The 144,179-nt window shown below is 45.3% G+C and overlaps 3 protein-coding genes across 5 annotated transcripts; 2 read left to right on the forward strand and 1 right to left on the reverse strand.

The window, feature by feature from the left end:
- Window positions 1-17,798: 17,798 nt before the first annotated feature.
- Window positions 17,799-36,331, forward strand: FCSK (fucose kinase). 2 transcript variants are annotated; one of them, XM_077453446.1, is made up of 24 exons: window positions 17,799-17,850; window positions 19,031-19,119; window positions 20,572-20,723; window positions 21,251-21,301; window positions 21,376-21,501; window positions 21,972-22,044; window positions 22,466-22,563; window positions 22,634-22,714; window positions 23,264-23,383; window positions 24,259-24,406; window positions 25,832-25,953; window positions 26,420-26,521; window positions 26,634-26,804; window positions 27,229-27,302; window positions 27,389-27,768; window positions 27,847-28,057; window positions 29,488-29,654; window positions 29,782-30,009; window positions 30,085-30,228; window positions 31,377-31,496; window positions 31,594-31,781; window positions 32,101-32,200; window positions 33,074-33,297; window positions 35,845-36,331. In XM_077453446.1, exons 2-24 carry the CDS (start codon window positions 19,044-19,046, stop codon window positions 35,932-35,934), a joined length of 3,246 nt encoding a protein of 1,081 aa, XP_077309572.1. In that variant the 5' UTR covers window positions 17,799-17,850; window positions 19,031-19,043; the 3' UTR covers window positions 35,935-36,331. The 2 variants fall into 2 exon arrangements, with proteins under 2 accessions (XP_077309572.1, XP_077309580.1); XM_077453454.1 differs by lacking the exon at window positions 17,799-17,850 and adding an exon at window positions 17,873-18,916.
- Window positions 36,183-69,872, reverse strand: COG4 (component of oligomeric golgi complex 4). Its single transcript, XM_077453466.1, has 19 exons — window positions 69,650-69,872; window positions 69,288-69,370; window positions 68,735-68,849; window positions 67,046-67,220; window positions 64,032-64,225; window positions 50,917-51,022; window positions 50,652-50,809; window positions 49,694-49,752; window positions 48,138-48,271; window positions 47,834-47,952; window positions 45,490-45,656; window positions 45,060-45,225; window positions 44,913-44,975; window positions 44,179-44,295; window positions 43,999-44,091; window positions 43,838-43,921; window positions 41,012-41,113; window positions 38,623-38,751; window positions 36,183-36,611 (listed from the first exon to the last, which is right to left on the reverse strand). The coding sequence occupies exons 1-19, from the start codon at window positions 69,767-69,769 to the stop codon at window positions 36,477-36,479; spliced, it is 2,319 nt and encodes a 772-aa protein (XP_077309592.1). The 5' UTR covers window positions 69,770-69,872; the 3' UTR covers window positions 36,183-36,476.
- Window positions 69,858-103,145, forward strand: SF3B3 (splicing factor 3b subunit 3). 2 transcript variants are annotated; one of them, XM_077453435.1, is made up of 26 exons: window positions 69,858-69,989; window positions 70,890-71,013; window positions 71,962-72,288; window positions 75,218-75,390; window positions 75,639-75,780; window positions 75,882-75,994; window positions 77,996-78,133; window positions 78,225-78,328; window positions 80,167-80,332; window positions 80,418-80,513; window positions 80,636-80,708; window positions 83,173-83,324; window positions 84,512-84,667; window positions 84,906-85,061; window positions 85,176-85,319; window positions 88,526-88,648; window positions 89,916-90,070; window positions 94,170-94,344; window positions 94,515-94,720; window positions 94,811-94,967; window positions 95,048-95,173; window positions 95,291-95,503; window positions 96,969-97,067; window positions 97,139-97,282; window positions 98,249-98,353; window positions 102,648-103,145. In XM_077453435.1, the coding sequence occupies exons 2-26, from the start codon at window positions 70,944-70,946 to the stop codon at window positions 102,786-102,788; spliced, it is 3,654 nt and encodes a 1,217-aa protein (XP_077309561.1). In that variant the 5' UTR covers window positions 69,858-69,989; window positions 70,890-70,943; the 3' UTR covers window positions 102,789-103,145. The 2 variants fall into 2 exon arrangements, with proteins under 2 accessions (XP_077309561.1, XP_077309553.1); XM_077453427.1 differs by lacking the exon at window positions 69,858-69,989 and adding an exon at window positions 70,062-70,207.
- The last annotated feature ends 41,034 nt before the right edge of the window (window positions 103,146-144,179 follow it).

Consider the following 144,179-nt stretch of genomic DNA (forward strand, 5'->3'; position numbering starts at 1 on the left):
CCCTGATCTGTGCAATTCCTGTCATCCCCATCCCTGATCTGTGCGATTCCTGCCATCCCCATCCCTGATCTGTGCGATTCCTGTCATCCCCATCCCTGATCTGTGCGATTCCTGCCATCCCCATCCCTGATCTGTGCGATTCCTGTCATCTACATCCCTGATCTGTGCAATACCTGTCATCCACATCCCTGATCTGTAAGATCTCTGTCATCTTTTTCCCTAATCTTTGGGATTCCGTTCATCATCTCTAATTGTGGGATCCCGGTCACCTTCATCCCTAATCTGCGAGATCCCGGTCATCCCCATCCCTGATCTGTGGGATCCCTGTCCGCCTCATCCCTGATCTTTGGGATTCCTTTCATTTTAATCCCTGATCTTTGGGATTCCTGTCATCATCGTCATCCCTAATCGTGGGATCCCTGTCATCTTCATCCCTGATCTGTGAGATCCCTGTCATCCTCATCCCTGATTGGTTATCCTGCAGGACCCATTGTTTGGTGCTGGGTGGGGCTGGTCCTGGTGGCCCATTCATTACATGCAGTAGTACATCTTACACCATAAAGGTGTAAAAGGGCCCCTAATCTCCAGGCTGTCAGTTTGCTGAATAAGAATCATGTACTGTATGGGATTGGTTGCTTTTCTGACACCTCCCCCATAGATCAGCAGAGGTTAGCTAGGTTTTAGGATGTAAAGATGTACTGACGGGTTGGATAAAGATGTAGGTCACACGTAGGGCAGCCCATTGATTTCAGTGGGCTGCTCTATGCACTACAAATGCGGAAGAAAGTCCCAAAACCTTTTTCAAAATCACACGGTCCCAAGACACATGTCAGCAGATGCCTGAGGTTGTCATGAACAATTAATGGTGAAATGGATAAGAACTATAAATTAGTTCTTGGTTATCTGCTGCTATTCCTAATTAAAAGTATAAATGTGCATGCACATTAGAAGTAAACACTCTCTGAGATATGTTCAGTTCAGGCTACTTCTAAATACTGATTTATTCATGGGCGGTGTTAATATTTTATACAGAAAGATACGTCATTACTATGTCAGTCTAATTGGTACATCTTATTGGTTACAATACAAGAGAAATGAAGAAACTTGATGCTTGAAGTTTGGTTGAAGCTGGTTCCCTTATCTCGAATGCATTCCTCTAACGCGTGGGATGTGGGGGGTACCCGCCATCTTGGCTCCGAACAGAAAGTCAATCTGTATATTACATAATAAGTAAGGAACATGTATATACATAAGCAAATAGACATTTTCTGATTATCATTATGTACATTGGATTCCTTAACAGTCCCCCCTAAAATGGCTATTTTCTTCTGTCCCTCATCTAAAGGTCCTACTCACCTGGCCCATTCTCCTCAGCAACTCTTTTTAAGCTGTATATAGAGTTGGGCAGCAACTAGTTCACTACCCCCCTCGATACAGCTGGAGAAGGGCAATCAGGTGCTATCTATCCCTATAACCCCTAAAGGATTGTGAGATTATGGACAGGGAGTGACTGTAGAGGAGTGAAGGGTTTGTCACCCTCCATCATAAGAGGGTCCTCTTCTTCTTGGTGGAGAAATGTAAGTGGGCCGTTGTCTACAGCCTTGCTCTTTAACTTCTTTACGAAAGGTAGAATACAGCATACAATCGGGGGTAAAAGAACCAGGATTATTAGTACCGTTACCCCTATCTGGGCGAGCACCTTCTGCCACCCACTCATCCAGCTAAAATATTGATCCCATGTGTCTGTAATACCGGAGTTCTTCTTCAACTCCAATGACAGATCCTCTAATTTCTTTATAGCTAAAGTTACTTTACCATTTGGGCCGGTATTATCAGGAATGTAGGTGCAACAGGTTCCCGTTTTTTCTATTTTTACAGACACTTCCTTTCTCAGCTAACAGCATGTCTAAGGCCATCCGGTTCTGGAATGTCATGTAGGAAGTGGGGGGGTAACTGGTCAGCAATTCCCTGGAGGGCCTCTTTAGTGTAATTCACGTATCTTTGTTGGTTATAGTTTATGTAATTGATCCAATCTACATTCTTATTCACATTTTTTATGGGGATCAAAGACTCAAAACCAACTTTTACCTGATCCCTGGATTTGAATTCATCAGGGACCCCCCTTGGGACCCCTATAGCGTCTACGTACACATGAGGGTCAAAGCTTCCGGAGAGAGAGCTGCTCGCTTCCTCCTCTGACTGTGTGCTGGGTCAGTGTATGTATCAGGGGTATCTTCTGCTAGGATATGGAGGGGCATAATCACCTTTCCAAGGGCACATTCACTGGTCCAGATACCCTCTAATCTGGTCCTATGTTCCAACCCACTGTCCCTCCCAGGAACCACAATTCTGGCCCCAGTAACTGTCTGTAAAACACACATGTATATCCTTACCATCAGGGATGTCGCTGTACCAATGGCATTGCCATGAAAGAGTCAAACAGACAAGGTACTATGTCACAGTAATCAAAGGTAAAGGTGGTCACATGTGTACCTGAAGAGTTGTACCAAAATGTAATTATGTTATCATTTTTTGTGATGACCACCTCCTGGGCCTCCCCTCTAGACCAAACAGAAAAAGGATATGCAGCATGGTCGTCATGAAGTGGGCGGGATCTTGTCCTCGGGGGTGGAGCTTTCTTGCAGTGGGAAGCGTGTATTCAGGTATTCTTCCCGGCCAATTCCACTGAGGTGGCTGTGGTCAGCAAAACTTGGAATGGACCATCATATCTGGGTTCAAGAGAATGTTTTCTCACAAATTTCTTTACCAGCCCCCAATCTCCAGGCAGTAGTTGGTGTGTTCCTGTATCTAATTCAGGATCTGGAATGGAAGAAAACACCTGGACATGCATTTGGGTTAATTCTCGTGATAATGCGGTTACATAATTAGTCAACACATCAGATTGCAACTGTAACAGCCAAGTCTGGGGGCTGAACCAAACAAAATTTTATAAGGGGATAGGGCATATTTCCCCCGGGGTGTGTGTCTGACACTGAACAGGGCAATGAGCAAACTGTCTGGCCGACTCATGTTAGTCTTTTGGGCCATCTTCTAACATCCTGTTTTTCTAGTGTCCCTTTCATCCTTTCTACCTTCCCGCTACTTTGAGGGTGGTAAGGGGTGTGTAGAGCCAACTGAACCCCCAGTGCTGCCCTAATCTTTTGTAAGGGTTGCTGTGAAGGCTGGGCCTGATCGCTCTCTATCACCTCTGGGACCTCAAATCTACATACTATCTCACTCAGTAGTTCCTTAGCTGTGGTCCTGGCAGTCATGTCCACCTCCACTAGGGGGCGTATTCGAATCTGTCACTCCTTTGGCATTTGGGAGTGATCAATTTGTATCCTCTGGAAGGGGTATAGAGCTTTTGCCAGGTGCTTCTTCTGTGCCTTTTCTGTACATTCTGGGTTACATTTGTCGCAGATAGTGCATGATCTGCAGAAGTTGTTGGTCAATGAAGTAACTCATAAGTTCATAAGAGTCTTTGTCAAGTGGACAGTTCCATTTGCCCATTGCACCATGGCTGGGTACATACTCCTGGGTAGACAAGGCTTCTTGTTGCACTCGAATAGTCCATCTCTGAGAGTTGCTCCTCTCCGTTTCCAGCTTTCCTTCTCATCCGGACTTGCTACTTCCTGTAATTATTTCAGATAAACTCTGTCCACTGGGAGAGTCTGTAGGGTAAGCATGGAGTGGTCTTCTTCTACCACCCTGCTGTCCACTTCCCGTGGAACACTGGCTGTCTGTTTGGCAGCTGAATCGGCTAGATTGCCTCGAGCTTCCTTCGAGTTTAGTTTGTCGTGTGCTTTACTTTAGAATAGTCACTTGGGTTGGGAGAAGCAGGGCGTCCATCAAGTCCTTGATGGCTGAGCTATGTTTCACAGGTGTTCCTGCAGCCATCAGGAACCCTCTGTCCTTCCAGATAACACCAAAATCATGGGCAACGCTGAAAGCATATCTTGAGTCCGTATGAATGTTGGCTCTTTTTCCCTCTGCCAATTTACATGCTGTAGTAAGTGCTTGCAGCTCTGCCACCTGTGCAGACATCACCGGCGGTAAGGTTTCAGTTTGGAGAACCGAGTTTTCAGTGGTGACCTGGATCCTGCAGGGGTATTTCACTCACAGTGGGGAGATGCGTGGTTTCCAGCCGCATTCGTTCGATGCAGTTATGGGGTGACAAGTCAAGACTCGACTCCTCCTCCTTACCCCCCTCGAGAAGTGGAAGAAGGGTGGTAGGTTTCGGTGTTTGACAACGTAATAGAGTAATGCTGTCTAGAAGGTAGAAACACAGGAGTCTCAAGTGTCTGGCAATGGACAGATGTTTCGGCTGGATCTTGGTGGAGTATGGGAGCAATGTCATGGGGAGCAAGCAGAACGAGGCAGAGTCCGAGAGCCAAGTCCAAAGTTTTGTCAAACAAGGCTTGTGCAGCAAAGACAGCTCACAGACACGATGGGCCTCCTCTTGCTATCGCATCCAGCCGACAGGAATAATATCCTATAGGGCGTAGGCAGATGCCGTGTGATTGGGCGAGTACACCTGTAGCATGTCCCAGATGTTCGGATACAAAGGGCTTGAACGTTTTGTCGTAGTCTGGGAGCCCTAGCGCCAGAGATGGTGTGCTTGAAGGCCTCAAAGTTGGATATTGCTTCAGGAAACATCTGGAAGGGGTCTGCTTTCAGGGTATCATACAAAGCTTGCATCAGTAGGGAGCCTTCTGGAATCCATGCTCTGCAATACGAAATAAGTCCAAGGAAGGAATGAAGGGGCTTCTGGCCTTGTGGTAGTGGGATGTCAGAGATTGCTTTCACCCTGTCTTCAGTGAGGTGTCTTGTCCCATGGGACAAGACAGTGTCCAAGAACAATTACAGATGTTGAGCACCACTGCAATTTGGGCTTTGAGGCTTCGCAACCCTGTGTGGCAAGATAGCCCAACTGGCTTTCTGAGGTGACTTCAACAGTGGGTAAGTCAGCTGCACAGTGGAGAAGGTCATCAACATATTGGAGGAGAATCACTTCCAGGTGATCCTCTTGTCATGTGTCAAGGATGATAGCCGTAGCATTTGCAAACTAGCTTGGAGAGTTCTGTGCCCCTTCTGGCATAACTGTCTGGGTACGTTGCTGCTTCTTTTCGTGGGAGAAGGCAAAGAGGTACCTGCAGGAAGGATGCAGGGGTACACTGTAGAATGCATTTGCCAGGTCCACCACAGTGAAGTACTCAGCCATTGGAGGTACAGCTGATAATAAGGTATGTGGATTTGGCACAATTGGGGTGTCCAACACTGTGACTTCGTTAATTGCTCGCAGATCCTGCACCATCCTGTATCTGTCAGGTTCTCCCTTAGGTGTTTTCTTCTTGACAGGAAAAAGAGGTGTATTACATGGTGAGGTACAGGGGATCAAGGCCCCATTCTGGACCAAGGCAGCTACATGTTTCGAGATAGCTTCTGATTGCGCCAACTTAAGTGGGTATTGTGGTTTCCGGGCAATGATGCGCCCTCTTTGAGCTTGACTGAAACTGGTGGCACTTTTAAGTGACCAATGTCTTCCGGGCCTGTGGACCATAGACACGCAGGAATTCTGTCAAGTACTTCTTTTGGTATTGAACTTGGAGTTATTGCTTCATGAAGTGTCATCAGGAGAGGCAGAGAATACAAAGCAGATGAGTCTTCCAAGGATAGGGGAGTATGTAACTTCACCCCCCTATAGGTGTGAAAATGATTGACGCCTGTAGTCTGGACAGCACATCAGCTCCTTGTAGATTCAAGGGACATGTAGAGGACACCACAAATCTGGTAAGCAAATCAGGAAATGTCCTCACTTGGAGAGGCTCAGTGAGTGGACTGGAGCGGGGCACCCCATCCACTCCCACACAGGAAACATCAATAGTGGAAAGGAAAGAATTATCAGGCAGGTCCTCAGCCCTCAACACACTCCTGGCTGCACTCATGTCAATGAGACAAGTGGTAGGTTTTCCTTGTATAGGTAACGTGACCTTTTCTAGGGGTCCCCCAGTCTCATTTGAGGACACTGTCATAAGGGGTGACACGGGTTTTCTCATTTCCTAGCATGAGTTGGGGCGTGGTGGTGAAGGTCCATGTCCACGTTGCCCTTCGCGGGGATCCCTGTCATGTCTCAGATGTCTTGGGGCTCTGCATACTCTTCTGATGTGACCCCGCTTCCCACAGTTGTAACAGATGATCTTTTCCCTGGTATTGGGCAGTGGTGGTGGACGAGTGTAGGCAGGATCTTCGTCTTGTGTTACCATGAGGGGCGTTGTTTTTTCCTTTTTGGTTTTCTATCCCTCTGGCCACCAACAGTAAATTGGACATTTTCATTGAGCGATATTCAGGGCGGGCCACCATCAGGCTTTTTCTGAAATCCTCTCTGAGTCCTGAGACAAAAGCAGATGATAACACGTGTGTGTGTGTGTCTTTTCATAGAGGGAAAAGCCCAGATGTTCAAAGGCCTGTATGAGTCTAGCATGATACTTCTCCACAGACTCCCCTTTATCTTGGGCAATATCTTGGATTGTGGTGGTCTGATCTGCCAATTTCTCCTTTGCCCAGTCGCGGAGTTGTGCACAGAACTCCAAGCCTGAGGTATAAGAAGTGGCACTTGCCAGGCAGGCATCATTGAAGGCTGTCTGCATGACTGGCCAAAAGACATGTCCTTTGAGATCCTCCCGGAACTGTGAGTCCGGAGCCGGATTAGGGGTTAAATCAGCAGGTGGCCTTGCTGCCTGTTGTTGGTCTTCCCACTCGGACTCTTCTTCATCATTAACACATCCGGCCTGTGAAGGTAGTGCTTCCATATTAGGGAAGACAGGTGTGTGGTAAGAACCATCCTGGTTTAAATGGGAAGAACTGGTTATATGCCACGGCTGGGCCTATTGGGTGTACCAAGATGGCCGCCGGCAGGAAGTGCACTGGGCTGTGCCTGAAGCGAGGGCTTGGGTGTACCAAGATGGCCGCCTGGGAGTGGTCACAGTGGGTTATGCTAGGGTTGGGGTGGTGAGAAGGGAGTGGGCGTTAGTTGTCCCTCTCCTCCTTCGTTCCAGTTTTTTGTATATGGGGGCGGTACAGCCACATTTAACTCTGTGATTCACATACATAGCACAATTTGCATCTTTCTTGATTTACTCTTCTATCCAACCTTCTTTGTGCAATGACCTTGCCGTCCTGTTCCATGCTTCTGCCACATCCAATAAGCCGTTATCACACAGACTCTACTTTTTCTTCTTATCAGCACATGCCATTCTTCTGCACCTTACAACATCTTCTCTCTTCTTCTAATATCACATTCTAGCATTCCCTTCTCTCTCTCTCTCTCTCTCTTTTTCAGCGGACGGCTTAAGAGGAGAATACAGGCAACAAAGTGGTTAATACTCCTCTGACTGCTGTCTTATCAAAGAATTCCTAGGGTGGGGGCTCGCATCCCTGCGAGAGATCTGTCTCCTAGCACACTCCTGACTGTTCGAGGGTCAAAACTAGCACGTCAGAGGTGGTGTGGAGCAGTGGCTTATGGCCCAACTGATCCTTCAGGTAGCCACTTTCTCTCACTGTCACCCTCTTCGTGTATATCAAACAGTAATGGACAAATACACACACAGTAAAGGACATGACACCTGATACTCTTTGAACTGCAAAGATAGCTCTCGGGAAAAGCTCACCTGAGTCACAAGGCTGCCAAATTCCAGCTAGCCTTCTTTCAAACTGCCCTCATTCACAGTTTGAGCTAAACCCTCAGGAACGCTTTCCCGAGCAGAACATTCATAGACGGTTGCAAGGCTGCCACATCCGCAAGCCTTCTTTCAAACTGCCCTAATTCACAGTTTGAGATTAACCCTCAGAGGTCCTACACAGCCAACCTCGAGTAACCCCGTCTATAAATGCCTGCAGAATTCCACCCCACCACCAGAGACACAATCTAGGGGTGAGGATGGACATACGCCTGCAGCTGCACTTTCAGTCTGCTAAATCTGCAATTCTTCAGAATGACAGACACTGAACAGATAATAGTCAGCAGAAAACCATTAGCAGGTTCGTTAAAACAGCTTCAGGCGAGAAATAAGTTACCTGCCTCTTTGAACAATCGAAAGGAGCCAACAAGACCAAATAAACCAGGCAAACCAGAGAAGTCGTACAATGGTAAGGATAAATATGCTTACCGTACTGTTAGGGCTGCGCGCTTAACCCCCTTCTCTGATCTGGCCAGCCGTTCAGTCCTGGAATGCGGTCTCCCTTCGATTGAAGCCTGAAGCCCCACAGATTAGGGCGCCAGTTGAAATGGATAAGAACTATAAATTAGTTCTTGGTTATCTGCTGCTATTCCTAATTAAAAGTATAAATGTGCATGCACATTAGAAGTAAACACTCTCTGAGATATGTTCAGTTCAGGCTACTTCTAAATACTGATTTATTCATGGGCGGTGTTAATATTTTATACAGAAAGATACGTCATTACTATGTCAGTCTAATTGGTACATCTTATTGGTTACAATACAAGAGAAATGAAGAAACTTGATGCTTGAAGTTTGGTTGAAGCTGGTTCCCTTATCTCGAATGCATTCCTCTAACGCGTGGGATGTGGGGGGTACCCGCCATCTTGGCTCCGAACAGAAAGTCAATCTGTATATTACATAATAAGTAAGGAACATGTATATACATAAGCAAATAGACATTTTCTGATTATCATTATGTACATTGGATTCCTTAACAATGGCACCGCTGTGTATCTGCTATAGGCAGCAAGTTTCTGTGGTGTCAGGAAAGCGATTTTACATGCGTTCCCGACACATGCAAATATAAACACAGGCTAAATGTCTCAGTTACATTGGTGGTCAGTGTAAATCTCATTACATTGGGGCTTGGTGTAGAATCCTAGCATTCACACTAGTGGCCAGTGTGAATGCCCCCTTACATTGGTGGTCAGTGTAAATCCTTCCTTACATTAATGGTTACTGTGAATGTTTCGATTACATTAGTGGTCAGTGAAAACCCCTATTACATTGGTTGTCAGTGTAAATCCCTCCTTACATTAGAGATCAGCGTAACCCCCTATTACATTAGTGGTCAGCGTAAACCCCTATTACATTAGTGGTCAGTGTAAACCCCTATTACATTAGTGGTCAGTGTAAACCCCTATTACATTGGTGGCCAGTGTTGAAACTCCTCTTTATATTGGTAAACCAGCATTGCCATAGATCACACTCTCCCCTCCCCCAGCACTGCCACTGATCCCAGGAGTCCTAGGATTCCTAGACATTTTTAGTCTATTGATGGGTCCCTCACCTCCCCAGTCCATGGTGTGCAAGCAGTAAGGAGATGATCTGCTGTAACTTCTAGCAACCAAGCAGTAATGATGTACAGTAATCTCTAGCAACCAATCAACAAGCAGAAATCATGTGCTGTAACTTCTGGCAACTAATCAGTGAGCTGTAGTGTGCGCTGCAACCTCTAGCAACCAGTCAGTGAGCGGTAATGATACACTTTAACATCTGCCAACCAATCACAATCGCTGCCTGATCTGATTCAGTAAACGGATTTTGAGTCTAGCTGCTATTTATTGTATGTTTTAGAGCAGATGGAGAGCAAAACTGCATGGGAGGGAGGGGGCAAGAATATTTTAGCCACGGGTCTTTTGCTGGCAATTTGAGTTTCTTCAGAGCATTCACCCAATGTATCATAAGTCAGTCTCTTTGGTGGGCGAATGTCTCTCTTTGCTCTTTCCCTTTTTGGTGTATCCACCATTCTTGAACAAGTATCCTCATTCCTCATTTCAGATGCTGGTAATAGGGAGTAGACAGGAGTATTCTGTTCTTCTGTTTGTTGTGTTATTGGCACAAATTCTGGGACCTCTGCCCTAATGCCGTGTACACACGACCAGAGTTATGTCCGACAGACTTTCGAAGGAGTTCTGACAGAGTTCTGACGGACTTTCCGAATGAGCGGACTTGGCCACACACAATCACACCAAACTCCGACGGATTCGAACGTGATGACGTACGACTGGACTCGAATAAGGAAGTTCATAGCCAGTAGCCAATAGCTGCCCTAGCGTCGGTTTTAGTCCGTCGGAATAGCATACACACGAGCAAATTTTTCGGTAGGAACTGGGTCCGGCAGAGTTCTGGCGGAAAAATTTGAAGCATGTTCCATTTCTAAAGTCTGTCAGACTTTTGCGAATCAAAAGTCCGTTGCAGCCCACACACGATCGAATAGTCTGCCGGAATCATTCCATCAGACTTTGGATGTTGAAAAGTCCGCTCGTGTGTACGGGGCTTAAGAGTCCCATTATTATCTTCTCCTGCCTTTGGGGAAACATCAACTTCAGTCTCTGATGTCTCAGGTGGCCACAGCCAACTCATCTCCATTTCCTAATCCTCGTCTCCAGAGGGGGCAGGCTGAGATCTAGTTGCTGGTCTGCGCACAGCAGTGGACGTGGAGGGGAGATCCTCTTTCTGGATTTACCCTAACTGCTTCTGTGAGGGGTAAGAGATGATTTCGATGCCAGGTTTTCACTGGCCCAGTGTTTCCTTCTGGCTTGATTTTGTACACTGGGAGTCCTGGGAGCTTCCTGCACACAATATATGGGTGTGTATCTCCAGCGATCAGCCAACTTATGTTTGCCTGGGATGCCCAGATTCCTTAGTAGGACACGGTCACCTGGTTGGAGATCCTGAATTCTTACTTTTAAATCAAAGTTCCTCTTATTCCTATTTTTTCTGGTGTTTGAGGTAGCTTGAGCCTGCTCATAAGCTATCTTCAGGTTCCTCCGCAGTCTGTCCACATACCCTGGATGAGAGGTCTCTGGTGCGTGGTCCAGAGAGGTCCCAAAAGCTAGATCCACTGGCAGCCTGGCTTCACGCCCGAACTTTAGCCTATAAGGTGAATATCCAGTGGTGTCACTCTTGGTACTGTTGTAGTACTTGGTACTTCACGCCCAAACATTAGCCTATAAGGTGAATATCCAGTGGTGTCACTCTTGGTACTGTTGTAGGCATGAACCAATGCAGTGATGTGCCTACTCCAATGGGGTTTCTGCTCTGCAGTCAAAGTTCCCAACACGTTCAGGAGATTTCTGTTGAACCATTCCGGTTGAGGGTCCCTTTGTGGGTGGTAGGGAGTAGTCCTGGACTTCTGTAAGCCTAGTAGATCCAACAGTCTTTTTTATCAGTGTGCTCTCAAAGTCTCTTCCTTGGTTCGAATGTATCCATCGAGGTAGACCATAATGGACATAGAACTTTTCCACGAGAGTCTTTGCTACTGTGGCTGCTTGCTGGTCTCTAGTAGGGAACGCCTGGGCATAGTGGGTGACGTGATCTGTAACTGCTAAGATGTCCCCTTGCCCACTCAGGTCGGGTTCCAAACATAGAAAGTCTATGCAGACCAGATCCATTGGCCCAGTGCTCTCTTGAGGCAGCCCTCTGGGCCAAGGTCTTCCGTTGTATGCACCTGAGGCAGGAATGACAATAACTCTCCACTTCAGTCCTCATGTGAGGCCAGTAGAATCTGTCCCTTACAAGTTGAAGAGTCCTCTCAGCTCCCAAATGACCATGGTGGTCGTGCAGAGCGATCAGCACCCTCTCTCTGTGTTTTTCCGGCAGGAGCAGTTGTCACTTCTCTTCGGGATCTTCAGAGGGGCCCCTTCGGTAGACCACCCCTTGTTGTAACTGCAACAAATCCCACTCTTTCTGTAGTAGCCGGGCTTATTTCTGGGGGCTCTTCTGCAGCAGATCAGGTTGTATGTGTTCTCCAACGCCTTCAGTACTAGCTCAAAGAGTGAATCTTCCTCCTGGTCTCTCCTGAGATCCTTTTTAGATAGCTTGGGAAGACCCTCTTGCATAATCTGGGAGACGTTACACCTGGGCACCCCCACTGAGGACACTCCCACTTCTTCAGCTCAGGCCCCACCTTTTCCCCACCTTTTCCTTGCTGGCCTGTCCCTTCACAGTAAGCTCTTACTCCTTCAGGGGTAAGGTGAGTCCAATCTTCCAAGGGGTTTTGGGAGTCATGGGGCCTTCTTGACAAAGTGTCCACATCTCGGTTACCAACCCGTGGTCTGTACTTCAGGCTGAAGGTAAACGCAGAGAGAACAGCCAGCCACCTGTGGCCGGTGGCATCCAGCTTCGCGGTGGTGAGCAAGTATGTGAGGGGGTTGTTGTCCATCTTTACGAGGAACGTACTTGTCTACCACTGTCCACTTCAGAGCCAGAAAACGAGCGTTAGACTTACCGGTAACTCTGTTTCTAGGAGTTGTCCAGGACAGCACTAGAGAGATCCACCTCCAGAGGCAGAAAACACAATCCAGATCTTTAAAGGGTGGTCTCCGTCCCTTCCCCTTCAGTCTTGTAACCGAGAACTTCCCGTTTGGCCGGGAGCAAAAATAAAAACCATAGAGGTGATCAAATACCACCAAAAGAAAGCTCTATTTGTGGGAAAAATTGTCAAAAATGTAATTTGGGTACAGTGTAGCATGACCGTGCAATTGTCATTCAAAGTGCGACAGCGCTGAAAGCTTAAAATTGGTCTGGGCAGGAAGGTGTTTAAGTGCCTGGTATTGAGGTGGTTAAGGGGGGAATTCTTCCTGGGGAGTCTCTCCGGCTTGTTCTCCCATTGAGCCACACAACGAGACTGGGGTTGCTGGGCTGTCACTTCCTGTACCAAGTTCAATGCTTTGAGAAAGCAAAAATCATTTAAAGAGGAAGTAAACCCTGATGAGTTTACTTCCTCTTTCATTCCCTGCAAAGGTAAAGCATAATGGACTAATATGCATCGCATAGTAGTCCATTATGTGTCACTTACCTGACACAGGAGCCAGTGAAGTCACCACTGTCCCTTGTTGTCCAGAGCATCCATCTTCTCGGTGGGACTCGCTGCTCCACCGCTGTCATTCGGCGAAGCCGTGATGACGTCACTCCTGAGCATGCGCACGGGAGCTGCCACTCGCGGCATATCGCCGTTGACCGCAGTGCGCTCAGTGTGCCTGTCTTTTGGCAAATATCTCCTAAACCATGTAGGTTTAGGAGATATTTCTTGGACCTACAGGTAAACCTTAATCTAGGCTTACCTGTAGGTCAAAGTGTGTTGTAAGGGTTTACAACCACTTTAAGTCCACTATCGGTGTTTGGCCGCTAGATGGCCCCAAACACTAAAGCCCCGTACACACGAGCGGACTTTTCGACATCCAAACTCCGACGGACTGAGTCCGGCGGACTATCCGCTCGTGTGTGGGCTGCAACGGACTTTAGCGAAGCTAAAGTCTGACGGACTTTAGAAATGAAGCATGCTTTAAATTTTCCCGACGGAACTCCGCCGGACCCGGTCCCCTTCGAAAAATCCGCTCGTGTGTGTGCTACTCCGACGGACTAAAACCGACGCTAGGGCAGCTATTGGCTACTGTCTAGGAACTTCCTACGTCGAATCCAGTCGTACGTCATCACGTTCGACTCCGTCGGAGTTTGGTGTGATGGTGTGTGGTCAAGTCCGTTCGGTCGAAAAGTCCGCCAGAACTCCGTCGGAACTCCGGCGGAACTCCTTTGGAGGTCTGTCAGACTTAATCCCTCTCGTGTGTACGGGGCATAAGCCATAGAAACGTCCGTAGACTTTCATTGTAAATGCTAACATAATTTAGTAGGCAACGATCCAAGCGCTACACATTTATGCAAATTAGCTTTCTGCAACCGTAGCGCTGCACTTATTTATTCTCAATATTTGGTCCTTTTAGCAACTGATGGATTATATATATAGATATATATATATATATATATATATATATATATATACACACACACACTAATTAGATTTGAGCCTGGCTATATCTGATTTCTATTGCATAGCCCAGGTCAGTGACCAGATCTGAACCTGTAGCTTTCCTACAACTTTTGTCTATCTGCACCATACTGGCACTATATCCACTGGAGCATTTGCATTTTGCAGAGTAGAGTAGGGACTGGCCAGAGAGGGGTTACTTTGACGCAGTTGGCCAGCTTAAACATGCATTGCAATGTGTGTGAACGAAAAACCCCTGTTTTTTATGCGGTTTGCGTAGTAGTGTGTACAAAAGGGTTCATTCTGTTCTTTTTATTTAATCCCGGACAGGGTTTCTGACAGGTGGTTCCAAACCTTGTGGAGAACTAAGCACAGAACTGTTGCGAACATTGGCTGCCTCAAATTCTTCTGTCTCTTTATGTCAGCCCAAACAGACTCCATGATGGTGAGAGCAGGGCTCTGTGGGGGCCAAACCATCACTTCCAGGAACCCTTGTTCTTCTTTATACTGAAGATAGTTCTTAATGATATGGGCTGTATGTTTAGGGTCATGAGCAGAAAAAAAATTGGGGCCAATATTTGGCTGTAGCTGGAGACAGTTTGTTGGTGAAAGGTTGGAGAGCAGTACAATAAAAAGTGTCTGCAGACAACTGTGAAGCATGGTGGAGGTTCCTTTCAAGTTTGGGACTACATTTTTGCAAATGGAGTTGGAAATTTGGTCAGGATCAATGGTGTCCTCAATGCTGAGAAATACAAGCAGATACTTATCCATCATGCCACACCATAACAGAGGCGTGTGATTGGCCCCAAACTTATTCTGCAGCAGGACAACCCCCCCCCCCCCCCCAAATACATACATCCAATGTCATTAAGAACTAACTTCAGTGTGAAGAAGAACAAGGAGTCTTGGAAGTGATGGTTTGGCCCCGCAGAGCTCTGATCTCAACATCACAGAGTCTGCCTGGGATGACATGAGAAGACAGAAGGATTTGAGGCGGCCGACATCCACAGAACGTCTGTGCGTACTGTAATGTTTTTTCAATATTTTATTTCTTTTTTTACACATGCAATAACCAGAGCAATACAATGTTACCACAGTAACTGTATTGATGAGTCAATTCCTGGACTCAGTATAACGGGATCTACCCTGCTTTCTAGCAAAGACCTTTCTTCAAAATTCTCCTTCTTGGTCACTATCACTTCGTCCAGGAGGGTTTCTGAGATCGGTTCCTTGGGTCATGAAAAAACATTTCTGACCTTTTTCCCCAGACTGTGTGGTCCTCATCCCTATGCTTGGCTCAAATCCGAAAAGTCTCTTCAGTGTTACATGAGAACCAAGAAATCGTCCTGCCTACATTCAGGTCTCCAGGGTCTACCGAAGTTCATCCTCTAGATATTGCGAAATACTGAAGGAATACATGCAAGCTACTTTCTCCTTTAGACACTCCGAATACCTGTTCATTCTGTACTCTGGCAGTAAGAAGGAAACGAGCTTCAACCAGAACAATTTGCGACCTGGGTCGTCTAGTCCATTCAGGGGGCGTGTACTAAACCCCCTGAGCTATAATTGGCCACAGGCATCCTGCAGTTATGGCTCTCCTCGCTGCCGGCGCTGTGATTGGCCAAGCATGCGGGTTCACAGTGCATGCTTGGCCAATCATGAGCCAGCAATGCACTGTGTTGGCGTAGTGCATTGTGGACCGTTCGTGCCACACGAATTTGGTGCGAACGGTCCACTAAGTTCTGAATTCGCCGAAGAGACGAACGGCCGATGTTCAAGTCGAACATGCGTTAGAGTCGAACACCGAGATCATCCCTACTTCCCTTATATAAGATAACCTGCACGGCCAGCGGATGCCCACAGAAATTTGACCGAATCTGGACGCCATGGCTGGAACTGTTCTGATCGAGCTTACGCATAAGGGACGGGGTCCTGTCTCCCGGTGGTGTAACGTGGTATGGGGTGGCTGGGGCCCCGCCCCCCGGGGGAGTAGCTTGCTTAAACTAGCCATTCTTATACATACCTACCTGTAATGTTAATTGTACTACTGAATGTACTGTATGTCACAGTTTAACGACTTTTCCTGTTCTTTTACACACCGGAATGTATTACCTGACTGTCAATTGTTATGTGATGTCTTCTCAATAAAGACCAACCTTGTTAAAAAAAAATCCTGTCAGTTGATGGGGCAAATTAAATCATTTTGGTTCAGCATACCCACCCCGTGTGGTCTGGCTAGTTATTTCCCACAAGTAGCCTGCCATGGAGCCTGTCGGGAAAATGGAAAGTTTATTATCAAATACTTACCATAATTTTCCTTTCCTGATGGACTGCTGGGCAGACGGAGTTCCCACTCATCAGTCAAAGAATTGTCTAGTTATGGAACGCAGTGCCTAGTGGTGAGTTCAAATTTATGGCTATGGGGTCCTATAGCATTAGAGAGGAAGTGGGGTTAACCCACACGTAGGCTGCCATGGAGTCTATCCGGAAAGGAAAATTACGGTATATGATAATACATTTTACGTTATTTCTGAAAGCATTCTTTATTTACAGCATTTTTCACACCTGCTTGAAACTTTTTCACAAAAGTGTATTTGCATTAAATGACAACTTCACTTTATTTGCATACCTCTCCAATTGTGGTGCACATTCCCTTGGAATGGCAGTCCAGAGGTGCCGAAAAAAAATTCACAGTGGGGAGACTCACTTGTTTTTAGTATAGCCCCTTGGTCACAGCACTCATCGCTAGGGCTGGACTGGGACAAAAATTTGGCCCTGGACTTCATCCAGACCAGCCCACTTTAATTTTGCAAACAAGCACAAAAACAGTATATAAAACTATACGCAATTGTGCAAAAAAAAAAAAACATAAAGTAGCATAACGTAAGGAGTCCTCACTAACCTCTTTTATTATTTCACTTATTCTCCTCTGTATTTTTCTCATCTTTCTCACATCACTGCGTGGAGTTGAGGACGAGCCGCGCAGCCATTACTTTGTCACTGAAACTGGCCCACTGAGCCATCGGCCCACCGGGAAACTCCCTGTAGTCCCAATGGCCAATACATGCCTGCTCATTGCATGCTTTTTATTTTTACACCTTTTTTCCCCTCTTGGGTTGGGTTTTTTGTCTGAGACTGGAGCAATTTTCTATACTGACCATTGTATAGCACCATAGCAGCACTTATCCTTTATCCCCTTCTCTTTTTATTATGTTTATATGTCTTGTACTTTTTGACAAAAACATGTCACTTTGCTCACCCCCCCCCTCCCCCATTTGTAGGGTGTAGATCCTCCAGCATCCCCTAAAAGGGGAGGGCATGTGGCCTTATGGACAGGTTCTCCCCATCCCATGGGGTGCACCCTGTCCTGAAGAATTGGGTCCATCTAGTTTTAACTAGGTACCAGTACCACAGTGCCCGTCAGGAGCCTTATACCCCCATACCCCCAAGGATCAGGACCAGGGTCCTTACTCTTCGGAGGAGGACCATGTGTACAACCTGTGTACTTTTTTTTGTCTACTTTACTTTTGTGTGCTCACTTTTTTTTTTTTTTTTACCTGGTGTTAGTTTAGATTGTACGCAGCACATTACAGAACTTAAAAATAAATTAAAAAGTTAAAAAACTCCTTTATTATAGGTGTAAATTTCACAACTATAATATTGTTATTATTTTTTATTAATGTTATATTGATTATCATTCTTATTATATTTGGTATTATTATTACTATCATAATTATCATTGTTGTATATGTTTTTTATTATATGTATTGTTATTGTTTTTGTTCTATTTATTCTCATGACTATATTTGTTATTATGATTATTCTATGCATTCTTATATTATTGTTATCATTCTCACTATAGTTGTATTTATTCTCATTAGTATACTAAAGATATTTATTCTATTTCTTCTCATTATTGAAGATAATAGTAACAATGTTTCTCCTCCTCTTCTCGGTGTTATGTCGCCCCCCGGTGGAGCTCGCTCACACTGCGCTGGCCGATTACTGCAGACTACAGCTCCCAGAATGCAGTGAGCGGTCATGTGATCTGAGTTCCTGCTCCAGCTCAGCTCTGGGTGGTTGGTGAGTGCTCCTGTAGTATTAATACTTGAGTTCCGGGGGGAGACTGGAGAGGGACCCTGCAAGAAGCACTTACCTATTGGTGTACAGACAGGTGGTACTTACCTCTCTCAGGGTTCCAGGCTGTCCTAGGGGTGATCTGTCACATTACAGATCACTTACAGTATAGTGTCACCTTCCACTGATCAGATAATCCCATACTATCAGTTGTAGGTGGAGTCTGTCTTCTTATATCTTTCAAGCACTCCATTCCCCCCTATAGTTCTAGTTTTATTATAGGTGGAACCTGTGATAGATCTTATGGGTTCCAGCAGTTAGCCCCCCCATAGCCGTGTTCTCTTCCATTTTGGGGTGTTCTGATAACTCCTGATGGGTGGTGGGCAGACCCAGGAACGCCACCATCAGATGACATGAGAGATGGAAGGAATTTGGAGCAGAGCGATAAATATCGGTTCTGGGTGGAATAATTCTGTAAGCTGACCCCATTCAATCTCGGTTCTGTAAAATCCAGCTGACTGTACTGGAGGCAGACACAGGGAGAAGTTGCCACCTCATCCCTTTAAACCTGCACACATTAATTAGATTCTGTGGGTGATTAAGGTGGTAATTAAACTCACTTGGTGCCTTACCTGCATTAAATTAGCCTCAGAACATGTGTAATTTCATATGTGTTTGGGTTTAAAGGGATGAGGTGGTGCACGGCTGTGTAGGACCTGTGTGGTGTTGTGCTGTATTTCTATGAACGTGACATGTCCTACTTAGGTGTGTATGACCTGCAGACAAAGCAAGCCAAACAAAGTCTCTGCTTGCCAAACAATGGGGAGGAGGTCACCTACAGGTCAGGAAAAAGATGTCAACTGCAGGCCAGAAGGAAAATGTCAACTGCAGTTCTGGAGGAGGTCAATAGCAGGTCAGGAGGAAGTCACTGGTAAATATGGAGGAAGATGTCAACTGACGATCAGGAGGAGGTCACTAGCAGGTCAGAAGGAAGATGTCAACTGAAGCTCAGGAGGAAGTCACTGGTAAATATGGAGGAAGATGTCAACTGCAGGTCAGGAGGAAGTCGCTGGTAAATAATGAGAAAAATGCCATCTGCAGGTCCGGAGGAGGAGATTACACGCATCGGTCAGTTAATATGTGTGCAGTGTCTCAGGCTTGTACCTGTTTCTCTCGCTCTCTGCAGATTAGTGGCCAGAATGGCGTCACACACAGACTGGACAGTGCTGGTCCTCACCTGTCAGCATAAGGACAGCGTCCAGGCCTTTCAGAGAGGTGAGAGCAGTATTGACTTCCCTTCCCTCATCACCTCTGGTCCCTTTTCCTTCTCTCCCTTGCCATTCCCGTCCCACCTCCACTTTAATCCCCATGACCTCTTCTTCCTCCTCCTTTTCCCTCCCTTTCATTCTCTCCCCTCTGCACTCTTCCCCCTCCCTTTTTCTCTGTCCCAGACATCCAGTCTTTCCCCTTCTCCTCCCTTCATCCTTTTACCGTCTTCCTTCTCTTGACCCTCCCCTCCTTTTCCCCTCCCCCCTCCTTTTCCCCTTCCCCCTCCTTTTCCCCTTCCCCCTCCTTTTCCCCTTCCCCCTCCTTTTCCCCTTCCCCTCCTTTTCCCCTTCCCCCTCCTTTTCCCCTTCCCTTCTTTCCTCCTCCCCTTCCCTTATTTCCTCTTTCCCCCTCCCCTCCCCTTCCCTTCCCTTCTTTCCTCCTCCCCTCCCCTTCTTTCCTCCTCCCCTCCCCTTCTTTCCTCCTCCCCTCCCCTTCTTTCCTCCTCCCCTCCCCTCCCCTTCCCTTCTTTCCTCCTCCCCTCCCTTCTATCCTCCTCCCCTCCCCTCGCTTCTATCCTCCTCTCCCTTCTATCCTCCTCTCCTCTTCTCCCTTGTTTCCTCCTCTCCTCTTCTCCCTTGTTTCCTCCTCTCCTCTTCTCCCTTGTTTCCTCCTCTTCTCCCCTCCCTTCTTTCCCCCCTCTCCTCCCCTTCCTTCTTTCCCTCCTCTCCTCCCCTTCCCTTCTTTCCCCCCTCTCCTCCCCTTCCCTTCTTTCCCCCCTCTCCTCCCTTCCCTTCTTTCCCCCCTCTCCTCCCTTCCCTTCTTTCCCCCCTCTCCTCTCCTCTCCTCCCTTCCCTTCTTTCCCCCCTCTCCTCTCCTCCCTTCCCTTCTTTCCCCCCTCTCCTCTCCTCCCCTCCCTTCTTTCCCCCCTCTCCTCTCCTCCCCTCCCTTCTTTCCCCCCTCTCCTCTCCTCCCCTCCCTTCTTTCCCCCCTCTCCTCTCCTCCCCTCCCTTCTTTCCCCCCTCTCCTCTCCTCCCCTCCCTTCTTTCCCCCCTCTCCTCTCCTCCCCTCCCTTCTTTCCCCCCTCTCCTCTCCTCCCCTCCCTTCTTTCCCCCCTCTCCTCTCCTCCCCTCCCTTCTTTCCCCCCTCTCCTCCCCTTTCCCCTTCCCCTTCCATTCTCTCCCCCTCTGCCATACTTCTCCCCTCTATTCGTGGAGTACAATGCACCACATTACAATGGGGAGGGCTGTCTGTGTTTTCCCTTCAAATCTCTCTGACACCTGTCACCTAGACAGGAAATGAGAAGAAATATCTCAACTAAAGACTCAAAGTAAAAACGGAGTTGGGCTTTAGGGCCACTTTGTTCCGTTTGCACAGTCACTGTGTTTTCTGGATAGAATTCACAGTTTCAGGTGAAATGTTGCTTAGAAATGGTCTTTAATGAATGTCTTCTCCACCCAGAACTAGAGATCAGACAGCGGCGTGGCATCCTGCCCCCAGATACACTGCTGCTGACAGTGGAAGACCCCCAGGCTCATGTGGGCAGTGGAGGAGCCACTCTGAATGCTCTGCTGGTGGCTGCAGAACACCTGAGTGCTCGTGCCGGGTACACGGTAAGTGGTATGATTGTGCACTGCTTGTTGTCCCCTGGGTGTCATATCTGGGCCCCAAAATGCAGGATGGTTTTTCTTCCTGTTATCACCTTGATGTCATTTTCCAACCACGTAGTGTAGCATAGCTCCTTTTTCTGTTGTCTCCTGAGTGTCACATTCGAACCCCATAATGCAGGGTGGTTTCTTTTCCTGTTTTGCCCTGGGTGTCATGTTCAAACCTCATAGTGCAGAGTGATCCTTTTTCCGGTTGTCCCCTGGGTGTCATGTCTGGACCCTGTAGTGCAGGGTTTGCTTCCTCTTCGTTTTGTCCCCTGGGTGTCACATTCTGGGCCCGTAGTGCAGGGTAGCTCCTCTTTCTATTGTCCCGTGGGTGTCATATCTAACCTCTGTAGTGCAGGGTGGCTTCTCCTCCTGTTATTTCCTGGGCATCACATCCAGGCCTCATTGTACAGTGAATTCTAAATCCGTGCTTGCGTATTCATTCCAAAAATGAAGATGTCCTGTCACAGTCTCCCTTATGTCTTCAGGTTGTGTCCTCAGACGTCCTGCAGGGGGCACGACTTCTCATCCTGCACACGGTGAGTGATTGCACAGCAGTGATGATGAGCCAAGTAAAAATAATCACTAACCTTCCCATGTCTGGCTCTGAAAGGGGCGGGACTTCCTGTTTGATGACTGTGGCCGTGGGTTTACCGTTTTGCCCCTGGAGGATCCACAAGCACCAGTAGAATCTGTCACCTGCAACTTGGACAGTCTATTGAATGTACTGAGATATCAGGTATGTAGAATGGGTCTGTATGCACAAAGTGGGCCGGGAGAGGGGGATAGCTGAGATACCAGGTGGGCGGAATGTCTCTGTGTGCGCACATTAGGCAGAAGGGGGGGGGGCATAGTTGAGATACCAGGTGAGAAGGGGGGGGGGGCATAGTTGAGATACCAGGTCTGTGTATGCCAATGTATCTGAGCTATCACCTCCATACCCCAGGTGGGCAGATTGGGTTTGTGTGTGCAAACTGAGCCTGGGGGGTAGGAGATAGCCGAGATACCAGGTGGACAGAAAGGCTCTGTGTGCACAAATGGGGCCTTAAGAGAAGGGCATAGTTGAGATATCGGGTGGAAAGATCTGTATGTGCATTTGTTCTTGTGATATTTATTGTAGATCGTCAGCTCTGGTGGTGAGTTACATTATCATGCACGCATGATTTATGGTAACCTGGTGTGTAATCTGATCTCTCTGATTCCTTCCAGCTGTGTCCTGGATCTCCCCCTGGTGTCTGGATCTGCAGCACGGATATGACGCTGACTCTGCGCTCTGTCCCAAGTGAGTCCCGAGGGTAACCCTCATTGTGGCCTTATCCCGTCATCCTTTGCCAATCAGACAGTTCCTGCCGTAGCTGCAGGTCTGATGTATCAATGTGTCTGAATTAAGAACTTCAAGTCGTGCCATTCTCCCCTCTGTTCTCCTGTCCTCTCCATCCTCTATGTGCTTCCGTCATCTCCACCCCTGCCGTGCTCCTATCGTTGCTGTGCTACCATAATCAAAATCCATGCTGCGCTCCTCCTGTCCTCTCCATCCTCTCTCTACTTCCATCCTCTTAATCTTCTTTAGGCTCCTGTCCTCTCCATCCTCTCTGTTCTCCTGTCCTTTTTTTTTTCCCTGTTGTGCTCATGTTATCTCTGTCCTTGCCGCATTTCATCTGTTCTCTCTGTACTCTTGTCATCTCCATTCTTGTTATGTTCAGGAATAGAGTGGAACCAGTTTTGGGGTGCACGGGTCATTGCTCTCCCAGGATCTCCAGAATACGCTCGGAATCATGGGGTCTATTTGACAGACGGAAAGGTAGGTTGGTGGGGGGAGGAGGGAGTGCAGACAATGAGCTGTAGGTGAGAATTCCTCTTCTGTGTTCCAGGGGACAGTGAGAGACATCATATACCGAGGGTGTGAGGAGAGGATTCGCGCCTGTCTGCTGGAGGATCAACATGTCCCCCTGGTAATACTCCTGTCCCTGGAGATGAGACCCCCTCCTGTCTCCTATATCTATAGATGACAGAGGATGGAGATAACCATCACCCCATCCAGCATATTAGCCAGGACTACACTGTGATATAGTGTCGTGTGACCCCAGAGCTTCGGGGGGTGGTCGGATGGTGAAGGTGTGATCAGCACCCATTGAGGTCTCTAGTGTCACACCAGTAACATTGAATTGGATTTGAATCATCAGGTTGTCTGTTTTTGGGTGTCTTTGCTCCCCTGGATGTCAGTCTATTGGTGTCTCTGGTCCCCGGGCTGTCAGTCTGACGGTGTCTCTGGTCCCCGGAATATCTGCCTGTGGGTGTGTCCAGTCCCCGGGATGTGTGTCTGTGGTCCCCGGGATGTCAGTCTGTGAGTGTCTCTGGTCCCTGAGAGCTATAGCAGGAAGATCTGTTAGCTTGATTGAGATACAGGGGTGACTTTGCTCACCACACTCCCATCTTATCTGAAATGTCACTGACCCTTTGACTGATCTCACGGTAATAATGCGGCTGTATTTCTCCATCAGGTGTCTGGAATCGTCTTCCTCTCTTCTGAGACAGCGGAACGTTTCCTTGGCACTCTGGCCTCCTCTCCTCTGGACGGATGTACCTACCAGGGACTGGACTCTGGAGCAGAACCCTTGGAGGTGTGTGAGCGGTTCTGTCCCTCTGCTTGTGTATTGTAGAGACAGCTCCATGGTCAGGAACGGGTGGCTCTGTCCCCCCTGCCCTTCTACTGATATCTCCATTGTCAGGAATGCGATTTGTTGTAGACATGTGCGCTGACCAAAAATGTGTTCATTTTTGTTTCATTTGTTTTTTTGCTTATTTCGTAAATTCAAAATCCGAAAATTTGAATTTCCGAATCTTCAAATTCAGAATTTCCGAAAATTTGCAAATTCGAAAATCTGAAAAAAAAAAAAAACAGTAAAATTTGAAATAATAAATAACTAACAAATTATAGGTATTGGAATTTCCTTTCAAATTTGGCTGTTAGTTAACGTAACAAATACAAATTTATCTGAAGTCACAAATTATCCGAAATAACAAATGCTGCATCTAAACAAAGGGAATGGAACACATTAATAATAAATAATAATAATAAAAAGGTCTTATTATTATTGTTATTTATTATTATTATTAGATCGTTATGTTCCATTCGTTTAGATACAGCATTCCTTATTTCAGATAATTCGTTCAAATACGTTCACTAACAGCCAAATTTGAAAGAAAATTCCAATACCTATAATTTAATATTTATTATTAGTTAGTTATTTCAGATTTTCGGGTTTTCGAATTTTCAGATTTTCATTCTTTTGAATGTTCAGATTTTCATTCTTATTTTTAGATCTTCAAATGTTTGAATTTCCTAATTTAGAAATTTTGTAAATTCAATATTTTTTCATCCATTTGGATATTCAAAACTTCAGAAATTTGTAAATTACCAAATTTGTCAAAATTCGTTAAAAAAGGAATTCGGAACTAAACGAATTACACATGTCTAATTTGTTGTGTCTCGCAGATTTCCCTGTTCCTGGATGTTTTAATGAGTATGTGTGAGGATGTCACCGAGGAGAGGTTTCTGGGCGAAGCATCGGGGCTTAGTGATCGCTCTAAAAGTGCCCGGATGGTGCTATGGAAGGAGCTGCATGAGCTTCCCCTGAACATGGGTGAGTGGCCTCTCTGCCTTGTCTGAAGAGCTGACGCTCTAATTATCTGTTCTTTTGTTATTATAAGAAATGGTAGGAAATTATTGCCCCCCATGTTAAAATATCCTGAGGATCCTCCATACTGTACAGTGTGTCCAGTCTGAGAGTGGAGACGCAGTGCAGGATGGAGCTTCGTCATTAATGACCGACAATCTAATAATTATATATAATATAATATATTCTCACCAGCCACCTCTTCAATTGCTTGGTAACACAATCCGCCAATCACATGGCAGCAACTCACTGCATTTAGGCATCTAGATATGGTGAAGACGACTTGCTAAAGTTCAAACCGAGCATCATTTGAACGTGGCATGGTTATTGGTGCCAAAAGGACTGGTCTTTGTATGTCAAAAACTGCTGATCTACTGGGATTTTCAGGCACAACCATCTCTGGGGTTTACAGAGAATGGTCTGAAAAAGAGAAAATATCTAGTGAGCGGCAGTTGTGTGGAGGAAAATGCCTTGTTGAAGTCAGAGGAGAATGGGCAGACTAGTTGGAGATGATAGAAGGGCAACAGTAACTCAAAAAACACTTGTTACACCCAAGGTATGCAGAATATCATCTCTGAATGCACAACATATTGAACCTTGAACCAGATGGGCTACAGCAGCAGAAGACCACACCAGGTGCAACTCCTGTCAGACAAGACCAGGAAACTGAGGCTGCAATTCCCACAGGATCACCAAAATTGGACAATAGAAGATTGGACAAAACATTGGCTGGTCTGAGTCTCAATTTCAGCTGTGTCATTCAGATGGTCGGGTCAGAATTTGGTGTAAACAACATGGAAGCATGGATCCATCCTGACGGTTCAGTCTGGTGGTGTAATGGTGTGGGGGATATTTTTTTGGCACACTTTGGGCCCCTTAGTAGCAATTGAGCATCATTTAAACACCACGACCTACCTGAGTATTGTTGCTCACCATGTCAATCCCTTTATGACTACAGTGTCCCATCTTCTGAAGGCTCCTTCCAGTAGGATAATGCCCCATATAACAAAGCTCAAATCATCTCACCACTGGTTTCTTGAACATGACAATGAGGTCACTGTACTCCAATGGCCTCCACAGTTACCAGATCTCATCCAATAGAGCACCTTTGGGATGTGGTGGAAAGGGAGATGCGCATTATGGATGTGCAGCCGACAAATCTGCAGCAACTGTGTGATGCCATTATGTCACTATAACCAAAATCTCTGAAGAATGTTTCCAACACATTGTTGAATCTATGCCACAAAGAATTAAGGCAGTTCGGAAGGCAAAAGGGGGTCCAACTCGGTACTAGCAAGGTGTACCTAATAAAGTGGGCGGTGTGTGTGTGTATATTATAATATTGTGTATGTGTAATGATGTTTGTTGTGTTAATTGTGTATTCGTGTGCAGTATACATCCCGGATGGCAGCTATGAGTACCTGTCCCTCTGCGCTCACCATCATATCACCAGTCTGATAAAAGCCGCTTCACAAGGATCCCGAGGGAGGAAGATGGCACAGTCATTTGTCACAGTATGTAAAGGATGGAAAACATGGGTATGGGGGACCAAGGGATGGGGTCAGTGGATCCAAACTTATGGGTGGGAATAGTGAACCCAGGAATTGGGGATGGGGAGAGGGAACCCAAGGATAGGGGTAATCTGGGAATTTGGGTAGGAAACCCAAGGCAGGGTATCCAGAGAATGGGGTATGTGGTGAAGGAGGGCTTAAGCATAAGGTATCCAGGGATGTGGATTGTGGTCCAAGTGGTGGGCTACATGGGGCTGGGGGACCCAAGGATAGAGTTGGGATACCCAGGGATGGGGGTTAGGTACCTGTGGATGTAAGCTAGGGAGCTGAGGGACCCATTGATTGGGTGAGGTGCCTGTGGATGTGAGATCAGGAGCTGAGGGACCCAGGGATGGAGTTGGGTGGGTTACCCATGGATGGGGACATTGGCTTAGATGTGTGGTCAGTGTATTGGTCTCTCTTCATTTAGAATCCAGATCTGATAGAAGACGGGAGCTGTGTGGTGAACAGTCTGCTGAATGGAGAGGTGACTCTGTGTAGGGGTAGTGCAGTACAGAACTGCCATCTGCAGGTAAGTTGTATTAGTCCCTTCCTATGACCATCTATGACTACTTTACTAATAATGATGAGCCATGTTAGAGCCATACCGTGCTTTCCTACTGTACACTGAACTCTTTTCATAGGGTCCTCTTCATGTGGGCAGCGGGTGTCTTCTGTCTGGTATTGCTCCCGAGGGAGGAGCAAGGCTATGTGGGTACCATCTAAATGATGTCATCCTCCAGGCACATCCTATCCATATCCAGAACCTTTCCCTCACCGTGTACAGCCTTCTGGGGACCAATGACCAACTGCAGGTATCCTTCATTACTCCCTAAATGGCCCTTGCTCATCTTCAATGACCTCTTGATGACCCTCGCTGATCTTCATTCATCCTCACTGACCTCTTAAGGATTCTCACTCATCTTCAGTGACCCTCACTCATTCTCAGTAGCCCTCCCTCGTTCTTAGTGACCCTCACTCGTTTTTCGTTAACCTCATTCATTCTCACTAACCTTCATTCCTCCTTGTTATCACTTACCCTCATACATCGTCACTCTTGCTCAGTGACTCTCAGTCTTCATCAGGTGAACCTCACTCTTCCTCGTGGTCTTCACTCTTCCTCGGTGGCCTTCACTCTTCCCCTGTGACCCTCATGCTTCCTCACTGACTCTCCCTCTTCCTCAGTGGTCCTGAATGTATCTTTATTAGAGTAATCTCATAACACTGCTGTCCTCCCAGTGTCCTGCAGAAGGTGGATCACCCACTTACCTCAACCTCCCTTGGGATGAATTTTTCCTCAGGACGGGAATCAGGTGAGTGGAATAGACAGACGACATTCACTCCCTGGTGTACAGCTTTCAGATATCCTTACCCCCCCCCCCCTTCTTATGTCTTGCAGTGAGAGGGACCTTTGGGGTTCAGAACATTGCAGTAGCGAGTGCAGCATATTGACCGCCCCCCTCTTTCCCGTCCTTCACCCCAGCGAGTCTCTGGGTATTGAGGATGTCCTCTGGTTCCTACGTTCAGGGACTGGTGGCACAGATTGTGAAAGCTGGAGGCAGCGTTGGCGCAGTTCTTGGCGTATGTCATGGCAACAAATTTGGCAACATCGGGACCAAGAGAGGTCACTGCAGGCCCGCAGGGAAGTGTTTTTCAGCCAGGCCCTGGAAAAAGTAAACAGAATTCTACTGGCCAGGGAAGAGAGAAGTCTGATGCCCATTATACGGGCAGCTGTGCAGGAGGGCGCCCACCAGAGGCTGCTGGACACACTGGACAATGGTGAGGCCTGATATACATTGACCTCACACTGCATGTGGTCTGAATTTGAGAGGTAGTGACCAGTTTCCCTTGTCATAGTGGCCTCGAAAACTGAAGATGCCGGAGTCGCTGCACGAGCCCTGGCCTGTGTTGCTGACCTCCTGGGCTGCATGGCCGATGGAGAGGGGGGCCTGAGGAGTGGGCCGGCAGCTAACAAAGCTTGGGCTCCTGGATATCTATTGCTGGAGAAGGGAGATATCGCACAGGGCGTTAGACTGATGGCTGTGGAACGACAGAAATGGCTTAGCAGGTAGGTGGAATTGCAAGCAGAAATAATGTGCAGGAGGAGCGATATCTGCAGGTACTGAACACACAGGCTTTAAAGAAAAACTCTGGGCACAAAACCTTTTATTTACATATACTCCTCAATAGCCACAAAGATCTACACCTATCAGCCAGAAATGTATCCCCACTGACAGGTAAAGTGAAGAACACTGATTATCTTGGTACAATGGCATCTGAAAGTGGGTGGGATATATTAGGCAGCAAGGGAACATGTTGTCCCTGAAGTTGATGTGTTGAAAGCAGAAAAGATGGGCAAGATGCAAGGGCAAGATTTGAGGATTTAAGCGACTTTGAAAAGGGCAAAGTTGTAATGACTAGATGACTGGGTCAGAGCAACTCCAAAACTGTAGCTCTTGTGGGATGTTTCCAGTCTGCAGTGGTCAGGACTGACCAAAGTGTAATGCTGGTTTCGATAGAAAGGTGTCGGAACACACAGTGCAATGCAGTTTGTTGTGTATGGGGCTGTGTAGCCGCAGACCAGTCGGGGGGCCCACGCTGACTCGTGTCCCCTGCCAAAAGTGCCTACAATGGACACATGAGCATCACAACTGGACCACAGAGCAGTGGAAGAAGGTGGCCTGATCTGATGAATGGTTTGAAGAACACAATAATGAGCGTGAGGTGTTGATTTGGACTGAATCTGAAATTTTCCAGATCTCAGTCTAATTGAGCATCTGTGAGATGTGCTGGAAAAACAAGACCAGTCTATGTAGGCCCATACTTCGCAACTTACGATTTGCTACTGATGGCTTGGTGCCAGATACCACCACTAGACCTCTAAAAGGTATGCCTTACCGGGGTATGGTGGGTGGTCATAATGGTATAGTCGATCTGTGTATATTGACTTTGTGTGCACTAAATGCTGAAAACCGAGATATTACATTGGAAAAGTAGTAGTGACTGTGCTGTACATAACCTGTGCTGGAAGAAGAGCTTTGGGGGTGCCCAGCAGGCCCCATCCATCACAGGTTGCCTGTAGAAAACTACAGGAGGGGACAGAGACAATTCCAGTCACCCTGCAAAAGGAGAGAGACATGCAGTGACTGGTATGGAAAACTGGAAATGGGGATGGTGCAGGGCCCTAGTTGAGCACATTCCAGAAGAACCTCCAATGGCCTCATAGTGCCAAAGCTTTGCCGACTCCTTCCTGTTTCCTGCACATTCTTTTCTTCCAGTGAGGCTACTCATCATCATAATAATGGGCCAATAGGAATGTCTCGGGGTGGGACTTCGCAGCAAGCAGCATCACTACCCAAAAGTATCTGGACTTTTCCTACTAGAGTGGTTCATGTGCGCAAATTCTGCTCCAGTTCTTTGGCTTTATGACACTGCCCAGTCCAGCATAGTGGCCATTGAAAGATGTACCTCGCCTAAATAATCGCCTTCCTTTCACAGACCTGCTCTTCTTCTGCGCGCAGCTCGTCACTATGAAGGGGCGGAGCAAATCTTAATCCGCCGAGCGGTGATGTCATCCTTCCAATTTGTGTCTATCGGTGAGAAGAAGCCCCCGCCCCAAGGACAGTGGGTGAAGGCAGAGTGTCCGGCGCGCATTGACATGTCTGGTAAGTGAGCTGACCAAATTTGGGCAGAGTACTGCCACTCCATATGGTGACTGGCCTGCAGTGGTACAAAGTTTCTGATGTTGGTTCATAGTTCCACCTGTTCATTATTTTCTTCTTACGTTGTTAGGGGGATGGAGTGACACCCCTCCCATCACATATGAACATGGAGGGGCTGTGGTAAATGTTGCTGTTCTGGTCGATGGTCAGCGGCCTATAGGCGCTCGGGCGAGGAGGATTCCAGAGCCACATCTGCGTCTCTGCAGTACCAGTGGTCCCCGTGGACTGGCTCTTCAGACACAGTTGACCTGTCACAGTCTCTCGGATATGCAGGATTACTGCCAGCCGCAGGCTCCAGGTGATTGTCACGAGGCTGCTCAGGGGATGGTGTTATGTGTGTGTGGCTGACCTCATATTGTCTCCACCTCCTCAGGGGCATTGCTTAAAGCAGCCTTCATCTGTTCGGGGACTGTGGAGCTGACATCAGAGAAAGCCTTGTCCGAGCAGCTCTCTGGGAAGTATGATGGAGGTATCGAGCTGCAGACGTGGTCCTATCTGCCGCATGGGTCTGGTTTGGGTGAGTGACAAATTGGGTTGCTGCCGCAGCAGAGAGAGAGAGGCACTGCTTTCGTGCACAACGCTGGACCAGGATCCAGTTCAGGTTAGCCTAAGGTGGGAGCTGTAGGGGGGGGAGGATCCTGTCAGTAACAGCACTTCCTGTTGCAGGCTGACAGGATTTGGAGCAGGATAGCTGCCAGTCAGGAGGAGTTCAAATGCAGTTTAGAAAGGGGTCAAATGCCAGACAGAAAGAGGTCAGCTGCAGGTTTGAATGGGGTCATTTGCAGGCCATGTGCATCTGTCAATGAATTCTGAATGATCTCATGAGTGTTGGAAACTGATGTGGTTGACAGAAGACCAATGTCCATCCACACAGGTCCTAATGAACGCTCCTTCACTTGGTAAATGGGCTGCCTGTCAAGTCTGTGGGGGGAATGTGCAGTTATAATAGTAGAAGAAAACCTGTCCATCATCTGCAGGATAGTACAGGATTAACTCTGTGTGTGGACAATACTGATCCACTCGCACAAAAGACCAGCCACTTTCTGATGACATCAGCATAGACCAGTGATGGCGTACCTTGGCACCCCAGATGTTTTAGAACTACATTTCCCATGAGGCTCATGCACTCTGGAGTGTAGTTGAGCACCATGGGAAATGTAGTTCCAAAACATCTGGGGTACTAAAGTTCCCATCACTGGCATAGACAATGTTTTAGATCTCATTTACACGACCGCTGAGGTCTATACACCATGAATGAATAATTTGTTATGTGCCTGGAGCAGCCGGGTGCTGTAAGTCTATGAGGCATGTACAGGCACAGCCACTTGTCCTAAATTTGACAGGTTTTGGGTAGGCGCCTCCAAATGTACACTGTCTATATTCAGAGCCATTTACCTACACCCCGCTGGTATTTTTTTGGGGAGGTTTACAGGGCCCTGCCAGAGGGTCTAGGGGCCCTGTGGCTTCTGATGGTGGCCCTAAAGGTTAGTACAAAGTTTCACTCCACTTCTTCCACGATATCCTAAGAAAATGAGTGGTGAAGTAGGGTCCTCAGCCAGTTCTTCAAGCACTTCCAATCAGAATTCAGTTCAACTGGCATCCTCTGTGCTAGAGACTGCAGACTTCCTTCCCTGGTACATCAATCATATGAACCTTTTCCTGAAGGTACCAGCAGTATCCTGGCCGGAGCGGTGATGGCGGTTCTTTACGAGGTGTCAGGACGCTCATCAGATGCCGAATCTCTAATTCACGCAGTGCTGCATCTGGAACAAGTCCTTACTACAGGTGAGGAATAGTGGGATGTCTCGCTACTTAGTGGAAGAAGCCAACGTTACTTTGCAGAAGAAGTGCTCTCTATATAGTGATCGCTGTCTCCTCTCAGGTGGAGGCTGGCAGGACCAAGTCGGGGGGCTTATTCCAGGGGTGAAGATTGGACGTTCTGCTCCTGCACTGCCCCTTCAGGTGACTGTGGAACGGGTGGAACTGCCAGAGGGGTTTATGGAAATGATAAACAAACACCTGCTGCTGGTTTATACTGGGAAGACAAGACTGGCCCGCAATCTTCTGCAGGTACGTGCTCCTCATCACACACTCACCACAGTGATTAAAAAAAAAAAAAAAACTCTGTGTATTTCTAAAATATCTACACATATGAATCAACGAGTAGACATTATTATATTCATTAATACAATAAGCTGATCAACTTCTTATCATCATTTAGTCTCTTGGGTCTAAACTTCCTAGTTAGCAGTCCCTTGTTGTATCACTGTGAGGCACTATAGAATCCGTTTCCATGTGCCATGGCAGCATAACTGCTTTGTTTCACTTGGTGAACCCCCCCCCCCCCCCCCAATCTGTCTCCAGGACAACCTCTGTTTTTTCCATTCAGGATGTTTTGCGAAATTGGTATGCTCGGCTTCCAGATATCATGCTGAACGTGGATGCACTAGTGAGCAATGCTGAGCTGTGTGCCAGAGCCTTCCGTACTGGTGAGTTGTATTTGGTTCATACAAATGATCAATTTCCAGTTCAACCATTTTAGAAATGCTCTTGTTGTTTATAATTAGTTCACCTGGACAGGATATTCACGTTTTGTATGCAGGTAGGTTAGAGCAGGGGTGGTCAACTTTCTTCAAGTATGGCCCCTGACCTCACTAAAGGGCTGCACATAATATTCAGGGAATGTAATGCTGCAGACAGCAGGCAGAGACTTCAGATATACCCTAGGAACCATTCAGAGACTGCAGACCATTTACAGGCGACGATCAGAGACTGCGGACATTCTACAGGCGACGGTCAGAGACTGCAGGCATTCTACAGGCGACGGTCAGAGACTGCAGGCATTCTACAGGCGACGGTCAGAGACTGCAGGCATTCTACAGGCGACGGTCAGAGACTGCAGGCATTCTACAGGCGACGGTCAGAGACTGCAGGCATTCTACAGGCGACGGTCAGAGACTGCAGGCATTCTACAGGCGACGGTCAGAGACTGCAGGCATTCTACAGGCGACGGTCAGAGACTGCAGGCATTCTACAGGCGACGGTCAGAGACTGCAGGCATTCTACAGGCGACGGTCAGAGACTGCAGGCATTCTACAGGCGACGGTCAGAGACTGCAGGCATTCTACAGGCGACGGTCAGAGACTGCAGGCATTCTACAGGCGACGGTCAGAGACTGCAGGCATTCTACAGGCGACGGTCAGAGACTGCAGGCATTCTACAGGCGACGGTCAGAGACTGCAGGCATTCTACAGGCGACGGTCAGAGACTGCAGACATTCTACAAGAGATGATCAGACACCAGAGGGCCATGGGGGTTTAGAAAATATGCTCACCGATCCGATGTGTCATATTCTCCCACAGGGGCCATGGACAAGCTGGGTCACTGTCTGTCCACGTACTGGCAGCAGAAGAAGTGCATGGCACCGGGCTGTGAGCCGCAGGCTGTACGCAGGATAATGGACATGTTAGAGCCACACGTGTATGGGCAGAGCCTGGCCGGGGCTGGAGGGGGCGGCTTCCTCTATGTACTAACAAAGGAGCCAGAGCAGAAAAACACCATACAGAGACTACTGGAGAACACACAGGTAAGGAGGGTCCAGGATACAGTTATTGGGAAAGAAATAAAAAAAACCATCAAATCGGACCATATTCTTTTCCCTGAAGACTTACAAATCTATGTGAGGTGGAGTTCATTTGTCACACCACACATAGGACATGTATGTAACAGATAGACATACAGTGGGGAAAATAATTCAATCCCCTGCAGACAAGTTTGCCCACTTACAAAGAAATGAATGGTCTATAATTGTTATCATAGGTGTATGTTAAATGACAGAATATCAACCAAAAATTCAGAAATAACACATGATACAAATGTTGTAAATTGAGTTGCAGTTCAGTGAGTAAAATAAGTATTTAATCCCCAAGCAAAATATAACTCAGAGGTAAGACGTTGGTTACCAGGTTTGAACACCTCTCAGGAGGGATTTTGGTCCACTTACTTACAGATTTCTAAATCCTTAAGGTTTCTTGGCTGTCGCTTGGCAACTCTTGATGTTTCAGCTCCCGCTATACATTTTCCAGTGGGTACCTGGTTTTAACAGGTCCTTCCTGTCCCACTTCCTTCGTCTCGCTGCCTAGGTGGCTCCTCCCTCTCTGCAATCTTCTGGGACACATCACAGGTCACAGAAGATTGCCTAACCACTAGAACAGGTGAGTGTCTGTTTATTAAAATTTAACAGCTGCACTTTTTGTAGCTGCTGACTTAATAAACTAAAACATTTGTGGAAGTCCGCTTTAATGCAGAGAACGCATTAAGATTAAAAAAAAAAACCTTCACCTTTTAGAACCAATTCAATTTATTTTTTTTTTTTTAAAGAAACCCTGTCATTAAAAGAGAATCTTCCCCTCAAATAACATACCCACCCAGGGAATCTAATGATCCTTCACTCCACTACTGCATGATAGGTCTGGTACTGCTATCTTCTTCCCTTATGTCATTGGGAGCCAGCCGTCGTTTTTGGAGCCAGCCTCTACCAATGTGTAGCTGGGTCTGCCTTCCTTCAGTGAATGTCTGTAAGTGGATGCCTCCTGGGATATCTGACATGGATATGCCAGGAGCCTGTTGGAAAAGAGTAAATGTCAGTCTCTTCCCCTTTTTAGGTGGAGCTCTGCTTTAACACCAGCCATACACATATGTGATAGCATGGAAGTTCAACAGACATCTCTCTGATGTGCTGAAAGAGTGCGCAGTTGACACCTCCCAACACTTTCATAGCTCCCAGTCACCCATAGAGGGATTTACTAAAACTGGAGCACAAAGAATCTGGTACAGCTCTGCATAGTGACCAATCAGCTTCTAGGTTTTATTCTCAAAGCTTAATTGAACAACCAAAGTTTGGAAGCTGATTGTGCAGCTGCACCAGAGTGTGTGCTCCAGTTTTAGTAAATCCTCCCTCTAGTGTTGCTTGAGAGCTGTTAGGATGAACTCTGGATCACGTAATCAGGAAGCCCATGTATGATCTGTTAACCTTCCTGGCGGTTTTTCCGAGTGTGGCTCGGGGTTAAATTTCAGCACTATTAGCAGTAACCCCGAGCCACACTCAGGATTGCACTGTGGGATCCTGGTGCTGTATATTTACCTTGTCCCCAGGATCCTGCGATGTCCCCCTGCTGTTTCCGCGGGCTCTGTCCTCTGCCAGATGCCTCTCTGTGACAGGCTCCGCTCCATGCAAGCGTCGCATGGGGGCAGATTAAAAAAAGTGAAAATTCATAATACATACAGTACACTGTAATTTTACAGATTACATTACTGTATGAAATTATTTCACATCCCTTTTGTCCCCCGTGCCCTGCATGCAGCTTTTTATATATACTCTTCTTTCTGCCAGGAAACTGGAGATTGCCCATCGCAACCAAAAAGTGTCCCTTTACGTCAAAAGTGATTTTAGAGCAGCTAGAAAAGAGCGATAGTAAATTAGAACACTTGCAGCATTGAGCGATAGTGAATCGTGGGGGAAATTAATTTTATTTTATTATATTATAATTTATGATTTTGTTTCAAACTTCATCATACCCAGGATATCTACTAGATTCTTGTTTGGACAGATTTAAGTGTGTTATTTCTAAGAATTACAGGCCCACAATATAAAACGCCAAATCTCTATGCAAAATAATTTTACCGCTTCGAGACACAAAAATTTGACATAATCATACCGCCAGGGAGGCTACAGGACCAGCTCCTGCCAGCAGGAAGGAGTTCAATTCCAGCCTTGTGATGTCCCATACCTCCCTTATTTGCTGGTTTTATTGGCAAGGCCAAGATGTCACTCCCTTGCCTGCACGAGAGTTTATTCATCTCAACAGATGGCGAAAGTGTACACTAAGCTGCTTGTGCGTAGCTCAGTGTACTGTGTGAATAGGCAGGTAAAAAGCTTTAATGCAGAAGAGACGTAGCATCTTTTCTGCTTTAAAAACCTGCCTGTTCACAATCACAAGTCCTCTTCTTTTTTTCTTTTTTTTTTTTTTTTTTATTAAAAGCATAAGGTTGTCTAAATCCAGAACCACTTTAAATATCTGCACTGTACTACAGAAATTGTTTTCATCCTGATCACCAGTCCAATTTGTTTTAGGGCCTGGAACGCTGCAGTGTGCACTCTGTACAGCTGGATACCAAGATGTTCTCTGTACAGTGGGAGACGGGGATCCCCGATGATCGGTGACAAATGGCAGAAGACAAGGAGCTGATTACATACTTTTTACAGCTGGTGCTTGGAATCTATGATGATCAGGGACATACTCTGTACTAGTGGAGGGGTTGTGTGTGAACATGAATGTCATCTATGGGAATTAATAATGGAAACCGCTAATCCTTTTTGCCACCATACACCAAGGAGCTGTCAATAAAAAATATCTTTTAAGATAGGGATGGCTCCTCGCTATGTTCCAGGTGAATAGTAGGGTTCTGTGATTTTGGTTTTATAATCTTTTTATTAAAAAACTGTTACTTTATTATACGGTATATAATACATGCTCAGGGCAGTAATCATTTTGTAAGTAAAAGTGCCTTAATCAAGGAGTGACCCCGAAATGATGAGAATAAAGATTGCTCACTGGTTACATTGTGTCCCCATTGAAGTCTCTGAGTCCTGTGTCTGTAAAGAGCCGGCTGTTGGCTACGTTTTTTATCCTCTCTTGGTTGGGGCCGGGGCCAGAGCCGTCTCCATCCTATGATTGTTTGTCTGTTCAATAAGGTTGTAACCATTTACAGCCGCAAACGTTTGATGTCTTCACTGCGAAAGTCTATACGTAGAGCCAGAACTTGTCGTACCTCTGCAGGGGTGAGTCTCCAGGTCAGAGGCCCGGAATTGGGTCCCCAGTAATCCAGGATTTCAGTCACCTGGAGAGAAAATGGCATCAGCAACTAGCAAATATAGAACGTGAAAAGGATATATAGCAAGGATATGGAATTAACGGACCTCCAGCTATTGCAAAATTAAAAGTCCCATCATGCTCATGGCTGTCAGAGTCTTGCTATGCCTCATGGGACTTGTAATTCTGCAACAGCTGGAGGTCTGCTAATTGCATATCCCCGATATAAAGAACAGGAAATCCCCAGCTGAAATAAAAATCATAAAGATAACTCACTAGAATGGGCCGAGTCAACTAGTGGCAGGTCTCTTCAGCCATTGTAGGTTTATCACCTTTACAAAGCCTCCGGCCATACTGGTGATTAAAGGAGACGTCCACCCTGAGCTTTTTAGGCTGGGCTTCTTCTAATGCTGCGTACACATGACTGGACATTCCGATCATATGTGGGCTAATCCGATAGTTTTTCCATTTAAAAAAAAAAAATCTACCGGACCTAGAAATAGAAAATGTTTCAAATATGTCCCACGGACTCAGCTCCTATCGGAAAAACCGTTTGTCTGTATGCTGGTCCAACGGACCAAATACAACGCAAGGGAAGCTACTGGCTATTGAACTTTTTTTAGTTCCGTCTTACATCATTACATTCAAAACTAATGGACTTAGTCCGTTCATGTGTGGGCAAGTCCATTCGTTTGGAAGTCCATTGGAACTCCGCCAAAAGTCCATCGGACCTAATCTGCCGGAAAGTCCGGTCGTGTGTACGCGGCATAAGGGTCACAGGAGTGCAATTCATTTTGAACTCCTGTGACCCATTTTCAGAGGAGAGTGGTCGGAAGTCCACGTTCCGCTGACATCACTGCTATCAGTCAAGACAACCAGTCATCCCAACTTCCAAAAGTCTGGATCCGCCAGCTACCTTAACTGATGGCAGTCTAGGGAGCCAATCCCCGCCCCTCCACAGCTCATTGCTCCAATGAGCATGGAGGATCAGAGCAGGAGAGACGCTGACTGACAGGCAGCATCTCTCCGCTTGGGGAGGAGTAAGAATCGAGCCATCGGCGATGTTCGGTGACTTGGTTCTCAATGCAGACACGCCGGGGACAGCTGCAGCATTGGTCTGATGCTGCATACATCTAGGCAAGTGTAATTAGCAAAAAACAAACAAACATACTTCTCTTAAATCTCTCTGCTACTGGGAGATGATTATCTCTTTATCATCACAAATATTTCCCTGAACTGCTCAATCTCACTGTCCATGTAGCCCTATGGCCTTACTCTGAAATCATAAGACCCGGGGTGGATAAAATTTACAATATTTTTTTTTTTTTTATAAAAAAATTATTATATTTTTATCAAATTTATTTTAATAAAATGATTTAGAGTAGAAATCCATCTAAAGATAATTTTCTGTTTAAGATACATTAATAATTTAGTTTATTCAGCATGAAATGGAGCTTAGTTATGTAGCATGAGGCTGTATATTCTCCAAGCTAAGAAAACATGCACCGGCAATGTTATTGTTTTAATTAAATAAAAAAATGTGAGTAGTTCTCCAACTATGTGTGATTAACCTATAATAGTTTCTGATATCGCTGTTTTACTAACCTGGCAGCTTATTATTCTAAATAGGAAACCGTCATTTTGTTTGCAAATATTAAATATTCTAACTACCAGCAATAAGTCCTTACATTTTAAGAGCACCTGCCATTTCAGATACATCATGACAGTGCCTGTTAGCGGGCATCCACTCACCTGCTGCCGCCACGTCCCCTCACCTTGTTGTGTCATTGCTGCATCACCGGCCGTCCCATTAAAGTGAATGGGACTGTCGGTGAGTCAACAGCGGGTCAGGAGGAGCCGGTGTTGCTCTTTAAAAATTATGACTGAAATCAAGTTGATTTAAATCAAGCCTTTTTAGTAGTGATTTAAATCAAATTCACCCTCTTCAAACATTACCCTGGCTCCTCTCCATCCAACCCCTCATGTACAGCTAAGGGAATAATCCACCAAATAATGACCAAGCACTAAGCGCTCCTCACCCTCTCCAAGTTCAGAATTGTCGCCATCTGGGAAAGTCGAGCAAACTTGTCACGAATGGTCCACGTTGTCACCGTGGTGAGATAAGCAATAAGGGAGCGCAATTCTTTGTCAAACTGCAGACCACCGAGCTACACTCATGCAGAGACACAAACAAGAATAAGACGTCACAATCCTAATCACAGTTTAGATCAGATATAATCTTTTTTTCTTATCTTAAAGCTGAACTTCAGCCTTGCATCCCCCCCCCCCCCCCACCCACAATCAACATGCAATGAATATTTTTAATTTGCAAGAAATACCTCCTTTGGGACCCAGTGACATCATTGGGTCTTTCTGCTCATCTTAGCTCAGTTTGTAAGATTGAATTTTGTATGAGGGTCTGGCAGGCTCCTGAAAATGTCACATTGCCCTGCCTCAATCGTTATTTGAAAGAACACATCCCCAGCATTCCTTTAGATGTGCTAATACAACTGGCAAAAAAGTATGGAATCTTGGAAAATGTTCAATTGTGTAGAAAGAAAAAAAAACTAAATCAGCCATGCCTCAAACAGAAAACAAAGAAAACTGTTAAAAAAAACAAAAACTGTAGTCAGTAGTAACTGTTTTTGCAGATCAAGCAGAGGAAAAAAATATAGAATCATGCACAAGTTGATATTGAGATTTTGGACACTTTTCTTATTTCAACAATTTAAAGGATGTTTGGCGATGATGATCATCATTTTCTCAGGATGTAATCTGATGCAGAGGTATGTTTTAGAACAGCAAAGTACATGGTGATTTCATAACATTTTCCTAAGAATTGAGTGATTCCATAATTTTAACTCTAATCCGTAAAAACTGTTGCAACTGACTACAGTTTTCCAGAAGGTTGGAATGTTAAATGAAAATAGTTTTGAGGCATGTCTAATTCTTGTTTTTTTTACACAATTAAATGAACATTTTCCAAGAGTGGGGATTCTATACTTTTTAGGGGTCGTAGAGTGTAGTCAATCAGCTGAGCAGATTGGACAGCTAAAGTCTGCAGCATTAAAGAGAAAGTAAACCCTGATGGGTTTACTTCCTCTTTCATTCCCTGCAAAGGTAAAGCATAATGGACTACTATGCATCGCATAGTAGTCCATTATGTGTCACTTACCTGACACAGGAGCCAGCGATGTCACCGCTGTCCCCTGTAGTCTGGCGCATCCATCTTCTTGGTAGGGGTCTCGCAGCTCCGCCGCTGTCATTCGGCGAAGCCGCGATGATGTCACTCCCGCGTATGTGCACGGGAGCCGACACGCGCAGCAGCTCCGTCGTTGAGAATGCCGCGCTCAGTGCGCCTGCTCGCCGCTGTCTACGGTGCATGCGCCATAGACAGCGGTGCCTGTCTTCGGGCAAATATCTCCTAAACCGTATAGGTTTGGGAGATATTTCTTGGACCTACAGGTAAGCCTTAATCTAGGCTTACCTGTAGGTCAAAGTGGTTTGTAAGGGTTTACAACCACTTTAAGTGGCCAGCAGAGGGGAGCATGTTTGTCTAAAGGGATACGAGCATGTGCTCTTTCATATAATGATCAGAAACGGTAGTACAGTGACCAGATCCAGCCCCAGAGATTACACTCACACGTATTGAAGAACAACAGTGGTTGATGTCAGAGAAAGCTAATATCTGTAAAAGGAGACCAACGACAGTATGGATAAGGAGGAGAGGGGATTGATGATGATTAAAGTTATTCAAACAGGATATGAAGGCAGGCTCAAGAGGTTACATTAAAGTAATTGTAGTGTCCTTTTTTTTTAATAAATAAAAATAACCATGTTATACTTACCTGCTCTGTGTAGTGGATTTGCACAGAGCAGCCCAGATCCTCCTCTTCTCGGGTCCCTTTTCTGTGCTCCTGGCCCCTCCCCCCCATAGCGGCACCCGACCCGAGTCACAGCTTCCGGTGTCCATTCAGACATGGAGCTGCGGCCTGGCCCGGCCCCCTTTCTCTCCTGACTGGCTGACTGACTGACAGCAGCGGGAGCCAATGGCGCCGCTGCTAAGTCTCAGCCAATCAAGGTGGAGAGTCTCGGATGGCGTGGACATCTCTGGACAGAGAGGGGGCTCGGGTAAGTTATTAGGGGGTGCTGGGGCGAATGCTGCACACAGAAGACTTTTTATCTTAATGCATAGAAAAAAAACTTTTGACTTTAAAGGAGATGCACAGGAGAGGACTTGCTACAATTGTTAGGAATAAAAAAAAATTAAGGCTGGAGTTCAGCTTTAATATATACATACATTTTATCTGGTAATGTCTATTAAAAATGGTCTTCTTACTCTTTTTTTTTTTTTTACAAAAATCACAAAAGCTTTAAAAATAAAATACGATTTAAAGAATGCCCCTGATGGTCAATGTTTAGCCTCACCCGGCTGAATGTGGATTTCAGGATGACCTTCTCCAGCTCCATGGCAATGAGACTGGTTAGCAGACTGGTAAGATTCTCATAAATGATGGCGGAGAGTCCAGCCTGCAGAGACAGAGATATCAGCTGTAAATTCTCTCCAGATACATTTGTAAACCCAGCAATGGTCATAACCCCAGCAACACAGCATGTACCCAACTACCGTCATAACCCCAGCAACACAGCATGTACCCAACTACCGTCATAACCCCAGCAACACAGCATGTACCCAGCTACTGTCATAACCCCAGCAACACAGCATGTACCCAACTACCGTCATAACCCCAGCAACACAGCATGTACCCAGCTACTGTCATAACCCCAGCAACACAGCATGTACCCAGCTACCGTCATAACCCCAGCAACACAGCATGTACCCAGCTACCATCATAACCCCAGCAACACAACATGTACCCAGCTACTGTCATAACCCCAGCAACACAGCATGTACCCAGCTACTGTCATAACCCCAGCAACACAACATGTACCCAGCTACTGTCATAACCCCAGCAACACAGCATGTACCCAGCTACTGTCATAACCCCAGCAACACAGCATGTACCCAGCTACTGTCATAACCCCAGCAACACAGCATGTACTAGGGCTGCAACTAACGATTATTTTCATAATCGATTAGTTGGCCGATTATTGTTTAGATTAATCGGTTAATAACCTTTAAAGAAAAATTTTTAAATAGTGGGTCAAATTGACGTTCATTTTCCAGCACAGTGACGGGAAAATATGGAAAGAATAGAAAACTTCTTGGTCAAAGGAATTTTCAGACAGTGTATGTGTTTTTTGCTCAAAAAAGAAGTGAAAATTTCAAACAAAATTCTTTCATTCAGTGAATGTACAAAGATTTTTCATCTGAATATTCACACCTGAAAATTGATCTGTGAGGCCAGCATAAGGCTTGGTACACACCTATGCAGTTTTTGCTTTTGATCTGTTTCTGCAGTGCCTTTTTGCTTTTGTTTTTTGCATTTTTTTCGGGCAGATTAAAAAACACAAATTGCTGCAAAAACGCATTACATTCTTTTCTGCAGCTTCTCCATTGAAGTACATTGAACCAAAAAAGCACCGCTCTGCGTTAAAAGCCCCTGACCCTTTCCAAATATGCAGTGGCTGAAAAAAGCACAGATATGAACATGTCCCATAGGAAACCATGTAAATGAACTGTAGTGCATTTTTGCAAAAATCACCAATAAACATATAGATGTGAACCAGGTCTAAGACGTTTAGTAACATAATGGGGTTAAAAAGACTAAAATTAGCCCTTTATAGTACAAGAAAAAAGCAGATAATCACTAATGGAACGGGTTCATATTTTTACCGTAGAATAGTGAAAGTAATATTTACAGTAGTGATATTTTTGTACTATAAAAGGGCTCATTTTCATTTTTTTTTAACCCCATTATGTTACTGGTCAATTAATCGATTATGAAATTAATCGATTACTATTTTCATAATCGATTAGTTGTCAATTAATCGATTTGTTGTTTCAGCCCTAGCATGTACCCAGCTATGGTCATAACCCCAGCAACACAACATGTACCCATCAACGGTCATAACCCCAGCAACACAACATGTACCCATCAACGGTCATAACCCCAGCAACACAACATGTATCCAGCTACCGTCATAACCCCAGCAACACAACATGTACCTAACTACTGTCATAACCCCAGCAACACAGCATGTAGCCAGCTATGGTCATAACCCCAGTAACACAACATGTACCCATCAACGGTCATAATCCCAGCAACACAACATGTACCCAGCTACTGTCATAACCCCAGCAACACAACATTTACCCAACTACTGTCATAACCCCAGCAACACAACAACATGCACCCAACTACTGTCATAACCCCAGCAACACAACAACATGTACCCAGCTACTGTCATAACCCCAGCAACACAGCATGTAGCCAGCTATGGTCATAACCCCAGTAACACAACAACATGTACCCATCAACGGTCATAATCCCAGCAACACAGCATGTACCCAGCTACTGTCATAACCCCAGCAACACAACATGTACCCAGCTACTGTCATAAGCCAGTAACACAGCATGTACCCAGCTACTGTCATAACCCAAGCAACACAACATGTTCCCAGCTACGGTCATAACCCCAGCAACACAGCATGTACCCAGCTACTGTCATAACTCCAGCAACACAGCATGTACCCAGCTACTGTCATAACCCCAGCAACGCAGTTCGTACCTGGGAATGGTCAGAACCCTGGCAAAGCAGCATGAACCCAGCAACAGTCATAACCCTACACAAGCTCCTGCGCTCGGGGGCATAGTCTATAGCAGTGATGGTGAACCTTGGCACCCCAGATCTACATTTCCCATGATGCTCAGCTACACTGCAAAGTGGATGAGCATCATGGGAAATGTAGTTCCAAAACATCTGGGGTGCCAAGGTTTGCCATCACTGGTCTATAGGTAGGTGGTATAGCCAACCGTTCAGAGTGTGGAATGTCAAAGGTCTACTACTGCTGTGGCTCTGATGAAGAGGGTCCTCCCTCATAATGTGTAAGCTGTTTGTGGTGCCATCTGGTCCCCCCTAACACCTGGTCCAGGTTGCAGGTGTCTAAAGACACGGTTCCATTTGCTGGAGCACTGAAAGGCCTTTAACATTTGTTTGTGAGTATTACTAATAGTCATACTATTGGCAACTCAGCATGTACCCAAGGATGGTCATAACCATCACCACAACATGTACCCAGGGAAGATCACAAGACCAACAACAGGCCAGTCAGAGCAGCCTTGTACTTACCTTAAACTCAGACATGAGCTGCTCCAGGTTCACTATGAATTGCTGCACCCAAGGGTCATTAGCTTCATAGTCGTTAAATTCCTCCTAAAGCAGATATCAGAATGAGAAGCAGATAAACATCCCAACATTATGACACTCACCTGCCATCAACGTTCACTTACCTCCTCAATATTGTGTGATACAGACAGGAAAAGGTTAATCCAGGGCTTCACTTGTGGCTTGATGGCTGTGTTGTTCAACTCTCCCAGACCCTCCTGTTTGGCAAATAACATAGGTGCGTCAGAAAAGAACACGGAGCACCAACATAGGGCTAGAGGAGAGGGCAAGGGGCTCAGATCTACCTGCAGGAGGTCTCGGAACTTGTTAGAAACAGACGCCATGTCACAAAGACAGCTGTCAATCTTGGCCTTGGCTTGGTCACTTCCAGATTCTGTGTTAAAGAGCTTCCTGCAGTCATTCTAGAAGGAAACCGCAGATTTAGAAGATGAAGAGTGGGGGGAACAATTTCCATTCTATAGAGGATGACGAGTGGGGGCTGGGGGGGGGGTTATTATACAGAGGATGATGAGTGGAGGGGAACAACTCGTATTATATAGAGGATAATGAGTGGGGGGAACAATTAAGTAAGGCAAGGCACAGAGTACACAAAAGGTAAGTACTGCAGGAGGAAGAGGGACTCAGGTGTAGCGTAGCGACATGTTTCTTGAATGCCAAGCCACAAGACCCTTTGCAATTCTGCCACCGATCAGGAGAGCTATCTCCTGATTGGTTGCAGAGTTGAAGCTCCAGGTGAAACCCAGAAGTGCCAGTAATGGATCCTGAAGGATGTATGATACTCTCAATGACGGCCGAATCAAGAACTGGAAGAGCACATAGCCGGGCACTCCTAGTTCTCAAATGCAAGAATAATGAAAGTTCTCATGGTAAGGGCATTGGGGTTAAGCAGGCAGTCCTTGTAAATCTGTAGGTTAAGATATCTCAGAACACTGTGATATTCTACATCTGGCATGTTGCGTGAAGCGACTTGGGCAGCTCGGCTGTTAACTATGCCCCTTGTTATAAACCCTGGGCCTACCTCCAGATTCTTCTTCAGAGTCATGATGTTCTCACTGCAAACCTCCACGTTATTAAGACAGACCTGGAAGAGAGAAGATACAATCAGGTAAGCGGTGACAGGTTGGTTCCCCTCCACCTTCCCCATTACATAGTTCCCCCCTCTCACCAGGAAAGACATTTTGGCCTCATCGTTGCTCTCTATTCCCTTAGTGTCAAACTTTCCCTGCTGGAGACTGCTCTGCATGAGGTTGACCGCACTGGTGACACCGCGCTGGATGTCCTGGAAGGTGGTGGCTGGGAAACCCATCCTTAACTTGTTACACAGAACCTCCCTGGGTGATGGAGAGAGAAGGGGGACAGAAGGGATTGCATTGAAACACGCGGTAATGGCAGTAGGGGGAGGGATACAGAGATGATAGCTTAGACCCCCTTTCCAAGGAGACAAGATAAACATTTTTTGCTATTTTTTTTAGCTAAACAACAAAAAGTGTTTGATACAGCACATATACTTCTTGTTTTTTTGCCATTAGGACTATGACACAAACAGCAAACCTGTCAACCCCTCCATACATTATGGGAATATAACCCAGAGTTACCGGAAATCTCCCTCCAACATGGTGGTGGAGAGGTTAATCATGGCACACAGACAGTCTATGCTGGCGCTGGACAGAGCACGTCCAATACATTTCTTCACTATGTAGAAGCCATCGTCCACCATACTGGAAGTCAGCTGCCCCCTCTCATAGGAATCCATGTCCACGGCCTGCAAAGGATGGAGAGGCATATAAGCACAATTATGTGACTTTATTCCTTGTTGTTAATGAGAAGGCCCTGGTATATGCAGTGACATCCACCCCTATCCCCCACCCCATTGTCTTTTTCCAGGCTACCCTGAGATCAGTTTCTTAGCAAAGACATTTTTGGCAACCAGTTATCCCAGTATGGTGCTCTAAAACTGCTGATTGGGTTTCTCATAGTGCCTAGCATATAGTATGTGCAGGAAATATTATGCAGCTGCGTTTTTCCAAAGCCCAATTTGTCCTTTCACAGTAAGCTGGTCCCTATATTAGTGGAGGTATAGATTATCATAATTTATCTTGTTCCTATACCCTGCCCCCTGATGACATCACCAGTGTAATCCAATCATCAGAATCAAGAGTAGACAGGATATGCCTATTAAATTTCCGACAGTTTCCCGCAATGCTAAAAGAATGAAGAATGTGCTGTCACACGTGTTGTGCTGCTTCTAACTGGCAATAAGCTTAAACAGCCTTTCTCAACCAGGGTCCCTCCAGAGGTTGCTGGGAGTTCCTTTAATAGTAAACATATGTGAATTGGCCTCCTGCCTGATGGTGTCTGGCATTGAGGCCATTCCACATAACCAGTGGCATGGGACCAGTGGAACTTCTCTGGTTTCTCAGGTAAGTAACTATTGGCACCAATGATCAAGTTAGCTGTGTGTAAGGGGAGCATTCCTCTCGCTGACCACCAATATAAGGAGCATTCTTCCCAGTGACCAAAGTATGGGGAAACTGCACTGACCACTGGTGTAACATGGCATAGATTCCACTAATGTGGTGTAGCTAATGTACTGTGAGCTATACATTTTTAACTGGGGTTCCCCGAGACCTGAAAATTATTTTGAGGCTCTATCCACGATAAAGGGACTGGGAAAGACTGAGCTGAATGTATATTTATTAAAGTGGAGTTCCAGCTTAAATCTAACCAAGTAACCACACCAACTGCTTGTGCAACTACCACCCTACTGTTACACCTAACTAGTCACCAAATTGTCCCCTTCCCCATCTTAACACCTATGCTAACTAACTGGTGTAAGAAAGATGTATATACATACCTATTTTCAGGCCAGTCATGTGATCCCATCCCTTTGTGTCAGCCAGTGTTGCTGCAGAAGAGGGGAGGGAGTGCCAACAACCGAAGGGCTATTAAGGCCTAGGAGTGACCTCACCGCTCCAGGCTTTACTGGCTGTTTTCGGAAAACATAATCTCCTATCCCTGCAGCCGCTGCTGGCTGACACAGGGGAGATATGGCGTCCAGAATGGAGAAACATGAAAATGGGTAAGTATATAAGTACATCTTTCTTATATAGGTTTGTGAACCTAGGTGTTAAGAGGAGGGAGGAGTCAATTTTAAGGCTAGTTTTGTGTAAGCTAGAATTCCAGTTTAAGGCTGGGTTCACATATATGCAGGGCCAGTTTCTATGCAGAGTCTGGTGCAGTTTCAATTCAGCGGTTCAGGTGCGAATTTGACACATAATTCAACCTGAAGCAGACTGAAAATTGCACAGGACCCTTTTTTTTAATTTGCACCACACCCGCCATAGATGTGAACCGACTCCATTGAAAGCTGGTCTGGTTCACAACACATCCGATTCGAATATACTGTATGTAAACCGAGCCTAAAGACTGTTTAGTTACATTATACTGCACAAATGCATTAAACAGTTAAAACTTCAAAAAAAAATTTGAAAGCGCTTGCAAGGAAATATTAACAAACAATGGAGGTTCAGTACAGTACAAAAAGGTAAACACAAGTGAATTACTTTAATGCAAGTGTGCATAGGTGGTTGAAAGCCAATTATTATTATTTTTTAATTTTTTTTAGTACAGGGCCATTGTCTTGTGTTTTTATCATCCCATGACATTAGTGTTGTGGCTAGCCAAAACTTCAATAGTCCATTTTCATACGCAATCTTATTTTCTGACACCTGCCTGTACTGTTACCCACCTCTGGTCTCTGTGATGGAACCAGACTGGATGATTGTACAAAGGCTCATGGAGAAAACATCACTGTAACAATACATTTGCAGGAGTTTTTTAGATGGCCAATACTGCGCACATGTGCCATTCTGATTGTGCACCCGTATCTTCCTCTTTTCTTTTGTGAATCCCCCACCAACCTGTGGAGACCACAGTTACCTTATTGACAGACTCTCTCATGTAATACTCCTCCATGGTGATGTAGTACCCAATCACTTCCTGCATAGTTCGACTCAGTAAACAATGTTTCAGTAGCTTGTCCAGACTCTGTTGATGTTCTGAAATGACAGAGAGTAAGTGCTAGGTGGGATGGAGCCCAATTATCTAATCTGTAATAATGTCTAATATGTTTGCAGACTAAATGTTTAAATGCTGAACACTCCGCTGTGTAAAACTACATATGTTTTACAGACACTGAGAGTGTTGTAATATCTGGTGATAGATACTTGGGCAGAGGAAGTACCTTGTTTAACCTCTTCAGCTGAAACTGAATCCCCCACATCAAAGTCTGAAATTACCCGCCGCTTGATAAAACGGAGGTAGAGCTCTGTGCGGGCGTTCATCAGGGTCACCTCACCAAGGATGGGGTCCAAATCTCTGGATTACAGGAAACATTAATGAAATTCAACATAAGAAACTCCAATAATTCACTTTTAAAATCCACCCCAAGACCGGCTGCTTGTCTGCTATATCCCTCAGAATACAACCCAAGACTTGTTTCCCCATCAGCTGTAATAAACTCCTCTATAATGCACACTCAGAAAATACCCCCAAATCTGTCCTCTCTCTGTTATAATACACATTCAGAATACACCCAGACACTGGTCACCGTCTTCTATAATAACCCCTTAGAATACACCCTGAGACCTGTCCCCCCATCTGCTGTAGTAAACCCTCAGAATGTAACTGGAGACTAGTCCCCGAGCTTCTATAATACACCCTCAAAATACATCCCAAGACCAGTACTCCATCTTCTATAATACACACTCAGTAAATACCCCAGGCCTGTTCTCCGTCTGTTATAATAATACACAAGCAGAATAAACCATGACACTGGTGCCCTATCTGCTATAGTACACCCCGAGACATTTCCCTCCCCCCCCACCATCTACTCTAATACACCCCTAGAATACAGCCCCAAAACCTGTTCCCCGTCTTCTAGAACACGTGTTTAGAAACACCCAGAGATAAGTCTTCTTTCTGCTACAATACATGCTCAGAATACGCTTGACGCTGGCCCCCTCTGTCTCCTATAAGACATCTCTCAGAATACACCCGGGACCTGTCCCCATGTGCTATAATACAACCTCAGAATACATTCCAAGATCTGTCCTCTGTCTACTATAATACATGCTCACAAACACCCCAATACAAGTCTTCTGCCTGTTACAATACACGCTTAGAGACACCCCAACACTGGTCCTGTCTGCTATAATACAACATCACAATACACCCCAAGATCTGTCCTCAGTCTGCTATAATATACAATCAGAACACACTCTGAGACTTGTCCACCCATCTGCTATAACACACCCTCAGAGTCCACCGCCAAACCTGCACCCCCTCTGGTATAGGTTATAAGAAATGCAGCGTCCTTTTCTGATGACCATACACCTGAAGGTCAAAAAGGCTTCGAAGACAAAGACAGAAGGGGTGGCAGATCCAAGCATAGTGCATCTTTGATCCTCTGCTAAAATAACAGCTGTAGCACCTTCTATAATTGATAAAATCCCCAAACACATGGCATCAAAAGGATGTCCAGCACACACTCCTTATAATTTGAACACAATCTCCGTCATGCAAACAGTCTCAAATAGCTTTATTCCTTCTGTCTAGGGCTAGGCAGTACTCAGTGGCAGGGAGAACAGACTTTTGTTTATTTTGTTGCCTGCTGCAGAGAACAAATGGTGATGGTAGGGTCTGGTAAGTGACACCGCTATAAATACTTTATAAATATGGCAAAAAGTTTGTGTACCTGTTATTGTTCCCCACTAAGTACCAACAGTGAGTTTCACTGACCTGGGCTCAATCTTGTCACCAGAGAAGGATCTCATCATACTGTTCTGCACCTGCTGGAACTGGGAGACAAAACTACATAGAATGACCGTGACTATTTTCTCTGTACAACCCCACAATGACAAAAGGACCAAGAAGGCCTATGGATGGGGAGATTTGCCCCGACAATGGCAGCTTGTGAAAAACCTGCCATCACATAGAATGCTTCTCAACCACTCACAACTTTTCACACTGATTGCTGCCCCCCATCTCCCCTTACCTTTCTCAGTTTGGTTTCCTCGCCATTCCGATTTCTTCACCTTCCTCTGACTGGTCTGCTAACCATTCCCCATCTCTCTTCACCTTTCTCCTATTGGATACATCACCTTTCCAATCTCTTATAACTTTCCTATGGTTGGGCTACTCGCTATCCCATCACCTGTCTATATGACTGGGCTCCTCACCATTCCCATCTCTCCTCACCTTCCTCTAACTGGACTTCTCCTCATCTCCCATCACCTTGCTCTGATTAGGCCATACAACATACCCAACTCTTCTCAAATTGCTCTGATTGGTCTCCTAACATCCCTCATTTTGCCTTACCCTCCTCTGGTTGGGCTCTTCACCATTCTATATCTTACCTTTGGGTTCCTCATCATTCCTACCTCTCCTCAATTTCCTCTGATTGTGTACCTCAGCATTCCCATCTCTCCTCACCTTCCTCTGGTATGGCTCCTCACCATTCCCATCTCTCCTCACCTTTCTTGGTTCAGGTACCTCACCATTCTCATCTCTCTTCACGGTCCTCTGATTGAATTTCTAATCGTCCCATCTCTCCTAACATTTCTCTGATTGGGCTCCTCACCATTCCCATTCCTCGAAACCTTCCTCTGATTGGGTACCTCACCATTCATATCTCCCCTCACCATTTCTTTTTATCCTCTTTCTTGAATTGGGCTCTTCCATTCCCATCTTTCCTCACCTTTCTTTGATAATCTCTCTGTTGCATGAACTTGTCCACGATTCTCTCCACCTGGCGATCACATTCTGCCTGCAGATGTTTGATGAGCATGTACAGCCTCCCCGGGCCATAGTAAGTTTCCAGTATAGGTTGGTGAGTTTCCACTATTCGTGCAATACCTGCAAGACAGAACAAAGAATGTAGGAGAAACTTTGTCATGCCAGAATTCAGGTTCCCTTTTCCACCAGATGTCATGTTGAAAAATGATTTTGTCCTGGAGACTAACCTTCAAAAAGCAGTGTGAGTGTGTCTGCAAATAAAAGTGCTGCTCTCCTCTCATTGCTTTCAGAGCTCAGGGCCAGGGACAGATTTTCTTCAGCTTTCTTAGCCACCTGTAGAGTGAAGAGTACAGGCTCAGGGGTAATGCATTGACAATCCATATCAATAACAAGAATAATCCATTCACTGGTGGGTCAGATGATTTGAGTTGGAACCCTTAAAGGGTTCCTTCATCTTTAGCAAAGAACTGCCTATGCAGATAGATATATACAGTGGATATAAAAAGTCTACACACCCATGTTAAATGTGAGGATTCTGTGATGTAAAATAAAATAAAAAAAAGAGAGAGACAAAAATAAGTAATTTCAGAACTTTTTCCACCTTTAATGTGACCTATAAACTGTACAGCCCAATTGAACAACAAACTGAAATCTTTTAGGTGGAGGAAAGTAAAAATAAAAAAATAAAATAATATGGTTGCATAAGTGTGCATACCCTTACAATAATACTTTGTTGAAGCACCTTTTGATTCTATTACAGCACTCAGTCTTTTTGGGTATGAGTCTATTAGCATGGCACATCTTGACTTGGCAATATTTGCCCATTCTTTTTTGCAAAAACACTCCAAATTTGACAGATTACGAGGGCATCTCTTGTGCACAGCCCTCTTCAGATCACCCCATAGATTTTCAATGTTATTCAGGTCTGGGCTCTGGCTGTGCTATTCCAAAACTTTAATCTTTTTCTGATGAAGCTATGCCTTTGTTGATTTGGACGTATGCTTTGAGTCATTGTCATGCTGAAAGATGAAGTTCCTCTTCATGCTTAGCTTTCTAGCAGAAGCCTGAAGAAGGTTTTGTGCCAATATTGACTTTGAATTTGGAACTGTTCATAATTCCCTCTACCTTGACTAAGGCCCCTGTTCCAGCTAAAGAAAAATAACCCCAAAGCATGATGCTGCCATCGCCATGCTTCACTGTATGGTGTTCTTCTGGTGATGTGCAGTGTTGTTTTTGGGCCAAACATATCTTTTGGAATTCTGGCCAAAAAGTTCAACCTTGGTTTCATCAGACCATAAAATTTTCTAGCATGCTTTTGGGTGACTTCAGATGTGTTTTTGCTATATTTAGCCAGGCTTGGATGTTTTTCTTCATAATCAAAGGCTTACATCTTGCCCCTCTACCCCATATTCCAGACATATGAAGAATACGGGAGATTGTTGTCACATGTACCACACAGCCAGTACTTGGCAGATTTTCCTGCAGCTCCTTCAATGTTGCTGTAGGCCTCTTGGCAGTCTCCCTGACCAGTTTTCTTCTCGTCTTTTCATCAATTTTGGAGGGATGTCCAGTTCTTAGTAATGTCACTATTGTGCCATATTTTTGCCACTTGATGATGACTGTCTTCACTGTGTTCCACGGTATATCTAATGCCTTGGAAATTAATTTGTACCCTTCTCCTGACTGATACCTTTTAACAATGAGATCCCTCTGATGCTTTGGAAGCTCTCTGCGGACCAGGGGACTGACAATAGGAGATTACAGATCGTGGTTCCTAGCCATTAGGAACTCAAAATCTGCCTCTCCTCTCCTCACAGAACAGGGATTTGTGTGTTTACACACACACACACACACACACACACACACACACACACACACACACACACACACACACACACGTCCCTATTCTGCCTCTTGTGCCCGCGATCGCTGGCCAAGAGGATCGGCAGCCCCGCAATGCATCGGGCGCACGCGCCCCTGCTATCCCGCTTGAAGGAGCTGACATACAGCTACGACGGTTCACAGGATCGTGCCAACCTGCCGCTATATAATGACGGAGGCTGGTCAGCAAGTGGTTAACATGAGTTTGAATGTGATTGCTTAATTCTGAAAACAGGTACATCCCCAGTTATAAGAGGGTGTGCACACTTATGCAACCACATTATTTTTTTATTTTTTATTTTTACTTCCCCCCTAAAAGATTTCAGTTTGTTTTTTAATTGAGTTGTACAGTTTATAGGTCACATTAAAAGGTGGAAGAAGTTCTGAAATTATTTATCTTTGTCTCTTTTTTTTTTTTTACATCACAGAAACAAGACCTTAACAGGGTGTGTGTATGTGTATAATATATATATATATATATATATATACACACACACACATACATACACCACATTCCACATGAATAATTATGCTACCAAAATTACCTCCAGCATTGCTGAAAAAAAACAAACATAAAAAAAATTATATTACAATATATAGAGCAGTCTTCCTTATTGAAGACTCTATCCCCTTTTTAGACAAAGAAAAGTAAAAAAATAAAAAAGTATATATATATATATATATACACACATACAGTGGTGTGAAAAAGTGTTTGCCCCCTTCCTCATTTCCTGTTCCTTTGCATGTTTGTCACACTTAAGTGTTTTGGAACATCAAACCAATTTAAACAATAGTCAAGGACAACACAAGTAAACACAAAATGCAATTTGTAAATGAAGGTGTTTTTTATTAAAGGTGAAAAAAAATCCAAACCATCATGGCCCTGTGTGAAAAAGTGATTGCCCCCCTTGTTAAAACATACTATAACTGTGGTTGTCCACACCTGAGTTCAATTTCTCTAGCCGCACCCAGGCCTGATTATTGCCACACCTGTTCACAATCAAGGCATCACTTAAATAGGAGCTGCTTGACACAGTAAGGTCCACCAGAAGATCCTTAAAAGCTACACATCATGCCGAGACCCAAAGAAATTCAGGAACAATTGAGAAAGAAAGTAATTGAGATCTATCAGTCTGGAAAGGGTTATAAAGCCATTTCCAAAGCTTTGGGAATCCAGCGAACCACAGTGAGAGCCATTATCCACAAATGGCGAAGACATGGAACAGTGGTGAACCTTCCCAGGAGTGGCCGGCCGCCCAAAATTACCCCAAGAGCGCAGCGACGACTCATCCAAGAGGTCACAAAAGACCCCACAACAACGTCCAAGGAACTGCAGGCCTCACTTGCCTCAGTTAAGGTCAGCGTTCATGCCTCCACCATCAGGAAAAGACTGGGCAAAAATGGCCTGCATGGCAGAGTTCCAAGGAGAAAACCACTGCTGAGCAAAAAGAACATCAAAGCTCGTCTCAATTTCTCCACAACACATCTTGATGATCCCCAAGACTTTTGGGACAACATTCTGTGGACCGATGAGACAAAAGTGGAACTCTTTGGAAGGTGTGTGTCCAAGTATATCTGGCGTAGAAGGAACACTGCATTTCATAAAAAGAACATTATACCAACAGTAAAATATGGTGGTGGTAGTGTGATGGTCTGGGGCTGTTTTGCTGCTTCAGGACCTGGAAGACTTGCCGTGATAAAAGGAACTATGAATTCTGCTGTCTACCAATAGATCCTGAAGGAGAATGTCCGACCATCTGTTCTTGTACTCAAGCTGAAACGAACTTGGGTTCTGCAGCAGGACAATGATCCTAAACACACCAGCAAGTCCACCACCGAATGGCTAAAGAAAAACAAAATGAAGACTTTGGAGTGGCCTAGCCAAAGTCCTGACCTGAATCCTACTGAGATGTTGTGGTATGACCTTAAAAAGGCCGTTCATGCTCGAAAACCCTCTAATGTAACTGAATTAGGACAATTCTGCAAAGATGAGTGGGCCAAAATTCCTCCAGGACGCTGTAAAAGCCTCATTGCACATTTTCGCAAACGCTTGGTTGCAGTTGTTGCTGCTAAGGGTGGCCCAACCAGTTATTAGGTTTAGGGGGCAATCACTTTTTCACACAGGGCCATGATGGTTTGGATTTTTTTTCACCTTTAATAATAAACACCTTCATTTACAAATTGCATTTTGTGTTTACTTGTGTTGTCCTTGACTATTGTTTAAATTGGTTTGATGTTCCGAAACACTTAAGTGTGACAAACATGCAAAGGAACAGGAAATGAGGAAGGGGGCAAACACTTTTTCACACCACTGTATTATATATTATATATATATATATATATATATATATATAAAATTATTATTAATTTTTTTTTTTACGTTTCTTTGTCTAAAAGGGGGTAGAGTCTTCAATAAGGAAGTGACTGCTCTGGGTTTCAGCAAGAAAAGGAGCAATGCTGGAGGTAATTTACTGTACTGTTTTGGTAGCATAATTATTCGTGTGGAATGTATGTTCCTTGCTAAAGAACATTATTATACAATCTGTTTTATTATGAGAAAAAAGTAAAAATACAAAAGTTTCATTGTACAATAAAATGTTGCACAGGCTAGAGCCCCTGCCAAAATACAGTGTACAGTATATACAATGTCAGTTTCAACCAGACCATAGTGTAAAACAGACATTTGGACACTTGATGAGTAACTAAGCAAAGAAAAACTAGAATAGAATAGTCTAAGTGAGCACAAAAGAAAAGAAAAATCCCACCCTGTTGACCTTACACCAACTTGAAGTAAAAAACGGGGGCTATCCCAACCATGAGAGCATATAACCCTTATCTTTTAAAGGAAGGGAAGGAAAAGGATAATGAAAAGGAAGGGAGGGGGCCCAGTAAGAAGACCAGACTACAGGTCCCAAGAGGGGGAAAAAATACAGGAAGACCAAAGCAGAAGAGAGACCCAGAAGAGGAATCTGCAAAAGCATCTTGAACCAGAAGGTCCTGAACAGGATACATAGAATAGGAAGACTCCTCAATGTCGAAATAATTGGCCCATAGTTCACATATCTTCCTAAACTGAGGCACGGAATCAGTAAGCTTACTTGCCAGGTGCTCTTTGGGCATAATCCAGGAAACTCTGCGCCTAAACATAGTAATATGAACTGAGGGGCGCTTCCAGGATCAAGCTATGGCAAGTTTGGCAGCCAATAACATAAAATGGATCAACCATTGAGTAGGACATGCACTGTCATCAACCTTTTCATTTAATAAAGCTATACATGGTTGCGGGGGAACAGGTATATCCATTACTTTCTGTATTATAACAAAGACTTTATTCCAGAAGCCCCTAGTTTTAGGGCATTGCCCCCAAACACACAGCTTGGTACCCAGGGTATGACACCCCCAAAAACATGAAGGTGGGGAGGTGAGAAATAGCCTCGCAAGATGTGCTTGAACCATATACCATCTCGTAAGGACCTTAACACTCGCCTCCATCAAGGAGAAATTTAGTATACTGTAGCAGGGCGGTACCTTGCCAGGATCCAGGTCTAATAAACAGCCAGTTCACTAATGAGTCAGCTGTGTTCTGGGCTTTAAGTTATCACCAGACCAAGGCTCTAGGCTCCCAGGTGTAGACAACTGGGCATGGGAGTCAGTAGGACTTCACCTAGGAGAGAGAGGTGGGAGCCAGTATAGCACAAGGCTACTTGCTGTACGCATGGAGGTGCTGAGCATCCGGTCTGTGGGAGACAGACCAAGGCCCTAAAGTGTAATCCTGAGCTGGAAAGCTGCGTCTACAAACCAGGAGGGCTGAGAATCGTTAACTTTGGTAGCAGGACTGAAATACTGAATACCCCTGCGAGGGAACCTTCTGGTTGTTTTGCACTTTTAACTACTTCCCACCCGGCCAATGTATATATATACAGCAGGGTGGGAGCTCTCTCCTTCTGACTGGACGTTCAGGAATGGGGGGGTTCAGGAGGGAGATTGCGCATGCGCGTGTCCTCGCAGCGACGCAATACCCATGCGCTCGTGTCACCCGGACACGGTGCATCTCGGATTGGCAGGAGGGCTCTGTGATTGGCCCTCCTGATCACATGACGGCCGTGTTCATTTACGGCCGTCATGTGATGTAAACAAACAGCCAGTTGCTAGGCAATCAGCTCTCCTCTCCTCACATGGAAGTCGTCGCTGAGGAGAGGAGAGCAGATCGCTGCAGCTGGCTGGTGATCAGTGAGTATGAGCTGTTTTTTACAGCTTTTTACTCACTGATCACCAGTCTAGTGTAAAACACACATGTCCATAAAATAATAAAAAACACATGTCCCCCACATATGTCCCAATGATTATCTGCACACATATGTCCGTGATCATTTGCGTACATATGTCCGTGATCACACAAACCAATTATTATACACTTAACAGAATTTTTTTTTACCAAAAACATGTAGCAGAATACATTTTGGCTTAAATTTATGACAAAATTTGATTTTATTGGATTCCTTTTAAAACAGAAAGAAGAAAATATAGTTTTTTTTCAAAAAATGTCGCTCTTTTTTCCGCTTATATTGCAAAAACTAAAAAAATGAGTCGTGAATAAATACCACCAAAATAAAGCTCTATTTGTGCAAACAAAATGATAAAAATTTCATTTTGGTACAGCGTAGCATGACCGCGCAATTGTCATTGAAAGTGCGAGAGCGCTGAAAGCTGAAAATTGGGCTGGGAAGGAAGGGGGTGAAAGTGCCCTGTATTGTAGTGGTTAAAGGGGTTGTAAAGGTAAATGTTTTTTCACCTTAATGCATTCTATGCATTAAGGTGAAAAAACATCTCACAGTGCCGGCGCCCCCAGTCCCCCCGTTTTACTTACCTCACCCCTCGAAAGTCCCGCGCTCACCCCCGCTGTCCTCTTCGCCGCTCAGCCTGGCCGCTGATTGGCTGGGAGTGGATGGATTGAATGCAGCGCAGCCATTGGCTCGCGCTGCTGTCAATCACATCCAATGACACGGCACGCCGGGGGGGGGGGGCGGTGGCAGTGTGATACAGTGAGCGGCTATAGCCGCCGGCTGTATCACGGGAGCGCGCCCGCAGGTGCTTCTCACCATGCGAGGGAGCTCGCATTAACGTGAGAAGTACCTGCGGGAGGAAGCAGAGACAGCTGCCGAGGGACCCCAGAAGAGCAGGTTTAGGGCCACTCTGTGAAAAACAAGCTGCACAGTGGAGGTAAGTATAACATCTTTGTTATTTAAAAAAAAAATAAAAAAAATTTACTTTACAATCCCTTTAAATAAAAGTGGGCAAAACCAGCCCTGAAATGGATAAAAGTGAGTGGTGTCTTTCTTAAAGCGCTACACTTGGAGTGAACCCCTGAAAATACAATTATAGACAGCAGGGAAGGAGGAGTGCCAATAGTCCAAGTCTTTCTCAGATGCTAAATCCGAATCCCACACCCGCATGTAAGGTAGTTTGAAAGTAGAGTCAAGCAAGAGCAGGTAGATAATGGAAATCCCTCCCTCTGTCCATGATCCCGCTCACACCAACTCTCATACATAGGGGTCGCTTTGGCGTCCTGACATACTTTAGGGCCTAATGACCAAAGGAAATTCAAAATTTTAAAAAAAAATCTACAAAAAAAACTTTTCTGACACCAGCATCTCCTTTTTTTAAAATCATACATTTTTTTTATTGAAAGTATGACAGTTTCCAGTGTATACTTTAAAAAAAAATATGTATACAGATACAAAAGTAAACATACCACATTGAACAAGTGAATGTTACACAACATGACCTTGTGTCAGAATAACCATATCCCTCACCCTCCCCCACCCATCTTTACTTCCGACATACAACACACTACACCAAAATTAACTTGTAGGGCATAGAATGAGTCTTGACATTGCCAGTTCCCTAGGAAAAAGTCCGGGGGTGACACCGGCATCTTCAGCCGTGACTCACAATGTGTTAGCACGAAAGGTCCTCGGGGGGTAAGGAAGTGACCAATGCAGTACAAACCCTTGTTGAGCCACCGACAGAAAGCTTCAGGATCTCAACCAGGGGGAAAGGCCGGGTTATTGAAAAGATGTGCCAGAGGGAGAAAGGAAGAGACCAGATTAGGGTTGTACCAGACTCTATCCCAAACAGCCAGGGAATTTGATACAATGAAGGCAAGAATGGGGAACCTAACCCTTCTAGTTTGCAATCTGAGGTAATAAATTGGAATTTTATTAGTCACTGTCCTCACCATAGCCACCCATTCAGGTTTTTCACCCTGGGAATATACTACCATAGTTGAGCTATCTTAATAATACAACGTAAGACGTAGTAGAAGAACATCATTTTTATTCAAGTTGTTATGGGTAAAGTTATGCTTTAACTTTGGTCAAAGCTGCAATTTGTTTTTATCAGCAGGCGCCCCTTACCCACATTAGAGCTGCACGATTCTGGCTAAAATGAGAATCACAATTTTTTTGCTTAGAAGATAGATCGTGATTCTCTTATAATTCTCGCAGCGTAACATTATCTTTCACATTAAAAACAGAAAAACAAAAACAAAAAAAAATAAATAAATTGGGCTAACTTTACTATTTTTTTTTTTTTATTCTTTGAAGTGTATTTTTTCCCCAAAAATTGCATTTGAAAGGCCGCTGGGCAAACACATTGTGACATAAAATATTGTAGCAATTGACATTTTATTCCTTAGGGTCTCTGCTAAAATATATATAATGTTTGGGGGTTCCAAGTAATTTTCTAGCAAAAAATATTGATTTTAACTTAAGAAACAAGTGTCAGAAAAGATTTAGACTTTAAGTGGTTAAACTTTCTGTATTTACCATATTTTCCGGCGTATAAGACGACCTTTTACATGTAAAAAAATTGGCCAAAAAGCAGGGGTCGTCTTATACGACTACTCTGTAGCCTGCTCGGATTGGTTGGAGAGTCAGAGAGGCGCGGGCTGATGATGTTACAGCCTCTGCCAATCCAAGCAGGCTTTGTATTCATTAACCACTTCCCGACCAGCGCACGACGATGTACGTCGACAGAAAGGCACGGGCAGGCATATTGGCGTACAGGTACGTCCAATATTCGATGCCGCCCTGCCATCGGGAGCGCGCCGCTGGCGGCGCGCTCCCGCGCTGGTCGGGACCCCCGTGAGTCCGGTCGCGGGACCCGCGGACTCGATCGCCGCGGGCATCCCCGCGATCGTCTCACGGAGCGGCCGAATGGAGGAAATGCTGTATAAACAACATTTCTCCATTCTGCCTAGCAACTAGTGACGCTGATCTCTGCTCCATGTGATTGGAGCAGAGATCAGTGTACACTAAATGAAAGCCCAACCCCCCCACAGTTAGTAACACACCCCTAGGAACACTTAACCCCTACACTGCCACCCACTGGTTAACCCTTTCACTGCCAGTGTCATTTACACAGGAATCACTGCATTTATATAGCAGTGATTACTGTATAAATGACAATGGTCCCAAAAATGTGTCAAAAATGTCCGATGGGTCCCCCACAATGTCGCAGTCACAATAAAAATCGCAGATCGCCACCATTACTAGTAAAAAAAAAAATAATAATAAAAAATTATTAATAAAAATGCTATAAAACTATCCCTATTTTGTAAACGCTATAACTTTTGCGCAAACCAATCAATAATCGCTTATTGCGATTTTTTTTACCAAAAATATGTAGAAGAATACGTATCGGCCCAAACTGAGGGAAAAAATGTTTTTTTATATATTTTTGGGGGATATTTATTACCGTATTTTTCGGACGATAAGGCGCACCGGATTATAAGGCGCACTAGCAACGACCGGCTAATATAATGGATATTTCCATATATAAGGCGCATCGGACTATAAGGCGCACTGGATTATAAGGCGCATTTAATGAAACACAACTCGGATGCGGTACTGTAAGTCAAATTTTATTCAACTCTTTAGCAATAACCATAAAATGGTCTATAACAATAACTCTTAACACTGTTCAATTAAATACAAAACCAGACAATTATTTTTTCACTTTATTCTTCAATAACTATTAACACTGTTCAGTTACCGGTGAATACCGTACAAAACCAGACACTCACTTTTTCACTTTATTCTTCTCCCGCAAATCCATCAAATTCTTCATCTTCAGTGTCTGAGTTTAACAATTGGGCGATTTCGGCATCAAGCACGCCCGTATCCCTCTCATCATTCTCATCAGTATCCGAGTCAGGCTCGTTGCTGTCATCGGTACCGGTACTTAGCTGTTCAGTGATAATTCCGGACTTCTTGAAAGCTCGGATTACACTGGTGACTGATACCTTCGCCCAGGCATCCACGATCCACTGGCAGATAGTGGCGTAACTCGCCCGGCGTTGCCTCCCTGTGTTGGTGAATGTGTGTTCGCCTTCTGTCATCCAATGCTCCCACGCAGCTCGCAGTTTAACTTTAAACGACCTGTTGACACCTATATCTAGTGGCTGCAGTTCTTTGGTTAATCCACCTGGAATGATGGCAAGCACCGAATTAGTTTTCTTCACTTGGGCTTTGACAGTATCTGTCAGATGGGCGCGCATGGAGTCACAGACCAATAGGGATGGAGATTCGTGGAAAAAGCCGCCCGGTCTCTTGACGTAAACCTCTCTCAGCCACTCACTCATCTTCTCCTCGTCCATCCAGCCCTTCGGGTTAGCCTTGATGATGATGCCAACCGGAAACTTTTCTTTTGGCAGAGTCTTCCTCTTGAAAATTACCATGGGTGGTAGTTTCTGGCCATTAGCCTGGCAACCGAGAACTACAGTGAAGGATGACTTCTCGTTTCCTGTAGTGCGTATAGATACCGTACTGGTCCCTGTTCTCTCGACAGTACGGTTTACAGGGATATCAAAGGTAAGGGGGACCTCGTCCATGTTGGTGATGTGCTCTGGTCGGATTTTCTGTTCATTGATCTTGTTCTTGCAGTAGGTATGGAAAATGGCCAGCTTTTCTTCGTAATCCTTTGGCAGTTGCTGTGACATAGTGGTTCTTGTGCGGATAGAGAGATTCCGCCTTTTCATGAAACGGAAGCACCAAGAGGGACCTCCTCGAAAGTCGTTGATCTCCATGTCGCGTGCGATCGCTGTTGCTTTGAGTCGAATAGAGACAGTAGAGACGCTTCTACCTGCGGTTCTCTGTTCAATAACCCACTGTTCAATTTTGTCCTCCAACCGTGGCCATCTTGCTTTGTTTCCTCGGAAACTCAGTTTGGTCTTCTTTACCTGGCGCAGGGCATCTTCTTGCTTCCTCCACTTTCGTACCATTGATTCATTAATGTTGAATTCTCTCGCAGCTACTCTATTTCCATGCTCTACTGCATGACTGATAGCCTTCAGTTTGAAATCCGCTTCGTAAGCATGTCTCTTAACAGGAGCCATTTTTGGGGCAGCGGGTATACCGTAGAAAATGAACGAATGAATGCGCACACCTCCTGACTAAGATGGCCGTAATGCTCACGAAGCTGCACTGCTTGGATTGGGCATTACGGCCATCTTAGTCAGGAGGTGTGCGCATTCATTCGTTCATTTTCTACGGTATACCCGCTGCCCCAACAAAAAGGTCATATATAAGGCGCACCGGATTATAAGGCGCACGGTCGATTTTATGAGAAAATTTAGGCTTTTACGTGCGCCTTATAGTCCGAAAAATACGGTATAACAAAAAGTAAAAAATAATGCGTTTTTTCAAAATTGTCGCTCTATTTTTGTTTATAGCGCAAAAAATAAAAACCGCAGGGGTGATCAAATACCACCAAAAGAAAGCTCTATTTGTGGGAAAAAAAGGACGTCAATTTTGTTTGGGAGCCACGTCGCACGACCGCGCAATTGTCAGTTAAAGCGACGCAGTGCCGAATCGCAAAAAGTGGTCTGGTCTTTGACCAGCAAAATGGTCCGGTCTGCAAGTGGTTAATAGAATACATCGCTCCCAGTGATTGGCTTCAGCAAATGCAGGAAGAAGGAAGAAATATGAAGCCTCGGAAGCCTCGAAAGCCGGGTCGTCTTATACGGTAAGTACAGTTTTAAAAGCGTTTTTGTCCTATAAGATTAGGGGGTCGTCTTATATGCCGGGTCGCCTTATACACCGGCAAATACGGTACACATTGTTTAAACACTTGGCAGACTGCCTGGATTTTTTTCTTCCGTACACACGATCCGATAATAGTCTCGAAAAATGCCGCATTCGAACCGATCGTATGATAATCAGATCGTTAGTGCAGAGCTGTTGAGAGCCAATCAGGACAATTCATCTGATATTATTTCTATCGGACATGCACGGAAATGTTTTTTCATACGATGCCAGGACGTACCATTTTCGTTTAATCAGTATAGCTGCTGTTCGAAAATGCAATGCTAATGCATTACAACACATGACATCACTTCCGAATTTTTATTCTGTCCTACGAGAATTTTTGTGACTTGAGTAAATTCTTTAGATTCAACGTGAGATTAGCACGCAAAAAAAAATAAAAATAAAAAAACGGACGATGATTCGTCCGATAATCTCATTGTGTATGCAGGGCATTACACAGAAGTTTCCCTTTGATCTAAGAAAGAAGAGTTATGCCCCATACACACGGTCAGACATTCCGACCACAAAATCCATTGGATTTTTACCGATGGACTTTGGCTGAAACTTGTGTTGCATACACACGGTTGCACAAAGTTTTCGGAAAATACGATCGTTCTGAACGAGGTGACGTCAAACACGTATGTCGGGACTATAAACGGGCCAGTAGCCAATAGCTTTCGTCTCTTAGTTTATTCTGAGCATGCGTGGCACATGGCACTAAACACGATCGGAATTTATGCGATCGGATTTTGTTGTGGGAAAATTTTAGATCCTGCTCTCAAACTTTGTGCGTCGGAAAATCAGACGGAAAAAGTCAGATGAAGCCCACACGCGGTCGGATTTTCCGACAACATGATCCGATTGCACATTTTCCGGCGGAAAATCCGACCGTGTGTATGAGGCATTAATTACAATGTTTCATTTTAAAAACTTGGCAAATTGCCCAGATGTTTTCTTTTGACAGCTGAGTGAGCAGATAAGTCTCTCCACTTGTTATATGAAAGAATCGGCAAACTTTGCAATAGAGATCGTCAGAGGGGTTGAATCGAGATCACGATTTTTTTAACAATTAATTTTGCAGCTCTAACACACGTATGCATTTTTTTTTTTTTTTTTGGTAAAGGTGGACTAACCCTTTCTTACAGCGGTACATGCAGAGGGAGCCACCCTTATGTAACATGCCCAGGGGAGGAGCAGGATGTCTCACAACCCAGAGACAGTGTTACTGGCTGGACCGAGCCCACCCATAATATCAATTCATTTCATTGGGTTTTCCTCACACTCCTCCAATCACATCTCTGGACATTCTATTCAGAAATGGAAAAACTATACAAACTACTAAACTTATACTAGACAAGATAACGGTGTGTTACCTGGTGGCACAGATATGCAGAGAACTTGCCGATTCCCTCCTCGTGCAATCCCAGCAGTGGAAATATCTTAAAGAACCTCTCCACCTGTGGCAGGTCACTGGCTTTGGTTGCAGCATCAAACTTCTCTGTGACCAGAATCTTTAGCTTCTGCTCGGCCTCCTGTAGGTGCTGAAGATTGGCATCGATTGTGCTGCCTAAAATCAGATGAGTTCCAAGTTACAGCTTACTACACATTGGAAGTAATGTGAACACAGTTTTCATATAAAATTATGTCTGTACCAGTTTAGTACTATTTCTTCAAGCTGTATAAATTCTGCACTTTGAACCACTGTAGAGAAGAGATAGCTGCAGATAAACAGGTGCAACTTATGTATGTGTAGGAGGATTTGTTTTACCTTTGTGCATCACCTGAGGCCAGTCACTTCTCTGGGTATATGTAATGGTTTACAACCACTTTAAGGCTCCGTTCACACTGGTGAGATTTCGGATGCAACTTGAGTTGCACTGAATCGCATGATGATGGAAATCATATTGTTTTCAATGGTGCCCGTTCACATCAATGGAACTCAAGACGGTGAGATTTTGAAAAGGGCTCCTGTACTACTATGGTGAAAATCCAGTACGATTTTGGCGCCAAACCAATTCAAAGTACCATCAAAGTAGCAACCAAGTTGCACTAGATAAATCGCACAAAGCCAGATCAAAATCTGATTGCAGCAGCATGAAACTAGCTTAAAAGATAAAACTTGCAGCGCTACAACATAAACGAAATGTTATAAATGAAACAATTAAAAACAAAAACATTGGTAACCAATCAGCTTCTAACTTCAAGGGGTTGGAAAGGCAAAAGGTTTTTTATCTTAAAGTGATTGTAATCCCCAAAAAAATAAAAATAAAAACCTGCAAGACACAGGCATAATGAGCTAGTATGCATAGCATACTAGCTCATTATGAATTACTTACCTTAGATCGAAGGCCCCGCAGCGGTCCTTGTTCACCGCTACGGCCGGCGACAGCGCTCCCGGAGTTACTTCCGGGTATCGCATAACGTCACTCCCGCACATGCACGCAGGAGCCGCCAGTAACGTACATGCCATTGCTTCAGTGTGCATGTGCCGATGACCTCGGCACATGCAAATACAGGGGATATCTCCTAAACCATTCAGGTTTAGGAGATATCCAGGGTAGCTACAGGTAAGCCTTATTATAAGGGTTTACAACCACTTCAATGAATTCTATGCATTAAGATAAAAAAACCTTCCTTGTGTAGCAGGCCCCCCAGCACCCCCTAATACTTACCCTGAGCCCCTTCTCTATCCAGTGATGTCCACGATTTCCTCAGCCATCTGGGACTCTCCTCCTGATTGGCTGGGGCACAGACTCAGACGGCTGTCAATCAAAGTCAGTTAGCCAATCAGGGGAGAGAGGGGGCGGGGCCAGGTCAGGGCTCCGTGTCTAAATGGGCAGACAGAACTCTGACTTGGCTCAGATGTCCCCCCATAGCAAGCTGCTGGTCTACGGGGGCACTCGTCAGGATGGAGGGGACAGAAGTAGCAAAAAGGGACCCGAAAAGAGGAGGATCTGGGCTGCTCTGTGCATATCCACTGCACCAGGGCAGGAAAGTATAACATGTTTGTTTTTTGTTTTTTTTAAAGCGAGACTTTACAATCACTTGCTGCTTGTTCAATTAAGCTTTGATAAGAAAACCTGGAAGCTGATTTCTATGCAAAACAGACAAAGATTTTGCACTCTCCAGTTTTAGTAAATCCCTACCCCCTCGTGTTACAATCCAATGTTGCAAGGAAAACATATTATGAAATGAAAGTCCTGTGTTAAAAAACAAAAAACACCCACTGTTATAATCAAAGCATATAATGTGAAATCCTACGTGTGCTTCACAAAATGACACATCACAAATGTATATAAACTTACACAGACAAAATATCTTCCGTGTCCTGATTATTCAAAAGCACCAAAGAGATTGTGAATACTGCAGAATATTTTAGATATGAAGAAAGTCCATCCTGTATGAGATCTACACAGTGCAAATCCCATCACCGAAATAGCACATCTAAATCTACCCTTATTGTATGCTGCATATACAAGGCCTCATTTATGAAAGTGTCTGAGAGAAGCAGGAAAACTCGAACACCGTGTGCAATCTTGTCTGGTTGAAGCTGGCACTACAAGCATGTTATTTTGCAGACACTTCGACTGAGAGTCTCAATGCGCTAAGCGATGAACTACACTCATAATGTGAACAGTTTCAGACCTTTGCATATACAAATTCCTATAGGAAACAAGGAGAGGGTTGCACTATCTACAGGTGGTCCCAGTATGAAAAGTGGAACTCCAACTTCCTTCTGAACAGGGTTACTCATGTAATCCTTATTCTTAGCTGTGCAACAGTCAGTATCACACAGCTACTTCCTGCCTTTTCTTGTAATAGTATGCGCATAGTAAGGGATATTATTTTATGAGCAAGTAACTTAATCCTGGAGTTGGGTTTAAAATGTTATTTCTGCAATGTAATTGGGATTGTTTTCAGTCTGATCAAGGCTAGAGATAGCTGGAGTCAGCGGTCACTGCACAGCGATAGGCGGAGCCAGAGACCACTGCACAGCGATAGGCGGAGTCAGAGACCACTGCACCGCGATAGGCGGAGTCAGAGACCACTGCACAGCGATAGGCGGAGTCAGAGACCACTGCACAGCGATAGGCGGAGTCAGCGATCACTGCACAGCAATAGGCGGAGTCAACGATCACTGCACAGCGATAGGCGGAGTCAGCGATCACTGACTGCACACTGTGGGAAGAGATAAGGATGCACATTCAAAAAATGCATCATCCTATAAAAATTGTCTAATCACAAATTAAAAACCATACAAATTCCATCCGCACATGGCTAGCTCATCAATCACACTGCATCAGGTTTCCTACACTCTCACGGTGTGACACATAGAAGAGACAGCACCATGCCAGGACTACAGAGGAACAAGGAGCAAGGCCATCACCTTCATTCCCCTGCCGGCTCAGCTCAATAACAGATTTATCCAGGCACAGGTATCGGTGTATGTGTGCCGCGGCCTGCTCGTAGTCCTCATTCTTCAGAGCAGTCTGCACCCCATCCATGCAGAACTTCAGGTCCAGGATGTCATCTGCTCGCTGTATGGCTTGATAGAGGCGACTCTGTAGAGGAGGACACATGGGGAGATCATTTATATAGTCACCCGTATAATTAACCCCAAGGATGCACCCAGATTATTGACTAGCCTGCTACTCCTCTAACAGGAATGTACTGCATCACAGCTACTATTTCATCATTAGAAGATCACCCAAGTCACAAACGGAGCCTCAAAAACTACGGTAACCACCTGCTGTCCAGCGTACATATAGTGATTATTATCAGGATCATGACTGCAGCTGAAGAGCTGGCAATCATCTTTCATGTAAAAGTTATTACAGCCACCTGATCCTTTTGCCGCCACAAGCAATGAGGATTTTGTCACTTCTTGTTTCATGAGCGGTCTTTACCTGGCCTATCGAGCCAGGGAAGCAGCTTACTAAACAGATTTCTGTTTGATCCCCCTTTTCTTATGTTCAAAAGCAAACATGTAAAGGGTAATTGCACCACACATGCGAGGCATCACTGTGAATTAGGGGTGCAATGGATCATCACCGATCCGTGATCCGAACGGGTCAGCCTGTTCGGATCGGTACACCACGCGATCTGCGGAGCGCTTGGCTTAGGAAAGGCCGCGGCTTCGGCCTAGCTCCGGAGCAGCGGCCATCTTGGTACACCCGGCGGCCGATGTCTTGTCAAGAAGTGACGTTTCGTCACCGCCATCTTGCTACACCCCACACTCCTGCGCAGTAATGATAATGAGAAAGAAGCAAGCGGACATCTTGTTACACCCGCCGGAGTTTTAGATTTCACAGTTATTTTCAACACAAAAAGAGCTTATATGCTTAAATACATTTAACATTTAGTTAAATGTGAAAATCAGAGGTGTTCTTTCACATTAGCAACCATGTAAGGTCAGCAGGTTTGCTGCTGCTTTTAAAATGTAGCATCTAAACAGTCCGTCCGATTTACAAATACTGTATTTAAGCATATAAGTTCAGTTTTGTGTTGAAAATAACTGTGAAATCTAAAACTCCGTTGGGTGTAACAAGATTTGTCTTTCTTTCTTTTTTTTTTTTTTTTTTGCTGATCCGAAAAATTATCCGATTCGTGACTCTGATCCGAGGAATGATCCGATCCGTACGTTTTTTGATCTGTTGCACCCCTACTGTGAATGTCTGAGTAAGCGCAATACTTCTAGGGCCATAGGTCATGTTTAACTCTAAACTCATAACCTGTAAAGGCTTTTAAAACATTGACTATTGACAATTTTAGGTGCCGTCGTTTGTTGCCATTTCACAGACATGCGCAAATTTTAAATCTTGACAGGTTTAGTATCCATTTACTTAATACAGCATCATCTTTTATATTTTATCAAATTCTTGTGTTTGAGTGCACTAAAAATAAGCATACAAGCATTATAAAGCCCTGAGGGAGGGGGTGCTACAAACCCCCGAAAAGCATTGCTTCTATTTCTTCTTATCAGTGATCTCCTTGGTGTTACTATGAAAATTTGCCAATACTTCCAGTGCTCCACACCCACTCACCCCCTGATGAGGATATTCCCCCCCGGACGTACCTTGGCGAGGTCCAGCTGTCTGACTTTGCTGCTGACATTTTCGGCCAGGTTACAAGTAAATGTGATCATCCCGGACACCTGCTGGGCGTCTCCCTCTATGAGCTGCAGGTTGGGCCTGGCAGGAGACACAGAGATTATCATCTCATCCTTTAGGCTGGATTCACACCTATGCATTTTTTGTGCTTTTTGAATTTTGCAGATTTGCACTACAGAACATGTTGCATAGGAAACAATATTAAATGGACTCTAGTGAAAATCTGCAAAATGCAAAAAGCACTAAAACTGCATAGGTGTGAATCCAGCCTTATACACTGGGATGTCCCCAATGCTCTGTATATCCCTGTGGTCACCCGTGTGATAAACCACATGACTTCCTGCAGGTGGCTGGATCTGATTTCCATTAGAGAGACACCAGCCTGGAACAAAGACTGCAGTGTCACCTGTGACAGCCAATCAGATTACAGCTTTCTGCAGTATGAAAAGGAGCGGGACATAGCGTAGGGCCCCTTTTATGGTGTCTTTCTTCACATTGGCCAAACCCATTGGTACTTACCCCATCCTCTGCAGAGCCAGCATCTTGTTCTCCACCGACCCCTGCTGTCCGAGCAATGCCTGCAGCTCCGCTTCCACCTCTTTCTGCAAGAGACACATGTACAAGTCAGTAGAGACACATGACAGGTCCTCCCAGTACCCCCTCCCCCAATAATTGATACATGACAGGTCCTCTCAGTACCCCCCCCCCCAATAATTAATATATGACAGGTCCTCCCAGTACCCCCCCACCACCCAATAATTGATACATGACAGGTCCTCCCAGTACCCCCTCCCCCAATGATTGATACATGACAGGTCCTCCCAGTACCCCCTCCCCCCAATGATTGATACATGACAGGTCCTCCCGGTAGTCCCCCCCACCTCCTCAGCACACAGCCGCTCGTAGGCCTCCTCCAGCTCCTGCAGGTCGGTTAGGGATCGGATCTGCTCCATAGTCAGTGAGGGGCTCCGGTCTCCCTGGTAACTAGCTGAGCTGGCCATGTTGACAGGCCGCGTCACTTCCGGCTCCTGGAGTCAGGACCCTTCATTCCTCGTCACGTCCTGCCTCGGGGACCCTACAACTCGTCACTTCCGGTTCTAGAGGACCTACGCTACGTATTCGCCTCATTTCCGGGGTCCTTCGGTTGTAGCAAGGGCTGTCCATACTGTGCCGGTGCTGGCAGGAAAGAGGAGCGGCGCGCGGTGTCCGGAGTGTATCGAGGTGAGGCGCAGGCTCGAGGTGGGGCGGTGGTATTATTCCGGGTGTCGGGTCATAGTAGGGTGTATGAGGGCAGGCGGGAGGTGGGCGGCTCTCTGAGGACCCCGCACGGCTTTGTGGCAGCAGAGGCGCGAAATGGCGGCTGAGTGACCCGGAGAAGAATCCGGTGTGAATCCCCGCCATCCGCCACAGGAGCCACGCCGTGTGTGTACTGGGGGAAGGTGAGAGGGGGCGGGGTGTATGGTCCGGTGTATGTCCCCGGGGCAGGTCTTGTCTGCGGACCACACTTATCTCCTTATGGAGGCCGCACCAGGAGGAGGTGGGGGGCCCCTGACTGGGGATATGAGGGGCTGTGCATGATATGGGGGGCGCTGGTGAGGATAAAGGGGATGCAGTCCATTATATTAGGGGGGTTGTCCTGTGATTTTTGCCTGGAAAGTCTCAGATCTCCAGAGGCCTCCTGGGGGTCTCCTGTGTCTGGCAATGACTTCAGGGGTAACTGGTGGTGATCTGAGGCCCCTGGGGGTTCCCTATGCCTGGCAGTCATATTTGGGGTCCATATGGGCATCCCCTGTGTCTAGAAGTCATATGTGGGGGTCCCCTGTGCCAGACTTTGATCTCTGGGGTCCCCCTGTGTCTGGGGGGTACTTTGTCCTGGGGGGGCTGTATGTTGTGTTGTACTTTGCCATGGGGGGGTGTAGCAGTTAGATGACCTCTGTCACAGTCGGTAGTCCCGGCTCTTCCCCGGTATTTGCACTCTTTCTGCTCTCAATGATGAGTTTTCATGTCTCTTCTCTGACAATCACTGGAGACATCCTACTTCTGAGAAGAGCTCCCCCAACCCCCACCCACCCCACGCCATATGGCAGAATGTATGGGAATAATCTAATTTATCTGTTTCAGGTATCGCGCTCCTCACGTGATTCCACCAGCTGCTGATATTGGACCTCCGCCGCCATGTTCCTGTACAATATAACCCTGCAGAGGGCCACCGGCATCAGCTTCGCCATCCATGGAAATTTCTCAGGTACCCAACATCAGGCTGCTCACCTCTGATACTTCATTCCCCCCTCGCTACCAAGACTCTTCCGCCCCCCCCCGCCACCGACTCCACGTGCGCCTCTGGAGGTGCTTGCCCGCTGAGCTGATTCTACGACCGCCGGACACCAGCGATCACTCGTGAGAACCGGGATCTGTGTGTTTAAACGCACAGATCCCGGTTCTCTGAGGGGAGAAGAGACTAATTGTGTGTTCATATAAAGTATGAATCTCTCTCTCTCTCTCTCAAGTCCCATCTCCCCTACAGTTAGAACACAGTGAGGGAACACAGTTAACCCCTTGATCGCTCCCCTAGTGTTGACCCCTTCCCTGCCAATGACATTTTTACAGTAATCTGTGCATTTTTATAGCACTGGTCCCAAAATGTGTCCAATTTGTCCAGCACAATATCGCAGTCCCGATAAAAATCACAGATCGCTGTCATTACTAGTAATAAAATAAGTAAATAATAAAATGCCATAAATCTATCCCCTATTTTGTAGACACTATAACTTATTTTTGTTAAAAAAAAAAAAAAAAAAAAGTGGAAGAATACCTATCGGTCTAAACTGAGGGAAAAAAAAATTTTTTTTTTAAAAAATGGATATTTATTAAAGTAAAAGATGATAATAAATATATATAATTTTTTTAAAATTGTCGTTCTTTTGTTTATAGCGCAAAAATAAAAAGCGCCAAGGTGCTCAAATACCACCCAAAGAAAGCTTTATTTGTGGGGAAAAATTTTGTTTGGGTACAGCGTCGCACATCTGCGCAATTGTCAAAGTGACAGTGCCAAAAATTTGTAAAACGTTCTGTGGTCAGGAAGGGGGTAAAATCTTCCGGGGCTGAAGCAGTTAAAGTTGAAATTTTAAATTTTTGACTTCCTCCCTGGGCTTCCATTCTAAACATGTATATTAATTTTATTTACCCTGATTAGGAACCAAACTACAAGAGATTGTTGTTTCCCGGGGGAAGATTGTGGAGTTACTCCGACCAGATGCCAACACAGGAAAAGTCCACACCTTGCTGACGGTGGAAGTGTTCGGGGTGATTCGCTCCCTCATGGCCTTCCGCCTGACCGGAGGCACGAAGGATTACATTGTGGTGGGCAGTGACTCGGGTCGTATCATCATTCTGGAGTATCACCCCTCCAAGAACATGTTCGAGAAGATCCACCAAGAAACCTTCGGAAAGAGCGGCTGCCGTAGGATCGTACCCGGGCAGTTCCTGGCTGTGGACCCCAAGGGCCGAGCTGTTATGATCAGTAAGTGTGGGGAGGCACTGGCATATATTGGGAGTGAGAAGGCCAGCTGTGCGCATCTTCGTGAACTGTTGTGACTTCCCAGCAATACAGGAATGGAGCCTGGTGTGCACCCCTGGGCCAGTGTAGTACAGCTTTTGTAAAGGTAGCTAATGTATCCCTCAGATCAAAGTAGCAGAAGTCCTCTTAACCACTCACCGAACGCCGATATACGTCCTTACTTTGAGGACGGATATCATTGTTATGGCAGCAGCTAGCTGCCATAACCCCAGTATCCTCGTAATCGGCTACAAGATAAAAGTGGTTTCTGCGGCGGATTTGCCGCAAGATCACTTTTATCGGTGGCGGGAGAGGGGCCCCCCTCTGACACTTACTGGCAGCAGAGGCAATCCGGTCCTTCTGACTAGACATGGAGACGAGTGAGGGGATGATGGCCCCCACCCGTCTCCATGACATTGCAGGGCAGAAGCAACACCAAAATGTCACTTCCGCCTAGAGCTGGGTGATTTTCTTTAAAAAAAATAATAATCTGACTATTTATTTTTTAAAACTATTCACAATTTCAATTCAAGGGTTTTTGTTTTATTTATGTACACCGCGCCGGTCCTGAGGAGCTGCGGGCAGGAGTTTAGGCAAGGCCATAGCTTCGGCCTAGTCTGCGGCATCATCGGGCCTCGTGGACTAGGCCAAAGCCGCGGCCTCGCCTAAAACTCCTGCCCGCAGCACCTCAGGATCAGCGCGGTGGTAAAAAAAAATCTATTTGCTTAAATTTTGATTGATTTGACCTCTCAACTTGATTCAAGATTTACATCCCTTTTATTTTATTTTTTTCCCCAGCCCTACTTCTGCCCATAACTCTTAAAGGGTCATTTTCATTTTCATGTGTGTTTTTTAGTGTAAATATGAGATCTTTTTGACCCCAGATCTATATCTGTCATGCTTTATTTCTATTACAAGGGTTGTAATAGGAATAAAAGTGACACTTTTTTTTTTGGACCACAGCCGCTCATAGGCCTCCTCCCAGCTCTTGCAGATCAGTCAGGGATCAGATCTGCTCCATAGTGAAGGGCTCTGGTCTCCCTGGTAACTAGCTGAGCTGGTCATGTTGGCAGGGCGCGTCACTTCCGCCCCCGGGACCCTTCATTCCTCTTTACATCCTACCTCAGGAGTCCTACAACTTATTACTTCCGGTTCTAGAGGACCTATGCTTTGTATTCTCCTCATTTCCGGGTTCCTTTCGTGTGGCAAGGGCTGTCCTTACTGTTCTGGCAGGGAAGAGGAGCAGCACTTGGACTCCTGAGTGTACTGAGGTGGTATTAATCTGGTCGTCAGGTCATAATAGGGTGTATGAGGGCAGGCGGAAGGTGGACAGCTCTTTGAGAACCCCGCACGGCTTTGTGGCAGCAGAGGCGCAACAAAATGGCGGCTGAGTGACCCAGAGAAGAATCCGGTGTGAATATCCGCCACAGGAGCCACGTTGCGTGTGTACCAGGGGAAGGTGAGGAGGGACCGCGTGTATGTCCCAGGTCAGGTCTTGGCTGCGGACCACATTTTATCTCCTTTATGGAGGCCGCAGCAGCAGGAGGTGGGGGCGAACCCCACTGGGGATAAGGGGGGTCTGTGCATGACATTGGGGGTGGGGATCCCTGTCCACCACCGAGGATGGGGGGGGGGGTGTCCTGTGATTTCTTTATTTTTTTTCTTCATAAATCTCAGATCTTGGGGCGTTGGTAGTACCCTGTGTGTGGCAGTGATTTCAGAGACCTCTAGGGGTGCCTAGTGGTGATTCTGGGGGGTCCCCTGTGTGTGATATTTGTGGTCTGTAGGGTATCCCCTGTTTCAGGGAGTTATCTCTGGAGGCGCCTGGTAGTGATCTCAGAGGTCTCCTGGGGGTCCCCTGTGTCTGGCGATGACTTCAGGGGTGCCTGGTGGTGATCTGAGGCCCCTGGGGGTTCCCTATGCCTGGCAGTGATTTTTTTTTTTTTTTTTGCAGGCCTCTGGGGGGGGATCCCCTGTGCCTGTAAGTCATATGTGGGGGGGGGGGTCCCCTGTGCCAGACTGATCTCTGGGGTTCCCTTGTGTCTGGGGGGTACTCTGTCTCGGTGGAGTGGGTGGGCTGTATGCTATGTTGTACTTTGCCATGTGTTGTGGGGCGGGGTGTAGCAGTTAGATGACCTCTGTCACAGTCGGTAGTCCCGGCTCTTCCCCGGTATCTGCACACTTTCTGCTCTCAATGATGAGTTTTCATGTCTCTTCTCTGACAATCACTGGAGACATCCTACCTCTGAGAAGAGCTCCGTACTAGCTAATTATAAAATACCTTGGAACGAAGCCCTCCAGCACTGTAAAGTCACAGATGAGAGGGCTGACATGTCATCCTCCTGGTCTTTCTTCTGGGTTTGTGAGCTTCGGCTATGTGATTGGCTGGAGCCACGATGACGTCACTCGCTGGGAGTTCTCAGTTCCAGCACAAAGCTCTGAAGGTATGCCAGTGCATGTGCCAATGATATTCGCCCTACATGCAGAGCCAGTAACATCTCCTAAACCAGTCCTCCAGCTGTTATGGAACTACACATCCCATGAGGCATTGTAAAACACTGATATTCACAGACATGACTAGGCATAATGAGAATTGTAGTTCCTGAACAAATGGAGGGCCATAGTTTTGAAGACCCCTGTCCTAAACTGTGCACATTTGGGAGATGTTCATTTTATATAAAGGTAAGCCTAATTAAGGGGACTGTAGAACTTTAAAACCAGTCCTGTGTGAGCAGACATACAGTAGCGCGGAAGACTTGTTCTCAGATTGTTGCTTTGAAAAGGAAGATTAGATTGTTATGCTTCTCTGATGAAATAAGTTTTGATAGTAAACCATGCTCTCAGTACTTGGTCTGTATCCCGGGTTTTGAATATGTCTTCTGGTTGCTCACAGGTGCCATTGAGAAGCAGAAACTGGTATACATCCTGAACAGAGACGCAGCTGCCCGTCTGACCATCTCCTCCCCGCTCGAGGCTCATAAGGCGAACACTCTGGTGTACCATGTGGTGGGGGTGGATGTGGGCTTTGAAAATCCCATGTTTGCCTGTCTGGAGATGGACTATGAGGTAAGACTGGCCCATCCCACCCCGACCCCATTCGACACAATAAGACTGAATGTTGGCGCTCAGCATGATGAATTCTCATGTCTCTTCTCTGACTATTCCACTGGAGACAATGTTACACTGATGAGCCATGTATAACAGGGTTAAGCCTTGCTGCTGTATGTTCTTATGAGCCGTGTACAGCAGGGTGGCACTCAGCTGCAGCATGACCTTATTTCTATGGCCTTAATGCAGTCTGTTTTTGTTTCTAGGAAGCAGATAATGACCCAACTGGAGAGGCAGCTGCTAACACCCAGCAAACACTAACCTTCTATGAGCTGGATCTGGGCTTGAACCATGTAGTGCGCAAATACAGTGAGCCTTTGGAGGAGCATGGCAACTTCTTGATCACAGGTGAGTAGTCAGCTCACTTTGCATTATTTGAAATCACTAGTGGAGTTCCATTTATCTTATACAGTGTTTTTTTTTTTTTTTTTTTTTTTTTTTTTGTACAGTTCCTGGAGGCTCAGATGGTCCCAGTGGAGTGCTCATCTGCTCTGAAAACTACATTACCTACAAGAACTTTGGAGACCAGCCAGATATTCGCTGTCCCATCCCAAGAAGGCGGGTGAGTCGCCCTATACATTGCGTTTTAGATTGAATTAGATGGTGCAGCTTTTGTGATGATTTTTCATGTCTCTTCTCTGAAACTAATGAAGAGAATGTAAAGATTCTGATGAGCTGTAGCTAGGATGCATCTATAGTCCTACTCAAACCCAGAATAATAGTACATCTCTGCAATACACGCAATGTTTAAGGACACAAAACATTGGGAAATGTGCAAGCGTGGGAAAAAATACTGCAAATCCAGTGAGCTCCTTAACTACTCTAGGTGGGTGGACAATCCTGCCTCTGCTGCACTGAAATCCCAAGTAGTGTTGTCAGCCCTGCCCAGTTAGTCTTAATAACTAAAGAGGGAGTACGTGTTCTGTGGTCCAGCAGGGGAAACCTCAATCAGGGCTGTTGGCGTTGCTTGGGATTTTAATACGCTAGAGGATGTGTGGTGGCTGGAGTTTTGATTGGTCAGCAGGTATTTTTCTGTCCTTGCATCATGATTAAACTGTGGTGGCTCATTCACCAGTAGGACCACTATGGCACTCCATCATATCCACCACATCATGTAGGTAGGCCCTCCTTCGCCTGGGACTGCAGATAAATGTCAAGTCCCTCTGTGCACAGACCTGCACAGGTGGAACAGTGTAATCTGCCCACCAGTCCTACTACCTGACTTTGACATTTGGAATGCGGAAGCATGCAAATCGCCAAGTTTGAACACAAGTACTCATGGGGCATGTATTGCTCCCGTCAGTGAGAGATTTGTGTATGCTCCCTGATGGGAAATTAAGCATAAATGTTGCAAAGGGAGATTAAGGGGGCAAACCTTGGATGGGTAAATGTAATTATTGACCACAATAAAAACACTTTCATTAGCTAGTTTATAAAATAAGGATTTAATACTACTTTGACCATTTGCCGACTGCATAACTTGGTTATACAGTGGCAGAGCCGCTCTCCTGCACCAGATCACGTACCTAGTATGTGATCCAGCACTTTCGAGTAGGAGATGCATTGGATTAGACACCGCACAAGCGGATCAGCGGGTGCTGGGCAATCAATCGGCAAGCTGCTCATCAGCGAGGAGCAACCCAGAAAATCGCTCTGCTTATGTTTAAAAAAAAAAATTCTGTCAGCAGGGAAGTGATGGATTTCCATTCACTGCAATGCAGTGAATGGAAATCCATCACATCCTTCAGAAAAAACGGCACACTGTACACAAACACTGGTCAGGCACACATTTAACCCTTTGATTACCCTAGATGTTTGACCCCTACCCAGTCAGTGCCATCAGTACAGTGACCATGCATATTTTTAGCACTGTATTGGTGTCACTGGTTCCCACAAAGTGTCAGATTGTCTACAATATCGCAGTCCAGCTATAAGCCGCTGATCCCTGCCATTACTAATATAAATAAAATTCCAGTATATATCCCATAGTTTGTAGACGCTATAACTTTTGCGCAAACCAATCAACATGCGCTTATTAGGATTTAATAGCAAAAAATATGTAGCTTAATACATATTGGCCTAATTTTTAAAGAAATTTGAGTTTATTTTATTTATTTTTTGGCAGGGGGGATATGGTTATTGTATATAGCGGAAAGTTAAAAAATTATATATATATATATATATATATATATATATATATATATATATATATATATATATATATATATATATATATATATATATTTTTTTTTTTTTTTATTTTTTTCTAGGGCAAAAAATAAACCCAGTGGCGATTTTAAATGCCACCAAAATTTTATTTGTGGGGGAAAAAAATTACAAATTTTAATTTGGCGTCACTGCGCAATTGTCAATTTGAGTACTGCAGTGCTGTATCAAAAAATGGCCTGGTCATGAAATGGGGTAAATCTTCCAGAGGGCAAGTGGTTAAAGAGATAAAGAATAGGGAAAGGTGCATGTCATGCAGAGATGTACAGAATGTGTTTGTATTCATAGACGTTAATGTGAATCCAGATTAACTGTTTGTTTGTTCTCTTTTAATTAGAATGATCTAGACGATCCAGAGCGGGGAATGATCTTTGTTTGCTCGGCTACACACAAAACCAAATCCATGTTTTTCTTCCTGGCTCAGACCGAACAGGGGGACATCTTTAAAATCACACTTGAGACTGATGAAGACATGGTAAGGAGCTGCAGGCTAGGAGGATTGGTATTTGTACTGGTGTGTTTCGTTTTTGTTCTTTCTCATTGTCCTGTCTGTTGTGCTTCTTCAGGTCACAGAAATCCGTCTAAAATACTTTGATACCGTTCCAGTGGCTTCGGCAATGTGTGTCTTGAAGACCGGTTTTCTCTTTGTAGCTTCAGAATTTGGGAACCAGTAAGTGATTGGCACCTTACCATTTTATGAATGTAATGTGAAGCTTTAAGATGATATAAATATTACTGTGTGTCATTATGGTGAGTTTTATCTGTAAGGCCGCGTACACACGGGCGGATTGTCTGCCCAACTAAGTTTGTCAGACAGTCCGTCCAAATTTTGAATGAACGGACTTGACCACACACGATGAACAGACGGTCCGCTGAAAACTTGCGCGATGACGTGTACAGCACGTACGACGGGACTAGAAAAACGACGTCCAATACACTGCAATGCAACCTTCGGCCGTGTAAATCCTTTCTGAGCATGCGCCATACTTAGTCCGTCCAACTTGCCTACACACGAGCGGACTGTCCGCTGAAACCAAGTTTGGACGGACAAAATTACGGAAATTCCGAAAGACTAAGTCCGTCCGATTGTCCGCTGAAGCCCACACACGAGCGGATTGTCCGCTGAAACACGGTTCAGCGGACTAAGTTGGGAAGACAATCCGCCCGTGTGTACGCGGCCTAAGGTGCCACCCTACCTCAGTAAAAGTTCTGTGGCTGGTTGGTTACTCTCATAGTAAGATCAGCAGGCATATAAAGGCAATCTCAAACTCCCAATGGAATGCTTATGGGACAGAGGGATGAAGCACTCATTCTTTTTGTCGCTCTTTCAGCTTCCACAATTAAACATACCCGATCCAGTGCTAATCTAGCGGGGGCAGAGCCGCAGTTTGGTTGAGAGCACAACCAATGTGAGAGTTATGTTCCCGGCAAATTCCGTTATACCTTTCGATGGTTTTACTTCCACTTGAAGGCTACTGACGCTTTAGTCAGAAATTTAAGTCCTGCTAGATCACTTCATGCTGGCTCCTCTTTTGCAGGTCTAGCCATGTAAAAAATGGGTGCCTATACAGTTTCAAATCCCGTAATACACTGTCTCCACTGCTCTGCATATGCTCAGTTACACTCTATTTTTAGGCACTGAAGAATTTGTAGAGCCAATCTGCTGACAGCCTTAAAGTGGAATTAAGCTCTCCTATCCTTTACAGCCAAGGAAGCTGCTTCTTTTTGATCTGCAACTGCCACGGTGCTGCACATGTGATCATTTAGGACACCAGCCATTTGATTGGGGACACAAGCAAATGTGACAGATTCCCGGCATTCCAGAAATCCCATGTCCAGAAAGACATTTTTTCCAATAAAAAAATCGGTTTGGTGTCCCCCCCCCCCCCCCCCCCCGCTTTATGATTTACACTGCTCTGGGCTTCAGCAAAATGGCAGCCTCCAACAAGAAGAAACAAACAATGCTGGAGGCAATTTACAGCACACACTCTTTTTCACAGTATTATTCTTATTAATGTGGAATGTAGCAAGGAACATAAAGGACATTATTTTATTTTTTTTATCAAGTTTTGTGATGGATAAAGTTCTGCTTTAAACTATGTTTCTCCTCATGCAGCCCCTATCCTAATTTCCGTGCTTGGCCTTAAGTGTGTTGGAAGTGCATTACCTTATGTTAAATGTCTGGAAATACATACAAAGTAAAAGGAAGAGGGATAGGAAGCATGTTTTCCAGTGTTTAATTAATTAAAAAAAAAAAAAAAGCCTATTCACAGGGACACCTAGAAGCATCGACTATATATGTAAGGGGACATTAATGATGCCATAGTTCATGTTTTGCTGAGTGCTGGATCTATACAACAATAGGTTAATCAGGAAACAAACTGGAAGAAAGTGACAGCGAGAGAGGGGAAAAAATATGACCTATTTGCAGATTTTAATGGCTGTATTAAATAAGATAATGTGCATGCAGACAAATATGGTGTTTTTAATAGTACATCTCCTTCTTAGTTATCTCTACCAGATTGCCCATCTGGGTGACGATGACGAGGAACCCGAGTTTTCCTCAGCGATGCCTTTAGAAGAGGGAGATACCTTTTTCTTCCAGCCCCGTCCCCTGAAGAATCTGGTGCTGGTAGATGAGCAGGACAGTCTCTCCCCCATCATGACATGCCAGGTATGTGGCTGTAGGGTTGGCATACACCGGGCAGTAATGGCACAACTGAGCTTCCCGTTGACTCAAATATGTCCTTAATTCATAGATTGCTGACTTGGCAAACGAAGATACTCCTCAGCTGTACGTGGCCTGTGGCCGAGGTCCCCGCTCTTCTCTCAGGGTCTTGAGACACGGTCTTGAGGTGAGCATTGGGTAGCTGTGTGATGCCATGAGTGTTCCTGGAGAGGAAATTGCACCCGATCTGTGCTATTGTCCTTTTAGGGGAGGGATCATGCTTCTCTCTAATAACCATTTTCTTTTTAGGTGTCTGAAATGGCCGTCTCAGAGCTGCCCGGTAACCCCAATGCTGTGTGGACAGTTAGACGACACATTGAAGGTATGTAGGGTGAAGCTTGATGGGTCAAAGGAGGAGGGTGGCCTTCATAAGATTTACTATTTCTAAGTAAACCAGTAGCTAGTCATGAACAAATCTAAGCATTTATAATCTTTATTGGTCCTGTTCAATTAATTTGGTTTATACTAATTCCATGTGAGATCGAATTACACCTGTCGCATATTATATTGCTTTTGGTTTCTGTGCAGTGTCCCCTTCAGTGTTGTGTGACAGGTGCTCTTCAGTACAGATATGTCTGCTATTGATAGAGAAATTATCTGTAATTACCTGATCTCTCACTCCCCCAGCAGTTGGCACTCATCTCTTCTCTGTGCTCCGGGTTGTGGGAAGTTGCTCTCCATCCTTCCCTACAATGCAGGAACAACAGTCCTACAATGTATGTGATGATGTTAGTGTGACTACTGCTGGAGCACCAAAGAGAAGAGGCTGAGGGGGAGCGGACGCACAGATGGAGAAATAAGGCCACATTTACACTCGTATGAGTCACACTGGGTGCGACTTGGATACGACTTTGACCAGGGATAATGGACAACTTTTGCGCTGTATAACATTCAGGTTCGACTTTCATGCAGCTTTTAAGGGTTAACATTGAATTCTATGGCCCTCAAGTTGCATGAAAGTCTAAAGTAGTGCATGAACTTCTTTTAAGTTGTTTCAACTTTAAGTTGAACATTATGAATGGTTATCATTGGAAAAACATGACATTGACATGATGTCCCAAAGTTGCATGAGTTTACATCAGTTTTCATGCACATTTTAGTTAAATTTTTATGCACGTTGACATCAGTTTTCATGTGCGTTAGTTACGTGCCCTGTTCATACCAATGTTTCGTGTCAGGTTTTTTTCCATGCAGAAAGCTGCATTCACGTTGCAGCTTCCTGCATGGTAAAAAAACGCATGTCGTGGTGGGAACAGGGCACACAGAGAACCATTTTTCTTTCAGCCCTTGCAGAATACATGCAGAAAAACTGACATCTCTGCAGCGTGATGTGAACAAAGCCTCAGCCTCAGTCATTCCCACTCCATCCAGAACTAAAACTTTTGGCTAAACACTATAAAGAAATTATGTATTGAGTGAATATGAAAGCTGCCATTGATTGCCTATCTTAAAATGTCAGGTTCCCTGAACTTTATGCTAATCCAGAGGTTTTCCTACTTTTTCAGGCACTGCCCTAAAATAAGTATTCACATCAGTTCTGCATGCCTGTTTGTAAATGCTGGAGCTAGAGACAGCCAATTGGCATTCCTAGAAATAAATCCACATAGGCATCATATTTCTCCTAGTTCAGGTTTCTTTTAAGGAGGATTTCCAGCAAGATCTGATCTGTGATTGGAGAGAGGGGAGCATGGGGTGCCTTAAATGCTGCCTGATCAGGCCTTCCTCTTCATTCTTCAGACGTGTGTGTGTGTGTGTATGTTGGGGATACAAAGGGGGAGATGTGTGTGCATTGTGGGGAATGTGTGTACCTGCATGCATCAGGGGCACACATGTATATTGGCGGTACAAAGGATATTGATATTGCACTCTTTCCTTCCCAGTTCACAGATCAGGACTTGCTGACCACATAACACTGTTGGGTGAAGTTGCTGGTTACTTCCTAAGCTCTGTGTTGTGTCTGGAGCAGGAAGATATAACATCTTGTGATTTGTTGTCCTCATCTTCTTCAGCACATACTAACTCTGGCTGGTACTTGGTGATGACACCCTCCCAATACCAAGCCTTTCTGTTTCTTCCACAGGTGTGTGCTGGTGGAGGAGGTGATGGTATAACCCCCCTCCACACATACAGGTGTGTATAGATCTCTTCTCATGTTGCTTGTTACCAGGCTTTGCCGTGTTTTTGGAAGCCCAGTGTATTGGCTGCTGAAGCTCTGAAGAGAGGTTGGGTTTGTAAAATTATACTTCCTGATGCTTCAGTCTGCTGACAAATTCATAAATGGCTCCATAATTCACATACCACACAATACATTGAAATGAACAGCCAAAGTTTATAAATGTGAAGAGAGTACAGAGGCCTTTCAGCCATTGCCACTCTCATCAGAGAAGATGCTGTACAGTCCACACTTTGTGTTCTCTGATGATTGATACTTATAACGTGGCACCTTTTTGATACTTTGGAGGTCCTGCCAGGTTTCCATATTTATTACATATTATATACATATATCATTGTGTACCATATACTTGTTTGGCAGAATCTCTGGGTGTTGCATTGTGGGGCATTCCAGGTAACACGGGCAATGCCTTTTTAATCCAAAAACTGACTGGTCTTCTATATTTTTAAAGTACTGATTAAAAGTTAAACCTTTGCCAGTCAAGGTTCAGTTTTTATGTTTGACCCGGATATGTTGTATACTGCATAGTAACTGATAATGCAATGCATGTGACCAGTGTATGGCTCTTCTAAGGTCAGTCTAATTTGGGTTATTCTTGCACTCCTTTTTACAGATGAGTATGATGCGTACATCATAGTATCCTTCGTGAATGCCACCCTGGTACTCTCTATCGGTGAGACTGTAGAGGAAGTGACAGATTCTGGATTTCTTGGGACAACCCCAACTTTGTCTTGCTCTCTGCTAGGAGAAGATGCCTTAGTGCAGGTGAGATCCTAGAGGTGATGGAGAATTGGCTGGTGAACACATGATCCTGTTTCTTGGCTGTGGGGGGACTATCCATGTTCACTTTGTTAAAGAGCGCCAGCCTAAGTAGGGTTTGTTTTCTGACCTGTTTAGACATCTAATTTTAGGCTGAATTTTGTTTTCTGAAACTGTAGAAGCCCCTCATACACAATGCAGCTGGTGTCCTAAATACTAGTTTATTTTATATAATGCCTTTTGAGAAGCTACCGTTTTATCCTGTGTATTTCTTGTTTTCTTTCTAAAGAAGCTTTAGAAAGAAAACAAGAAATACACAGGATAAAACGAGGTTGAGAGAGAGAGAGAATGAATTGCATGACTGCTTGTCCAAAGAACACCTGGGATTAGTTAAAGATTGTGGGTGTTCTACCTAAAGCACATCTTTCCTTTTTGATCCCCCACCCCCAAGTGCAGTTCACTTGGTTAAGTAGTAGGTCCCTGCCCAAAGCTGTATAGTCTCTTTTGAAAGTGGCCCCTTGGGATCCTCTTCATCCCGCACGAGCGCCATAGTCCCATTCATTCTTGTAGGAAGCTGTACTCGTGGTGACCTTCAACAGTCTTGTGATGCACACCTCCATAAAAAATTCCATTCCTATGGCGCAGGATGAAGAGGACTCCGGTGGTGATGCTTTTAGAAGAAAGACTGTGTGGTTCTATACAGCAGTGGTCCCCAACCTTGTTGGCACCGGGGACCAGTTGCGTGGAAGAAAATTATGGCAAGGCCCGGGGTGGGTTGGGGATGGCACGCGAGGGCTAAGCTATTTTTTTGCAGGCAATTTGTCAGCGCTTTATTTCTACTATTACATTTTAGTATTAAATTGTTCAACTCACCATAATGCAGAATCAGTGGGAGCCCTGAGCGTGTCACTTCCTATGTCGCCTGCCACCATAGTTTCATAGTAAGGTTGAATAAAGACAACAGTCCATCTAGATGACGGTAGCTCACAATTCTTCTACACGGGCCTGACTGTTGAGTCAAAGGAACTGCATAAAATTTCTTGATTTTTTTTTTTTGTTTGTTTTTTGGGGGGGGGAATGGGTTGTGTTTGTTTTTTGGGACACAATGGTGTTTTTTCTTTCCTGTCCCTAATGTGAATAGCTCTTGGTGAAGGTGATCTGCAGCAACTGTGTTTGTTTTTTATTTCTCTTAGGTGTATCCTGATGGAATCCGTCACATTCGTGCAGACAAGAGAGTCAATGAGTGGAAGACTCCAGGGAAAAAGATCATTGTGAAGTGTGCGGTCAACCAGCGTCAGGTGGTGATTGCTCTGACTGGAGGGGAGCTTGTCTACTTTGAGATGGACCCTGTATGTACACTCTTCTTATATAAACCATATTACCTTCTTCTGAGACCCCACCCCAATCTCCAACCTTCACCTTACTCCAACCATATTACCTGCTTCTGGGACCTCCACCACGCATGCACTGTATCACCTGCTTCTTGCTTCTGAAACCTCATTCTACACCTCACTTTTAACTGTATTACCTGTTTTGAGACTCCAGATTTCCCTCCTCACTTTATTTTTTATTTTTCCCCTCCCCCAGTCAGGGCAGCTAAATGAGTACACCGAGAGAAAGGAAATGTCTGCCGACGTAGTGTGTATGAGTCTGGCCAATGTACCACAAGGAGAGCAGCGATCGCGCTTCTTGGCTGTTGGTCTTATAGATAACACAGTCAGGATAATTTCTCTGGATCCTTCGGTGAGTTCTAGTTGCTGTTTGATGTATTGTGGCTGTTATATGGACTTCTTGCCACGGTAGGCAGCTGCCATGCTCTTTCCTCCTCCTGAGTGCTTTGTCCTTCTCTTCCTCTAGGACTGTCTGCAGCCTCTCAGTATGCAGGCCCTCCCTGCCCAGCCTGAGGCCCTCTGTATAGTGGAGATGGGAGGGGCAGAAAGACAAGATGAGCTGGGAGAACGAGGCTCCATCGGCTTTCTCTACCTTAACATAGGACTTCAGGTGAGAGGTGGGCGGGATCACAGACTGCATGTGGTGGTGCAAATGAAAGGATCGGAACAGATGGAATTGCCGTACAGCACGGATACCTTGGTTTTAGCCTTTCCAATTAATTGTGTAATAAGACTTCAGATGCCAAAGGTTTCCACTCTAATTACTTTTTTTGTTTTATATGCCTCACAGTAACTTTCTAATTCTTCGGTTGTGTACTTTTAATGAAGAAAGTGTAAAAAAAAAATGCAACTAAATCCATTAAAGCAGCTGGCAAGAAGGTATAGGATATGCTATACAATTCACATATTTTTTTTAATGAGTGCAGTGTTATTATACAGGATTTTTATATCAAAACTAAATGGGGGGGGGGGGGGGAGAGAGACTCTAAAAAGTGAAATGGCACTTAGAAGAGCAAGCTGTGGTAAATATTATGACTTGTACTCGGGGTGAACCAACACTTGGCTCTAACCATTGTGAATACAAATGCAATATTCACTAAAAATGATAAAACACAAAAAAAAAAAATGAAAAGTGAAATGACACTCTGAAAAGCAAGCTCGATGCTGAATAAATGAAGAATATTCCTTTAATGATGGCCTCATTTTATGCAAGTTTACCTTTTTAACTTTGGAAGAAGCCTACTCTTTTTTGATGAAAATTGGTGTGTGTGTGTGTGTGTGTGTGTGTGTGTGTGTGTGTGTGTGTGTGTGTGTGTATAAAATATATATATATATATATATATATATATATATATATATATATAATCAAGGTTGAAACTGCTGAAGAGCTAGCTCTGTGCTCTGTGACCACTATAAATATAAGGTCAATATTCAATAACACATTGAAGACATGAACCCCATGCAAAACAATAATGAGTTCAAAACTGTGTAAGCAGGATATCTTGATAATTCCACTCTACACTAGTATCTTCCACAAACGCAGAACTCCCTGAGGCTTACCAGAGCATATGCAACCCCCATATGCTTTTGTATCAAGCAAGATGCTCCTGCACACCGTGGTACATAGGGGAATTGCTCGCCTCCCAATCTCACTCTGCGCTTAGCAGTATCATACATGGGGAGGGGGGTGCGAACAATGATTCCCATAGTGTATAACTGATCAATGCATTTGGTAGAATTAGTAGAACCCACATTAAATAGTATTCTTAATAGTGAACTTAATAGACTGTGTAGGAAGGTAGATATAACTGTAAATCCACTCTCACCAGGTATCCTCCACCGAGTACTGTGGGGCTTACCAGAGTATACGCCAACTCCACACCAGAAGTCATAAACCGTATTTGTACTAAGCGGGTTGTTCCTCCACACTGGGGAACATGGGACAATCATTTGCCTCCAAATCGCTCCCTCACTATTCTGCATCATCATCATCATACATGTAATGAAATGCATAGAACACCTCCCACAGTGTAAATCTGCTACATTTATTAAAATTGGTTAAAAACACAAATTGGCTTGGAAAAACTGCATATAAATAACATATCACACAACCCACAGGAATGCGCGTGTGCATGTGTAGCAACGTCACAACCTCAAGCTTTACCCAACACGTTTCGGCCAGGATCATGACGTCATTTTTGACAACCTGTTGGGTGAAGCTCCTTTTTAGAGGAAAATTTTTTATTTTTTAAGATCTGTTTTACTAAGTTTTTATAACCAGATGTCCTAAAAATAAAGTTATACAATCAAAAAATAAACCCCCAACACCAAATGCCTCCCAAGTCTCACCAATACAGCAGGTACATAATAGAGAAGCGAGTAAGAAAATTTGGGAAATGAAATAGCGTTACAACATACACCAAACCTCTCAAACTTGATACTAATATCCTGAATCAAGTGATACCATTGTAAGTGGACTAGACACCCATTTACTCTAAAGATTATCAAAAAAAAAGTAGGTTTCTTCCGAAGTTCAAAGGCAAGCTTGTTTAACCACCTCAATACCGGGCACTTTCACCCCTTTCCTGCCCAGGCCATTTTTCACTGCTGTCACGATTTGTGTGACCATTGCGTGCTCATTCTACACTGTACCCATATGACATTTATCATTTTCTTCACACAAATAGAGGTTTCTTTAGGTGGTACCGGCACTTCCGTGTTTACAATGTGACCAGCTGTGATTGAACACAGCTGATCACAGGGTTATAAAGCTGCGTCATCAGATCTTCAGAGGTCGGATTTGCGCTGTCAGCGTCATATGACGTCCACCCAGAACAAGAGCCGCAATGCCCTCCAGTCATTTGACAGTGGGTGGGTGGCAAGTGGTTAAAAGGAGGCTATTTATTAATTAAAGAGGAATAATAATCACTGTTGCGCTCGCTTTTCAGAGTTTGTCTTCACAAGTTTTTTTTTTTTTCTTTTATATTTCTACTGCTGCTTGTCCCTGCTCATAAATGTCATTTTGCAAAGGGACAACGCTTTTCTTTTTAAACTGAAACTTCAAGGAACTGCAGTATTGGCGGCGGTTTACATCTGTGGAGCAGTAGCTCCTCCTGACTTCCACTAGAGGGAGCCCAGTGAACAACCAGAGTAAAAAAGCTCCCTAGCAATTCAGAAAATAGTGAGAATCTCGGAGTGCTGAAAGTACACTTTAACCTCAAAATGAGCTGTAACCTTAAAGTGATACTAAAACTTCGTTTCGTGCTTGACTCCACTCCACTAGCCCTGATCATAGTCTTCTGAGGTCCCCTAGCGTCGCTAGCGGTTCCTCCTCACATCGGTAAACCCCCTGGGAGAAGTGTGTGTGTGTGTTTGGTGTGTGTGGTTTTTTTTTTTTTTTTTTTTTTCTCATACAAGCTTCACCAGAAACAGATAGATAGAAGTCACAACATTGCTATATAATGCTCATGAGAAAAGATTTTAAGCAGTTTATATTTGCTAAAATAATTGCATTTCCATGTTCTGTGTACTGTGGGAGACCAGCTATAGTGAATGCAGGCTCTTGGGTTTAGTAACACTTTTTAAAGTTCTTCCTTCTCCTTCTCCTTTTTCTTCTTCTTCTTCTTCTTTCTTCTTTTTTCTTCTTTCTTCTTCTTCCTTCTTCGAAAATGTGTGAATTTAGCTTTACCACTTTTTACTATACACCAAAAAACATTTGCAATAGCTGTGCCCCAGATCCAAATGCTCAGCGCATTCCTTATGTGATTAGTGTTATGTTTGAAAAAAATAATGGCAAAATGCTTCCTCTCCCCATAGAACGGAGTACTGCTAAGAACTGTGTTAGATCCAGTAACGGGAGACTTGTCTGATACCAGAACCCGGTACTTGGGTTCACGGCCTGTCAAACTTTTCAGAGTCCGGATGCAAGGTCAGGAGGCGGTGAGTATCTGAGCACAGGGGTCTATATTTTTGCTGCTGGTTTCCTGTGCATTATATTTGCATGCTCTCCATGTATTAGCGTGAGTTTCCTCCACATACTCCGGTTTCCTTCTACACTCCAAATTCATGTTTGTAACTTAAACCCTGGGCGATGACGGTACACAAATATGCGACCTCTCTGCTGGGTGGGCCTTGGCGCAGGGCGGACACATGTTTGCGGACACAGCTGTGCCGAGAGCATGCACCCCGTGCTCCCAGCACAGTTACCGTCACCTAATGGAAAGCTCCCAATCGCTTCTTGCGATCAGGAGCTTTCCAGTCATGTGGCTGCTGTGAAAGCCAGTCATGGCAGTCGCATGATCATAAACCTGGCCCCGCCTCCCAGCATCTGAAACCCCTTAACGGGCCAGTAGGCGCTACACAAAGCAGTTAATTGGCTCAGATGAGCGCACCCAAGATGGCTGCCTTGCCTCCTTTAAAGTGGTTGTAAGGGCAGAAGGTTTATCTATGCATTAAGATAAAAATCCTGTGTGCAGCAGCGCACCCCACTCCTAAAACTTACCTGAGCCCCATCTAGATCCAGCGATGTTGCAGCAGTCTTTTGGCTGCCCCAGGCTCACCCCATTGGCTGAGACCACAGAGCAGAGCCATTGGCTCCTATTTCTGTCAGGCAGCCAATGAGAAGAGAAAGGGGGCAGGGCTGCGGCTCCGTGTCTGAATGGACACAGTGAGCGGTGACAGGGCTGGGTGCCCCCAAAGCAAGCTGCTTGCTGTGGGGGCACTTAAGAGGAGGGAGGTGCCAGGAGCACCCAAAACGGGGACCTAAGAAGGATAATCCAGGCTGTTCTGTGCAAATCCACTGCAACAGAGCAGGTAAGTATGACAAGGTTGTCATTTTTAACTTGACAAATAAAAGACTTTACAGTCACTTTTAAGTGCTTTGAGTCCCCAGGAAGAAAAGTGCTATAAACATACAAAGTATACAAGTCTCTGTATTGTGCACCCTACATCACTGCCTGTCAATGTGACTAAAAGGCCACAAATTAGAAGTAGACTATATGTAAACTGTCATCAAGCGTCAGCCATCATCGTATGTCAGAAAATGTGGGCAACATCCTCTTCAGGTTTTTCTCCCCATTGGTTTAAATCAAGCTGTTCCTTCTCGCTCCTAGCTTGGCCGTCTTGCCTTCTTCTTTGGTCATCTCCTCCTTCACAGTTCTTTAGTTTTCAGGGTTGAATCTTTACCCCAGTTTCTCTTTTATGGCAGGTGCTTGCTATGTCCAGTCGCTCCTGGCTCAGCTATTCTTACCAGTCCCGCTTTCACCTGACGCCGCTCTCCTATGAGACTCTGGAATATGCGTCTGGCTTTGCGTCTGAACAATGTCCGGAGGGTATTGTAGCAATCTCCACTAATACACTGAGGTAAGGGGGCTTACAAAGTAAATTCGTATTTATATTTATATTTTTATATTTATTTGCATTTTTGATATAGTGTACAGGGTAAAGGATTAGTTCACCTTTTACCAAAAAACAAAACTAAAATGAAAAATATAAAATGCAGCGCTATAAGAAGAAAAATACATGTATAAAAATCCCAGGAGTCACCTCATGGAATGAGTGCTAAATTAGTGACTACCAAGTGCACAGCAAATATGCAAATACTTCTAGGAAGGAAGTTCCTGGAGCAATACCCCAGGGATAAGGAATGCACAGGTGTCTGCTGATTAATGTGAGCCAGTAACATAGAAGCCTGCAACAAAATGTATCAATGTAAAACAAAATACTGCTGTGATTTGAAAAGAAATCAAACAAGGACAGTCTGTGAAAAATGAATCACTGTAGCTGGAAGTTCCTCCCTAAGATATTTTATGATCCTATTACAAGGAAAATAGGGGTGACACTTTAGAAGTGATGATAAATGAAACCATGTGGGAGTGACCACAAAAAGATTGAATACTCTTACCACAGATGATGGACGCACACGCCATATAGCAGTGGGTCAAACGAGCCTTTTGAGGAGTCCACTCAAGTGGATCTTAACTGGGAAATGATGGTGTGATGGTATACCTTGGCCACATCTCGAAACGCAACTGGCACCTGAAATTCTGGCAGGTGAACGTGCCTGCATGCAAAGGTGATCACCAGCTGGAACGCTCTGCGGTACTCCCAATAGCATCCAGTCGGTTATGAAATCATGGAAAAATAGAAAAAAAGGGGCCTTCACATAGTGCATGAATCTAAATAAAAAAGTTATGGTCTTATTAAAAAATTGATAAAAATGTACAGTCACCACTCATGATGGGCACCTAAAGTGATCACATAAAAAAAAAAGCGTGGTAACAAAAGTACAATAGGCTAGCAACCCGACATGTTTCGGACAAAAGTCCATCTTCTGGGGCATATGACCTGTTGTGTGCTACCACGCTTATATACCGTAGCAATATACTAGTCATTACAAAGCAAATCAGCTGTGTATTGCTGACACCACAGAACTCTGAAAACCAATCCCGAGTGTCGGCTCCTCCTCACTGTGTGGTTTACCCCTGCTGACACCAAGGAACTCTGTTAGCCAATCACAAGTGATTACTATGTGCCAGCTCCTCCCCACCATATGGGTCATTCATACAGACCAATTAGTGTGTAAAGCACCATCAATCCATAGTCACATGATCGCGCTATAGCCAGTGAGTGGCACTTTTTGGGGATCAATGACACCAATACAGTGATCAGTGCTAAAAAGAAGCACTGATCAATGTATAAATGACACTGGCAGGGAAGGGGTTAACGCTAGGGGGTGATCAATGGGTTTAACTGTTCCCTCAGTGTGTTTTCTAAATGTGTGGGGGGTGGGCTCACTGAGACAACAGAGATCGCTGTTCCTGATCACTAGGAACGGCTGATCTGAGTGTTGTCCCATCAGAACAGGGATCCGCCTTGTTTACATAGGCAGATCCCCATTCTGCTTCTTTGTGGCGCGATCGTGGGTGGCTGGAGGACATCGAGGGGGTGCACCTTCTAGAAAAGGCTTGATCAGCATGTGGGAAGACATTTTACCTAATTTCCCTTCTCCTTCTCTTCTTTTTATTTTTTTTATGCGCTGTTTCCACTATCAGAGGATGTTTATTTGTGTTTTATACTATGCACGTTTAGATTTAGGCCTCGTTCACACCATGGTGCAGAGATGTCAGTTTTTCTGCACGCGTTTAAAAAAATAAAAAAATAAACAATTGGTTCTCCATGTGCCCTGATCACATCACAATGTGGGGATTTTTTCTGTGCAGGAATCTGCCACGTGTATGCAAACTGATGTCTGCAAGGGAAATCTGCTCGGTTTTCATACAGGTATGGTGTGAACGAGCCTTTGTCCTTCATATTGCCATGTTTGAAAAACAGATTCAAAATAACTGTGATCACATTGTCTGTCAGATTAATTAACCTGGCACATTTTATTATTCGTAGTCCTATTATGACCTTGTCTCATCCAGCACTTTTTTTCATGAGAAGAGGGGGGAGGGGGGGGGCGGTCATGTCTCCACAGAGTTTTTGTGTGTCCTGTTAGAAGTGTAACTAAGTGTATCTCTCTAAAATTGCCTACATTGTTTCCATTTTTACACAACACATGCATATCGCTCGCTTTCTTTTAGCTTTCTTCAATATTTCCCTGTTTAAGGCTGGGTTCACACTGCTGCGGGGGGAGATCCGGATGTGATTCGCACCGCAAATCACATCCGATCTCCGTAGCGATGCGAGTTCAGCCATACAGATAGTATGGCTGAATTCGCATCGCTCCCGCAGCAAACTCGCACGGGACCCTTTTTTTGGTCCGCAACAGAATCGGATCGCATGGGTGTTCACACCATGCGATCCGATTCCTGTGCGAGTCGGCAGATCGCACTGCGATATGCGGACGGATCTGGGGGTGTCATTAACATATCATTGACACTCCCAGCCGTCCGCATAGGGCAGTGTGAACTGCCGGCGGGAGTAATGCGATGCGGGAAAACGCCGCGGATTCGCGGCGTTCCCGCATCGCAGCGGTGTGAACCCGGCCTAAAGGAGAAGCCCAGCCTGAGTTTGTTTGGCTGTACTTCTCCTATGGGTTACAGGAGTGCAATTTGTTTTGCAATCCTGTGACCCGTTTTAAGCAGAGGGCGGTCTAAAGTCCGCTCTCTGACGTCGCCAAGTTCAGTCCAGGCACCCAACTTTGTAAGTCTGAATCATTCAGGTGCCTGGACTGAGCCTCTCAGCGAGCCTCTCCCCGCCCCTCCGCAGCTCAGCGCTCCAGTGAGCGTGGAGGAGCAGAGCTTCTGATTTGATCGTCAGCCGCTCTCCTCTCGGGGAGAACTGAGCCATCAGCGGTGTTCGATGGTTTGGTTCTCCAGTGAAGAGATGCGAGGGGGAGGGGGACAGATGTAGCATCGAACCGATACTGCATCCCTGCCCAGGTAAGAATGATGGGGGGGGGGGGGGGGGCATTCAAACCCATACTTCTTTAAATTAGCTTTACATCTCTTAATTCTGCTCTCCTTCTTTTGTTCTGATATACCTTGCATCCCATGTTATATGACCGTAACAACCGTTATCACAAGCGGCGGAAGGGGACGTTGTAATTCTGCTCTGCCCGGGTCTCCTATCCAACTGGGAGACCCAAGCAACCAGCTGGCATGCCCGTCCATCTAGGGTCTCTGCTAAAAAAAAAATTGTATATAATGTTTGGAGGTTCTAAGTAATTTTCTAGCAAAAAATACTGAATTTGTAAACAAGTGTAAGAAATAGGCTTGGTCTTGAAGTGCTTAATTTAATGACTGGCCAGTCTTTATTTTTTATGCTTGTGCCTATACCCTCCTTGCTTCTAATCTACTATTACAGCAGATGTGTGCTTCATATAACCCGTTAACAGCACTAACCTTCCCTTAGCTGTAACACTTTCATGGACAACAGACAGTAGGGATGCACCGATGCCATTTTTATTTATTTTTTTGTATGCGTACCAATCGTATGGAGTTGCCGTTGTGCATCTTTCACCCATTCCTTTAGTGACAGGGGTGGTGGATTCTCAGTTGGGGATGTACAGATACCAGGTTTTTAAGTACGAGTCCCAAAACTTTCAGTCAAGTACTCTCTGATACTGAGTACCGACACTTTGCAGGGCGATTTGCATCCATACAAAGTGGGCGCAAATTGCACTGCAAAGAATTGCATGCAATTTGAACAGCAATGCAGTGCGACTTGTTTCGGAATTGCGTGCAGTTTCCCCACTGCAATTTTCTGAACCCAGGCTTGTCATAGTGATTTCAGCCTGGGTTCATACAGGAGTAGGTAGTGTGAGAAACCGCATGCGATTTGGACAGGAATTGTATGGAAACAAATTACACCTGAAAGTATCAGTATCGGGAGCATTTTCACAAGTATGAATACACCTGTATTTGTACTGATATCGGTGCTAGCAGCTGTGAGGCAGCTCTTCTTCTTTTGAGGTCAATGCTTTTTGTTGAACTATATTTCATCTTTCTCTGTGCAGAATTTTGGCGTTGGAGAAGTTGGGTGCAGTGTTTAATCAGGTGGCCTTCCCTCTTCAGTATACTCCGCGCAAGTTTGTCATCCACCCCGAAAGTAGCAATTTGATCATTATAGAAACTGATCACAATGCTTACACGGAAGCCACCAAGGCTCAGCGCAAGCAGCAGATGGCAGAGGTGAGTGTATGGGAGGGATGCATGAAAGATTGCCTACCGCTACACATCCGAGTAATGAGGAACCCCCCCCCCAACCATTGTGCTTTCACCATCTGAGATGTTCCCCAAGAGACTTTGCACTATGCTTTGATAAAATTTACTATTTTTTTGGTTTTATTTTTGTTTTGTAGGAAATGGTCGAAGCTGCAGGAGAGGATGAACGAGAGCTGGCAGCAGAAATGGCGGCAGCATTCCTGAATGAGAACTTGCCCGAATCTATTTTTGGAGCTCCCAAAGCAGGCAATGGGCAGTGGGCGTCTGTCATCAGGGTTTTGAATCCCATCCAGGGAAACACACTGGACCTGGTACAGCTGGAGCAGAATGAGGCGGCATTCAGGTGGGTTGATCAGTTCAGTGTGATGTCGTTCATTTGACGACTGTCTGTTCTGCCTGGCAGCTTTTTAAAAATCGGTCTTCTCATCTGCAGCGTCACCGTGTGTCGGTTCAGTAACACTGGGGATGATTGGTATGTCTTGGTAGGCGTGGCGAAAGATCTTATACTGAACCCACGTTCGGTTGCTGGAGGATTGGTGTATACCTACAAGTTGATAAATAATGGGGAGAAACTGGAATTCGTACACAAGGTATGTACAGCTAAATATGAGCAGGGGAGCATCTGCCTTGTGGGAAGGTCACCTGACTGAACTTTCTCTTCTCCACCCAGACCCCTGTAGAGGAAGTTCCAGCCGCTATTGCACCCTACCAGGGGCGAGTCCTGATAGGGGTGGGCAAATTGCTGAGGATCTATGACCTGGGAAAGAAGAAGCTTCTGAGAAAGTGTGAAAACAAGGTGAGTATGTGAGCGCACCACCATGATCAACTTTCCAGCTGTGCTCAAAGACTATATCTCATTTTTAACTTTTTTTTTACAATTTTTTATTTTTTTATTTTTTTTTTATTTTTTAAGCATGTTCCAAACTTCATCGTGGGGATCCAAACTATTGGACACAGGGTGATCGTGTCAGATGTCCAGGAGAGCTTGTTCTGGGTGCGGTATAAGCGAAATGAGAACCAACTGATCATATTTGCTGATGACACACACCCCCGATGGGTGACCACCTCTTCTCTGCTGGACTACGAGACTGTTGCTGGGGCAGACAAGTTTGGCAATATCTGTGTGGTGAGTTGAAGCTGCCAGTGTCGTCCCCACATGGAAAAGTGGTGGGGTTTGGAGGGGTAGATTGGAGCTACGAGATGGCACAAATACATTTCCTTCCTAACACTTTCTTGATCAAAGCTCATGGCCCAGACCAAGCTTGGCACTGTCTGTATGTGTTTGGCCAAGGACTAATTTGCCAACTACAGCTGTGCGCTCTTAGTTCAAAAATGTAAACTGATTGTAAATGATCAGCTTGTAAAGCATTCCATAAAGTTTTTAAAATAGAAGTGAAAGGCAAAACATTTGCATATAGATGTAAAAAAAAAAAAAAAAGAGCATCACACTGAGCCTTCCAGTGAAATGCTGAGCAGGGGTGGTGTGACAAGACGAGCCTGATAATTGGAGGAGAGCATACGGTGTTCTCAGCACAGATGGAGAACTGACCACACTGTTCTGCTTAGTGTGGTCAGTTTTTAATAGGAAAGCTGAGGGACTGGCAGGAACTCCAGGGATTTCACACAAAGAATGTAGAAAAAGGTATCCCGTTCTCTTTGTACTACAAGTACATGCTACAGCAGGCACATATCAGGGATATGGAACGTTGGGGCAACAAACTGTTTTATGTAAACCAATGTTTTATTGGTACGGTAAACTGTCTTATGGAATGTCAATGTACAGATTGCAGACATCTAGGGGCTGGTCTTAAAAGCTTTGATGCTGTAGTGTATGCAGGAGCGCCATATACTGGAGATCATGATCAGAAGACCTGAATGTTTCATACATGACCACGTTAGCTAGTTTCCTGTAGCAAGAAATCTGTTACATTGTGGCCGTTCTGTGCAGAATCACACGTGTGTGTGTGTGTGTGTGTGTGTGTGTGTGTGTGTGTGTGTGTGTGTGTGAGATTTTGTACTTCCTCATAGGGGTTGCACACGACTTCTCCCATAATAGTCACAGCAAAAGCTAATCCGGGGGTGCCAGCTTATGGATGTCTGCCGACACCCGCTGATTGGTAAGGAGAGACACAGGATGGAGCTCTGCCTATGTTAACAATGCAGAGCTCCTCCCTGTCAGCACGGATGTGGTACATTTGTTTCCTTGCCAAGCAGGGAATAAAATCCAGCATATCCCTTAGGAAAAACGCCACTCTGTGTATACACACACACACTGGTTATGCACATAGTTAACCCTTTGATTGCCCCAGATGTTTAACCCCTTTTCAACCAGTGTCATTAGTACACTTTTTATATCTATTTTATTATTAGTGTGTGTGTGTGTGTGTGTGTGTAGGGGGTAAATCTTCCGGAGGTCAAGTGGTTGGTGACCAGAGTAATATCTCTGCACAGTGGCAGACACAATCTAGAAGAACTGATTTTGGGGGGAGGAACTTTTCTCTCCTGTAACTAAAACTTTGCATCCTTTGAGTGTTTAAGTTGTGACTGCCTGAGTTCAATTATCTGACGATGCCCCTTATGGTTCTTCAAAGGTTCGTCTACCTACCAACACAAATGACGATGTGGATGAAGATCCTACTGGTAACAAGGCACTGTGGGACAGGGGTCTTCTTAATGGAGCATCTCAGAAGGTAATTTTCTGTTCTGCAGTTCACTAGCTGGGGATTGTTTGAACCGTGCCCTGACTGTTCTGCCCTTTCAGGCCGAGGTGATCATGAACTATCATGTAGGAGAGACTGTGCTATCGCTTCAAAAGACCACCCTGATTCCTGGAGGATCCGAGTCCCTGGTCTACACTACTCTGTCAGGCGGGATTGGAATCCTTGTCCCGTTTACATCTCATGAGGTACAGATGGCCTAGTTTTCATGGGCACATATCTTTTTTTCAATTTTTCTCTTTTTAGCTTAAAGCTACTTTCACACTGAGGCGCTACAGCACTAAAAATGGCGCCTGTAATGAGCCTCTCGAGTGTGAAAGTCTGAGGGCTTTCACACTGGAGCAGCGCGTGTGCATGATGGTCAAAGTCCTGTAAGCCGCATCTTTGGAGCGCTGTAGGAGCTGTGTATTCACCACTCCTAAAGCACCCCTTCCCATTGAAAATAATGGGGTAGTGCCCTTAAACTGCCGGCAGCGCTATGCTGACTGTTTTACCCTTTATCATCTGCTAAAACCACCCGCTAGCGGCAGAATAGTGCCGTCGGCACCCGCCCGCCCCAGTGTGAAAGTGGCCTAAATATAAAGGTAAAACTTTGTTTTTATTTTAGTTTTAGAGGGATTAGAACACCTGTTAGTTTTTATTGCGGTCTGTGCCCCCGTTAAGGAGATTCGCCCTCTCTATCTGTCCTGTTTACCATTTTCCGTGAAAAGTAAAAGAAAATCACAAATTTTAGGTTGTCCCCAGAAAAGTATTCCCTTAATTTGCAGGAATTTCTTCTCACCTCCTGTTTGGCTATGGAACAGGAAGTGAAGGGAAATCTCCCCAATTGGACATAGATGGCAAAAAAAAAAAGACTGCTTATAACCCTCCTTTACATATTTGCATAGAAGGTATAGCTGAAAAAAGACACCAGTCCATCCAGGTCAACATGTGTGTCAATAGTAATTCCCATATCCCTGTATGTTGTGATCATTAAAGTGGTTGTAAAATCTCCTGTGATGCTTGTTCCATTTCAGTGACTCAGTATTGAAACCGATGACAGCCAAAAAGCATTTTCATACAGCGCTGAGCAATGGCAGCCCAAGTGTTAATATAAGTGAACTTTAATGCTATAATCTGAGATCATATTTTCATCTCTTGTGTCTCTTCAACAGGATCACGACTTCTTCCAGCATGTAGAGATGCACCTGCGTTCGGAGCACCCCCCAATCTGTGGCCGTGATCACCTCAGCTATCGCTCTTATTACTTCCCTGTCAAGGTGAGACTTGTGTGTATCTGGGGATTAAATGCCTTCCGTCTGCTCCATAGCACTTTTACTGCTACAGGGCGGCAGCTGTGGGGTGATACTGCAATTCTGCCTGCAGGGGTTGCTCCACTTCTGCTGTGATTTAATTTACAGCAGAAGCCAATCTGCGAGTCCTGGGAACTTGATGTCCTCTGGCACTTGCCGATCGTTGGTAAAACACGGAGAACTGAGATATGCTAAACAAGGCATATCTCCGTTCTGAAACGGTGGGGGGGGGGGGGAGAGACACAGTCCTATTTTTCTGCAAAGCTGAGATTAGAATCCGTGTCTTCCCCTAGTGAAAGCACCTCACAAAAACACTGGCTGTGGGTGCACAGGTAACCCTTTGATCGCCCTAGAGCTTTAACCCTTCCCTAGCCAGTGTCATTAGTACAGTGACAGTGCATCATTTTTAGCACGTGTCACTGGTTCCCGGAAATTGTCAATTGGTGTCCTGAATGTCCGCCGCAATGTCGCAGTTGCTGATCGCTACCATTTACTAGTGTGAAAAAAAATGTATTTGGTAAATATATCCCATAGTTTGTAGACGCTATAACGTTCACATAAACCAATCAATATATGCTTTGATATTTTTTTAACCTAAAACCTGTAGCACAATGCATATTGGCCTACATTTATGAAGAGATTTGGGGATTTTTTTTTTTTTTTGTTTATAGTGCAAAAAATAAACGCAGAGGTGATCTAATGGCACCAAAAGAAAGCTCTGGGGGTGGGGGGGGGGGGTGGAATTTACATATATTTTATTTGGGTACAGTGTCGCATGACTGTGCAATTGTCAGTTACAGGTAATGCGGTGCCTTATTGTAAAAAGTGGTCTGGTCATGGAGGGGGAAAATCTTCCAAGGGGTCAAGTGGTTAAAATGCATTTAAAGCCAAATCATTTTCTCTATTTTCTATTTAGGGACATGTTGTTTTAAAAGAGAAGTATAGGATTATTATATAATTTTTTTTTTTTTTTTTTTTTTTTTTCCGAGCTCTGTTTTTCAACTACACTTCTCAGGAATCGGTGGGACTTCAGTGACATCATTGGCAGTGCTGATGGGTGTGTGTTGCTTCCTAGCAAACAATTTTGTGCTACTGAGAGCACAGTTACCAGCCAATGTAGGCGGGTTATGACTGGATGCTGGGAAGATGGAACAACAATTCTTGCAACTAAATAGCTCCAAAACTGAGTTTATGATTGGAACGTCTCACCAGATTAAATCATCACTGATAACAAGTATTGCCTTTTTCAGGCTCTAAAATTCCAGTTTCTTCTGTTGTCACTAATCTTGGTGTAAAAATGGATTCCCAACTCACTTTTGAAGCTCATATAAATCAAGTATGCAAGACTTCCTTCTACCACCTTCGTAATATCTCTAAACTTCGTCATATCCTTTCTTTTTCCGATGCTGAAAGGTTGATTCATGCCTTTGTCTCCTCCAGGCTGGATTATTGCAACGCACTTCTCATTGGGATTCAGAGAAAGAGCATGCAGAGGTTGCAATACGTTCAAAACTCTGCAGCGAGGATCCTAATGAGAGTGCGGAAGCATGAGCGTATCACTCCAATTTTAAAATCTCTTCATTGGCTGCCGGTCTCTACAAGGATTGAGTATAAGGTCTCTCTTCTTGTCCATCAATGCATACATGGACAAGCTCCACCTTATCTTAAGGAACTTCTTAGATTGCAAAATCTACCGCGTTCCCTTCGCTCAACTAATTTGAATTGTTTAGAGGTTCCAAAAACTAGGTTGAAAACCATGGGAGATAGGGCCTTTTGTGCTGCTGCCCCACGTCTGTGGAATGCTTTGCCTGATAGTCTGAGGGTTTCTCAGTCTACTGAAAATTTTAAAAAGGGGTTGAAGACTTTTTTCTTTTTAGCAAATGTTTTGTAAATTAAGCGGTTTGTTTGTTTTTATTGTAATTATGTAGCACTTTGAGGTATTTTGATGGAAAGTGCATTATAAATAAAATGTATTATTATTAAGATCACATACCAGCTCACAGAAGAAAGCATGTCATTGCTATCCTCTCTATACTACAGAGAACCAGAAACAGCACTGGGAGCCTTCTCTGTATAGGATAATAGTGGCATCCAGTCACACAAACAAAAGCCAACACAGGCTTAGTGTTAACCCATAAAAAAACGATTTCCTGATCCCTTAAAGCGGATTACACGGCACATCGCTTGTGCCGTGTATTCTGCTCCCCTCTAAACTGGTAAAAAAAAAAAAAACGTAATCTGCCACTTCCTGTTTGGGCCTCTCTAAACAACCCACGAAAATCATGGCTGCTCCGCCCTGGTCACCATGGTCAAAGTGCTTCCCTCCGTCATACGCTGTCCTCTCTGCTCTCCTTTCTCACCCCTCATCCCCCCCCCCTCCTCCTTTCCTGCCTGTCATCTCGTGTCTGTGTGTCTCTGGCCATGGTGTGTGGTCCGTTTTTAATAGGAAAGCAGAGGGAATGACGGGAGCACCAAGGCTTTCACACAAAGGAAGCAATACAAAGAGAACAGGATACTTCCTCAAACAAGTGCATGGTGCAGTAGGCACATATCAGTAATATTATGTTTTGGAGTAACAAACACTTTAAGAAGATGCCTGTTTTTGGGTCAGAATGTCATACAACACTTTGAGTACAAGAGGGCCAGAGTTGAGAAATGCTGCAGCAAGGGCTCATTCATTTGAGTGGACGGTAAAAGCAGGCACTTGAGCCAGAGTTTTAGCACCCACCTAAACTAGGGAATGCAGCTGTGGCCGTTTTGCTTTAGAGCGTCCCAAAAATGACACAGCATCACTCTTTAAGCAGCAGGTTTCGCCACAAAATGTGACCCTTCCTCCTCAATCTATGTCCAATTCTTTGAAAAGCAATTCACCATAAGTTGCATTTCAGTGGAGTGGTATAGCCACATGTGTGAACACTAAAAGGGAAGAGACCATGTTCTTGGGCTTAGGCTGAGTTTTGGCATTACCACCAAGCTGCAATTGGCAGTAGAATCCACAAAAGAGAAACTGTCACTGCAGTGTTAAAAAGTTAATGGAAAGCCAAATGTTTTATGCCAACCAATATTCAGCATGGAGGTAAAGATTTGACCAGTCTGCTGAGATCATAGAAACATGTTTTAAGTAGACTTGCTGTGTAACCACTCGACCTCCAGAAAATATTAATAATCCAAAAAAATTGAGGAAAGTATGCACCATTTCATATATCCATATGAGTGCGTCTCTTAATAGCTTAAACCACACCAAAGGCACTGAAACTCGTTCCCATGAGAAAAGAACAATGCATGGAATCAAAGTATGGACTCCCAGAACTCTCACCTCCACTCCTTGATTATAACCACATCAGATATAAATACATCTTCTGCTCATCCTATTATCTACCACCAGGGGGTCTTCCACTGTTGTGCTTTGCAACTTGATAATGTGGGCACACGTATTAGACCACCAGGGGGCCATCCATCTCTGCAGCAGATGTACTACACACCAGGCAGCTATCTCCGCAAAAGTATGTCACTCAATAGAAAACACAGGGAGGGGGGAAAAGGGCCTTTATACACTAGTTTTTTTGCGCATGATCATCATGGAAATGTTATAGCATCTACAAACTATGGGATATTTTTGCTTAATTTTTAAAATGTATTTATTACTAGTAACGGTGGCGATCAGCGACTTTTATAGCAGGACTGCATATGGCAACGGACAGTCCGGACTCAAACTGACAATTTTTTTTTTTTTGGGGGGGGGGGGGGGGGGTGATCACTGCTAAAGATATATACTGTCACTGTGCTAATGACACTAGCTGGGAAGAGGTTAAACATCAGGGGCGATCAAACCCTAGATGTGAGCCTAGCCAGTGTTTGTGTACAGTATGGGCAGTGCTTTTACTAGAGGAAGCCATGGATCCATGTTCCTGCTTTACAGGAGCACAGGATCAATCATGCCTTCTGTACTGACAGAAGGGTGATCTGCCTTTTTTACGTAGGCAGATTGCTGTTCTGGCTCTCTGCTTAATGATCGGCTGGTGCCAGTGGACATCAAGTACCATCAGGTGAGCTCCCGCTGTGTCTAATAACAGGAGTGGGTTGCCAGCAGCACGCATGCACGCCCCAGATGTACCTAGTATGTGATCCGGAGCAGCAGTGCCACCTTGCCACAGTATAACTATATTGGCAGCAAGTGGGTAATGTAGGTTATATATGGAACGGAGTGGATTTTCTTACCCTTACATTGTACAAATTTCTTAATTTTTTTTTCCTCCCTCAGAATGTGATTGATGGAGATCTGTGTGAGCAGTTCAACTCCATGGAGCCAATTAAACAGAAGAGTGTAGCAGAAGAACTGGACAGGACGCCTCCTGAAGTCTCCAAGAAACTTGAAGATATTAGAACCCGTTATGCTTTTTAATGTGAGACGAACGTTAGCAGGGCTCTTCACCTCCCCCCTGTTAATTTTTATTTTTATTTTTCAACGATGGGTCCGCCGATATCAGTGTGTGGACAACTGCCATGCAGAGACTTGTGGGCTGAATTCTGTCAGCATGTAATGGCGCTGCTGGGTCGGGATTACGATTTTGTCTACAGTGTACAGTGTGTAGTGGAGCCATCTATCCTTCCCATCTGGTGCATCTTGTAAATAGCGTTTTTGTAAAATTATATTTTGTTTTTGTTTTTAATTTGATGTTCAGTCGATTTGCAGAACACTTTGGAATGGCACCTTCTGGCTCTCTTGTCCGACTGAAAGCAAATAAAAGATGTTTTTCTACCCCGTTTGTATTTTATTGGCAGGAATGAAACAGGTGGTCACTACCACCACGTGATGATGAAACGGTATACAGGCATTACCCCACTTTACGTACCCTCACTTTACATACACTTGCGAGTACAGACACATTGTCTATGGGAAATCTTGGTCAGCTTGACACGGCACTGCTCTTGAACCAACAGACACCAAGCTTGGGAAGCACCAAGAGGGGACCCAGGTCTACAGCATATCTGATTTTGGGGTCGGCCAGCTTGTCCAGGTAATCCTGGTTCCCCAAGTTTGGTGTCCCTGTCACTTATGGTTTCGGAGCAGTGCTATGTCAATTTGACCAAGATTTACCATAGAGTTGCATGCATTGAGAAGTGGGAAAAAAGGTATTGCTTCACTTTAAGTACAATTTTTTGTTTTACATAAAGGCTCTGGTCCCATTGTGTACTTAAAGGGGTTGTAAACCTTTTTGAGGTTTTTCACCTCAATGCATTCTATGCTGAATGCTACAGCCTCCCCAGATCACCTGTTTTACTTGCCTGTACCCCCTCCTATCTCATCCCGGGGATGAGCACACCAGCAAAAAGCCGTTGTCTCCGCTCCTGATTTAATGGATTGATAGCAGCAGAGCCATTGGCTCCCATTGCTGTCAATCAAATCCAATAATGCGGGGCTGAGTCAGGCATTCATACACATATATATATATATATATATATATATATATATATATATATATATATATATATATAATAATGCAAATGCTGGACGCGGGAGCGTGCCTGCAGGGTAACCACACAACACCCCCCCCCCCCCCCTTCGGGAGAGCGCTTCTCCTAGGGCAGTGATGGCAAACATTGGCACCCCAGATGTTTTGGAACTACATTTCCCATGATGCTCAACAACACTGCAGAGTGCATGAGCATCATGGGAAACGTAGTTCCAAAACATCTGGGGTGCCAAGGTTCGCCATCGCTGTCCTAGGTGGTTATCTGATGTGGGGAGGAGCCGTGAGCCACCAAGGGACCCCAGAAGAAGATGTTCGGGGCCACTCTGTGCAAAATGAGCTGCACAGTGGAGGGAAGTGTGACATGTTTGTTATTTTAAACCAAAAAAACAAACCTTTTAGCATCACTTTAAAAGTGGGGTATGCCTGTATGAAAGATGGGAGTGCCATAAGATTTATACTAGGGCCTGTGTAAGAAAGATGTGTATATACTCAACTCGCTCCAGTCCAGGACATGATCTCCCCTGTGACGGTCGGCAGCAGTTGCAGGGGAAAGGGCACATGATAATGGTTAGTAATCCTGGAGCTCTGCTGTTACCTTAAACTCCTATAGCACATCTGAAGTCGTTGCTCCCTCCTCTTCCCCCCCCCCCCACATCTGCTGCTGGTTGATACAGAAGTCTGAATATAGTTAAGTGTATACATCTTTCTTACACAGGTTAGCCAGCATAGGTGTTGGAAAGGGGAGAGGTAGCATTTTTTAAGACTACTTGGGTGTATCCTGGAATTCTACTTTAAGTGCTGCAATAATAAACTGAGGATAAGTAAACTTTCTTAATTATGTATCACAGAACTTCCTATTCATGACTATTTTGCGTTATGCTGCCACCATCATAATGGCCAAAAAAGGCAGGGATCTGAATTATATGGAATTGGGGGATGTGATGGTGTTCTCCAGTTTATGGAAGGGGGGGGGTTGCTGTCTTGTAGTCTTGTAGGTTTCTTTTCTCTCAGTCCCTATTATGGTGGAGCAAAAATATGTGTTTTAACCTTGTATCCTGTAAGACCTGTGCCTGTACCATGGGCCACCAGTCATATAATTTCCCCATTGTAGTTCATTCCCAACAGCATCGGTGTCATTGTATTACCACTCCTTGTAGGAGGGGCCTTGAGATTCTAATTTGATTGACAGGTCAGGAGGCACCTACTCTATCCCATTCACCATGGCAACACCGTGGTTTGACCAGGAGCCTCCCAGTTTGTCCAACCCACAATGGCAATGCCATGTTTGACAGGCCTGGAGCCTCCTGGTCCATCCACCCAAGATGGCACCATGAGTTGCAGGCCAGGATCCACTTCCTAGTCTGTTCCACCTATGAGGACAATGCTAAGATTGTCTCACCCATGATAATGCCATAGACTAAGGCTTCTGGCCTGTCATCTGTCTTACAGAGACAGACTAAGAACACCAGGATTGACAGACCTGGATACTCCCAGTCTGTCCCACCTATGATGATAATGCCGCTGTTGTGATCAGCAGGGTAAGAACCTCCCAGTTTGTCTCACACAATAACACTGATTGACAGGCCAAGAACCTCAGTCTTTCTCACCCATGATGGCAATGTCATGATTGACAGGCCAAAGCCTCTGACTGTCCCATCCACGATAACACCAAGATTGACAGACCTGGAAACTCCCAGTCTATCCCACCCACGATGATCATGTTCAGCAGGGTAGGAGCCTCCCGGTCTCACACACACATATAACACTGATTGGCAGGCCAAGAACCTCCCAGACTTTCTCGCCCATGATGGCAATGCCATGATTGACAGGCTAGGGGAATTGTGTTCTGTCCCACCCACGATGATTGACAGACCAGGGGACTCCTTGAAAAGGAAATTATTCCCATTGCATGATGTGAACTGTAGTTTCTTACAGTGATGTTGGCGCATCAGATAGTAGAACTTTTTTTTTTCTGCCAGTAAATACCTTATACAGCCCACTTCCTGTCTCTTGTCTGGTCATTAGCCTAGGCTTATGGTGACATGCACAGCTCACTCTCGTGAAGGTTTGCCCGGATGGAGGGGGGATTAGTCATAAGAGGGCCAATGAAAGATGCAGAGCTGGAGGCGTGCCTCTGTGTAAATCCAGGAAGTGAACAGGCTGCCCACATTTAAAATGGTTGCAGCCGGACTCAGTGGTGGGAGATTTCTGCAGTATATATAAAATAATATGCAAAGTGGTTAGAGGGAAGCTTCAGAATGGCAAAGATTATTTTATTACAAATTATGTGAGCAGACGGTAGTTCCTCTTTAAACAAATAAAACGTGTTTTAAGGAGGGGGAAAAAAACAATTGAACTAATGGGGAGCCTTAAGGTACAGTATGTATGGGGTACATATGACAGTACATTTCACAATGAGGGTAGATCGGGGTATAGATGATGAAATGGGGTATCCAGGTAACTATGGAGATCCTGGTGACAGATGTTTCCACTCAATTTTGGGTGGAGTCCTTTTTCCAGCACCATACATACTATGACAGCGAGAAGAATCACAGATCCGGAAATTCCCCTTATGCCAAATTATGTAACAGTGGCCATGAAAAACACCCCTTGACAGCCCAGCAATCGCCCTCAACAATTGGCATTTTGTTTTTCTTAAGTCATGCTGAAGATATTTTTTTACAGCAGCTTCAAAAATGGTACAAAAACACAGAAATATTTTCTTCGGAAACCTGTGGAAATGAGATCAACAGATGAAGGAGATTTTACTGTGACTGTTGCTTTTCCTTTTTTTTTTTTTTTTTAAGGGTAACGCCACACTTAATAACAATTAATAGAATACTTTTCCTACCAGACATTCTGCAATGGATTAACCCCTTTATGACTGGACTCTTTCATACCTTCATGTCCAGAGACAAATTTACCATTTCAGGTTTAGTTTCTCATAACTTTTTGACCCTGAAAGTGCATTTTTTATTTTTTACTTAATTTTGTAATGTAATTTTAAATATATATTATTCGAGGTGAAAAAAAAAAAAAGATTTTCTCCATACTCTTGTAAAAGTTTTAGTCATTCAGTAATTTTTGCTCCCCAGATACGATGCTTCCTTCCTGTTTGCTATGATTGCGGAGATGAGAAATTCCAACTCTGCAGATCAATAGCAGCGATTCGTCTTCTTGTACTAATGGTCATTTATTACATGTTTTTAGAATATTGGAAAGTCTGCTATTTTTCCATCCAGCTCCCTCCTTTAGGCATCTGAATCCTACAAATTAAAAAACAAAATTAAGAGAGAGCCATAGTCAGACTTTTTCTAGAGATGGTCTTGATGCAGATCTACGCGCCCCCCAACCCCCTCCAGCCTAAACCACACTCTGCTACGCCCTCCTTTGCCCGTAACACTTTTCTCCCAACTATGAGCTGCTCTTTCCACTCTTTCTCCCCCTGCCACGTTCCCCTGTACCTACCACTCTTTCTGCTCATATCACGCCTCCCTGCCCTTACCACACTTTGTACCCATACTAACTTTCCCTACCCTTTCCACTCTTCCCTGCCCATACCTCTCTTCCCTGCCCATACCTCCCTTCCCTGCCCATACCTCCCTTCCCTAGCCGAACTTCCCTTCCCTGTCCCTACTTCCCTTCTCTGCCCTTATCACGCTTCCCTTCCTTACCAATCTTTTTTTTTTTTTTTTGCCCTCACCAATTCAATCCATCAGCTCTTACCACCACAGCTGCCACCATCCCCAACCTTGCCCATTCTGGAACAGACACACGTTTTCTAGTTAATATAGTACATTTTATAAATTCTAAATGCACTTTCATGCCTCAGAGACAAAGTGATTTATTCTTTAGCCAATTAGATCACTCATCCCCAGGAGCAGCTCTGATTGGCTGTAAGCAATATTTCCAGAACCAAAGCCCTTAGAAGCAGAAGATCTCCCACTCCTCAAGAACCAAGTAGGAGTCGGAGGGCAGTAACTCTATGGGACTGCCAATGCAGATAGATTAAGACTTGGTTCTACAGTCTTCAGTTGTCAAACATGTAGAAATCATCTTTCCATCCAAGTCTAGCTAAAATGTATTTGTAAAAAAATCTAATATTTGTAACCATTGCTGTTGAAGACATTGCTTTGTTCCTTTCACCATAAGGAGCCCTTGGTTCCATCAGTTTAGCAACTGGTCAATACTCAGTGATTAATAGCAGTGATCTTAGTACAATGACTGAGCTAATTATTTACCATCGTAGCTCTGGGCCCATGCACACCATGCATTGTGAATAGACTGGCAGTTTACTTGTCTGTAAACGCAAATTATAAAAAAAATGGGTCACCTAGTTATAGTAAGTTCAATCAATTACCGATTTTTATTATATTCTTATACAAGTTTTATATAGCGCCAACAGTTTGCTCATCGCTTTACAACATGAATATATATATATATATATATATATATATATATATATATATATATATATATATATATATATATAAATAAACACACACACATACAGCAGGTCAAATAGGTATTGAACACGTCACCATTTTTCTAGGTAAATATATTTCTAAAGGTGCTATTGACATGAAATGTTCACCACATGTTGGTAACACCCCATGCAATCCATACATACAAAGAAGCCAAAACAAATACATTCAGAAAATAAGTTATGTGTAAAAAAAAAAAAATGGAATTGCACAGGCAAAAAGTATTGAACACTCTAACTGAAGTTTATTTAATCATTTATACAAAATCCTTTGTTGATAATGACAGTTTCAAGACGCCTCCTGTATAGAGCAACTAGTCGCATGCATTGCTCAGGTGTGATTTTGGCCCATTCTTCCACACAAATGGTCTTAAAAATCTTGAAGGTTCCGTGGGCCTCTTCTATGAACTCTGATCTTTAGTTCTTTCCATAGATTTTCTATTGGATTCAAGTCAGGTGATTGGATGGGCCATTCTAGCAGCTTTATTTTCTTTCTTTGAAACCAATTAAGAGCTTCTTTGACCTTTTGTTTAGGATCTTTGGGGGTTACTTACGAAAAGCAAAGCCACTTTGCACTACAAATGCAAACTATAAATGATAAGTGCACTTGGAAGTGGAGTCGCTGTAAATCTAAGGGTTAGATCTGAAATGAGGGGAAGCTCTGCTGATTTTATCATCCAATCATGTGCAAGCTAAAATGCTGTTTTTTATTTTCCTTGCATATCCCACTCGGATCTACAGCAACTGCACTTCCAAGTGCACTCTCAGTGCAATTTCAAGTGCACAGTTGGATTTGGCTTTCATAAATAACCCCCATTGTCTTGTTGAACTGTCCACCCTTGTTTCATCTTTATCATCCTGGAAGATGGCAGCAGATTTTTTAATTTTTTTATCAAGAATGTCTTGGTACTTTTTTCCATTCATCCTTCCTTCAGTAATATGAAGTTTGCCAGTACCCTATGCTGAGAAACAGCCCCACACCATGATGTTCCCACCTCCAAAGCTCACTGTTGGTATGGGGGTGTTTTTGGGGTGATGTGCAGTGCCAATTGACCTCCAAACATGGTGTGCATTATGGCATCCAAAGAGTTAAATTTTGGTCTCATCTGACCAGACTATATTCTCCCAGTATTTCACAGGCTTGTCTAAATGTAGTGCAGCAAACTTTAAACAAGCTTAAAGCGGAGGTCCACCCTAAAGTGGACCTCCGCTCATCGGAACCCTCCCCCCCCTCCGGCGCCACAATTGGCACCTTTCAGGGGGGAGGGGGGTGCAGATACCTGTACAGTACAGGTATTCTGCACCCACTTCTGGGGTAGCTCTCTGCGGAAAGGGGCGTAGATTACGCCCCTTTCCGCAAGTGCCCGCCCCTTTCTGCAAGTGCCCCGCTGCCTGCTGGGAAACACACAGATCCCAGAGGCAGCGGGGACCGTCCTTATTGCGCAGCGCGATTCACGCATGCGCAGTAGGGAACCGGGAAATGAAGCCGAAAGGCTCCATTTCCTGATTCCCATACCCAAGATGGCGGCGGCAGCACCTTACAGACGATCTAGAGATCGGCTTCGGGTGCCCAAATCGCGGGCGCGCTGGACAGGTAAGTGTCACTATTTTAAAAATCAGCAGCTGCAGTATTTGTAGCTGCTGGCTTTAAAAAAAAAAAAAACGCGGAGTCCCGGTGGACTCCCGCTTTAAACATACTTTTCTTTTTCATACATCATGGGACACAGAGTCAGGCTAATATTCATTACCTACTGGGTTATAGTCCATCATCAGGTGAATGGACACTGGTAGACCAAAGATCTTTAGACAGGAAGTGAACCCCTCCCACACAGGAAGCACTTCAGTTTTTTAGGTGGATGGCACGGTTTGTTTGAGCTCTCTGAGCTCCAGGTCTCTAGTCCCACAAACGGTTTTTAAATGAATCAAGGGATTGACTGATTGGATCCATTTGGCACAGGCTTTATATGCTTAGATAAATGGTACCCAAGGCTCACAAAGAAGACTCAAGATCCTGTGAGGTTTTGCCTGTAACGCAGCCTCCGGGTGCTGGACCCTGCAAAGTGGAATCCTGGACGCCACAGCGCTAACGCATTCCTGCAGGGATCTGTACAGGTGCAAGGGAGTGGACCCTAAACATGAAAAGGGTACACAGTCCTTGAAGGTCCTCTAGTAACAGGAACCCGTCGGGATGGGTGAAGATTGGGCATGGAAAATGGCAATACGGGTGGGTGGCAAACAAAAGGCACCAACATCCCTGTATGTAAATGTAAAAAGGGAAAACTGTTTTGTGGGATTTTTAAGGGTGCCGACACAGAAAGAAAGTCATTACAATGCTGCACATGTAAAATTACAAGAATATTTTTAATTTATTATTTTAATTATTACATACAAAACATAATTAAATATTTCAATATAAATTATGTGCACAGGGTCAAGGATACATCTAGGAATTTAAAACAGATGATAAAATGTAATCACTCGGTATTAGCGTTGGAGTGATTGTCCCGACATGACATGTTTTGCCACTCTGGGCTCATCAGGGGATGTTTTAAAAAAAACAATAAGATGTATTACTGCATAGAACAGAACAAAATGAAAGGCATTACATTGACTTGAAGAAAAATACAATAAAATGCAGTAGGGTATACTGTTGACCGACAGGCCCATCATCAAACGCTCACCCATATGTAGTTGTTAAAACCGTGACTCAATGTCGAGACAAAGAGAACCCTCTTTTGAAGACTGGGCTCTTGGTTTCTAAGTGGCCCTGCGCCTGGACAGGTCAATTTTATTATTGTGGGGTGTCCCAGTGATTGCAACAATCAGTCAAGCTAGATAAGATCAGTCCAGCTGAACCAATCAAAGACAGAGCTTCTTATCTTACACCCAAATCATAATCCCGCAACCAAAACCTCCTGGTCTCCACCAACCGTCTTTGGGCAGACTATCTCCCCAAAGACCAAAGCGAAGAGTCTCGGGGTTATTTTAGATGCACAAATGTCAATGGATGCGCAAATAGGATCTGTAGTCAGTCGATCTCACCATCTGCTGCGCATGCTTCGCAGACTCATGCCTTTTATCCCAAAGAATGACAAAGCAGTGGTAGTTGGAACAATCATTAATTCACGACTGGACTACGCAAACTCGCTTTACATAGGATTACCACAATATCAACTTGCGCGATTACAACTGATCCAAAACACGGCGGCAAGGCTGATAACAGGAAAAAAACCCTGGGAATTCATTTCTCCTTCACCGAGGAGCTTACATTGGCTAACCGTAAAAAATCGGATCACGTTCAAGACCCTTTGCCTCACCCACAAATGCGTGCATAGAGAAGCTCCGCAATACCTAATGGAGAAAATAAATCATTACACACCAAACCGCAGTCTTCGATCAGCCAACAAAAACCTCCTCCTCGTGCCCAAAGCCCGGTATAAATCCAAGGGTGATCGGAGATTCGCTGTCCAAGGGCCTCCGCTATGGAATGCTCTACCAATCAACATCCGCCTGGAAGAAAATCACCTGGCTTTTAGGAAAAAACTCAAGACCTTCCTCTTTTAGCAGATGATCAAAGCTCGCCACAGCGCCTAGAGGCGATTCAGTTCGCATTGTGCGCTATATAAGTATTTCATTCATTCATTCATTCAAGGCTGGACACCTGTGTGTGGTGGCCATACAGGGGAGTTTTGGGCTAGCTGTGGGTGTTTGCAAGGTATAACTTTTTTGCTTGTGTCTGGCTGTTTTTTTACCTGTATGATGATGAACGGTAGTGCGCCATTTTGCCTTGGTTCACCACGGCGCCTGTGTGTTCGCAAGAGTACCGCTGTGCTCAGTAGTTGTTGTTTGCCGCCCATGGCGCACGTGTATTTGCTAAAGCGCCGCAGTTGTTTGTTTGGCGGCCATGGCGCACGCAGCTTCACCGCACATGTGCTGTAGCCTTTATCTGGGCGCACAACATTTTGCGTTACTTATTGTGCGCGAATACAGCATCGCCCATTCGCCAGCACTGCGCACGCGCCTGTGCGCATGTGCACGCACGCACAACTTATTTAAGCTATGTAGGCCAAGCATGCGGTGCTTCCAGAAGGCAGCTGTGGGACACAGAGCAGGCTCTGAACAGACACTTGCAGCAGTTCATTTTTCCTTACCCGGGTCACGTGAGTCACCAAGTGTTGCTTGGCAGGCTAAAGGTGCTTAGCAGAATTGTTACATAGGGGCTTGGTGAGCCATATTAAAGGGTCTCCCTTCTGAGGTGTTTTAATACTACACCCAAGTACTCTCTTTTTGTGGCTTGTAAATGTCTTCAAAAAAGAGGAGCGGGACTAACACTATAGGGAAGGGCACACCTATGTCGCCAGTAGTTCCTGATGAATCTAGTCGTTTCCCTAGTGTTGTATCCCCTGAAGGACCAGAGGCTTCCGGGCAATCTAAGCCACTGCGCCTGTCTGATATTGTGCCTACAGTCAACGCTGCTGCTTCACCCTTTATCACTAAGGATGAACTGTCCTCTGCCCTTGCTGGGTTAGAGCACAGGATTGCTGGCATGAGTGCCTCCATCCCGCAGGGTGGCAAGAAGCATTACAGAGCTCCTCCCTGGAGCCTCCTGGTCTGGAGCAGGAATGGGTTGAGGATGCGGAAGAGCTTAAAGCTCAGGATTCTGTGGAGGGCCTGGCAGATGAGTCTGCTTCCGAGCAATCTGGACAAGAAGATATCCAGTTGATGTCTGCCTCTCAGTCGTGACTCTGACCGAAAGGGTTCATTCTGCCTTTAAGTTGCCTCTCATAGAGGTGACTGAGCCCCCCTAGTCCTCTTTGGGATCCCTGAGACCTCTTCAAGCCGCAAAGGCTTTTCCCCTACACCCCCTGTTGGAACAGGCGGTACATGCTGATTGGGAAAATCCTGACAGGATTTTTGTTCCTCCTAAAAGGTTATCCCATGGATGAAAAGTTTATTAAAATAATGGAGCATGCCAGCAGTAGATGCAGCAGTCTCTTCCTTAAACAAAAACTTAACTTGTCTGGTGGATAATGCAAGGGGCTTGAAAGACCCCGTTGACAAGAAATGGCAGTAATTAAAGGCTTCCTTTTCTTCGGCCAGTTCAGCTATTCAGCCAGCTGTTGCAGCAATTGGTATGTGCCAGTCCATAAAGGATCAGGTCAAACGGCCTGACCAGGAGGATGAGCTGCCTGAAGGTAAGACAGATATTTCTTGAGCGCTGTGTTTTGCTATTGATACCTTAAAGGAATCAATACAGCAGGTTTCTCGTTTGGCTCTCTCGTCTGTACATATTCACAGATTTTTATGGCTTAAGAAGTGGTCAGCTGAGCTTCCTTGTAAAAAGTTATTGGCAGGTTTCCCTTTTCATGGGGAACGTTTTGTTTGGTGATGATTTGGACAAATATATCCAAAAGATTTCCGGAGGGAAGAGTTCTCTACTTCCTGTGAAGAAAAGCCCCAGACGTCCCTTGTTTAAAACCTCAGGGACTGCTTCCTCAAATGTCTCCGTGCCAAGGCAGTTCTGCTGCCAACAGGGCGCTACAGTCAGGGGCAAGCTGCAAGGCCAGGGCCAGAATAAGCCCCTAAGATATGTAAAGTGATCCTCCTCCTCTTCCTCGTCTTCCTTCCCCTCCTCTCTAATTTGCACCAGATGTGATTCTCAGGACTTTCCACCGACCACCATGTACAACCAGTGAGAGTCATAATGGTGGTCATAGGGGAGTTTACTCAGGATGATTGACATGTTCACAAATAACTTCTGCAACTCAATGCATTTAGGCAAGCATCAGAATGCGGAAGGGCATTTAAGTGACTTTGAGCATGGCATGGTTGTTGGTGCCAGACAGGCTGGTCTGAGTATTTCAAAAACTACTGATCTACTGGGATTTTCACACACAACCATCTCATGCTCCGAAAAAGAGAACATTTCCAGTCAGCGGCAATTGTTGATGTCAGAGGTCAGAGGAGAATGGGCAGAGGTTTGAGATGGTAGAAAGATAACAGTAACTCAAATAACCATTTGTTACAACCAGGGTATGCAGAATGCCATCCCTGAACACACATCGAACCTTGAAGTAGATGGGCTACAGTAGCAGAAGACCACACCAGGTGCCACTCAGCTAAGAACGGGTTACAATTCGCACAAGCTCACTGTGCGAATATTGGAAAAACGTTGCCTGGTCTGATGAATCTCGATTTCAGTTGCGACATTTAGATGGTCGGGTCAGAATTTGGCTTAAACAACATGAAAGCATGGATCCATCCTGCCTTGTATCACCGGTTCAGGCTGGTGGTGGTGTAATGGTGTGAGGGATAGTTTCTTGGCACACTTTGGGCCCCTTAGTACCAACTGAGTATCGTTGAAACCCCACGGCCTACCTTAGTATTGTTCCTGACTATGTCCATCCCTTTATGACTACAGTGTCTCCATCTTCTGATGGCTCCTTCCAGCAGGATAAAGCACCATATCACAAAGCTCAAATCATCTCCCCACTGGTTTCTTGAACATGACAATGAGGTCACTGTACTCCAATGGCCTCCACTGGCCTCCACACTCACCAGATCTCAATCCAATAGAGCACCCCTAGGATGTGGTGGAATGGGAGATACACATCATGAATGTGCAGCCGAAAAATCTGCAGCAACTGCGTATTGCTATCATGTCACTAAGGACCAAAATCTTTTAGGAATGTTTCCAACACCTTGTTGAATCTATGTCACAAAGAATGAAGGCAGTTTTGAAGGCAAAAGGGGGTCCAACCCCATACTAGCAAGGTGTACCTAATAAAGTGTCCGGTGGTATGTCCTTTCCAAATGACTCCTGGGATATATAATGTGCTTTCACTGCAGAGCGATCAGTGTTGTCACCAGGGGCGGACTGACAACTCATGGGGCCCCCGGGCAATAGGAGATTATGGGGCCCCCAGGCAATCAGAGATTATGGGGCCACACAGTATACATAAACACACACACACACAGTATAAAATCACACAGTATACATGTACACACAGTATACACAGACATGTTTCTATTGGCTGAGAAGGTACTGGAGAGGTGGGGCAGCTATAATCTCGGGATTTTTAGACCAAAAGGATGTCGGTAAGGGACATTTCGGAGACAGATGTAAAAAAAAAACACAGATTTTTACATACTTTCCCTGGTTTTACTGAGTTTGGCAACCCTGATGGGGCCCCCTAGTGGCCCGGGGCCCCCGGGCAATGCCCGAGTGGCCAAATGGTCAGTCCGCCCCTGGTTGTCACCCTGTTACAGGAAGTAAGAAAACAGTGAGCACACTGGCAGGATCAACATGTGATAGAACTATGTTATGGCGGAACTATGGGGGGACTCAGAAGAACTAATATAGCTGTGGTAATGCTAAAGACAGATTGTATCTTTAATATCATTTATATTCTGTCCAGAGTTCCACTTTATGTTTTATGATCTGTGTTGTAATTTTCCATGTCTGACCTAAAGCTCCGGGTAATGTAATGTTCTGGCTGCGGACAGTGTTGCATTTTCCGGTGAAACAGTTCTCAGAGACGGAATGATTTACTGAGGAACGCGGAGCTCAGCCTTCAGACATCCCTGGAATCCGGCTGATGATACGGACAGTGATGACAATTATCGATGATTGTGTGTGACGGGTAATAAGTGACCGCACGTGTGTGTGTGTTCAGCAGGAAAATATCTGTGACTGAGAGCTGACCGCACTCCTTGTGGGATGTGTCCCTTCACGGTCCATGTGAGAGGGAACCGGGATGGGAGATTTGAGGAATCTATTCATTTATCGTCGGAATGACATTATCTACTGATCACTAATGTATCCTGTGTCCTTTATTAACCACTTGACCTCTGGAAGGTTTTACCCCCTTCATAACCAGTGCATCTTTTTCTATTCAGCACTGTGCTACTTTGACTTGTAATTGCAGGATTATGCAACACTGTACACCAGGGGTGGGCAACCTTTCAAAGGCTACTATAAAAACATTTAAAAGGGTCTACTTAGACACTGGTTAACAGCGGCAAGATTGGTTATCCCGCGACATTGGCGATCAATACAATCGCCATCAGTGAAGGAATAGATAATGGAGATGGATTACATTGAGAGGATGGTGACCCGCCTGACACACGAATTAGATACATATGAAAAATGCCGTCAGGTATGGGCACCCTGGAGGACTTATAGAGAGTCTTCCGGAAATTAGAACAATTTCTGGGAATTTAAGCAGAATCTAAATAACACATAATAATCTTTCAAAACATGATTTTTATGTGTTGCCATAATTTTCCCCCATTTTTTTTTTCGTGTTTTGTTTGGTTTGTTTTGTTTTGTTTTGTTCTGTTTTGTTGTTTTTTTTGTAAGGTAATGTATAATGCATTTGTAAATTGACTGATGGTATGATTATGCCATTAAAGTATGCATATTTGTATAATAATTTTCCAATAAAATTAAGATTGAAATAAAAAGGTTGAGATCTACCTGAACAACATCAAGAAAAGCAAAGATCCCCAGGAGGGGGTACTAAGCAACAGCCTTAAAAAAAAAGATCAAGCTGCCAATAAAAAGACGTAACGTAGTGTTCTGTACCCCCTGCCCCCAACGCAGTGTCCTCTGCCCCCTTCACCCCCCCCCCCCCCCACTGCAGTGTCCTCTGCCTCCTCCCCCCACAGTAATGTTCTGTACTCCCAATGCGGTGTCCTCTGTGCCCTTCACTTCACACCCCCCCCCCCCGACTGTAGTGTCCTCTGCCCCCCCCCCCCACAGTCATATCCTCCCCCAAAGCAGCATCCATCGTCTGCCCCCCTTCACATCACCCCCCCACTGTTGTGTCCTGTAACCCGCAAAAACAGTGTCCTCTGCCCCCCTCCAACAGTGTCAATCCTCTTCTGCCGCCCTTTGCAGTTCTGCCAGCTTCTTCTGTTCTTTCTTCCTCCAGCTGCACTGCAGGGGGAGTGGTTCTAGCACATGTGTCCCTTCCATCTTCTGTCCGGGCCTCCTTGTATACCTCTTTCCCCCGCAGAGCCTTTGGCTTCCCTCCTCTACTGCTAGCAGCTGCTTTGTGCACACAGGGGGAAGATTCAGGATGGAGAGCGGGGGAAGGGGCCGGTAAATATTTAATTTACTGGCCCCTTCTATTCCTGAATGAACACAGTGAGCAATCGGTACCATTCACTCCTGTGTCCATTCGTCACAGAAGCATAGTAAACTGTTACTTTGCTTCAGTTTGTGAATGAGCAGGAAGCCTCAAGGCACTTCCTATGAATTCATCTCTGCAGCTCAGGCTGTAAAAAAAGGGACTGATAAATCTATGTCTTCAGTCACTTTCAGTCTGGGGAAGATTGCCCTCTCAGGAAGGCTGTATGGGGCCCCGTGATTTATAACAGCAGCCCTGTAGATAGCACTTCCTACCTGCCAGCATGTCTACAGCTGAACAGAAATCTTCGGCCAGCCCCGCTAGTGACACTACTACAGTGATCACAGTGATAGTACTGTACACTGTCACTGTACTAATGAGACTGGCTGGGTGACAAGGCAATCAAAGGGTTAACTGTGTGTGGCAATATAAAGGATTAACTGTGCCTGAAAAGTGTATGCAAGTGTATATGTAAATGTGAAGAGGATTTAGGGACTTTAAATGAAAGTATGGCCTGGTAAGGCCATCTATTTCCATCCCTTGGGACTTTATATGAAAACTTGGCCTGGTGAGGTCATGTATTTCCATCCCTGTACTAGTCAAAGGGGGAGAGCCGCCCCCGTTGCTCTCCCCCTTTGGCAAGTGTATATGTGCTGTTTGTACACAGAACCTGGATGGCTTCTCCCCCTGAATGAAAAGAGCTCAGGGAGGAAAACACCTGCTAGATCCTGTGCGTTCTGTTTACAGGCACACAGGGGTCTACGCTGTGATTGGCCACAGCCGATCAGCAGGTATACAGCCGAAATCATTGGCTGTAACCTGTTGACAGACTCGTGCTGTGGGTAATCACAGCACAGACCAGCAGGGGGCGCGCAGCATGCTAAAAAACCAGGAAGTACGCCGCAACGTACCCATACGTCACTTATCCTGGAGCTGCTGCCCGTCCACCAGCAGTAAATGTATTGTGAGCGGGCAGCAAGTGGTTAAATGTGTGAAAAAAACAATAGAATACTGATACTATATTATTGTGTTTTTCTACAGTATAGTAACACTATATAAACAAAACATAAATATACTAATACTATATAAAACTGTGCAATCTGTATAAAATGTATATTATTAATAAACAAACAAGTATCATTGTTTATTGATTGATTGGATAAATGTTTTATATAATAAACAGAAGACTGAAGTGTATCATTGTTCATTGACAGAAGACAGGAGTGTTTCATTTTTTATTGATTGATTGGATATATTTTATATAGATTGCACAGTTTTGTCTCTTTTATTAGATTATTTTTTCTCCCATGCTTGATAAAGCACACATGAAAAGTTTGTGATCAGTAGATAGGAAAGCAGTGGCAGCTGGTGATATTTTTTTTTGGCAAACAACCTCTGACTCTAATCACGTGCTTCAAAAAAAAAAAAAAAAAACCCTATTGAAATCCATGCGTCCAGAGCCCCACAAGTAGGTTAGGGGGCGGAGCCTGTGCACCCCTAATGGATGGGCCGGTGTTCTGCCGTATAGTGTCCGGCCATCATATAGCGTCCGCCCCGTACTGCGCATGCGCAGTACGGAGCAGACGAAGCTTCGGAAAATTTCCGAAGCTGAACGGCGCCTGCACCGTGAGTGGAGGGTGTAGCCCCACCATCCAAGCGGACATAGGGTTTGTGAGTATTAAAGGGCCCCTCGCGGGCGAGCTTCGCTCGCCACGCTTCAGGCTCGGCCTTGCTGCACTCGGCTCTTTTTTATTTCTTCTCTATGTCCACTTGGATAGTGGGGATAGAACCTGGACTCACGGCGCAGGCGCCGTTCATCCTCGACAATTTTCGGAATCTGTGTTGCTGTGTACTGCGCATGCGCAGTACACAGCGGACACTATCCGATGGAGGACGTTATTAGACAAGACCCCGGCAGTGGTAGATAGGCGGCTTAAGTACTTAGCGCTGAGCATCAAATGGGGAAGCAGCATTTAAGCCCCCGTTCATACCGGTGTGACTTGTCATGCGATTTGACAGGTCCAAATTGCATGACAAGTCACACCCTATTGTTGGCAATGGAACTGTTAAAATCGTTGCAGTCCTGACTTTGAGGTGCAGAACCGATTTGAAGAAAAATTCCTGCACTATTTTTGGTGATTTCAGGTGCGACTTGCATAGACATCTGTGCATGAAGTCACACAGATGTCAGTGAAGTCGCACTGACATATTTTAAAATCATGCGACTTCAAGTAAAGTCAACATTCAGAGTGAACAGGGACTAAAAGTCAGTTTATTGTGGAGCCTTCCTTTCTACTTTAAAGTGGTATTTTCTGCATTAAAAAACCCTTTTAGGTGCAGTTCCCCCCCAGCGTCCCCAAAATATTTACCTGAGCCTAATCCCGGTCAAGCACTGTGCCCAAGAGCAGTGGCGCTGCGCTCACTCTCTCTCTCTCTCTCTCCCTCCCTCTCTCTCCTCACTGGAATTATTGAGAGCAGCAGGTGCATTGAGGCCGAACCACACTGTGTGTGTCAATGGATGCATACAGTGTGTCTCACAAGCCACCCCACATGAGAACACCCCCCCCCCCCCCCCAGCAAGCCACTTCAGCACAAACAGTGGGATCTCACATCATCTCAGCCTAGGTAAAGTCACCGACTGGATCTCAAGAATGGCTTTTCAGTCATAAAAGGTGAAGCTTGTCTAAAAAAAATAGTATGAAATTCCATACTGTGACATGTGAGCTATTTATGAAGATCTGTAAGGCCCTGTTCACATATCGCCAGTAGTGTATTTTCATTTTGTGTTGCCCTAGGCAAGAATAAAATCAGACCCCCCCATCTAAATTTGTCCCACCCCTACCTTCTCAAGTGGCTCTTCGTAGTCTCTGCTGGGTCTCTGGAGAGAGGGGGGGGGGGTGAGAGGGAGGGGAGAAAGAGGTGGGGGGAAAGAGGTAGGGGGAGAGGGAGGGGTGAGGGGGTGAGAGAGGGAGGGGGGAAGAGGTGGGGGGAGAGAGGGGGTGAGAGAGGGGGTGAGAGAGGGAGGGGGGAAGAGGGGGGGCGAGGGGAGGGGGGGAGAGAGAGAGAGGGGTGAGAGGGGGTAAAGAGAAAAGGAGGGGGAAGAAAGAGGTGGGGAAGAGAGAGGGAGGGGGAAAGGTGGAGAAGATGAGAGGGGGAGTGAGAGAGAGAGAGAGAGAGAGAGAAAGGGAGAGGGGAAAGAGGTGGGGGAGAGAGAGGGGTGAGAGGGAGGAGGGAAGAGGTGGGGGTGAGAGATAGAGGAGGGTGGGAGAGAGAGGGGAGAGAGAGAGAGAGAGAGGAGGTGATTGAGAGATAGAGAGAGGGGGATCCCCTATCCCCCCATACTACACCAGAACACTCCGCAGCCGCCCCTGGTATCACCCCCTGACGGGTGTCACCCAGGTGCAGTCCGCACCACTGCAGTCTTTGTAGTGACCCTTCTGCCTTGGGGCAGACACCCCCCCCCAAAATGATGCCGCCCAAGGCAAACGCCTTGTTTGCCTTGCAGTAGATACGCCCCTGCATATCACATATCAGGAACAAGCTGTCAGGCTCGGGATTTTTGTTGTTTTGTTCATGCGATTCCATGTGTCACACACATTCCCTTCAATGGGCTGCCCTATAAGCGTTTGTTGAAATAAGTTTAACAGGATTGTGTGTTTTGCCGTATTTGCTGCGTGATTCTTTTCACACGACAATCGTGGCAGAATCGCAGTGCATTGGTGGTGCTATTACTGGGTGCCATTGTTTGCACGTTTTGCTGCAATTTTAATTTTTTTTTAAATCTGGCCACGATTCCAAATCACGTAATGGGAACGGGGTGTAAAGTCACCTACAGGTCTACTTTACATGCAGTGCTTCACCCTCTGTGCAGGCTGGCAGGACATCCTTGTGCTTGTAGTTCCTCCACACCCCCGATTGCTGTGGTCTGTGTGGGTCATGTAAGTCTCAGCAGTGACGGCTGGCTGGGTTTCCATATGTTTTCCTTACATAGACTTTACAGTCACAAAAAGTATGGCAGAAATTTTCCAGCATATGATCTGCTCTTGTGTTATATAAATAGCATAATACAGAGACACGGCGCACCTGGAGTTTTCCGCCGTGATATTTATGGACGCCATCCTCAGGTCACCCTTTCTATATGGCGTGTCATGTAATCCGCCCCATTTCCAGACTTTGCTTGCTCTTCTAGGAGAGGTCACACTGTCTGCAGGATAATGTGCAACTGTAACTGCTGGAATATAACAACCAGAACAGCGCCATCCCAAAACTTCATATATTAGTATTATTATTATCGTATTTATGCATATAACACGCACCTTCACTTTAAAACGGAAGTTTCAGGGAAAAAAAAAATATTTTAAATAAAGAACTTTGAAGCAAAATAAGGGTCAGTGCCCATCAATGCAGCCTCACCATTGCCCATATGCAGCCTGATCAATGCCCATCTGCAGTCTCACAATTGCCCATCAATGAAGCTTGATCAATGCCCATCTGCAGTCTCACAATTGCCCATCAATGCAGCTTGGTCAATGCCCATCTGCAGTCTCAGAATTGCCCATGAATGCAGCTTGATCAATGCCCATCTGCAGTCTCACAATTGCCCATCAATGCAGCTTGATTAATGCTCATCTGCAGCCTCACGATTGCCCATCAATGCCCATCTACAGCTACACAATTGCCCATCAATGCAGCTTGATTAATGCTCATCTGCAGCCTCACGATTGCCCATCAATGCACATCTACAGCTACACAATTGCCCATCAATGCAGCTTGATCAATGCCCAGCCTGATCAATGCCCATATGCAGTCTCACCATTGCCATTAATGCAGTAAACAGGAAATTCTCACTGTATGTAATCTGACGGCGCTCGTCCCGCCCCCCTCCCCGTTCCCTCCTAGGCAGCCCAAATTGCAGTATTGGGGTATAACATGCACACTCTATTTGCACCCGATTTTCAGGGTGAAAAAGTACATGTTATATGCCAATAAATACAGTATATGGTGGCACTCCGGGGCAGGCCAGTGGGGTAGTTGCAGGTGCATGGGCCTCGTTCACACAGGCTAAGACCTACATATCATTATAAACATGTTTATGCTACATTTCTGTATGCATGTAATGATTTTAAATGGTACAATTCACAATGTGCATTTGCAATTTACACACTTGTGCTCGGATGCATTCAGTTACCCACCACCATATATAATACCCTGTTAGTAGTGAAGGCTCCGGCATTTGCATGCAAGTGCTCTGGATGGCAGTAGAGCTGCCAAATCACTAATTTGAGACTGTGAAGGTGACCCACTGACCCCCCTTCCATCAGTTGCATCATAAATGGCATCATAGTGGAGAACAGGAGCAGACCGGGAAACATCAGTTTCCAATATGTCCAGCAATCAATGAATCTGGAATTGCCCAACTGCACATTTCCAGGTTCAGAGTTATCAGAAATGTAAGATAAACACCTGATAAAGCACAGTCCTGTAGTAGAGGATAGGAAAGACCTTATAAACCCTTGATGCCTCCACAAAAGGAACCTGTCACCTGCCAGTGCTCTCACATAGGGAGCTTCTTTGCCTCCTTGTGATATTAATAAAGTTCAATGGTAAAAAAATAATATTAAAAAAATGTTAAAAATGTTTCAAATTATAATAAAATAAATGAAAATGACAAAAAATTTAAAAGCAACTCCATCTCCATGCCTATGCTGGGAATGCAAATGCAGGCAATGTAAACACATAGAGCAGCGGTCTCCAAACTTTCTAAACAAAGGGACGATTTACTGTCCCTCAGACTTTAGAGGGGCTGGACTGTGACCAGTAGGAGTAGAAAATAAACCAGATGTCTCAGACTTGGTGGTCAGTGGGAATAGAAAAAATTACATAGTGCCTGTGGTCACTAGGAGTAGTGCTCCGTCATTGATGTCAGTGGGAGGAATAGTGCCCCATCATTGATGTCAGTGGGAGGAATAGTGCCCCATCATTGATGTCAGTGGGAGGAATAGTGCCCCATCATTGGTGTCAGTGTGAGGATCAATGTCCGATCATTGTTGTCCATGGGAGGAATAGTTCCCCACTGTCTGTAGGAGGAATGGTACAGTAACTCATTGTTGGTGTCAGTGGGGGGAATATTGCCTTGTATCATCGGGAAGAATGTTTTCCCAAGGACTGCACAGAGGCAAGCAAAGGGGCTGCAGTTTGGAGATCACTGGCTTAGAGCATGCATGTGTTTGTAAACAGTGATTGCACAACATATATTAGGTATTGCCATGGAATGTTGGAGTGAGAGTAATAATTCCATGGCTGCAATTTGCTGTTAACTCTAAACTGATGATCTGTTAACTCTAAACTGATGATCTGTAAATGCTTTTAAAGCATCCTTTACGGAAATGTTTGCACCCTAGCTTTTTGCCATTTCACAGGTGCATGACATGTTTGGTATCTATTTATTTGCTGCAACATCATGTTTGAAAATTTACCAAAATAATTGGGTATTGTGTGATGGAGGCTGCAGTGTGATTAAGAATACAGTGTGATGGAGGCCGCAGTGTGATGGAGGCCGCAGTGTGATGGAGGCCGCAGTGTTATGGAGGCCGCAGTGTTATGGAGGCCGCAGTGTGATGGTAGTCGCAGTGTGATGGAGGCTGCAGTGTGATGGAGGCTGCAGAGTGATGGTAGTCGCAGTGTGATGGAGGCTGCAGTCTGATGGAGGTCGACATGTGAAGGAGACTGCAGTTTTCACCTAAAAAGAAACAACAAAATGTTTGTAAACATTTGATCTATTATCCCTAAATATGAATAAATAAATAAACACTACACATCTCCTTTAGGATGGGGCATGACAGATTATTATCTGTAGATCTGTAGGAGGGATATCAATAGATGCCTAATTGCTTGGAGGGGCACGTGACGGGCACGTCGGACCCACAGCGGGTGCTCATTCATCACACAAAGCGGCACTGTGCCATGACAATGACTGAGCATGATTATATTCTTTGTTTCTTGTGGAATACAGACCCCGATACATCAATGCAACACAATGCCCAACTCATCGGCGAAAGTGAAAGTTAGAAGAGAAAATCAAGGGTTTGCGTGTGAAAGATAAATGGCTATTAATCCATGCAGCTGCATTCCCCCCGGATCTGGAATACTGATGGCTCCCCACCATACTTTAGTCCTCGGGGCCTGGCGCTGGCCGTTTCCGAGAACCCCAACAAAAACAAACCCTGTGACACTTAACTCTTCCCTGACGGAACACTTATGCCATGTAAACCCTCAAACATAACATTTAAAGACCAATTCAGGTTATTATTTTTTCTGTCTGCGGTCCAGTTGGAGAGATTGCCCCTTACTTCTTGATTCCTGTGACACCTGTATAAGAAACGAGGAGAGCGGTTGTCACCAGCACAGGGAGACACGGACAACAATTAATGGACAGGGTCACTCAATTCAACAGCACTGGGATCCTGGGACCAGAATATATCGCTCCACAATCCCTCTAGTTGTAGAGGTAGTAGATGTAGCAAACACTATGGGCCCTTGGATCTGGGGGGCCCGGAACCTGAGTAAAGTATGCTATTTCTTCCACTTCCTGGGTGAAAAATGGTCATTATTTTCATAAATGTCCCTTACATTGTCTTTATGTGTATAAGCTGCAGGGTAATATTAGTGGGGCTCAAAGGAGCATAGAAGCCCCTCCATGCACAGGAAGAGAGAGCAGAGAGATGACACCATCAGTCTGCTGCTGCCCTTTCATATCCATTTAAGTTGAGGGCGTGGGTGGCGGGAAGTGACCTTGCCATGTTGCTTATCTGCAGAATGGAAAAGTCAGGTTACTCATGCTAGATGTAGTGTGCAAATCCCAAAACTGGATGGACAGAAATATAGATCCTTTGGGAGGAGGAAAAGCTCCAATATATGATTTTTTTTTTCTTTGGATTTTTCTGTTTGCTCAGAAGCCCAGGAATGGTGATACTGTACCTCTGGCTTCCCATCAAACTGTGTACAAGTATGGAATTATCCTGATAAAAGGACAGGAATCACCAGGAAATTAATATGAACTCAGGCTGATTGGCCTATGTTACTGTATAATATTAAACAGGAACACTGTATGCATTGTAAAGGATGGCAGGGGGAATCTTATGTTGTAAAAGCATCTGGACAAACTTCCATATCTAATAAAATAAATTTTCTGGTACACTATATTAGCAATAAGCAATCATTAACCGAATCAACAAATGCTTTAGATTGCTTTGAAACAATTCTAAAATTAGATCAAACTTCTGATGACGCATTTTTTAAAAAACAACTACTTCTTCAGGACCAGAAAAGCAGATATTGTCTCTGAAACGCGTCAACATGAATTTGCACAAATCCTAGAATTGTTTAAAGGCAATCTAAAATGCTTGTTGATGTGGTCAATGAGTATTTTGCATATGAAATGTTCCAAGCAATTTATTTTACTGATTAAGGATATGTCAGAGCATCATCAGAAGACAAAATGCGCACGCACCAACGCATAGAAAAAAAGATAATTTTCAGCCAGTTGCATGTGCATTTTCATGAACACGTTAATTCAAATAATTCACATGCGAGAGCTAATTCACGCTTAATCCCAGTCTAGTTGCCACTTGGCCTATTTATGAAAAGAGCTGAGCAAGGAAGTTGCTGGATGGTCTTCAACTATGACCCTGAGATTTAATCCTGAACAGGTCCTGAGATTTTCTTTTCTGTTGTTGACCCAGCCTACCCTTGGATTTGTCTCTGCTTTGCCTTCCTGAGATTAATCTCAGGATTCCTCCCGACCACAGCTTGTCTCTGCTGATTTCATATTTGAAATAAGCTAGTTTATGCCCTGGTCTTGTCTCTGCTGATACTCGGCTTGACTTTAGTAGTTCCTGACCACAACTTGTCTCTGCAGATTCCCAGTTTGACCTTGGCTAGTTTCTGACCATGGTGTCTCTGCTGATTCCTGGTTTGACACCAGCTAGTTCCTGACCATGGTTTGTCTTTGCCGATTTCTGATTTGACCTTGGCTAGTTCTTGATCTTTGCTTGTCTCATCTCTGCTGATTCCTGTTTTGGCCTCCGCTAGTTCTTGACCACAGCTTGTCTTTTTTTTTTCTAAATACTTTTTATTGAGTTTGGAAAAAAAGGGTTACATAATAAAGCCTCTGGGCAACATACATTGCAACAATCCTATAAGTTCTAATATATTCTGTTGAAACAACTACAACTTTAAACTACTCGTGTCATCAAGTTGGAGAGATACAGGGAAGGATAATGGATCTTATACTTCAGGTGACCACTTCAGGGAGAGATGCTGAGGTTGAGGATAACACATCGAGGTGTACTTTCAGATAACAGCAAAATTAGGTTTTCACCGCTACAAGACATTTAGTTAAAGTAAACAAAGAGATCCAGATCCTATTGTGTTGCATTTGTGATGTCTGATTCTAATTACACTTACCAAATTTTGTCTGGGCAGCATCTGGCGAGATAGGTCGCTTTGTATAATGGCACTGCTGAGTTGATCAACAATTTCCATGAATTCAAAGTGGGTACCTCTGGTTGTTTCCATTTTATGAGTAAATTTTTACTAAATATTTCTGAATATTCAGACAGGATAGGCCACCCTCTGTCCAGGGCCTTTTCAGTATAGATTTATTTATTCTGGGGGGGGGGGGGGGTAGATTTAGAAAGAAAGGAGGTTATAGTGCAGTCAATTTTTGGAAGAAGGCTTTGGGGATCCAAATTGGGGGGTGCCTCAGAGCATAAAGAAAAACTGAGAGGAATTTTATTTTGAGTATGTTTATTCTGGCTATGAGGGATAATGGCAGGTTATTCCAAGCTCAAAGTTTTAGTTTGAGTTGGGTGAGTAAGGGGTATAGATTTAATTTAGCAAAGTCAGAGACTCTATGGGTAATGTTAATGCCCAAATATCGGATAGAGGAGGTCCAGGGCAGTGAGATAGAGGGGTCTGCATGAAGTTTTGCCTGAGAGTCAATAGATAGTGCTTGAGATTTGTCCCAATGACTCTCAGCTCAGATAATTCTTAAAATTCAGAAATCATATTCAGAGCAGCACGGAGGGAGGGTCCCGGGTCATTGAGAAAAAGCCTGAGGTCATCCACATATAGAGCAAGTTTTTGAGTTATAGAGCCTACTTTGATGCCCTTTGCTGAGTCTGAGTTCCTGAGGGTCATAGCCAGGGGCTCCATGACCAGGGTGAACAAAAATGGGGAGAGGGGACACCCTTGCCTTGTACCTATCTCTATTGGGAAAGGATCAGACAGCAAGCTCCCTCATTTGATTTGTGCTATTGGGAAATTGTATAATATATCTATCCACTTGCAGAAGGAGAGACCGAATCCAAAGGTCTGAAGGACTGATTTAACCACTTTCAGACCGGACCAATTTGCTGGTCAAAGACCAGACCACTTTTTGCGATTCGGCACTGCGTTGCTTTAACTGACAATTGCGCGGTCGTGCGACGTGGCTCCCAAACAAAATTGACGTCCTTTTTTTCCCACAAATAGAGCTTTCTTTTGGTGGTATTTGATCACCCCTGCGGTTTTTATTTTTTGCGCTATAAACAAAAATAGAGCGACAATTTTGAAAACGCATTATTTTTTACTTTTTGTTATAATAAATATCCCCCAAAAATATATAAAAAAACATTTTTTTCCCTCAATTTAGGCCGATACGTATTCTTCTACATATTTTTGGTAAAAAAAATCGCAATAAGCGATTATTGATTGGTTTGCGCAAAAGTTATAGCGTTTACAAAATAGGGATAGTTTTATAGCATTTTTATTAATAATTTTTTATTATTTTTTTTTTTACTAGTAATGGCGGCGATCTGCGATTTTTATTGTGACTGCGACATTGTCGGGGACCCATCGGACATTTTTGACACGTTTTTGGGACCATTGTCATTTATACAGTAATCACTGCTATATAAATGCAGTGATTCCTGTGTAAATGACACTGGCAGTGAAAGGGTTAACCTGTGGGTGGCAGTGTAGGGGTTAAGTGTTCCTAGGGGTGTGTTGCTAACTGTGGGGGGGTTGGGCTTTCATTTAGTGTACACTGATCTCTGCTCTAATCACATGGAGCAGAGATCAGCGTCACTAGTTGCTAGGCAGAATGGGAAAATGTTGTTTATACAGCATTTCCTCCATTCGGCCGCTCCGTGAGACGATCGCGGGGATGCCCGCGGTGATCGAGTCCGCGGGTCCCGCGACCGGACTCACGGGGGTCCCGACCAGCGCGGGAGCGCGCCGCCGGCGGCGCGCTCCCGATGGCACGGCGGCAACGAATATTGGACGTACATGTACGCCAATATGCCTGCCCGTGCCATGCTGTCGACGTACATCGTCGTGCGCTGGTCGGGAAGTGGTTAATGTATTGCCATGTTACCATATCAAAGGCTTTTTCAATATCTAATGCAACCATTACAAGGGTTTGGGAATGAGAGTTTGGGAGCCTCAGATGACTGAGAACTCTTCGCAGGTTGATGTCAGTGAATTTTCCTGGCATGAACCCGGTTTGATCAGTGTCAACCAGTTCAGGCAGAACTCTGAGGACCTTGTGGCGAGGACCTTGTGGCGAGGACCTTGGCCATAATTTTTAGGTTGTAGTTTAATAAAGAAATAGGCCTGTAGGAGGCACAGTATTTTGGGTCTTTGCCCAGTTTAGGGATGAATATAATGTGGGCACCGTACATAGTGGGCGGTAAGGAGTTAACCTCTAAGCAGTGGGAGAAAAGTAGCTGAAGTTTGGGAGCTATAATCTTGGTGTATCTTTTGTACCAGTCACCTGGGAGGCCATCTGGGCCTGGGGTTTTCGGAGGGAGGGAGTGAAACGATTGCCAACTCTATCTCATGGGTTGTTATTAGGGCATACAGGTCCTCAATCTCTGCAGATGGCAGGCTGGGGAGATGTAATTTATGTAGTTCAGAGTTGATAGTCTCAGGAGCAGGGCATTGGGTTTGGTGATATAAGTTCCTAAAGAAGGCAAAACATTTGTGTAGGATAGCCTCAGGATCAGTAACACTGGTCCTGGTCTCCGACAACAATTCGGGGACTATAGTTTGAAGATGCGGGTCAGCCACCAGGCAGCCATTTTTATCACCTGATTCAAATATTTTACTGGACAACAAATGGACACCAGTTTGGGTTAGAGAGGTATAATGTAAAGCTATATTCCTCCTGACTTGGGCTAGCTGTAGATAATTGAATGGTGTGGGATGCTCAGCAAAAGAGGTAGAAGACCCTCTACTGTAGTCTTGAGGTTTCAGAAGCACAATCAGATCTGGTAGCTTTAATGGCCGAAATATAAGAGCCTCGGGTCGTAACCTTGAAGGCATCCCACAGCACCCCAAGGGAAGCTGTGCCCGTATTGTGAGACCAGTAATCTTCAAGTTGGGGAGATATGAGCTCAGCTACACTGTCATTTATAATCCATCTGGGAGCAAGCCTCCAGGTGCCTGGATCTTTCCGTCTTCCCCATACGCGAGGTATATTTCAAGCAGGGACTGGTCAGAGAGTCCGGCTTGGAGATACAAGGCCTCAGAGACGTTAGCAAGCACTTGAGCACTACTAAAAGCAAAATCTATTCTGGAGCCAGATTGATGGGCTGTGGCTAGATGTTAAAAAACTTCGGAGTCACTATGTTTCCATCTCCATAGCTCAAATAGAGTGAAGGTGTCCACCCATTGAGCGAGATCAGGGGAATCAGTGCGCTGGGGGTTAGAGGAGTCTAGGGCTGGGTCGAGGATTAAATTAAAGTCCCCAGCAAAAATGATATGTGTAGAGGGGAGGGGAGCTAGTTTCTCGTTAATGGAGAAAAGTAAAGTGGGGTCTACAGGAAGGAGCAGATAGACATTTACGAAAGCCCAGAGAACTGAGTGAAGTTCCAGTAATAAAATTTATATATCTGCCATTGGGGTCCAAAATCACTCTCTCTACATTACATGGTAGGGCTTTATTAATTAGGATTGCAACACTTCTGACGTAGGTCGAATATGTGGCATGGAAGGTCTGTCTCACCCAAGATCTACGCAGAGCCAATACCTTCCCATGAGATGGGTCTCTTGTAGAAATAAGATATGTGGCTTGTGAAACGCTAAGAATTTGAACATTAAGGAACATTTAAATTTGTCATTCAGGCCTCGTATGTTCCAGGAAACCAGTCTAACATCAAACATAGCCATCATGTGATAACTTCAGATAGTTAGTGAAGACCATCGCTTAATCTTTCAGTAATGACCCTAGAGAAAATTCTCTCAGCAAACAGTGAAGCAGAAAAGGAGATGAAATGATAAGTATGATAGTGTAATCAGACAACCGAGCAGTTTTAACCTTAGCAAATAACTCCCTACTATTTAGCCAATACCCCAACATAACCGGGCTTGTAATTTAATCCCTAAACTTTTATACCAACAAAAATCGCCTACGCGAGGCTCAAAGTTCCAGGGAAGACTCTTGATGGTGTCCAGCCTGTAACAGCAGGCGAGGGTGAAAGGACGTGTATCCCATCACATTCGGCGGGACACCAGATAGTTCAGAGATGCCCGACGCGGGGACGGTGTCATCGAGAAGGTATGTTGATTCGTCTTGCTGTAGCTCCAATTAGCTAGGATCAAATAAGATCAGGAAAGTGCGAGAGTGTGAGCCGCACCAGTCGCCCGACATGGAAAGGACTTGTGGTAAGACTCTGGGAGCAACATGAGTCAGCAAATGGAAGGCCAGCCTACCTCCCGATTCAGGGGCATGCTATCAGGGAAGTAATTTGGATCAAACTCACCATCTCCCTGCGCAAAGACGCACACAAATTCGCCATGGATCGGCGGTCCGGCGCGCGCACATTCGTGGCCCTACTGACCAGCCTATAAAAGGAGCCTTAGCACACAGACACGTTGCTGGTTTGTCTCAGCTCACCTGTGTTCCTCTGCTTCCTGTTCCTGTTTGCCACTTCCTGTTGTGACCCGGTTTGCCTGAAGACTATGCTGATTCTCTCCTGACCTGACCCCTGGCTTGTTTAACGGACTTCCTACTCTTAGCCTTGCTGCCTATGGGACTGATACCTGTGTTTGACCATCGGTCTGCCTCTGGATTAACCTTTGTCTGCTGCACTTAGCCTTGCTGGCTCTCAGACTGATACCTGTGTTTGACCCTCGGCCTGCCTCTGCACTTTTCTTACCTGTTTTACAGACTTGCTTGCTACTTACCTTCTGGTCCGGTCCATCCTGCACAAGCCCTCTTCCAGACCTTCACATAAGTCAGGTATCCCGCTGGAGGCTTGTGCCTCTTGGTGCAACCCACTCCCTGTATCACCTCCAGGGGTGGTGTGCGCTGAGTCGCAACAGCCACCGCTCTCTGCATCTTGGCCTCGGTGAGTACCTCTTTGCTGATACATGCCTTGAGGACATCCGGCTGGTCCCGCTAGGTGGTCACTAGGATGAAGAAGCATGTCAGACAGCTGGGAAGAGGAGTCCCCCTGCACGCCCCCTCTGCGGGAGAACTGTATTGCTCCACACGTTGTAATATGCTGAATTGATCAAGCAGTCGTGAAACATGAACAGATGAACCTTGGAACAAAAACAACAGCCAGGATTATAAATTGGACAGTAAGCACAAAGATTACTGCAGCGATAGTAATCAGATATCTGCCTTGTCAGGGGATTCAAAAAACTTCACCGAACCGCCATGTTGAACACACAGACAACATGGAATATTTGATATCTAATGCCCAGAACCGTCTTCTGTCATTAGTGAATGTCTTGCAACGTCTTTGTAAATCCACGGAGAAGTCAGTGTAAAGATGCACCACTGTATGCACATAGGAAAGGGTGGGATTCTTGCAGGCCTCATTAAGGATGCGGTAACGGTTTCTCTAATTGAGAAACCTCACTAGGAAGGGCCTCGGTGGAGTCCCAGAGGTGCCTCAGCCAGTTGGGACTATATGGGCCCTTTCCACCATGTAGGTCGGTGGGACCTCGGTCAGATTAAGAAGTGTCTGAAAGAAAGCCTCCACAAATTCAGCTGGGCAGTCCCCCTCTGCCCCCTCCGGAAGACCCAGAACCATGACATTATTCCTCTGGAGGGGGTTTTCCGCATTACATTACATTTAACCACCAGGGATTGGACAGTGTGCTGCAATGTGAGGAGGGCATCATCATGGCGGGCAGTGAGATCCTCTGTGGTAGAGATCTGTGCCTCAGTCTCAGAAAGTCTGCCCCTGATTTTATCCAAATCTGCCCTGATGAGGTTACATTCCTCAGCCAGGTGATCAATGTGGACCAGTAAGGAGGTTCTACTCTGTTCTATGTTCGCAAGGATAACAGTGGTGTCACTTGCCTGTGGTGGCGCCTGCGGAGGTGGAGAGGCCACCGGGTTCGCTGCCAGTTCCATGTCTGCTAACAGCGCTCTAAATGGATCAAGAATGGTACTGGGACATTGGGCAGATGCCTTTTTGGTCACTGATTTGCTCTTTGAGGGCATGAGCAGGAGTTCTGGGGATTTTCAGGCTAAAGTGCAGGATGGAGGAATTGCCCCTTTAAAGAGGAAGTAAAGGCTAAAAAAAAATAAAAATAAAAACACACCCTGCAAGGCAAAGGCATAATGAGCTAGTACGCATAGCATACTAGCTCATTATGAATAAATTACCTGAGAACGAAGCCCCCAAAGCGGTCCTCCGTCTTCATGTCCGCCGCTGCCATGGATCCCGAAGTGACTTCTGGGTCTCGCTGCTCTGGCGCTGTGATTTACCGGAGCAGCAACGACGTCACTCCCGCGCATGTGCACGGGAGCCGACACTCGCGGCATATCGCCGCGATCTGCAGCCTGCCCAGTGCACCTGCGTGCCGCTGTCTACGGCGCATGCGCCGTAGACAGCGGTGGCTGTCTTCGGGTAAATATCTCCTACACCGTGTAGGTTTAGGAGATATTTCTTGGACCTACAGGTAAGCCTTAATCTAGGCTTACCTGTAGGTCAAAGTTGGTTGTAAGGGTTTACAACCACTTTAAAGAGGAAGTAAACTCTCCCACTCTGATGCTTCTCTTCATTTAGTCCATTATAATAAGTAATTATCAAACTATAGCCACTGTAATCCAGCCCAAATCGCATATTACTTACTGTTTAAAGAAACTTTAAAAAACTTGTTTCCAGGGGTTAGGCAGCGCCATCTTAAGTATTTTTTTCTGAGTCCACAGTGGAGTGTATTTCTGCCCTTACATTGAGCACTTCCTGTACTGTTAACCAAGCCTCCTTCTCAACATTTCTATGGCAACCCTGCTTCCCTGTTCATAGCTGACTTGTTTTATTTCATAGTATTTACTTGTGCCTATGTCTAATGTTTCCCTTTGTCAGTCTTATCAGCTTCAGCTGATAAGACTGCAGTAATGGCCAAGTTTACACTGCATGTCATGTCACATGGTCACATGGTGTGTAGGAGGAAGCTCTGAATGATTCTGAAGTCTCCTGGGAGTTCAGTGTTGTGCCGTAGGAAGTCCTGATAACAGATAAGCACATAGAGAGTGTGCCGTAAATCAGGGGAGATCTGGGCATGCTCAGTGACTTCATTCTAAAGAACAAAAAGGATTACAACAATACTAAGCAAGTGTTCATGAGGGTTTTTTATGCTGATTTACATGGGACAAAGTTGTGGGGAAGGGTTTACAACCACTTTAAGAGCCTGTGTTGTGCAGAGAGGGAGACTTCCATACAGGGGTGGCAGACACCTAAGACTAGTGCAATGCTGAGCTCCCCCTCTGAGGCCTAATAGGAACCCCCAGGTGCTGCACATCCTAACAGCCCCCTCCAGGGATGTTGCTTCAGGGATGGGAGTGTGGAGCAGCTGCTCTACCCACGGATCGCAGCACCAGAGCAAGGAGGATGCAGCAGGCTTCATAGGCCTAAAGATGGAGGTGGGCCGCGCATTCGTGGAGCCGGCCATATGAGACCATCCGACAGCCCCCCAATGCTGTGCTCCCAGTCAGCCCCCTCCAGGGATGGTGCCACAGGTGTGGGAGTATGGGGCGGCCATTCTCCCCATGGATCATGGCACCAGAGCACAGAGGATGCAGGAGGCTCCGTAGGCCTCAAGATGGCGGCGGGCCGTGGATGTGTGGAGCCGGCTGTGGCCTGGATATTGACAAAGTCGGCTGGCCAGGTTCCGAAATTCAGGCTGGGGCTGAGGCAGGGGATGTCCGGGGACAAGCAGGGCAGCTGTACAGGCTCACCAGGATGCGCTGTGGGAAGGATGGCGATGGATTGCTGCAGGATTAACAAAGCTCTTCACCAAAACGTCCTCCTCGGCTCACATCCGGACAAGCTTATGCTTGACCACAGCTTGTCTTTGCTGATTCCCTGGTTGGACCTTGATTAGTTCCTGGACACAGCTTGTCTCTGAGATTTCTCGTTTGACCTAGTTTCTGACCATGGATCCTCTGCAAATTCCTGGTTTGAACTTGGCTAGTTCCTGAACAAGGCTGGTCTCTGCTGATTTCTGATTTGACCTCAGCTAGTCCATGACCACAGCTTGTCTCTGGGATTCCTGGTTTAACTTTGGCTATTTCCTGCCCAAGACTTGTCTCTGCCGTTAGCAGCAGGGACCTGATCTACCCATCAGCTAGCTGTTATTGACAGGTAGATCGAAGCGGAAGCTGTCATGGGGCCCCCTACTGGCAATGCCTGAATGGTCAGTTCACCCCTGGTGTGCGGCACTTACTATTGCGAGCTGTGTCGGCAGCTGCTGGTGTAGCACCTACCACCCAGCTCGCATACTTCAAAGTCTTGCAGGACGCGGCTGCTAACGGGAACTGAGTTCCTGTTGTGGAAAAAGTGCAGGAACTCCGTTCTCATGCGTTCCCGCAGGACTTGAGCCCTGTATATAACCCGAAGAAGGGATCTGAGTTATCCCAAACGTTTTTCATTTTATAAAACATAAAGAAGAATCTGAGTTATCCTGAAAGCTATCCAGAAAGCATACACTGTTGATATCTTTAATTAGCTAATAAATGGTGTCACTGAGCTAGAATTTTCGTTAATCTATGGCTAACATGGTATAATACTCTTATAGTGTTACTAAACCCACACCAGTAAAATCAGTCTGTATATGCAGCAAAGCATGCTTGTTATACTCACTGTGGAACCTAAGGGGTTAAAGAGGAAGTAAACCCTGATGGGTTTACTTCCTCTTTCATTCCCTGCAAAGGTAAAGCATAATGGACTACTATGCATCCATTATGTGTCACTTACCTGACACAGGAGCCAGCAAAGTCACCGCTGTCCCCTGTAGTTCCGAGCGTCCATCTTCATGGTTGGTCTCGCTGCTCCGGCGCTGTAATTCGCCGAAGCAGCGATGACGTCACTCCCGCGCATGCGCACCGGAGCCGACACTTGCGGCATATCGCCGAGATCTGCGGCTTACCCAGTGCGCCTGCACGCCGCTGTCTACGGAGCATGCGCCGTAGACAGCAGTGGCTGTCTTCAGGTAAATATCTCCTAAACCGTATAGGTTTAGGAGATATTTCTTGGACCTACAGGTAAGCCTTAATCTAGGCTTACCTGTAGGTCAAAGTGGTTTGTAAGGATTTACAACCACTTTAACCCTCTGTGTTATGTGAAAAGTCTGTTTAATCCTGTCTTCTTCCCTTCTTTTACTGTCCCCAAGTACAGAGCCTTGAGGGGAACTCTGCACATGCTCAGTTTGGTGTGTATTGCTAGAAAGTTGTTGTTTTTTCTTGGGAAGGTGCATGTAATCAGCACAGGGCGAATCAGCACTGTCCAGACAGTCAGGGGTCTTGCAGCATGCAGTCAGAGTAGAATGAAAACTCCTCCTATAAGCTTTAATGAGACACTGATAGAAGTCACAAGACTGCTATATACTGGTGATGAGAAAAGGTATTTAGCAGTTTAGATTTACTAAAACAATTGCATTTCCATGGTCTATGTACTGTGGGAGGCCAGATATAGTGAATGCAGGGTCCTGGGTTTAGTAACACTTTAAGTGATTGCTTCTTTATCTTGACAGTCACTGAGCAAGAAGACTAACTGCACCTGAATGAAAGGCATACTGGGTGATTTCAGCAGGTGTGGTGACAGGCCTGTTTGATAGTTATAGAGGAGAGTAATAATTTCCCTTTTCTGTCCGGCATGCTGGAAAATTGCTGCATGGTATTGCAGTTGTCAATATGGTTAGTGTTTGTTGTGTTTTTTTACAGCTCTACAATGCAGTTTGATCATTATTAAACATGCATACCATTGCATTGCTATAATATGCGTTACGATACTGCAAGACAATAGTGTGAAGGGGCTTAAAGGTTAAATGCACCTCAACAGATGAGACCAGTCTGAATGAGCCTTCATTTTTACTCGCGTTAAATGGGCAAGCTTGGGGTGGATGAACAGAGGACTCCTGGCTGGGCCCTCCAGTATTTGTCCTGCGGCTGAAATAGGGAACACATGGGTCAGAGGTCAGATTGACAAAAAAAATGATGACAACTGAGACAAATGAAATTTGCTTGTAGGTAATGGAGCTGCATGAAATGATGAATTTAGGGATGTTCATGTTCTGCAAAGCTTTTGAAGGACAATTGCTGTTATCGTAGCGTGGGAAAAAACTTTTTTCTATGGAAATTCCCTTTCTATTCCACTTTTCTGTCCTACAATTAGCAGATGGAAAAAGCATTGCTTGTGCTCCCCAAGATTCCAGCCTAATCTTTTCCATATGTCTGCACATGTTTTGACATTTACACAGAAAATTGCAGGATTTTGGATTAACCCTAAAACACAAACAGTATCCCGAGTCACATCTGCCTACACAGGACAGTTATGCAGTGTCACCCCAAGGGAAGCCTGCATGGGGCTTACTAACTTACCAATTGTAGATGTATGGAGTGGGCCCTGAAAACACTTCATCTAAGTGCCTTGGATGTACCCAATATGGCTGCAGCAACAGGAACAAGACCTTGTTCGTAGATACTTTGTAACATTATTATACTTATTTCAATGTATTTAGAAGAAATATTGTCACACAACATCAGTTAAAGCAACATTGCATGTGAAAAAAGGATCCCCATTTTACAACCAATTTACCAGCTTTATAATATTGACTTAAAATACACATTTTACATACAAAAAAAAAAAAGCTCCTAAAATATTCGTAAAGTGAGCATACAATGTCTGAGAGATGGATATGTTATGCCCTGCCCTGCCCTAGGTTGGATACATTTCGTTTTTTTGCTCTGCTGTACTCAGCTAAGTAGCCATCTATTTTCTAGGTCGGGTCAGGTCTCCCTAAGCCTGGTGGTTGATTGCTCCTGCCTGCTTCTGGAAAAAGCTTCCAGAAATAGAGTAGAAGGGTTAGACACTGGGTTATTAATATCTATATAACCCCAGCCAATCCCTGGAAAGAGTTGCCCAGGAGGTGGTGGGGAGAAGATAAATGATTGGTAGGGCTGTTTAGCGCTCCCCTTCTCTTGGGACTCTTGGCCTGGGAGGCATCCTGTGTTATTGAGGAGCTGTTGGTGCTAGGTATCCAGGTTTCTCTAAGGGCCTAGAGCAGTGATTCTCAACCAGGGTTCCGTGGAGCCCTAGGGTTCCTCCAGAGATTGCTAGGGGTTCCTTCAGCATTGGGCCATTTCTCCCTCTCTGATAAGTTCCCACCGACACCATTGATCTTTTTAGCTATCTATAAGGAAAGAATTCTTCCCAATAGCAACAAAGAAAAACACACTACCCAAGGGGTTTGGAGAATGCTGCTCACCCCGAACAAGCAAACAAATAGAACAAATTTCCCCACAGTGGGGTTTTTAGGCAGCAACAGCAATAAATGTATAGAAGTGTGGTATAAAAAATTCAATATTTATTAATATAGAAAAATGTAGCACATAAGTTAAAACATGAGCTCCACTGAACAAATAAAAAATATCAAGAATGAATCAAAAATAGATAATAAACAATGGATGTACACTTGCAGACACGACTATTACAAACACTGTACAGGTACGGCAACAGTGAAGATATAGTCCTGACGTGTTTCAACCCACTACAGGGGTCTTCTTCAGAGGAATGGTCTGCTATAAAACAAAAATGTCATGAGTATATATATCAATTAATACTTATCTATGATATGGGTACCTCATAACTTAATATGATGATGATGCACATCCAAAAAGATGGAAGAAGTAGTCCTAGTGGAGTTCCCTTTTAAAAGGACCGCCTCAATATCCCCCACATACAGAGAGTTCCGAAGTCCACAAAATCACCAAATGCCGAGGGAGGAAGTTAGAGTCCAGTGGTGTGGCTTACAAGAGGTCACACTTGTTCCTCACCTCCTGTTAAAACAGGAAGTGGGTGCGGGCATTGGTGGCCGGAGGGCGGGGCAGAACGCACCTGCAGCGAAATTTCCATACAAATTTAAGGTTAGTATTATCCACTTAAAAATTAAATGAGTGGATACCTACAGAGCATAATCATATCATCATGACTATCTGTGTGTGTGTGTGTGTGTGTGTGTATATACACACACCTACCTATGTATAATTATTATAGATTTAGAGGAAGGTAGCCATTGATCCTACATGCTCAAGGGTGATATCACTCACTTTTTTTTTTCCTCCCCCTCACTTTTTCACTGTCTCACATCCAGGGGCGGACTGACAACTCATGGGGCCCCCAGGCAATAGGGGATCATGGGGCCCCCTTTGTCCCCACCCAAACACAAGCCACACCCTCACAAAGCACCCCGTATATATTGCACTGGTGCATCATATGCATTGGTGACAGAATTTCTCTACTGTATGTTCAAAATAAAGGTTTAAAGAGTTAGGAAAATAAAGAAAAATAAACTCACATTAACCACGTACATTTACTGCGGGGCTGCGTCTCCTGTGAGCAGAAACACATACAGGTACTTGATTCTGCACTTGCGGGTCTGTGCGCTGTTTGATTGGACACACCGAGAGCTAATCAGCGGGCCTGGCGGGGCCCGACGATTGTTTCCAACAAAGGCAGAACGGGGGTCTTCCGATTTAAACAAGTCCCCAGAGAGCCCCCCTTTACATCAGGGTCCCCGGAGATCGCCCCCTCCATACATCAGGGTCCCCGGAGATCGCCCCCTCCATACATTAGGGTCCCCGGAGATTGCCCCCTCCATACATCAGGGTCCCACGGAGATCGCTACCTCCATACATCAGGGTCCCCGGAGATCGCCCCCTCCATACATCAGGGTCCCCGCAGATCGCCCCCTCCATACATCAGGGTCCCCGGAGATCGCCCCCTCCATACATCAGGGTCCCAAGAGATTGCCCCCTTACATCAGGGTCCCCAGAGAGATCCCCCCCTTACATCAGGGTCCCCAGAGAGATCCCCCTTACATCAGGGTCCCCAGAGAGATCCCCCCTTACATCAGGGTCCCCAGAGAGATCCCTCCTTACATCAGGGTCCCCAGAGAGATCCCCCCTTACATCAGGGTCCCCAGAGAGATCCCCCCCTTACATCAGGGTCCCCAGAGAGATCCCCCTTACATCAGGGTCCCCAGAGAGATCCCCCTTACATCAGGGTCCCCAGAGAGAGCCCCCCCTTACATCAGGGTCCACAAAGAGCCCCCCTTACATCAGGGTCCACAAAGAGCCCCCCCTTACACCAGGGTCCACAGAGAGCCCCCCTTACATCAGGGTCCACAGAGAGCCCCCCATAGATATGGGTCCCTAGAGAGCCCCCCATAGATATGGGTCCCTAGAGAGCCCCCCATAGATATGGGTCCCAGAGAGCCCCCCCCCATAGATATGGGTTCCCAGAGAGCCCCCCATACAACAGTGTCCCCAGAGAGTCTCCTCATAGATCAGGGTCCCCAGAGAGTCCCCTCATAGATCAGGGTCCCCAGAGGCCCCCCAATAGATCAGGGTCCCCAGAGGGCCCCCCATAGATCAGGGTCCCCAGAGGGCCCCCCCATACATCAGGTTCCCAGAGAGCCCCCTCCATACATCAGAGTTCCCAGAGAGCCCCCTCCATACATCAATGTCCCCAGAGAACCCCCCCATACATTAGTGTCCCCAGAGAACCCCCCCATACATCAGGGTCCCCAGAGAGCCCCTCCCCCCATACATCAGGGTCCCCAGAGAGCCCCCTCCATACCTCAGGGTCCCCAGAGAACCTCCTCCATACAGAAGGGTCCCCAGAGAGCTCCCTCCATACTTCAGGGTGCCCAGAGAGCCCCCCTCCATACTTCAGGGCCCCCAGAGAGCCCCCTCCATACTTCAGGGTCCCCAGAGAGCCCCCCTCCATACTTCAGGGTCCCCAGAGAGCCCCCTCCATACTTCAGGGTCCCCAGAGAGCCCCCTCCATACTTCAGGGCCCCCAGAGAGCCCCCTCCATACTTCAGGGCCCACAGAGCCCCCTCCATACTTCAGGGTCCCCAGAGAGCCCCCTCCATACTTCAGGGTCCACGGAGAGCCCCCTCCATACTTCAGGGTCCCCAGAGAGCCCCCTCCATACTTCAGGGCCCCCAGAGAGCCCCCTCCATACTTCAGGGTCCCCAGAGAGCCCCCTCCATACTTCAGGGCCCCCAGAGAGCCCCCTCCATACTTCAGGGTCCCCAGAGAGCCCCCCTCCATACTTCAGGGCCCCCATAGAGCCCCCCTCTATACTTCAGGGCCCCCAGAGAGCCCCCTCCATACTTCAGGGCCCCCAGAGAGCCCCCTCCATACTTCAGGGTCGCAGAGAGCCTCCCCCTTACAGCAGGGTCCCCAGAGAGCCCCCTCCATACAGCAGGGTCCCCAGAGAGCTCACTCCATACTTCAGGGTCTCCAGAGAGCCCCCTCCATACTTCAGGGTCCCCAGAGAGCCTCCCCCTTACATCAGGGTCCCCAGAGAGCCCCCTCCATACTTCAGGGTCCCCAGAGAGCCTCCCCCTTACATCAGGGTCCCCAGAGAGCCCCCTCCATACAGCAGGGTTCCCAGAGAGCTCCCTCCCTACTTCAGGGTCCCCAGAGAGCCCCCTCCTTACTTCAGGGTCCCCAGAGAGCCCCCCATACTTCAGAGTCCCCAGAGAGCCCCTTCCATACTTCAGGGTCCCCAGAGAGCTCCCTCCATACTTCAGGGTCCCCAGAGAGCCCCCTCCATACTTCAGGGTCCACAGAGCCCCCTCCATACTTCAGGGTCCCCAGAGAGCCCCCTCCATACTTCAGGGTCCACAGAGCCCCCTCCATACTTCAGGGTCCCCAGAGAGCCCCCTCCATACTTCAGGGTCCCCAGACTTAAACCCCCCCCCAGGTTCCCCTGTACCTGGCTGTGCACATCCAACCCTTAGCACGGGGAGGTGGGAGGGGTGATCGGCAGCTCTATGGTGCCTGTGGACCGCGGGATCTCCCTGGGGTTTGTATTTCTCCTTCACAGTGTATAGAGTGGAGAGGGGAGGAGCCTCTGACCCGGGCAGCAGTCGGCAACAGTGTACAAGCCGAGCAACTCACAGAAGAGTCAAACTTATAGCTACCCGGGTCAGAGGCCCCCTCCCCTCTCCACTCTATACACTGTGAAGGAGAAATACAAACCCCAGGGAGATCCCGCTGTAACGACATATTCGATCGCCGCCTCCCATCTCCCGGGCCCCTACTGAACTGAAAGCCAGAGGTGCAGGGGAGATGCTGTGTCTTGCTCTTGCCCCCCCCCCCGCAGCGGCAGAACGGCTCCACCGCAGCACTGCCAGCAGCATAGGAGCTTCTCACGGGCCCCCTACTGGCCGCGGGCCCTCGGACGGCGTCCGAATGCCCGAATGGTCAGTCCGCCCCTGCTCACGTCCCAAAACCATGGTGAGTGATATCACCCTTGAGCACGTAGGATCAATGGCTACCTTCTTCTAAATCTATAATAATATACATGGGTAGGTGTGTGTATATATACACACACACACAGATAGGCATGATGATATGATTATGCTCTGTAGGTATCCACACATTTAATTTTTAAGTGGATAATACTAACCTTAAATTTGTATGGGAATTTCGCTGCAGGTGCGATCTGCCCCGCCCTCCGGCCGCCAATGCCCGCACCCACTTCCTGTTTTAACAGGAGGTGAGGGACAAGTGTGACCTCTTGTAAGCCACACCACTGGACTCTAACTTGCTCCCTCGGCATTTGGTGATTTTGTGGACTTCGGAACTCTCTGTATGTGGGGGATATTGAGGCGGTCCTTTTAAAAGGAAACTCCACTAGGACTACTTCTTCCATCTTTTTGGATGTGCATCATCGGGTAATCATATTAAGTTATTAGGTACCCATATCATAGATAAGTATTAATTGATATATATACTCATGACATTTTCGTTTTATAGCAGGCCATTCCTTTGAAGAAGACCCCTGTAGTGGGTTGAAACGCGTCAGGACTATATCTTCACTGTTGCCGTTCATGTACAATGTTTGTAATAGTCGTGTCTGCAAGTGTACATCCATCGTTTATTATCTATTTTTGATTAATTCTTGATATTTTTTATTTGTTCAGTGGAGCTCATGTTTTAACTTATGTGCTACATTTTTCTATATTAATAAATATTGAATTTTTTATACCACACTTCTATAAATTTATTGCTGTTGCTGCCTAAAAACCCCACTGTGGGGGAATTTGTTCTAGAATTCTTCCCAATGACCACAAGTGTAAGGACCATTCTTCCCCCTGACCATCACACTAATGTATCATGAGTTGTAGATTTCTAATTTTTATCAGGGGTTCCCCGAGACGAGAACTATTTCAAGGGTTCCTTTGTGTTGAAAAGGCTGAGAAAGGCTGGCCTAGAGGATACTGGATTTAAAGACATTTGCCGGAGGATTCAACCACAGGTAGCTGCTCTGGAGAGGACCCCCTTTCATTTAAAGCAGTAGTAAAGCTTCTTAGAAAAAACTTTACCCTGCAAGGTAATATCATAATGTGCCAGCACATTATGGAATACTTACCTTTAAACAAAGCCCTCCAGTGGCACGCTGTCACTTCTGATCTTTACTCAGTCTTCCTTCCAGGTTCTCGGGCTGCGGTTGTCTAATTGGCACAGAGCCATGATGACGTCACTCCGCAGGCATGCAGGTACCCCAGGTACAGCACAGAGCTCTGAAGGAATGGCAAAGGTATGCTGTTCTTTCAGAGCACTGCTTGCTGGAATATATCTCCTATCTCCTAAGTATCTTAGTAGACTGAAATTTTACCTACATGTAAGCTTTATTATAAGCTTACCTGTAGGTAAAATAGGCAAAACAAGTTTACTACCACTTTAAGAGTATCGCAGGGAAGCTGGTTGGAGAGCTGTCTCTGGACATTGTGAATAGGACTTTGACTGCTTAGAGCTTCAGGTGTGCTTGTGCTTTGAGGATTAGATGCCAAAGGTAGATACAAGAAGTGTGACTGCTCTTACAAAGTCTCTCAAATGGATTGGTTGCCCCCTCTACTTCCAGCAATATTTAAAGGCTGCTGCTGAAGGATTTTTGCTAGAGAATCTGTCCTTCTGTGCATGCTTGCATTCTTGGAGTGTCCTGCATCCTCATGTTCTCTCCTGTTCAAGTACTGCAATAAAACTACAAAAAGACATCTTCTAGACTGAGCCTGTGTATATTGGTATGCCATGGAATTGCCACCTGGGCATGGCAGGCTCCGAACAGGTGAGGGAAACCTGATTTATTTCCAGTGGCCCCTTTAGGGGTGAGTGGTACAGA

The sequence above is a fragment of the Lithobates pipiens genome, unplaced genomic scaffold (assembly GCF_037356315.1).
Source record: "Lithobates pipiens isolate NorthernLeopardFrog02 unplaced genomic scaffold, aLitPip1_a1.2 Scaffold_10, whole genome shotgun sequence".
Classification (NCBI taxonomy): Eukaryota; Metazoa; Chordata; class Amphibia; order Anura; family Ranidae; genus Lithobates; species Lithobates pipiens.

Coding starts and splice junctions, on each gene's coding strand:
- FCSK (XM_077453446.1), top strand. CDS start 19,044: ATGGCGTCACACACAGACTGGACAGTGCTGGTCCTCACCTGTCAGCAT. Junction 21,302..21,375: donor GACTTCTCATCCTGCACACG/GTGAGTGATTGC, acceptor TGGCTCTGAAAG/GGGCGGGACTTCCTGTTTGA. Junction 23,384..24,258: donor CTGGAGCAGAACCCTTGGAG/GTGTGTGAGCGG, acceptor TGTGTCTCGCAG/ATTTCCCTGTTCCTGGATGT.
- COG4 (XM_077453466.1), bottom strand. CDS start 69,769: ATGGCCAGCTCAGCTAGTTACCAGGGAGACCGGAGCCCCTCACTGACT. Junction 69,371..69,649: donor AGCGGCTGTGTGCTGAGGAG/GTGGGGGGGACT, acceptor TGTCTCTTGCAG/AAAGAGGTGGAAGCGGAGCT. Junction 48,272..49,693: donor GGTGACAAGATTGAGCCCAG/GTCAGTGAAACT, acceptor CCTGTAATCCAG/AGATTTGGACCCCATCCTTG.
- SF3B3 (XM_077453435.1), top strand. CDS start 70,944: ATGTTCCTGTACAATATAACCCTGCAGAGGGCCACCGGCATCAGCTTC. Junction 75,391..75,638: donor GTCTGGAGATGGACTATGAG/GTAAGACTGGCC, acceptor TTTTGTTTCTAG/GAAGCAGATAATGACCCAAC. Junction 98,354..102,647: donor CTTATTACTTCCCTGTCAAG/GTGAGACTTGTG, acceptor TTCCTCCCTCAG/AATGTGATTGATGGAGATCT.